Below are 101,659 nucleotides of genomic sequence, written 5' to 3'. Positions count from 1 at the left end.
CTGGTCAAATGAAAGCAACGACGTGATTGGAAGAGAAAATAGTGAGCTTTGTCCTGTCCCAACCAAAAAATATATATATACTTTCTAACAGGCTCTAAAAAACGCTAGGCGCTAGTCGGGCGGCGGGCTAGTACCTAGTGCCTAGGAGGTTAGGTGGGCGCCTAGGCAACCTAGGTGGATTTAGGTAAATTTCTTGTATATATTGTAAATAAGTGCATATTAACACTTACAAAAAATTATACTTGTATGAAATCCATGAATAAGATAATAAAAAAAAACGATAAAATGCAAAAAGAGTATTCAACAAGTCCAAATTTTAAAAACACATTAAGCATATATGTCATATAACCATAGTGAGGAGTATTGTAAGATGACAAATGTACAACAAGTTCACAATTTTAAACCACTTAGGCTTATATAGGATTTTTTATTTTATTTTTTAATTTCATAAAAAAAAACCGCCTAGCTCTGCCTACCCTGCCTACCCAGCCTAGGCAGCTTCCTAGAGCTGATTCGATTTTTCCAACCGATTTGCAAGAAAACGTCTCGGCTCATCACCGCCTAGCACCTATGCCGTTTTTTAGAACAGTGCTTTCTACTAATATTAAATATATAAATAAAAAAAATTAACGGTTGGATAGTCGTTTAAGAGTCGAATATTAAGAAATATGATACACTTGGAAAATAAGGTATACTATACACAAATGTATGGTAGAAGCACTATTTAGGTTAATCTTACAACCTTCATGTTGTAAATACAATATTTGCCACTATAAGTTTTGAGAACATGACTAAATCGATTGAAATGAGGTTAATGTGAGTTAGGTCAACAAGTTAAAACAGTGTGATCGTTTTCTTACACTCTCAAGTACAAAATATTCTTGTATTATCGATTTCCCAAAACTAAACAGGTTAATGTGAGAATTGGTGAGTAGGTCAAAATAGTTTGCTCGTTTTCTCACACTCGTGAATGTGAGTAAAGGTTTCAAAGTTACTTTTATCCAACCTCTATCTACCCCTCTTATCTCTTCATGCTCATCTAAAACTATAATTTGAGTTGTCTGGGGTTGTTGCACTGCTCTAGACTTTGTATCCGTTAGAACTCATCTTTTAATGATCTCCAGCCTTTTATTTTCTCGTAAGCTCCGTTTGGCAGCAGTCTTCTCTTCTCTGTGCTAAAACCAAGACTTAGATAGTTACATTAGTTTTAACATAACGCGTCAGAAACTACCAGGAGGAGGATTGAAAAGGAACTTTAGGTGTAAGGGTGAATGTAACCTTAACTAGGTGAATGTACCCTTAACTAATTGAGTTACAAGCTACTACCATGATGAACATTGTATTTACATGAAAACCTCAGGTGCAAGGCTGAGGTTTTCACTCTTTTAGCATAATATTATTTTTCAAATTATTTTGATTAGTTGGAGTTTATTTTTATTTCCTTGTACAGCCACGTTTAATTAAGGTTGAGTAATCATACCCCTTATTTTAGACCATTGGAGGTTGAGTCATCTTACCCCTTATTTTAGACCATTGGATGAGAATTAATCTAAAGACTAAAAACAAGTGTAAACATATTCGTCGACCCCTTGTTTATTCTCTCCACTTGTGCAGTTTATTTACAATAAACTGCATAATATATTTTTTTCTTGCCATTTAGTACTACGGTCTAGTAGTATTCTTCTTCACCTGCTTACTCATTGTGAGGCTAAATCTACCCTCTCCCCTTTTAATATAAATAATATCGATTGTTAAAAAAAATCACAAAATGATAAACATCTTCTAGTATCCTAAATATAAACGAATTCTATCGCCTAAGACTCTTATAATATCGATACTCTCACGGTTGACAACCTTTGAAATCCTGACGAGCGCTCAGATGATGTTAGAATTCCTTTGTCCCACATCAGCCAAAAGGCTTGAGAAGAAACCCTTTAAATAGAATTACCCCACTCTAACTAATACCGAGGCCTGTTGTATTGAAACCTCACACTTGACGGATTGAGTAGGTAGCCAAGTGAGGACAATATAAGTGTTGTTGGAGTGGGCCCGTGACCTGTCTACCTGAAATTTAACATGGTATCAGAGCCAAGGGACGAGCCCGTACATCCATGTGAACGAGTGGGGTCCCCTTTGACCCCGCGCGAATGAATGAGCCCCAACTTGGCTCCACGTAGGCCAAGTGAACGGGTGGGTCCCCTTTGACCCCGCGCGAACGAATGAGCCCCAACTTGACTCCACGTAGGCCAAGAGATGCCACGTGAATGGGTGGGTCCCCATTGGCCCCGCGCGAACGGGTGAGCCCTAACTTGGCTCCACGTAGGTCAAGAGATGCCACGTGAATGGGTGGGTCCCCATTGGCCCCACGTGAATGGGTGAGCCCCGACTTGGCTCGACGTGGTTGCCGATGTGTGGAACTTCACGTGTGACCCATAAAATGTGGTCTCACGTGCGGAGGAGTGTTAGAATTTCTTTATCCCACATCGGCCAGAAGGCTTGAGAACAAACCCTTTAAATAGAATCACCACACTCTAATTAATACCGAGGTCTTTTGTATTAAAACCCCACATTTGACGGATTAAGCAGGTAGCCAAGTGAGGACAGTATTGGTATTGTTGGAGTAATTGTGCAAGGTGTGGTTCAACATCTGTAAGAAGGCTTGAGAACAAACCCTTTAAATAGAATCACCACACTCTAATTAATACCGAGGTCTTTTGTATTAAAACCCCACATTTGACGGATTAAGCAGGTAGCCAAGTGAGGACAATATTAGTATTGTTAGAGTAAGCCCTCGGCTCGTCTACCTGAAATTGTGCAAGGTGTGGTTCAACATCTGTAAGAACCCTCTCAGGTGGCGCACCATTGACATGCGAGGAGGCAACTTATATTCCTTAGGAAAAAAGTACAATTTTGAATAATACGTGTCGACACGCGGTTGATAGCAGCTGTGGTAATTTGGTCGAGGTTAAGTTCGACGACTTCCACGACGCCGCTAAGAGCAAGTCCAGCCATTGGACTTGGACGGGGGACAGGCCCCATGTGGGAGCCCGAGGGCCAGTCAATCCAATTCCAGCGTTGAAGGGCCCGAGTGAGGGTGGGAGCCCGAGCTCAAGGCCCGTGGAAAATCGACAGGCCTGTGGCCCAAGCCCAGTGACGTCAGCGTGACGCAAGGGCTGGGTCCGGCTCTTTTTTTTTATTTTTTTTGTGTCAGGCGCGTGCCCCTCACTCGCGAGTGGGGGCGCGTCGCCCGACAAGATTTCAGGCGCAAGTGGCCGCGTCAGTGACCGTTGGGAAGCCACGTGGCTTCCCACGGTCCGTTCGATCGTAACGGATCTTTAATAACAACCATCCGATTTACAACGGTAAAAAAAAAAAAAAAACTGATTTAATATCAACCGTTCGATCTGAGATCAACGGTTGATATTAATCTGCTTTATAAATTTAAAAAAAAAAAGAAAAAATAGTTTTAAAATTAAGAAAAGTTACCGTTGTGACACGTGGCACAATCTGGAGTGTTGGAATTCAAATTTTTTATATCCAACGGTAGAGATTAATTATTTGAATAAAAATTAAAAAAAAAATGTAAAAAATCCGAAAAAAATGTAAAAAATCTGAAAAAAAAATTGTAAAAAATTGTTTTTACTTTTCTATAAATACCACTTCTTCTCCATCTACCTTACACCACAATTTCATATTTTCTCAACTACTTTCAATTAAATTCCTATCTTTCTCTCAAGGTTTCAATCCAATTTTTTTCCACAAAATGGCTACTGATGCAGGTTCGAATTGGTCGCTTCTTGAAGATGTTGCGTTGTGCACTAGCTGGGTTGAAGTTACTCATAATTCCCTTACGGGTAATGAGATGCAATTGCGAGAAATGTGGAGTTTAATTCATACCAAATTTGTTGAGCAAATGAGTGGGAAAAGAACCAAAAAATCAATATCCAGTCGTTGGAAAATACTTAGTCATTCCTTTACTACGTGGAGAGATGCCTTGACACAAGCTAGTAATAATGTTCGAAGTGGGGCAAATTATGCGGATGAGGTAAGAATATATTATAATTATTTGTTTGTATTATTATTTTGTTACCTAATTTGATTATAATTATTTGTTTGTTTCATTTATTTGTTACCTAATTGTTTGTATTATTTCTTTGTTTGCAATATTTATTTGTGACCTAATTTCATTATTATTATTTGTTTGTATTATTTATTTGTGACCTAATAATTTCATTATTATTATTTGTTTGTATTATTTATTTGTGACCTAATAATTTCATTATTATTATTTGTTTGTATTATTTAATTGTTACCTAATAATTTCATTATTATTCATTTGTTTGTATTATTTATTTGTGACCTAATAATTTCATTATTATTATTTGTTTGTATTATTTATTTGTGACCTAATAATTTCATTATTATTATTTGTTTGTATTATTTAATTGTTACCTAATAATTTCATTATTATTCATTTGTTTGTATTATTTATTTGTGACCTAATAATTTCATTATTATTATTTGTTTGTATTATTTATTTGTGACCTAATAATTTCATTATTATTATTTGTTTGTATTATTTAATTGTTACCTAATAATTTCATTATTATTCATTTGTTTGTATTATTTATTTGTTACCTAATAATTTCATTATTATTATTTGTTTGTATTATTTAATTGTTACCTAATAATTTCATTATTATTCATTTGTTTGTATTATTTATTTGTGACCTAATAATTTCATTATTATTATTTGTTTGTATTATTTATTTGTGACCTAATAATTTCATTATTATTATTTGTTTGTATTATTTAATTGTTACCTAATAATTTCATTATTATTCATTTGTTTGTATTATTTATTTGTGACCTAATAATTTCATTATTATTATTTGTTTGTATTATTTATTTGTGACCTAATAATTTCATTATTATTATTTGTTTGTATTATTTAATTGTTACCTAATAATTTCATTATTATTCATTTGTTTGTATTATTTATTTGTTACCTAATAATTTCATTATTATTATTTGTTTGTATTATTTATTTGTGACCTAATAATTTCATTATTATTATTTGTTTGTATTATTTAATTGTTACCTAATAATGAAATTATTATTCATTTGTTTGTATTATTTATTTGTTACCTAATAATTTCATTATTATTCATTTGTTTGTATTATTTATTTGTGACCTAATAATTTCATTATTATTATTTGTTTGTATTATTTAATTGTTAACTAATAATTTCATTATTATTCATTTGTTTGTATTATTTATTTGTCACCTAATAATTTCATTATTAATCATTTGTAGCAACTTCAAGCACAAGCATGGTATGGTGCCAAAATCAAATCAAGAAACAAATCATTCACCCGGTGGGAATGTTGGAATATTGTTAAAGATTGTCCTAAATTCAAAGTTGTGCCTGTTGGTCCAGAAGTATGCATGAATAGCATCCCTCTACACAGCACCCCTCCACACTCTACACCCGATCATGGCCCCCATGTTGATGAAGAAGATGGAGAAGAAGTGCCTGAAACGCCCATTCCTGAACAAGCGTCGGGGTCGACCCGTTATCCAATTAGGCCTCTAGGTAAGAAGGCTTCAAAGAGGAAAGGGAGTGCTTCCAAGAATGATTATGGAAAGTACATGCAAGAACTTGCTCGTCAAGGTGAATTGACGTTGGCGCGGGAATTGGCGAAATATGAAGCTGGCAAGGCTAGAGATGAGGCAAAAGCTGCAGCTATTGAACAAGCATTTCAAGCTGAACAGAGGGAAAGAGAGCTACTTAGGCAAGAAAGGGAGTTGCTTAGAGAAGAAAGAATTGCACAACGAGATCGTGACATTATGAACACGCGTTTAGAAGGGATATCTCCAAATTCTACATATTTTTGGCAGTCGGAGAAGCGAGATGTGGTGCAAAGGAGGCGTGCAAGAGAAGCGAGATCAAGACAAGATGGTCCTAGCACAACAAGACAAGATGATCCTAGCACCACAGATTGGTTAAGTGGTGAGGAATAGGGTACTTTTGAAATCGGAGCCCATAGTTTTCCAATCACTTTGGGTTGTAATTTATTATTTATGTTGTTTCCATGTAATCGGAATAGGGTACTTATGTAATTTATTATTTATGTTGTTTCCATTTTATTGAAGTTAGTACTTTATTAAAAGTGAGAGTACATGTATTTAATTTCGTAATATATTTATCCTAATAAAATTGCATAAACATACCAAACAATTCAAACAACAACAACAACAACAACAAAGCCTTTTCCCACTAAGTGGGGTCGGCTATATGAATCCTAAACCAAACAATTCACACCAAATAAAATTACATAAACATACGAAATAATAAAAAACTCACTACAAAAAACACACCAAATAAAATTACATAAACACACCAAACAATTCACAACAAATAAAATTACATAAACATACGAAATAATAAAAAACTCACTACAAAAAACACACCAAATAAAATTACATAAACACACCAAACAATTCACACCAAATAAAATTACATAAACACACCAAATAAAATTACATAAACACACCAAATACAAACAAACATACTAAATAAACTTAAGTATCTTCAGCTTGTTTCAATGCCCACTGGTGCTCTATCAAGTCAATTTGTCGATCAATGTGCATAGATGACCTTTGAAGTGCAGTATATCGTTGAATGACCCTTTCATTGTAACGTCCATCCCTTTCTAATGGGTCGTGTTGCACGGGTTCTTCGGTGGCATCATGCGCAAAATATATTCGTGTTCTTGAATTGTTCATCGTGTCTGCCTCTGGCTCATATTCATCAACCGCATCATAATCGAACTCATCTTCCACAATCATGTTGTGAAGAATGATGCACGTCATCATGATGGATCGAAGTGACTCTACATCGAACATTCTGGCAGCACCCCTGACGATCGCCCAACGAGCTTGAAGGATACCAAAACAACGCTCCACATCCTTCCTGCACCCCTCTTGACAGGTTGCAAAGTGTTTTTCCTTTGCACTTCGCGGACGTGGAACTGTTTTGACAAATGTTTCCCACCGTGGGTAAATGCCGTCAGCTAGGTAGTATGCCCCTTCGTACCTACGTCCGTTGACGACGTACGTGACTTTTGGTGCCTTTCCTTGCAGGACGTCGTTGAACACTGGGGATTGGGCAAGGACGTTGAGATCATTTTGAGCCCCCGGAACCCCGAAAAAGGCGTGCCATATCCATGTATCAAAAGATGCCACTGCCTCCAAAATGATAGATTTTGATCATTTTCTGTCCCCATATGCGCCTTGCCATGCACTTGGACAGTTTTTCCACGTCCAGTGCATACAATCGATGCTTCCTATCATCCCAGGAAAACCTCGCATCTCGCCCTTCTTCAGAAGCCTTTGCAAGTCCCAGCGAGTAGGTTTTCGGAGGTACTCTGCGGTGTACAAAGATTCGACTGCTCCGCAAAACCTCATCAGGGCCTCAAGAATGGTTGATTTCCCCATCCTCGTTATCTCATCCACTTGGTCTGCAGATGCTCCATACGCAAGCATCCGCAACGCAGCAGTGATTTTTTGCTCAGGCAGGAGACCCATAACACCACAAGCATCCTTCTTTTGTACAAAGTAAGAATCATGGTTGCAAACATCAGTCATGATTCTGTTGAACAAATGTCGTTCCATTCTAAAACGGCGTCTGAAGTACGTATCAGGAAATGCACTGTTATGGACAAAGTAATCGTCCAACAGCTCTTCACCCCGTCGTTGCCTGCTTCTATCAAGGTTTCTTGAACGGTTGGGCCTGCATATCTGAGCAACAGTCTGGATGACTCGACGGGAATGTGAGGCTCTGGCCATTCTTGTTTCGTCATCTCTCCTTCTACGCTCCTCATCCTCTTCCATCTCATTTTCGGCTATCTGAAGGTTGAACATTCCTTCAGATTGGTTAAACAATTCTTCCTCTTGCTGATCGATTTCCCACATCATCCTTGATGAAGAAGAAGACATTGTAATGATGGATGGTGAAGAAGAAGCAGAAACTATGATTAATGAGATAGAGATGTTGAGAAAATTGGTGTGAGATTTGTGAGGATGGATGGTGGATTATATGGACGATTCAGAAAAGATTGGATTGTAGATAAGGCCACGTGGCATGCCGTCATTCGTTAAAAATCTGATCGAAATCTATCCTCAAAGATTCTGAAAAGATAATGACACGTGGCACGATCGTATTGGATAAAAATCTTATCGAAATCGATCTCCAATAATTATATTTTCGGATAAAGACACGTGGCGCAATTTTGAACGAGTTAAAAATCTGATCGAAATCTATCGTCAAAGATTCTCAAAAGATAACGACACGTGGCACGATGACATTGGATAAAAATCTTATCGAAATCCATCGCTAAAAATAATTGTTTTTTTTATAAAATGACACGTGACGCAACGAGAACGATTTAAAAAATCTTATCCGAAATTAAAAATAATTTTATTTTGTATTATTTAAACAAACAAAAAAAACTAATATTTATTGCCTATTGCCAGGGGGAGGGCTCCAAGGGTGGAGATGCAAATGGCAATTACTGTTCATTAATGTCAATTACTATTCATTTAAGGCAGTTACTGTTCAAAATGGTGGATTCAATAGTGGATTGCCAGGGGGAGGGCCTCCATGGGTGGAGTTGCTCTAATGTCCTTGAGTATACCGCTGATAGGTATGTCAGTTTTGCATGTTTATATATTATTGTTACTGTAGAATTTGATTTTGTTGTGCTTCGGTGGCTAAAATTTTCACCTCTTTATGCAGTTCGAGTAGACTTACAAGCCTCCGACTCGTGCAATCTTATGTTGTGGAAATGGGAAAAGTGGCTTCAAAGCTTCCATTGATGGAGTACCTTGAAATTTCATTGTTTCCGTCGGAATCTCACGTGAATCCTTGCAAGTGGTCGGACGATCTTGTCCACTTTTGAAATCACTTAAACTTAACAAAATCTGGTACATTGGACGAACCGGGTGTAACGACGACGCACTTGCAATAATAGCAGGAACTGCATGGTTTGCAGCACCTCCAAGTTTTCGGAAATGAGCTGACAGACGAAGGCCTGCAGGAAATTCTTGACTGTTGTCCTCGTCTCGTGTCGCTCGACCTGCACTATTGTTTTAACCTTAAGGTCGATGGAGATTTGAGAATGAGATGTGCTTAAGGAATCAGAACATTGTGGCTGCCCGAAGATTCCATTGCCGACTATGAATTTGCTGAAGCAGCTCAAGACGACGTCATTTGTTCCGAGTTAGAACGTCGTCAGTATAGAATGTATAATAATTATGATTATGATTACGATTATGATTATGATATCCCAACTTACGGTGACTTTTATTTGAAAACCCATACCCATCCAAGAAACATGGATGTTATTGTATTGTTTGTTATAGTCTAGTTTGATATGGAATCTAGGAGCTTTTTTTCCCTTGGGGTCAAGTTTACTGTTGTTTTCCATCCTTTTTAAGGAGCAACACTTCGAAAAATAAAACTTCCGTCAACTTGTATAATGACATGTGATATACAGTCCCATTAAAACCTAAAAATGGCATGCAACCCCAAAATTTTTTATGTCCACTTCCGTCAACTTGTATAATGACATGCAAACCCAAAAAATATTTACGTGGATACTTCATAAAAAACTCCGGATTCGATGGAGTGACAGTAAAGGAGTTAATCACTTTGTATATAACGGACAATAAAATTGCAGTACAAATGCGTACAAAATTGAACCATATTCTCTTGAACTAATTGCCGATCTAAATGTAATTCGCAATCAACACCATGAAGAAAGGGCGGGACGGACACCTGTTCGAATTGGAGACGCAAGGGTGAAGAATTTTTACACAAATAATATTGTCATTGCTCTCTAACAGCTCTACATGCTGCTATTAGTACTCTTAGGTGGGTAAATTAACAAGACTTGAAAGTTTTGCGCCATCACGCATGCAAATCTTTGTTCAACTTCCATACAGGGGCAATTTGGGTAGCAGAATCAGTTCCTACACCGCTTCCGTTTTCCACCCCCATTAGAGGATCAGACTCACCTTCTCCTGCCTGAAACCATTTCAAGGGAAAAGAGACGACTTCATACATCACTTCGTTATTCAATGTTTACGAAAATGATTCAGATATCTAGAAAGTACGTCATGCAATTACAGAGATTAAGCAAAGTGGGCTAGAACCTGTGGTGGCTGCGTTGCTTCTTCAGCAGCCTTTTTCTGACCCTCACGAGTGCAAAAGTAAGAATATAAAACCATCCCAGCAAGTGCGACTAATATTCCGAGGATGTTCCTCCAGTCAAATGGATCATGAAGCAAAATATAACCAAATGCCAGCACAAGGCATGTCTTTAGATGTCCAAGAACTTGATAGGTGACAGGAGATGTCTTTCCGATCACAAGAAATGTGCTAAAGTTTACAGAGACGGAGATTAGGCAGGATATAATTATGAAAACCTGCAAAATCAGAGAGAAAACACAATCAGTAATGCTTTCTAGAGAAAAGGGAAAAGAAAAAAAAAATAATGATTTCAATTCTCACCAGCACTTGAGTTGTATACTTGAAAGTAAATACATTTTGATTCGTCAAGAACCAATCCAGAAACGGGCCAGTGATTAATAAAGTTCCTGATTGATATGGACATGATTGATACAGAAGTTGTGTTGAAGAAACCTTAAACTTCTTTTGGATAGTATTGGTCATCTGAAAGAAACTAGTTAAGGAAACAAAACCGGACAGACAAAACTACTGAGACCTATCGAAATGACCTAATAAGGGCGTGCATGTCAGCTCTTTCTAATGGAAAGTATCCAGCACTATGAACTGTGAGACCTGAACAGCTTCAGACTCATACATGTAAGTATGTTTTTCAAGACGGAGAAAACTAATACAGGCAGTGCTGGTGAATTTTTTTTCTTAATGCAGTTAAAAATAGAAGTGATTTAGAGACTTTGCATCCATGACATTAGACAATTTCATTCAAGAATTCTTACGTCCAGGTATTTTCTTTCTTTAATTATGCAGTGGTGTATGGGTCAATGGTTCATACTATAAAACAAACTAGACAGAGATATTAGTCAAAAAAGAAAACTCTATCGAGGATACAATTTGGGCAACGCATGTTGTAATAACTGCAAGAAGAGACAAGATACTTCCAAGAACATTAAGTTGAACATCAGTGACTGTTGCAATCCCAACACCAAGGAGCAGAACAAGGAGGGCAATCTGAATGCTCCTACTGCAATAGGAATTGAAGTTAAGATAATATTAGAATGGTAATAGGTAAGGAAATCAGAATATAAGATTATGGATTAACAATCAATGTTTCAGATTAAGAGGCAACTAAATGCAGTACGTTGGAAAGTTGAACCGTGATGTGAAAAGGGTAAATGGATTGAAAGACGTGAAGCAGTAGGTTCATTAAGTACTGAATATCAGCTATCGCAGCAGGAAGTGAACTGAGGTGGTCAGAATCAGTGATGGCATATGATAAATTGGCATTCGACAGTGATAAATGGTAAGGAATGCACCATCATAACAAGACAAAACTCAACCCTTTGCCCCTCCTCTTCCTCCTCATACTTATTTATTTAAGATATAACAGCATTACTTATTAAAATAAAATGAAATATTTAAGATATAACAGCATTACTTAATAAAATAAAATGAAAAACAGGCACAGACAAATTGCCAAAGTACTGTAATTATACCTTTATATGAATTCAGAGGGAAGGAAAATACAAGAAAAACCACAATATCACAATTTTATATTTCGCGAAACAATTATATTTCCACTGGATCAAGAATATAAACACATCATAAGCAAATATAACAAGATTATATATGGGTAACATTAGGCAACAATTGGCTCCGTTACGAGTTTAAAATTTTGGATATGCTTGAACGAATCGGTAAATCAGCATCTTAGTAAAAAAAAAGGCTAAACCTGAATTTCTTCGCTAGGAAAAGGGTCTCCAATAGTACAGTACAAGGGATGATTGCCAGCTTAGTCATCTAGAATGCAAGAACAAAAGAGGATTTCAGAATTCTAATATCTGGAAAAATGCTGAAACACCAAAGTTTTAGCTAGAAGCAACAAAGTCAAAATGAATTGAAGGAAACAAATATACCTGATAAAAGCCAACTGAATTGAACCCCAGGCTCAGATTTAACAGTCCAATTGAGATTCCATTCAGAATGCCAAACCCCGTCACAGTCGTTTGATCAAGCGGTTTGTGCTCAAAGAATTTCATCTTTAAAGCCACGTGAAGGGAACAAAAGGTGACTAAAAGATGCCAGCTTGTCAAAGTTGTGGCTGCACAAATATGTATAACAATCTATTCTGTAATCACAGTAAATTCCGGTAAACCAAGTAAAAATTAACAGGATGGCAAAATCTTCCACATAACAATAGTGCACTCCCATAATTTTCCTTCAAAAAGAACATTTAGTGGTGGGATTTACCAATGTGACCTGTTTGAATTGCTAAAGGACCCAAATTATATCTCCTTACTGCATCCTGGCTAAATTATATTTCAATGCTGTTTAAAGTTGAACTACAAATCGAAAGCTATAATGTGTGGAATCACCAACATTAACTCCCCCGCCATACCCCTTAAAACAGAAAATAAAATTGCAATTGTTTTGAAAGCTCCAAATTTTTGTTTCTACTTAAGTTCGTTATTCAATAGCAACAACTTCATCAGTTTCATTTGTTTGCACACGAAACCTTCAAAGCACATCATTCTTACCAAACTTAGATTTCTAAAAATTAAGGCAACCCAAGTAAATTCAGCATTGAATACAATAAAACACATGGTCAAGAATTTGAAATACCAACAAAAATGAGGCAACAATGGAGACTGTGAAAAGCTTACCAAAAGTGAAACCCAAAGAACTAATGAGGGCCTTGTTGCAAATGACAATGGAGACCGACGAGACCACAGAGAGGGTCAACGCTCCCACTGTCCCCAGCTGAAACCTCGCGCCTTCCCCCATCTTTTTTGCCTCCAACCCAACTTCAAGCTATCCAGTGTCCACAAACAACCCAAAAACTATAAAAATAAAAAAAATAAAAACAAATCCATAAAATGAGAAGAAAACAAATGCAGAATATCAAGTGAGCTCACTAAGATTAGCAAAAACTGGGAAATGGGCAATCAGAGAAGCGGATATTAATGGGTTTAGAGGGGATCACAGTCTCAAACAACCCCAAAAACTCAAAATTTCAATCTTTTTTCTATGAAACAAGAGAAAAAAAGTTATGCAGAATATGAGGTGTACTCACTAAAGGTAGCAAAAACTGAGACATGGAATATCATAGCAATGGAGATTAATGGGTTTTGAGGGGATCACAGACTCAAACAACCCCAAAATCTCAAAAATCCAATCTTTTTACCATAAAACTAGAAACGAAATGCAGAAATTGAAGTGAACTCACTGAGAGTGGCAGAATCTGAGAAATGGGCAATCAAAGAAACATATAATAATGGGTTTTAAGTCACAGAAAAACCCCAAAATCTTAAAAATTTAGCATCTTTGTCCATAAATCAGAAGAAAAATATTGCAGAATATGAAGTGAACTCACTGAGAGTGACAGAAACCGATAAATGGGCAATCTGGAGAACTAGACGTTGAGTTGTTTGGAAGGGATCAGAGTCTCAGATCTGATGGATGGCTGAGATCAGTTGGAGGTCAAATGCCCAATTGGTTGTGTTGTCTGTCTCTGTGATTTGCTTGTGGAATTGGAGACTATTGGTCAGCTGATTCAAGAGAGATGCACCTAACAATTTGCGTCCAACATAAAAATACTTGTAAGAGGAGAGAGAGAGAGAGAGAGAGAGAGAGAGGGAGGGAGGGAGGTCTCACAGCTGACAGAGAGCTGACGGTGAGGTCAGTGGGTTTCGTGTCTCTTTCCTTTTATCTTTTCTTGCTGGAGAATGAGGGGGGAGGACGCGGGCGGTTAAAATACTGGATAAATGACACTCGCAAAAGGTTGCAATCGGAACCGGTCCCCTTCGGATCCAACCAAACCGGGCCACATAATCAATGAACCTGGATCGTTGAAATTTGATCCAACGGTTATAAACAGGAGACATTTCTAAAAGTTATAATAATTATAGCCGTTGGATCAAATTTTAACGGTCTGGATTCATTGATTAGTGAGCTCAATTTTGATTGATCCGGAGAGGATCTGGTTCCGTTGCAATCTACCTATTTTGAGGATGATATTTTTATGATGCCCCTAGTACGAGAATCTTCTGGTTTTAACCATTAGATAGTTGCTTAAAATATAAAAGTTAAAAATGTAACGGTTGAAAAATCTGAAGCATTTTATACGGAACATTATAAAACTTTTATTAAAATTAGATAAAGTTCTTGTATAAAAATAAATGAAAATCAAATCGATTACCTCATAGCTTATTTCCTTCTTTATTTTGAGATATTGTATACTGATTTTAAGGTAATATTTTCATGTGTTAATATACTGAGAAGTCATTAATTTGAATAATTTGTTCTTCTCCTACACATTCTTGGTGCTCATGGTTCATGAGAGGCGTAATTTCTTTGAGGAAGGAGAAAAAATCTTGGTTGAGTAGCTCAACCAAATCATATGTGCGACCATATCACGAAGAAGGGAAACTCTCTGATCCGGGGGGTCTTATACAGCTTAATATCATTTTCACAAAGGCATTTCAGTCTTTCATGATCACATATTGCGATTAATTAAGAAATTGAATTCAGGACGTGCCGTGTGGAATACGAGTCTGAAATTATTTTCCAACCATTGATTCATCCCAAGATTTTTTTTTTAATTATCAAACGATAAATTTTATTAAATTAAATGTCAAATTAAGAACTGATGGAGTTCGAAATCACCCTGGTAAAAACCACTTGCCCCGCTTTTTACGTGTTCATTGGTATCAAAGAACAAATATTTTGTCTAATTGTCCACTACGGTCCCGCCAAACATCCGTACTTTATGGCACATGGAATTTTGTAGATCTGAAGAAAGTCGGTGACCAAAAAATAACCGAGGAACCTGTTCTTTTCGTTTCAATTCTAGGAGAAATACTGACGAATTTTATAACTCCTTACTCTTCGGAGAGACAGATATTTGAATTTCTTGATGGAGAATTCACAAGATTTATGCAGCACAGAGGGAGATGGGGATGGACGGAAGGATGTGGCTTCCACTTCTTACACCACCGCATGCGTCGGCGCTGCGTATCGGTTGTTTGGACGTCAAGAGTCGATGCACAACTGCTTGGGCGGCGGTCAAGGTGAGAAAAATTGAAACTTTTTGTTTTATTTTATCTTTAATTTAAAAAGATTGAAACTTTTAGGACATTTCCGGCGTTTGGATTTGTGGGGTTTCTCTATAATTTCCTTTCCATCTTTTAAACTTTTGGGTCTTGTAATTTGATTATCTGCAAAAACGAAAATGTTGTGCTTTTGGGTTGTTGATTATCTGAGATGGATCAATGTTGGGTTGCATTTACTTTATAGAATCGATTAGAATTTAGAGTGAAGTTGGATGGCGGATGCCAACGGATGAGTAAAGGCGAAATGTGGAGGTTGTGGTAAAGTGGGCAGTTGATCAGTTTGCTCTTTAGTTGAAAAGAATGCGTGGTTGGTTACAACTGCCGGAGAAGCCTGAAAGTTAAAGAGTGGGAGAATGAAGGTTTTTTGGGCAATCGTTTTCAATTTTCTGTTAGTAGTTGAAGAAAAGAAAGGAAAGCTGCGGGAAAAAACAATGTATCTTGTAGCAATCAATGGCATTCTTGGAGTGCAAATTTGCAATCACTTGCATATTTTAGGGTAGGGGATAGATGTGTCGCAGGGCTTGTTGGGATTGTTTTGTGAATTAAGTGACTGTCTTTTTGTTCAACTTAGGGAAACTGAAAAGCAAGCTAACTTTAGCGGTTTGTTTGAGTTAATTTGCATCGTATTGACTCTACCACCACATTTACTTTCCAAGAGTCTACTGTTGTTAATCCGTGATAGAGGAGCAAATGACATTTTTCCATAGTGCAAGTTTAAACGCTGCATATTTTTATTATGATCTGATGCATGTAGACAAACTCGAATCAGGTACATATATAGTAGGCTTTCTAGTAGTGATCACCCAGTATGCCCCATTATCCAGTCGCTCGGAAATCTCACATTTGCCTATCAGTACGTGTGTACAACTTGCCTGATTCTTTTCCTGTCACATTCGCTCTTCCTGAAGAGTATTTTGGAAATAGCTAGGCTAGTTGTTCCCTCGTTATTCATTCATGCATATGTGAACAACTTGAATGTAGGAATTGGATTTCAAGTATCTGAATATAGTAATGACTGACTCGAGAATGGTTTTCACTTGTTATTTGCATATCTACTTATCTTGTTTTGCCAACATTTTTCTTAGTTCTATTCCTTACTATATCTCTTTTTCCTTTTAGCTGCTGATGTTTTGTTGTGGAAGCGGGGGCGTGTTTCCTTCGGCACTATCATTGTTTCTACAGTTTCTTGGCTTGTGTTTGAGCGGTCTGGATTATCATTCTTATCAGTTTGTGCGGACATCTTGCTGATTTTGGTTGTACTCTTATTCCTTCGTGCCAACTATGCTGTTTATAGAAATAAGTATGAATTTTCTACTCTCCACATGTATTATTATCAACCTTGCACAGAAACTGTTTACAATGAGGATAACTATCATATTCTTTGAGTAGACAATTGCAAACATTACCGGAGTTAGTACTATCGGAGGAAATGGTTAACAATGCTGCAGCATCGTTTCGTGTTAAAATCAACAATGTGCTGCTTATGGCTCATGATATCACTCTCGGCAAAGATTTTAGACTGTTTTTCAAGGTCAGTGTTGCATTGCATCTTACGATGATAATGTTTTTGGAATCTATTTTCTAGCTGAAACCACAAGGTGTTCTCTTTCGACTTCTCATTTTTATCTGTTACTGATTCGAATGAATATGACTTTTACGAAGCTACCATACATTTGACAGGTGGTGGTTTGTCTGTGGCTCTTCTCCGTCATTGGAAGCTTTTTCTCCTTCTTTACACTTGCGTATATTGGTATGTGCATCCTCCTCCTGTGTCTGTCAAATGAATGATCTTGATCTTTGTGACTCTCTTTTAAATTTTTGTATATAATTTGTCAAGTTCTGGACCCGTTAGGTTGAATATTTTTCTAGCAGAAACGAGGTGGTTGGTACCTGTAAATTTCTTGTGAGATTTTTATACTAAACTTCTTTGATGGTGGCAGGTTCAATCTTGTCAATAACACTTCCTGCCTTGTACAGCAAGCATGAAGAAACTGTGGATGGGTATTGCGGAAAGATCCACCGGCAGTTTTCAAAGCATTACAAAATCGTGGACGAGGGTGTTTTTAACAGACTCCCCAGAAATGTACCAAAGGACAAAGATTCTTAATCTGGAAAATTTAGGTTCAAACTCTATCAGTAGCGTAGCGGATTTTTTCCCGTTGTTTTTGTTCTTGTTCTGTCATCTGCATGTTGCTTTCTAATTGGTGTTGGTCGGGATGTGAAACTTCAAGTTCCTTCGAGTGAAGATTTCAGCGTAAAGCCATTTTCCCCGTTTCGCGTCCGAGTCTGGATTTGGTTTCTTGTGTAATAATGAACGTAAGCTTAGATGTATAGAACAGAACACTTCTGCAATGCATACATTTCATATAATTCCATGGTATTTTTTGCGATAATATCTCGAGTACATTGGCAATCTACGGCACGCTTTATTTCACCATTTCGTTCTGCACATTACAAGCCAATAAACTTCGGTTCTACATAAGAGGTTTTGCATCCAATTACACTGATAGAAAGGTAAACTCATATATCTGCTAATTGCTTGCTCACGGTGCATATTAAGCTTTAAGCAATTTATTGGCCTTTTTCACCCAAACATCGTAAATATCGTCTGCGAAGAGAACAAAGTGCACCTGCAAATGAAAATGCCAGTGAGTTTTAGAAGAATATTCGATTGATCCATGAAAATGTTGGGTACAAGCATACATACCTCCTTTAGGCCATCCGCAAACTCCTTAATTGTGGATATAGATACTGTGGCTGCTTCATCATACGGATATCTTGAAGAATATGACAGTCAAACGAGATTAATCTGTTAGTCGCTTACAACTTTAATGTGACAAGTCAAAATGATCAGATGTTACCATGATTCTTATCCTTCAATGTAAAAGCTTACGTATTCGAACACCAATGGGAGTTCTGTTGTCAACTTACCCATACACACCACAAGAAATAGCAGGAAACGCGATATGCTGAAGGTTGTTTGATTTGGCTAAGGTCAAGCTATTCCTGTAATCGATTTGCACAGGAGTTTTAATAAGGAATAAAGAACTAACACATTAAACTACATATCAGCAAGAAACAGATTATAACCTGTACGCAGCACTCAGAAAGGTTTCCGGGTTGCTGCCAGAACGGTACACGGGTCCAACAGTATGAATTACATGAGATGCAGGCAACTTAAAACCCCTGCATAGTATACAATGCAAGTGGTCATTGATTATGTTCTCCACGAAACTACGAATCAAAACCAAGCGATGCCATATGCATAAATGGTGGCTAAATCATGAGAACTTACGGGGTGATCCTTGCTTCTCCGGTGGGACAGCGAACACGTGGCCTGACTTCTGGGACACTATAGCATGCTTGCAGAAGATCTGGGCCAGCAGCCCTATGTATAGCTGGAAGATCATTCAAAATCAGTATAGATATAGCAGGTTCGCTTTGAAATGTCTATTCAAAATTGTAAAACAAAATTACCTCCATCTGCACCACCACCTCCAAGCATCCCCTCATTTGCTGGATTGACCTACAAAAATGCCCATTGATATGCTCACATTCATAGAACTGGATGCTGACCAAAGAACCAAATTGCATTAAACCGGATCATATATTATCGAAAACATGGCACAAGAACACAATGGGAGCAATTTGGGACATTCATGGAACGAAAATACAGTGCACTATCATGAAGCAAGAAACAATATGAACCGTAATCAACCGGTTTCGGTTTCGGGTTGGATGCTCACATTCTACCAATATGTGCACAAAGTTATATGCTATAAGCACAGAGAAGCACAAACCCCAGAAAATAGCAATCAGAAATTGTAAAACTAAAACTAAATTTACACAAAATTTGATTTGATATTTTGATTTCCCAGTAACAGAAATTCAACCCCATCAACCAATTCAAAGTTAAGACCCCAAAAGGGTGCAAAGTTATCATCTTTTCTTTGCCTATTATTTTCTCGAGAAACAAACAGAAAAAAAAAAGAAAGAGAGAGAGAACGACACAGAAATCACAGAGTAAAGAGAAAGAGAGGAGGACTGACGATGGCGTCCGTGGAGCCGTCGACGGACCACTTGGTGATATCTCCCTTTTGGATTACGAGAGTGCTTGAAGCGGATAAGGGGAAGCGAACAGCTCCTTCTCCATTAGACATGGTCGAAAGCTTAACAGAGCAGCGAAATCTTGCAGGGTTCGAAGAAGCGAGTCTGATCGTGGGAGCTGAGCTGAGAAATCTAGATGCTCTGCACAGGTAGCTGGGCATAGCACATTGACTTGAGAGAGAGAGAGAGAGAGAGTAGGAGGTAGGGCTTCCAGAGACTACCTGATTCGACAGTTATCTATTGGGCCAGCCCAGACCCCAGGCCCAGTCATATACTTTGACTTTCAAGCCCATCTTTTTCAGCCACGAACGTCGAACTGAAGCTTTTCTTCTTTTTTCATCGTAACATTCATCCACCAAAATCCAGTCTTCCATGATTCCATCTGACACAGAAGCCATGAGCAGGTCCCGATTTGATACGATCCTCTCCACCTTCGTTTCGGTGCACCCTCACGAGATCTCAGCTCTCCTCCACTCCTCATCCTGCTTCTTCTTCGTAAGCTTTTCTAAATTCTCCAGTCCCTTTTGGCTAAATTTCAACACTTTCTCAAATTTCAAGAACTGGGGTTTGGGATTTCAGCTAAATTTTGATTTTCCAATGCAGATTCTGTGCGCTTACTTCGTGGTGCTTCCGCTGCGCGACGAGGGTGCAATTTCCTTAGGTCTGTCGAGCCTGCCGAACCTGTTTGTGGGGTCATTGGCCCTCACCTCCATTGCCGCCCCAGTTGCAACTCTCATCTTCTCTCTGCCCAACGTTTCGAAAGGCAAGGTATGTGTGTATTTCCGCCATTTTTTCGACATGGGGGCTTTGAAATTGTTGTTTTTTTTGTGGTAAAGATCGATTATTTTCATGTGGGGTGTCTCTGTAACTTGATAATTTGGTTGAAAGGCAAAAGGGTATATAGCTGGTTCTTGCCAGATTTCGATATGCGTGGTTTCTGTTTTTTTTATTTTTTATGGGGAGTTCGAAATTATCGTCTTTGTGGTATAAATTGATTCTTTTGATATGGGGTGTTTGTGTAACTTGATAATTTGGGTTGAAGAGTACAAGGGTATAACTGGTTCTTTCCTTGTTTTTTATATGTGTTTGTTTTCATATCGCTCTGTAATAGTTGCTTCTTGAAATTCCAGGCTTTGGTTTTGATGCTCAGGTTTTTTAGTGTATCACTTGTTGCATTCTTCTTTCTATGGCGTGCTTCGTCAGCCGGATCACAAGCTGAGGTGAAGGTGAGATGAAGTCTCATAGGGCTTCAAGTTGTTTCTGATTTGGTTGCTTTAACACTCTAGAAATATGTTCATATTGTACTGAATAGCTGCCTTGTGTATGGCTAGGGCTTGGTCACTGTAGACTCCATGTCAATAAATGATGAAAGGGTTGATGCTAGTCAAGCTGGCACTGCATATTCCATAGCGTGGGAGAGCCTTGGCTGGTTCTATGTCTCGGTCAGAATTGCATTGTTCCTCTGGGTATGATGAATATATCTAAATTGCTTTTCTTTCTTTTTTTTTCAATATCTATTAGAACCTATTTCTGAATGGGGTGTGATATCCACACACCCCATTTTACTTCTCACACACCTTTTTAATTTTCGGCCGTCGGATCGGATGAATTGAAGAAGATCAACGGACATAAATTATCCAGGGGTGTGTGAGAAGTAAAATGGGGTGTGTGGATAGGACACCCCTTTTTGAATTTGTAAAGTTGTTTATTTATCAAACTTAATATAGTGATAAAAATTTGTGCTGTTTTTTGAAGATTGCCTTACTTAATCTAATTACAATTTCTTCGACTTGGGCTAGAATAATCGATGTTATGGACAGTGAGGTATCCATCCTATCCCTGCCACACAAATTTGATTGCAATACAAAATTTTGTTACACATGTAACTTGTTGGGTATTCAGTCAGGTTCAAGATTATTTGGTTTTATTGGTGCCGGTGCCACACTAGGCCAGCTTTTTGGGTCATTGTTTGCCACGGGAATGGCTAGGTTGGGTCCATGTATGTTTCCTTATTCCGTCTTTTGGAATCTGACAGTTGTGTTAGTTTAGGTGTATCTTTGTGTGTGTTTGATATGTCTTAAACCATGGATTGATTTGTTGCAGTTCTGCTACTGTTTTCTGCTTTGTTAATGGAATTTGCTGCACAGTCGTCCAAAGGGATAACCCTGGATTTATCCCATGTCCACGAGGAATTAACTCCGATCAGGTCAACTATATTATCATATTTTTTTGTCACCGGATTCTCTGAAATTGTTGCATGCAACATTTTATAAAGCACAGACAAGAGTCAAGACTGAATTTTCTGTTACAATTTTGTAATAATCTCTGTAGTTCTTCCATATTAAGTGCATTATGAGCTATGAGCATCTCAAAAGAATGTCGTACATGTTCTTGTCTTGGATTGTTAATTTCTTGTGTTACAGCTGTGGAGTGAATCACGTAGCTGTTGCAGCAGACATTTTAGATTTAACAAATAAGCCAGTCAAGAATGAAATTTATTGGGTTTCAAATTATTTCCGGTCTGCAGTTGAACACTCCCGAAAATTATAAACTTGCATTCTTTGGCTTAACATGTATAATATATGCGGTTATAAAACTTTGTGTTTCTTGACATGGTTTCTTTTTTGGCGTTAGAGAGTCTGACCCTGATCAGAAAACTGAGCCTAATGGGCAAACCATTCGCAACAAAGGAAATTCTCCCAACTCAGCTACTCCGGTGGTGAAGCCTCATATGTGGGCCATTTTAGATGGATTTTGGCTTATATTGTCATCGTCTTACTTGTTGTATGTGTCCTTGTTCCTGTGGTTGAGTGCGGTTATCTCGTCATTCTTTTATTTTCAGGTAAGACCATCCACTATCATGAGGTCTAACTTAATTCAAAATTAGCCTCTCAATATATATTACCTGACTTGACTTAAAAGGGAATCTTGTCTGCGGATATGTTGCTCTACCCGTATATTTTCATCTTCCTTTTCTCTTGTTTTCTGTCTTCCTTCTGTTGTTATTTTTGTCTTTACACTGATTTTTATCTCTAATTTTTTGTAACTTCAGAAAGTGAGTGTAATTGCCATGACTGTTACTACCTCTCTTGGAAGAAGAAAATTGCTGGCTCAGATAAACAGCTTTATTGCTGTTTTTATCCTTGCCGGACAACTTACCATAACGGTATGCTGTTTTTCAGAGATTTTGTTATATTGGTGATACTTTGTCTAGTTTCTATAGTAACTAACATGAGATATCCTTTGTAGAATATTTTCTTAGCTCATTGCTTGCTAAAAGCAGATTCCCCTTAGTTTCATGTTTGCAGCTGTGTTTAACATTATCGCTTTTCTGCTTTCCTGCTGAAGGCAATCTGGTGTCCTATCTTGTTATGTTTCTGTTTCTAGGTGTCGCAAGAAAAATTAAAGATTCTTGAAGCAAATTAGGGAGTGTTTCTATAAAGCTTGACTTTTTGGATTTTGGTTGTGGTTCTAGGATGATGCACGACATTGTGAAACTGTTTATTTCCACGGATGTGTATGCCTTGTATCATATATCATTATAGGTATTTATGTATAATCACTTACCGTGTTTTGTGGCACTTTGACAGGGGCGTTTTCTAACTATAGTGGGGGTTACTACAGCTATTTGTGCGGCTCCATTTGTTGCCTTCTTAAATTTGGTTGCTATTGCTGTCTGGCCAACTTGGGTGGCTGTCGCTGTTTCTGAGACCTCGCGGAAGGTTTGTATTCTCTAACTTCTGGGTTGCGCTTTCCCTTTCACAGTTTATCTTATAACGTAATCCAAGAAGGCAAGACATCTGCCTGTAAATTGCTTAATACATGTTAAAACATATGTAATATGCAAAGATGATATTTCTTTCATTCGGATAGAAACAACGGTCAAAGTCTCAATGTGAGGGAACATTGTGAAGTTGGATCTTACAGCTTTCTTTTTGTGTTTCTCTGCAGTTTGTTACTTATGTTATGACCAGGCCAGGCAGAGAACTCCTGTTTACCGTTGTCTCACAAGATGAAAAATACAAAGCCAAGGCACGAGTTTCTGAATTCTTTTTCACAGGATTTCTTATTTGGTGCCCTACATTGCATTGATCCTGTACCGTGAAATTTTAAGCAAATCACCCAACAATTTGAGACATTATTAAACCGAGTACGTGATATTGCAGGTTTGCATCGATGTATTTGTTCAAAGACTAGGAGATGCTACAGCCGCAGGAATGTACAAGCTACTTTTCAGCACTCTGAACGGAAGGGCACCAACTGTCTCTCTCTACGGCCTGCCTGTACGTTTAAATTTGTAAAGCATTTGCATTTTTTTTCTTCCGGATTATTTCTCCCGAACAAAGAACGATGAACTAATGCTGGTCCTCTTTGTTCTTCTCCAGGTCTGTTTGCTATGGATAGTTGTTGCATTTCATTTAGGTCGCCGTCAAGCAGAACTTGCAAAACTCCGGACACATTCCACTTCCTAATGTTTCGTGAACACATTCTTTTGCTGTTTATCTACTGTAAAGATGAATCGTTTATGAGCGTTTAAAGAACTAATTATACAAGAGTTCTGTTATCTCTCCTTTTTCGAGCAATGGCAGCTTGCTGCTGTTTTGTCAAGAAAAACCGATAACAACGTAGAGCGTGTTGCCTCAGAAAAACCGAAAACAACATAGAGCATGCTGCTTCGGAGATGGATATACAATGTTGTAGGAAATGCAAATGTTTTCTGCTAATGCAAGTGCCTTCCGTACTGGGAACAAATCTGCCGAAGAAACACTGCGATGGACTGCACTTAAAATCTTAACCAAAATATGAAAAGAACTGCATTTTTATTAAACTTGTTGCAGATTCATAAATTATCAGACTCGCAATTAAACGGCTCAAATACCGCAATCACCAATGTATCATTTCGATGCCACATACTTCTGTGGCCTCATTATTTTGTTTAATCTTATACACTAAGCTAAATAATATATGATCGCACAGGGTAGATTGAAAAAAATGACGAGTATGCTTGATAGGCGTCCAGCGTCGAGCATTGCCCAGAAATTAATCCGCCATCTATCCCCAGTACCAACTCTCTGCTGCATTGCCTTGATCAACGATGTTGAGCTTTTAATGGCATGGGAACCTGTCAAGAACCAACATACCTTCACAATATTAACAAAGGATTGTAAAAAGACATCCAAAAAGAAGTGCAGAAACGGTTGTTCGGCCATGCGTTGAGATTGCTAGAAATCATACAACACGAAAAGTATGTTTCAGAGCAATTTTCAGCACCAGTATCTTCGGACATGGTCCAAATGTTCGAGAGTAGACTGTCCTGTGATTATAGATTGAAGTTTAAGACAAGAAAGACTTACCAAAGAGATCAAGTTCCACGGAGAGAATAGACGCGGTCTCTAATCAAGTTCCTTTCCCAGTCTGCTAAATTCTCAAAAGCATATTCAGGAAGACTCTCAAAGGGTTCCTTCCATGGGTCAGTTTTGGTCAGATCATAGGTAGCTCCGCGTATTGCCCTCTTATTTGGCCCGCAAGGTCTCTTGGAAGTTAGCTCATCGTATGCTGCATTCAGCTGCACATCACAATAGCTATCAATTTCGAACAATTCGTTAACTGAGAACAGAAAATCTCAATTTTCTTGAATAATATGGTCATGTTTCAGATTTCATAGTCATTTAGACGTCCTAGAGGCTTCAATACTTCAATGGAAGTCTGGAACACTAAAACGGTTGCATGTTACCAAAGGGTGTGGCATTGTGCGATTTCTTAATGGAAAGAAGCAGAAATATAGCGATGAACAAGGACTCACATTCATTCCAAGGAACCAGTACATGTAGGCAATTGCAACAGCCGGGGCCCTTCCCAATCCAGCAGTGCAATGCACATACACTTTTCCTTTTCCCTCAGAGATGGCCCATTCGAGTGATGAAACTGCTTTAGGTAGACCATTTCGCAAGGAATCTGGATCGAAATCCTTTGCCTGCAGTAGTTGATAAACAAAGTAAGGCAAATGCACAAAGGGTCCCAAAACTTATTTTGTTCTTGGTCTGGAATGGTTTCCAGAACAGAGCACGATGCTTCTGCAAACCGAAATCATGATGTCTGTAAAAAGAAAGACTATGGTATGTCTAGAAAGTTTGGGACTTTATCCAGGTCATTTTAGTATGAATGCACTTTATCTGTTAAATGAATGTGGGAAGGGATATTTGCTTACGGGTCTCCTCATGTGCCGGATTCCAAGTTCTTTACACCTTTTTATTATCGACTGCAAGTCAACTCCCCAATATTCAACATCCGTGTCCTGCTGCAAGTTTAAAATGTATGCCACATTCTCTTCTTCCTTCAGGTGGTCTATATCTTCCGGTTTCTGAGGCTGCGAGCCGACTATCAAGTCATCAGTTATCAGTGTGTAGTTCATGCCTGAACATTGAACACGAGCAATCACATTAGTTGAAGCCACTGGAATAGATTACAAGGTACTAATTCTACACTCTTAAATTGTACCGGATTTGTTTATTTTCTTCCCAAATGCAAAACCCAAAATTCCTTTCGCTTAAAGTTCACTTATCAACATTGTCCCTACTCATTCTGAATTCGTAAAACGACATCCTGAATCACTAGTCAATTATAAAAAGAAAAGTCCTAATCCTCAACAAATTCAGCAACAAGGCATTGCTGCTGCTGCTCAAAATCGTGGTAATCTACGCAGACTGACTGATATCTGATGAACTTTTCGCATCAAAGTACTGCAAAGTAATGAACTTTTCGCATCTTGTATCAAACTAAAAACAGTTTTCAGGACCAAAAAGAAGGAAAAGCAAAGTTAATTGAACTGGTGCCAGAATTTCTTACAGAAAAGGTGCAATGAAAAGTTAATTAGTAACCATCTTAAAGCACTAAACCTACATTTAAGTAAAGATCAAAACTGTGCAACTGGGTCATATATATCACACAAAGGCACAAAATTTAAAATCCAATAACATAAATTTAATTGGATTTGTCAATAAATTGCAATTAGCGCTTTCAAGTTTCAATCTTTTGATCAAACTACACCACTAATCAGAAAATCGAGAAAACCCAACAAAAGGTAACAAATTACAGAATCATCAATTGATAAAAAAATGAAATGCAACCTGAAATTACAGAAATTTATACGTGGGGAAATTACGAGACTGACCCAGATCATGGTGGTACTCATAGGGGTTCCTCATCATCTTCTTCATTGCAGCGTTGTATTCCTCCACCGTGTTCTTTGAAATGGAGGGTCTGCTGCTCGTGGGGTTTTCTGGCAATCCACAATAAATTTTGTTGGATTTGGAAGAATTATTGAATCCCATTAAAAAATTGCATGGAGATTTCTTAATCTTCTTAAAAAACACATCGTTTTCAAGCGGAGCTACGAAGACTGAGCCAAAGCAACTGTTGCCAACACTTGCCATTTCTCTCCACTTCTTTCTTCTTCTGCCGGAACCAGAAGTTTATACCAGACAGGTGATTTGTCCAAAATGCCCCTTTGAATCAAATCAAAATTTCTAAAATGTGAGGGGCAGTGAATGTGAATCTTCCAAGTTCCAATATGATATTTACCCAAAAAAATAAATAAAGAGAGGTTCCAAGATGATAGTTTTCTAATACAACAAATGGGTTTGGGATCATAAAATCAGGCTTCTCCTGGACCATATTATTGGTTCACTAAAGACCAGAACCTTTTAGCAAGCTCCTTGAGCATGTGGCTTTCACTTTTCCAAGAAGTTTTAGTTTAGACCACTTTCAAGTCTTCACCTTTTGTCTACAACCATGCAATGGTTGACATCTAACTTTCTAATTTTTATATGAAAGACTTTGAATTCGATCCTTAGCCACTAATATTTTTTAACTAAAACCTTGATGATATTCAATATTTTTTATCAAAGTTCCTTAACTATGTATACCTCATTATTGCTATCAATATGTATTTACATATGTTTGATATTAATTACTTAACATGTTATGAGATTTAAAATCTCATATTATATGGCATATATATTAAAAACGATTACAATAAAAAAGAAAAAAAAATTGATTGAATAAATAGATAAAAACAGGTAACAATATAACTTTGAATAATAAATGTCAAATGAATGTACTCATAGTGTTAAAAAAATGAAAAAGGGTACATTTTATTATAAAATATGTATACATTATAAATAAAAAATAAATAGATTTCACATTAAAAAAAATGGGTACAATTTACATAAAAAATGGTACATTTACAAAAAAAAAAAAAAAAGGGTACATTTTACATATAACAAAGTGTGGCACATTTATAAAGAAAAATGGGTACATTATAAATAAATTATGAGTATAAATAAAAATTTTGAAAATATGGGCACAAAATGAAATTAATATTTGGGTACAAATCAAAACTAAAATGAAAATTAGTACAAATTAAAAATGGTGCAAACTCAAAATAGAAATATATGATATAAAGTTTAACCGTAAATATAAATATTCCAAATGTAATTTTAGAAATAAATTATGTTGATATGTAAATAGTATATAACTAAAATAATGATGTTCATTAAAAATTAGGGACCTTGATAAAAAATTAAAAAGAAATAAGGTTTTAATCAATGCAATAGAATAAGAGGGATGAGAACCTAATTTCTTCTTTTTATACACTGTTGTTTTATAATAAATGCGACTTACACAAGAAAGAATTGCATGCAATTGTTGCATTCGACGTTTTTCTCGTATTTACAACATTATATGAGTGTGATATAATTGTATACGTGAAAGAGATGGTACATGCAAGTTTATTTCAACTTGCAATGACAAATATTAAGTCTAACTTGCACAAAGTGGAACTTTCTTATAGATACCAAGATGCATATACCTCATGGTTTGATGTCACAAGTAAACACACCGAGATATGAACAAATTTCGATTTGAATATATTAGGTTAAAGTTACACGAGAAAGATACAACCGTTGCATGTGACGTTTTTTTTTTTTTGTTGCAATATTTTCTGAGACATAATTGCATACGTGAAAGAGGTTGCATGTACATGCATTTTTTTTTTTTTTTCAACTTGCAATGACAAATTGTAAGCCACACTTGCACAAAGGCGAACTTTCTTATATATCCCAAGATGCATACCTCATGGTTCGATGTCACACATAAAAGCCCCGAAATATGAAGGAATTTCTTATTTGAATACATTCTTACACCATCAAGTTAGTGCCAGACACACTCAAGAAAACATATATCTAACAAAACTGGTGTCAATTCGCATGAAAATCCCTGCACACCTGTCACTACTGTGGCTACAAATCATCAAACCACATTCTTATTTATCTCTTGATTTGTCTTGGGAAAGAACTCCAAAGCATGACTTTTTAGGATTAGAGGACACATGCACCATGGTTTGATGTTTCGTGTCAGTCCAACACCATGCAAAGAATATGTTCTCAGAACCCTACTTTGCAATTCTCTATCCTTTTTGCCTTTTTAATTTTCACTGCAGAATAAGAATTACGGTTATCAACTTATCATATAGTAGCACTAAAGAATAATATTATCATCTGTCAGTTATCTGCTAAACTAGCCAATCACCTATCAAAAATCTCCTCCCAATGTACGTTTGTACGTATAATATTAGTCTCAATTATTTGTACACGGAAACAAAAAGGAGGATTAGTTCTCTGGTTGTGAGTTTGGTGCATACTTTTTTATCAATCGGTTAAAATCCCCACTAGAACAAGACAGGTGTTTGGTCAGTGGAGTGGTACCAAATATCCCCCACTAAGCACTGCCTGCTTGATTTAGATGGTCCCCTTTCAAGAACGTTTTGTGGTTTTTATAGAGTCCAATTAGCCTAAGCAAAAGCCACTATGCTAGATCATGACTAATCAACGTTTGATCTAGTGACAGTTGTCTTCGCTTGGTTCGAAGAAGTCTCATATTCGATTCATACAAGTGTGAGATTGGTATTATACATGGTCGATCTAAAGATAGTTGACTTTTATTATGATGGTCCAAGTTTAACTAGCTCTTTTGTGATGGTCGAGCTCTGTTGTCAATGTGTTATCCACGAACCTTTGAGAAGAGAATAATAATTTGTTATACCGAATCTGAACTTGAGCCTGTTCTGGACCTCTGGTTTGCCCGATCGAATGGCTAGTGCCATTATTTGCTTGGTTACTTTATGGCTTATGCGCAACTTTTGTTTTCTTTTAGAACAAATTATCCAGAGAACCCATGAAAAGTGATAGATCGAAGAAAGGGAAAATTACATTTATATATGCATTGTTGTATCTTTGGAAATACAGTATCAATGAGAGAGACTCAAAACCAATTTTGATGAAGACTTTGCAACCCATTTTGGTGAGGTATTAAGAGATAAATATCCTAATCCGGTTTTCTTTTTGGTTTTGCCAAATAATCCATCTGTGATTTCGAAAGAAAGCAAATAAATAGGGTTTGATTAAAGACTTAAAGTGTTGATTAAGATAAAATTTTAGAGCACATCTAAAAATTCTATAATGCGTTACCAATAGGAAATAAGCACGTTAATTAGCACTCAAGTAATAATTCAATTATCAACAACCACGTCAGATGGTTTACAAAATATGATTTAAATAAATGGTCTACCCAAAAGATCAAGTCATCGAACATAACTAAGGGCATGTTTGTTATTGTTTTTTCACAACCCAAAGCGAATCTAGCTACATCTTACAAAAAAAGGTGGTGTTATCCGCACTCATTTTTACCTTTCACACACATCTCTTAATTTTAGTATGTCGGATTGAGTGAATTGAAGAGGGCCAAATGATATAAATTAACATGGAGTATTTAAAAAGTAAAATGAGGTGCGTGGATAACATCACCTTACAGAAAGAAAGAAAAATAAAGAGTTTGTGAGTGTTAAAAAGAGATTCCAAGTGCTTTTTAAGGAAGCACTCGGTTTGTCAACAATATAATTTACATATTTATAATAGAAAAGATATTTATCACTTGTGAGTATAAGTATTTCATACAAATATTAAAAAAGAAGTTTACAATTCAAATAATTGTACCTTACATTCGACTCAATGTCATTTGTATACAAAACAAAATAAATATCAATTCCAAAAATAAAAACAAAAACAGAGATCTAAAAAGTCCAGCAAGACTTTTGAAACATGTAGAATATGTACATGTATCTATGAACCCATTGACCCCAATTTTTGCTATATAGGTGAAAATTGAAATGTTTAAACTCCAATTTCAGCCACTTTTGCATCTTCTTCTCTAGTTTGATGATCATGTGCCCCATTGATCACCCCACCACCTCCTCCCCCCTTTACAATCCCTAATTTGACCAAAAGTTCTAGGCCCCAATCCCCTACGTGCAACACTATGAATGTTCCAATCCCACCAATCAGCCCATACGCTATGGAGTAAGTCAACGGCATCAAAATCAACGTCACAAAGGCCGGGATCGCCTGCCTCATGTCTTCCCACTCAATCTCCACCACTGATTTCATCATCAGCACCCCAACCAAAATCAGGGGCGGCCCCACTGCCCAAGCCGGTATCGACGCCAATAACGGCGTGAAGAAAAACGCCAAAAAGAAATATCCCGCCACCGTCAACGCCGTTAGTCCTGTACGTCCGCCCTCCCGTATACCTGTAGATGACTCAATAAATGCCGTCACGGGTGACGTGCCCAGCAAGGAACCCACCACAATGGACGAAGCATCCGACATGAAAGCAAAATATTGGCCCTCGAAACTGCCGTTGTCGTCGGTGAATCCGGCGAATCGGGCCATCGAGTACAAAGTACCGGTGGTGTCGAGTATGTCTACGTATAAAAACGTAATTAGTGCCTCCCAAAAATAACCCTTTCCAATATCCTTGAAGCTCAGTGCCCCGGCCGTACTCTCGATCGTATGTATATCAACCACCTTTTTAAAGTATTCATACGCCGAATCTCCCGCATCCGTATTGGGAAACGCAGTTACTTTGGTGTTACGGAACCATGAAACGGCCGTCACGAAAATAATCCCGTAAATCATCGCCCCCTTCACATTTTTAACCAAACAATACGCAATAATTACGAAGCCGACCACGCCAAGCCAAAACGTCGCGCTTTCCATTCGGTCCCGCAGGCACATAATATCCCCCGAAACGGTAGCGCCCTGGATCAAAATAACGGTGCCGTTAGCAGCCGTTATGACGGGAGCCAAAGATGCCCGCGAGGAAGCGGGGCAGGCTCCGATCGTCACCAACGTCGAGGAACTGTACCCGATTAACCCGATTCCCTCGTTGTTCTGCAACCCGATAAACGCCAGGAAAAGTCCAATACCAGCGGAGGAGCTGATCCGAACCGGTTTCGGGATCAATTTTGCGAGCTTGGCGCGCAACCCGATTGCGGAGATGAAGAGGAAAATCAAGCCTTCGATAAACACAGCGGCCAATGCGCTCTTGTAAGAGACATTACCCGATCCGTGAAACCCGACAACGGTGTATGCGAAATAGGCGTTGGTGCCCATACCCGGAGCTAAAGCCAGCGGGAGATTCGCGAAGGTGCCCATGATTAAGCAGCCGATGAGGGAGGAGGCAACGGTGGCGACGATGAGATCTTTTCGAACTTTTTCTATGCAGGTGGAGTAGCCAGGGTTGACCGGGTCAAATTTGCACGTCGAGTCAGGTTGGATGACCGATCCGGTGCAATTTTGGAGAGACTGTGTCGAGTCTGAGCAGAGAGGGATGCAGTCCGAGACGGAGCAGGTGGCGCCAGAGTCGGAAAGAATGGAGGCGTTGACTGCGAGGATGTAGGCCATGGTGAGAAACGTGGCGGTGCCGGCGCGGAGCTCCGTGGTGAAAGTGGAGTTGCGCTCGGCGAGTTTGAAGTGCTTGCCGACTCGGGTTTTGGCAACGTACTTGTTGAGCCGCGTTAGGGCTGATGGCGGCGGCCGCGGCTCGTGAGCCTCCACGTCCATCGAACTTTGTGTTGTTTTGTTGTGTTTGGAGAGATTGAGATCTTGGAAGTCTCTGCTACTGTGGGTGTTGTTTAGGTTGGCTTATACAAGGAAATGGTGATGTGGGGTTGTTTTATATAAATATAAACAAAAGGATATATATATATATATATATATATATATATATATATATATTCCATATATTTATATATAGTATATGTGTGTATCTATATGTAGAAGAGGTAGAGTAGTGGAGGACTAGTAATGACAAAATATTATGGGGTATAATATTCACACACCATTTTTCACTTCTCCCACTTTTCTAAATTTCGGCTGTCGGATCGAATGAATTGAAGAATATCGAATGATACAAATTAACAAATAATATGTGAAAAGTAAAAATGAGTGTGTGAATAACGCATCCCAATATTATTTGCGTGTTTGAGGGAAAGATTCCGAAAGGGAGAGGGAGAGGGGATCTTTTATGCAATTTGAAAAGTATCTCAGAGTTGAAATTGTATTTCTATTTGGATACCGTTGATTTTGCGTTTATGGTTGTGCTTGCAACTGTCTATCATGCATGCAAATGGTTTATTACGAGTTTTTTGCGTTGTGGGACCTACTTGTAACAACGATTAATAGCTATTGCCACGTGTGTGAGAATTAACTACCGTTTCTTTGCAATTCTCTTGTGTTTTTATATTAGGATAGTGGTTTTCTCACTTCTCATTTTCTTCGTGTACTTCTCGTTTTTCTAGCTTTTTATCGAATAAATTAGAAAATAAAGAAGAAAAATGCTGAAAGAGAAATCAAAACTGTGGAAATCAGTACCGTGTATCTAAAACGATAAGCGTCTAGATCGATTCAAGTGAAACGGTTTCCCACATACCAAACTAATCAACGGATTAGAATTCAAAATTCCTCTAAGTTTCCCAAATAAGTTAGGATTCTTATATTGACATTTGTTGTTTTTCTTAAATAATTAAAATTAAGGTTTAAAGGAAAATCATTTTGGAAAGAACTTCAAAGAATATTCGTATGCATGTCTGACTGGAAAAAGAAATATGTTGTATCTTGTGTTTTTCTTACTAATCATCATGTGCAATTTGAAATAAAACCTTGCATTGCATTTTCCCTTATTTGAAAAATATAATTTGCTCACATGGGTACGTTTTGAACGTTTTGTGGCAGGGTGATGTTAGAAAGATCAAAATTTTAAACTATTTTTTATAGATCGCATAATTTGACGATTGATGGTTAGACTTTTTTTTAAATCATTAAAAAAAGAAGCACAACCATCAACCGTCACAACATATTGATCTACAAAAAATGCTACAAATTTAGTTTTCCTAATATTTTCCTTTGCGGCAACATTTTTATGTGGTCAGATAATGAAGAATGGTGACAAGTGTGAAAGTGGTGTGAACAATAGTAGCAGTCTTTCGAAAATTTGGAACAAAATCATAACTTATTTCCCAATCGAACTATGAAACGATTAGTATGAAATTTGTGACCAAACCCACCAAGAACCTTATAACCAATCGTTACTCGTGTATATAACAGCAAAGGTTGTAAAAAGTTGAAAGTCAAACTATGACTTCATTCCACCCTAACCAGATTGATAAAGATATATTGCGACTTTTTAGTTTGTTTTAGGTATTTTTCTGAATTTTCAAGCATAAATTATAGTCTATATTCAACGGCCTGATCTATAATATACCAGCGGTGGTGGAGCCAAAATTTTTGTTAAAGAGAGTTCATTTTACGTGACTACAAATTATGATAAATTGAGCTTATATGTGAAGATTACTTAAAAATGATCATAAGTATAGAAAATATTCTAAATTTCCAACCTTGATATTGATATGATTTAACAAATTACATAATAGCAAATGACACTTTACAACAATTCCGAAAAACAATCATGCCTATGCACCTTGGTGCAAATTCGAATAAAAATAATTGGATATGAGTACGAGGATATTAAATTAAACAAATTTTATTTGATTAAGAGGCAAAGAATGAAATTATAAAATTAAGTGTTGGACCCTCAAATATGAGCAAATTATATTTACAAGGAAGGTCAACTATAAATATATAAAAATCAAGCTATCAATATACCACATATAAATACAACGTTTCCAAATATGTGAGAAGGGTCATATGGCCCTCCTAGGCTTTAACTGGCTCCATCGGTGAATACAAGTAATATATGTACTAAACACAATAACATAATGTTGTTTTTAATTTAAATTATATAATATGTGAATTTGTTGGTTATATACTATGTTGTTTTATCTTATTATAACTTGTGTTCTTATTTTCATAAAAATATCTCCTCAATTATACAGTTGTAAGATTCAAACTTTTTGGTTGTGAACATCAATAAAGGAACCACTAGTTTTAGTTCATAGAATGTGGGAGCATGTAGCAAAGTGGCTGCTGCTGTCCAGTTGCGAATTTTGTTTCTAAATTTGAAAAGTAATCGCTGGTAGAGACAAATAAACACGGCAAGTAGGGAAAAATTAAAAAAAATACAACACAGCAATGCCTTGAGGTTGAAGTTGACCTTCCCCCCTTGCTTTCAATATTCTGTATATGCGTGTGTATTTGTTCCACAAGAAAACTGCGGCATGCATGTTTGTTAGTTGTGAGAGATTTTTCAGTGTCCTTGAAATACAGTTTGATATATTAAGTGTAATAGTACAATTGGTTGAAAACTTGAAATTCTTTTTAACCAATTATATTAAATACTTGATGTACCGAGCTATGTTTTCGGCACACTAAAAATTTTATTCTTGTTTATGTGATTTTTATACTCAACTTCGATACCACTCTCACTAATAGTAATATTTTTTTTTTTTCACATTATAAAATAAAACTGGTTTGGGAATGCGGGGATATTCAATTATTCACAGCTGATACTCTTGATTATTGTCATTATTTTGTTTATTTTTAAAATGAACACCAGCAATTAATTTAAACCTAATTACCAATCGGAATCAAACCTTAAAGTAAATGATGCATCTTACAAACGCAGCAACAGTGCGCAGCTGGATCTACAATACGGTGGTCCAATTAAGCAAAGGGAGAAAGCTAGGGGTCAATGTGCAATAACTTCCACCTTTCAAGGATCTAGTAGTGGATTCCAGGTAATTCACCAGTAAAACACATTCTACGGACTGATCATGGTAGTATGATGAAAGGGTTGGCAATATTTCTTGAAATCAATATATTATTTTATTTGCACAACTGATGGAATAAATGATTATTGCATATTTGAATAGAGAATTACATTTCGTTAGATAGTTGGTACGTGGTGACACTAATTGCAAGAAAGAATTTCTTGTGACAATAACTTGTATTCGAGTTTACTTATTTATATGTGTTGTGCTCGCGAGTTGACCAACATGCAAACATATAAGGATAAGAATAACAATAAATAATAAATAAATAAACTCATTATACCATTAGTCATAAAAATAAGGAAAAGTTACTTCACATTATACTATTGTATTATTAATTGTTTTTTTTTTTTTGGCTCAATTATTGTAGTACAATTTAAACAAGAGTTGTCAATAGTGTTAACCTTGTACATACATAAGGTGAAAGTTTCTGATTGTTTTAAGGTGTCATATCATGTCTAAACATGCTTATGTACACAAAGTCAATTGCCATATGTCGGTATACAAATAATCTTGTTTATTTTAATTGGTTTGCAACCAAATTTGTTTCTTCCAACTAGAGGGCTTAAAAGTCATTACCCATGCCCTCTTCTAAAGCTGCATGGAAAGGACATAAATGGAGTGAAATCTCCCGTACGTATTCATGCAAAGTTACGACTACATATCATGATTCATGAGAACCCTAATTATTTGAACTGGTGAAAACAGATATTCATCGTCATCAAGTGTAAAGATAAGCAGATATTCATCGTCATCAAGTGTAAAGATAAGCTAGGTCTTCAATTATTGGGTGACAACTTCACGAGAGCAGCAGTGTCCTTGTTGGTCAGGGCACAGTGGTTTTCAGTATTAAATGCTGCATCTACTTCCATACAAAATCCGACAGGATATGGCAAGAAAAGAAGACTCTCAATGGTTTTTGGTCCTAGCTACCCAGCAGCACAGAAAAAGCATGCACGTATGGTAAATGAATCGGGCATAAAGTTGTTCGAGTTAGGTGTATTCTGAACAAATTTTCGATGTCTCGCAGCACGGTCATAAGGCATTGATGGTAGAATAATCTTCCTTTCATGCAGTCTCGATATATCATGAGACGGTAGAATACTTTTGTAAGATCTCACATCGTCCAGGGAAGTGATATTTATATGTATATTTCTATCCCTACCTAGTACGAGGTATTTTAAGAGCTCACTGGCTTCGGGTTCCATAGCAACTCCGAAGTTAAGCGAGTAGCGCGCGAGAGCAATTTCATGATGGGTGACCCACTGGGAAGTTCTCATCTGAGTTCCCAGAAACAAAACCGTGAGGGCGTAATCGAGGCCCAAAGCGGACAATATAGTGCTACGGTGGTGGAGCGGGCCCGGGATGTGGTGGACCTGGAACGGGATGTGACACCTAACCCTGGCTGTGGTGTGCCGACGAGGACGTCGGGCCCCTAAGGGAGTTGGATTGTAAGATCCCACATCACCCAGAGGAGTGATCCTTATATGTATATTCTCATCCCTACCTAGCATGAGGCCTTTTGGGAGCTCACTGGCTTCGGGTTCCATTGGAACTCTGAAGTTAAGCGAGTAGCGTGCGAGAGCAATCCCATGATGGGTGATTGACTGGGAAGTTCTCGTGTGAGTTCCCAGAAACAAAACCGTGAGGGCGTAGTCGGGGCTCAAAGCGAACAATATTGTACTACGGTGGTGGAGCGGGCTCGGGATGTAGTGGACCCAGGCTGGGATGTGACAACATTTAACTTCCGAATCAAACGATATGCCATAACAAAGAGCCGATGGTCATACAGAATGTATCTGTAAGAGTCCGAACTCGAATTTGGAGTTCTAATTAAGTCTTTCCTTGTTCCACTAAACCAACTCCTTGGCACTGACGTTACTACTTTATGTAACACATGAACTTGTTCTTTCATTAATATATATTAAAAGTATGAAGTATCAACCATGTCATCTATCATCAATAAGTAGAATGATACACTACGTGACTTATATTTCTAGTGTGAATACAAATTTCTCTTGTTTTAAAGAAACCCTATAAGAAGCTGCCAGCTAGTGATATTGAAAAAACCCTTTTAATTGCCGTGCCAAACCGACCTACCTATTCCGTGACTTTCCACAAGCAAATCATTTTTACCTGTTTCCATGGTAATTAACTATGATAAGATGGTTTATGCAAATTAAAGCATGATTAGTTATGCATCTTAAGCTGGATGGCATTATATTGCTACTTTCTGTGGGTTAATTATAATTATATGGTAGTAATGTAAAATTTCCTTTAGATGATTATGACAAGCACATAGGATTAAATTTTAGATTAAGCATTAATTTCTTGCTTTACATGAAAGGTTGGGCGCCATGCACCCCACCATTTAAGGAACTTTTCAAAGTTTCAAAGTCTCAAATAAGAAGTGATCGAGATACATTGTGTCATTTAAGACAAAGTTTCCTGCTAATTGTCTTTGATGGAACACAATTGAGAAATACATGAAGTTAATTAGTTTGAGAAAAATGACATCTCACACTATCATTAGCTTGCTGGACCCCAGTTTTCTACCCACTTGTCTAATCATGGCATCTTGTACTTGCACACTTGTGCTTTATTTTGATTATATAATTGTTAAACTTAAATTAATAGTTGGTTGCACTTTCATTGACTGCTATTTGATGTGTAATTATTGGACATTTATACATCAACTATTGACAATAATTTACGTGCGCATTTGCATACTATATATGTACAATTATCGCATTATACAAAGCAAAGTACATTCGTACTCGTAATTGAGATATGCTTAATATAAGAAACATTTCTTATTCCCTAATCATAGGAGTTTCACTGAAATTCCCAAGCAATTTAGACAAAAAGAAAAAGAAATGCACCTATACACTTAGTATTGGACCCACAATTTCCATGGTGGCACTTTTCTCTGATTCATCCATGGTGTGGGACTTTGAATTTTTTTTTTTTTAAATCAGTGGCACTCCACAGTCCACACTCTATTTATTATATACACATTTAAGCATGCAGCAGGACAAATGTCACATTCCGGTCCGGATCCCATCATATCTTGAGCTCGACTCCACTGTAACACGATATTGTTTAATTTGGACCGCAACCATGCCCTCACGATTTTGTTTCTGGGAATTCACACGAGAACTTCCCAGTGGGTCACCCATCCTGGGAATGCTCTCGCTGCAATCTCGCTTAACTTTGGAGTTCCGATGAAACCCGAAGCCAGTGAGTTCCCAAAAGACCTCGTGCTAGGTAGAGATGGGTATATACATATAAGGCTTACAGGATCCACTTCCATGTGCGATGTGGGATGTAACAATCCACCCCCTTTAGGGGTCCGACGTTTTCGTCGGCACACTTCCGGCCAAGGATTGGTTCTGATACTAAATTGTCACACCCCGACCCGAAATGTCTGCTAGGACTTCGAATTGAGTTGTGTTGGTCGACACCTCGAAGGTGACGAAGCCATAAAGTATAGTGATGTAGAAAATATGAATAAATTTAAACTTAAGAGTGCCTAAAGACGAGAGTGCGTTGTGAGTGGGAATGAACCCATTTCACACGCGACGTCAGAGTATAGGTAAAGTATAGGTAAAGTATAGTAGCTACCTATTCTGAGATTCGTCAATGATCCTCGTCGATACGAACTTTCAGTAGCTAAAACTGAAGGGGCGCAAAACAGAAAATATGAGTGGGCAAAGACAAAGCTTTTGAAAACGCATTTCTTTTTCTAAACATAATAACCCCTCACCGTAAAACCTGTATAATTTTCCAGAAAATAACAATACGTACGTATATAGAAATTATGCTCGAGAGCAGTGAAAATCAAGTATATGCCATGTCGAGTATCTCAGTAATATATATGCAAGCGAGGTGAAATGACTCAATGTAAAATGATATGTTAGCCGGAGTCATCTAACGTGACCTATACGGCTGAATTTATAGCTCATAAACCAATTTCCTGCACACGAGTAGGAACCACCTAATGTGGTCTGTACGACAGGGCTGGGTGTATATAAGTACGCTCAAGTGCTACGATCACGTGAAGACTGTGCGAATAATCGCGGGTCACCTACGAGTTGAAACCACCTATTGTGGTCTGTACGACAGGGCTGTGCACCAAACTTAGATCTAAGGTGAGCGTGTGGTGCAGGAGGTGAACATCACGTGAAGGACTGTGCCTTGGCCATGGACGGGAGCACTACTGGGGTGCAGGATAATGAACTCTAAATACATCTACGTATAACCATACACAATGCAACCACCATTATCATAATATACTCACCTGAAGCTTACCTGGGCCTCCGTAGCATCATTCAGTAGTATGCAAAACTATTCTAATGCAAATACTAAAATATAATGCATCATTGACATGACATTTAAATCGTAAATTCATTTAAAAACAGTTTTATGGGAATCGTAAAGCATATATATATATATATATATATATATATATATAGAAAACAAAAGCCCACTCACTTGGATTCCGCGCTACAACTCCCTAGTACAAAAAATAATTAATTTACCATTTTGTCATCGACTTTAAACGTTAATAACTTCTTCGTTATAGCTCCAAATTCGATATCGGTTACGCCCACGCGTCCGTAGCGACAAGTACTATGAGTTTACACCAAGAAAATAGATTTTACGTGTCACGAATAGGTGGTCAACAAAAGTCAACGTATTTGCCTCAAAGGACATTTTCGTAAATTCACTTATTAAAATTTTAAAAACTATAATTTTTAGGGATGGGTTGTTACAATCTACCCACCTTAAAAAATTTCTTCCCCGAAATTTAAAACCATTTGCTAGACAAAAGTAGTGAACAGATAGTAGAAAATAAATATGTAAAGGAGATATCAAGTTAGAGCGGCTGCATAAAAGAGAATGTCATTCCGTCGCGATCGGAGTGCACTGATTCCCCTTTCATGCCTCCAAGCTCAAACTTTCCTTCTCCTTCAGTACAATACTTCAATATAAAATCCTTTACAAAAACATCCAGTCAAAAATAGATATGAAAATAAAAAACATAATGTCAAATTACGTATAAATAAATAATAACATAAAGTTAAAGTAATTGTACTGAAATCAAAAATCAAACATAGAAAGATTTCATCTATGCTCTCGTAAACAAACCTAGTTGCCCACTTGCTTAACGAACCCACAATAAGTTATTGATATTACAGTCTATAGCCCACAATACCAATAACTCACTGCCGTCTCAATAATCAAGTAAGGAATTCCTGAGGGTGCAATATTACCATCTTACCCCTCATTGGGAAATACACCTACTGAACAAAGCCACGATCGTGCTCACACATTATCTCCTTAGGCAACATCGTCAAATTCATAAAATATCCATGACACAATCTCGATTATTCAAATACCTTATCACAATACTCTTCTGTAAATCACATTCTATGGATAAATATTTATACCATATCTCGAACGATGCCATGCTCATAGCCAGGAATGTAACCACAGTTACATATAATTCTGATAAGAGTAAGTGTCTGCCAATCACGTACCGGGCTTAAAATCTTTATATGTTAGTTCCAATGGTACCATAGCTAAACCAAAATTGTAGCTGTAGTTACAAGCAATAAAATAGAGATAGTGGTATGTTACAATCATACTACTTGTGGGACGAACAAAATGCAACACATCCACTAAGGTCCGAATAGCTCGTTCAGACTAATAGTTAATCTAAGGGTGGAAAAGTAATACTAAACAAAATCTAGTACTCATAACCTTCAAAGACTTGGAAGTGATATGCGTAGCTTGGTGAAATATAAGTACGTCCAGATGATAATCTAATCTGGTTTCTGTTTGCCTGAACTAGCACATAAGTCTAAAAGCAGCTCTCTCATAATGATCATCATCTGAAAGCAAACAGAGAAGAAACTGTGGTTGACCAGGAAGTTTGGACTTTATTTCCTCAATCATCATTTCTACTCTAACCTAAAGCGGGGCGCACCTAGACTGAGAATTCTCTTCAAACACATCAAGTGAAGCCTTAATTTTAAATCTTCTTATATTTCTACATTTGATTAGATCACAAACAAAAGCTTTTAGATCACAGGGTGCAGAGAATTTCAACAACAAGACACTTGTGAAACCAACGAAGATAGAAAAGTGAGTCATTGTAACAACCCATCCCTAAAAATTATAGTTTTTAAAATTTTAATAAGTGAATTTACGAAAATGCCCTTCGAGACAAATACGTTGACTTTTGTTGACCACCTATTCATGACATGTAAAATCTATTTTCTTGGTGTATACTCGTAGTACTCGTTGCTACGGACGCGTGAGCTTAAGCAGAATCGACTTTGGAGCTATAATGAAGAAGTTATTAATGTTTAAAGTCGAAGACAAAATGGTAAATTAATTATTTTGTGGAAGGCTCCAGATTTTTGGAGCAAAAATGTGGTGATGCCACATGTGTGGCCAAGATGGAAAGCAAAGAAGAGAAAGGAGAGGAGGGGTAGGTCACGACCCAATCAGAAAGAGAGCAAGGAGGGGAAATGAAGGAACCTAAAACCCTCATCTTTCTAGACCCGTGCACCCGCACACGCCTAACCCGTTCGGCCGGGGTAATTCCAGCAAATTTCCACCATTTTTCCAATGAAACACACCCATCCATCACTTGCAACCTCTTCCATAACCTCCCCTCTACCAATTACACCCCAAATTTGAGAGAATTTGGTCTTGAAAATGTGAAAACCCGCATGGTGTGTACGGCGGGTTCGAGTGTAAATTCCTCAAATCCTGAAATATTTTCCTCTAATTACCACCATCAATAGACTCCCATCAACCCCAGGAACAAAGCCCAAGCAATGGTTTAAGCGTCGGAGCTTGTTTGGAGTCGAATCAAGAAACACCCTCTGTAGGGTTTCCGACGGGTTTTAGCAAAATTGGAGCTCTTCCCGGCCTAATTGGCCTTGGTCACATCTATGAAAGTTACTCTACTCATTGAGATCTTCATTCCTGTAAATTTTGGTAATTTTTGGAAATAGTTAGATATTTCCGGTGAGTCGGGGCGGCTGACCGCCACCCACGGCGGCGCGTGGCTAGGGGGCCATCGATACTATTCTTAGGCTAAATTAGATGCCTTGAGTTCAATTCTGGTAATCGTATGAAGTAGGTTGATCATTGGAATCTAAATTCTCTACGATAGGTTAATAGGTCAATATATGCATCGACGATCCGGCCGTTGGATCGTCACCAAACTTTAATACGTTATTGTATGTAATATTTGAAGAATGTTGGAACTTACAGATTGGGAATCCGACGTACGGATCTTCCAAAATTGGATTTGTAAGTTCATAAAATAAAACGTCGACCGCCATTTGGTTTTGGCAATTGGCGAAGACTTGACCGTTGGATCGTTTTGAAACTTTAGGATGTTGTTCTAGAAGCATAATGTGAAACTTTGGAAGTATTGGATTAGTAATCCGTGATGCGAATTTTTCGGATCGAATTACGTAGGGATGCGTTTTATACAAATGATGTATTCTATCGATAAGATTTATGAGACATGATTTGATAATTATTCTAGACGCCAATCCTTCGTGACGCCTCGATGTGTGTACTAGGGAGTTGTAGCACAGAATCCAGGTGAGTGGGCTTTTGTTTTCTATATGTATGTATATATGCTTTACGATTCCCATAAATTGTTTTTAAATGAATTTACGATTTAAATGCCATGTCAAGGATGCATTATATTTTAGTATTTGCATTAGAATGGTTTTGCATACTACTGAATGATGTTGCAGAGGCCCAAGTAAGTTTCAGGTGAGTATATTATGATAATGGTGGTTGCATTGTGTATGGTTATACGTAGATGCATTTAGAGCTCATTATCCTGCACCCCGGTGGTAGTGCTCCTGCCCGTGGTCAGGGCACAGTCATTCACGTGATGTTCACCTCCCGCACCGTACACTCACCTTGGATCCAAGTTTGGTGCACATCCCTATCGTACAGACCACAATAGGTGGTTCCGACTCGTAGGTGACCCGCGATTATTCGCACAGTCTTCACGTGATCGTAGCACTTGAGCGTACTTATATACACCTAGCCCTGTCGTACAGACCACATTAGGTGGTTCCTACTCGTGTGCAGGAAATTGGTTTATGAGCTATAGATCTAGCTGTACATGTCACGTTATGTGACTTCGGCTAACATATCATTTCACCTAGCTTACATATATATTACTGAGATACTTGACATGGCATATACTTGGTTTTCATTGCTCTCGAGCATAATTTCTATCTACGTATGTATTCTGATTTACTGGGAAATTATACGGGTTTTACGGTGAGGGGTTATTATGTTTAGAAAAAGAAATGTGTTTTCAAAAGCTTTGTTTTTGCCCACTCACGTTTTTTGTTTTGCGCCCCTCCAAGTTTTAGCTATTGAAAGTTCGCATCGACGAGGATCCTTGACGAATCTTAGAATAGGTGGCTACCTCTACGGTTATGATCTTTACCCACACTACTATACTTTACTTATGCTCTGACGTCGCGTGTGAAATGGGTTCATTCCCGCTCATAGTGCACTCTCTTCTTTAGGCACTCTTAAGTTTAAATTTATTCATATTTTCCACATCACTATACTTTATGGTTTCGTCACCTTCCAGGTGTCGACCTGCACAGCTCGATTCGGAGTCCTAATGGACATTTCGGGTCGGGATGTGTCAACAAAGATCTTTCGGCTTTGCTTTGTTTAGTGAAAGGTGATTTGATGTTGAAGTGCAAGTTGCTTCAAATATCACAATCTTGTATCTCAAAATCCCATTTGCGTCCAACCATGACCATCCAAAAGATCTAAACTTTTCTTTTTAAACAATACTGGATCGTATCTACTAATTCATTTATACTTCAAACCATTTTTCATTTTATCAAAGTTAATTTAACAAACAGATTGTTGATTATTATAATCCTAATTCATTTTTCGGTTCTTTCTAATCCACTCGTTAACTCTAGGGTAAGGGCTTGAGGCTTAGAACTAAGTAAGATGTCTCATATAAGTTATCAGTGCCGGCTCTGAGGGTGTGCAAAAGGTGTCACCGCACATGGGCCCCGATTTGGAAGGGCTCCCAAATTTTCTTTACAAGTAAACACCTACATAACATATATTTAAATGTGCCAGATGGTATTAATGAATCTTCCAGCGCTAGCGGTGGAAGGTTTGGTGGAAGGTTTTTGTCTCTTCGCCCAGATGCTGGGTTCGAGTCCAAGATTGCAACCTGTTTCGAAATGGAGACCTTTGAAGAAATAAAGCACTATTATCCACTCAAACAAACTTATTTTTAGTGCCCGCCCTGCTTTAAGTTATCCTTTTGCTAAAGCTAGGTTTTGGGTATTTAAAAGGAAACTAGACAAATGAAGAGGTGTAACTTCTTCCTTCAATGTATGACGGCATTCGTTTGCATGGTAATTACGTTTATGATTTTCATGAGTTATATGACAGTTAAAATGGTTATATCTCATAGTAGTATGACAGTACAGTTACATGTGTGACATGATAATTAAGAGAGTTTATAAGATGGAACTCATCGATTTTTGAGTTGAGAATTAAGGAAATTAACCCTACAAAATCAATTACTTAAAGTTTCAATCTTTTAGATAAATTACTTACTCGAAGTTTCAATATTTTAGATAAAAGTGGTAGAGCCCCCATTCACACCAAGCATGTGAAGTTTCATGCATCTATTGATTCTATACATTTCTAGTGTCGAACTTTGAATAATTTTTTTGGGTCACTCCCCTCTATATCAATGTTAATTATCTTTAAATTAAATTAAATTATGTTTATGGACCAAATTAAAAACTGAAAAAAAAGGAGAGCATAATGCATTTGGTGTGTGGGTTGATTTATATCAAAAGATTAGAACTCAAGAGAAGAGAGACTGAATGATACTATAGCTTTAGCAAGTGGAGAACCCCCTCATGGCATGGGTTGGAGACAATTTAGGATGATTTATGATATATTTATACCATCTCTTTCTCCTGTCTTCTTTGTCCATTTTCAATGGGACAGTTGTAACATCTCACATCATCCAAAGGAGTGGATCTTGTAAGCCTTATATGTATATTCACATCTCTTCCTAGCATGAGGCCTTTTGGGAGCTCACTGGCTTCGTGTTCCATCGGAATTCCGAAGTTAAGCTAGTTCGCGCGAGAGCAATCCCATGATGGGTAACCCACTGAGAAGTTCTCGTGTGAGTTCTTAGAAACAAAACCGTGAGATCGTGATCGGAGCCCAAAGCGGACAATAACGTGTTATGGTGAAGTCGAGCCCGGGATGTGATGGGAACCTGGGCCGGGATGTGACAACAGTGAAGAACCAATTTTTGTTTTTTATTCTATGACTTTGTAAGGTATTTTTTATGATGGAAATCATGTGGGCTCACTCAACATTACCCTTTAAATCTAATTGTAATTAGTCCCTTTAATGTAATGGGAAATTTTTTATTAAATTTTGATGAAGGATGATTCGAACTTAAGTTCAAGGGAATAAATGCAGTGCTCTATCAACTACTTTAACTTACATTCGTTAAAGCGAAAAACCTTAAGAGCATGAACATAATAATAATAATAATAATAATGTTGTTAAATGTGCATCATCTTTTCAGAAACGATAAAGTTTATTTTAACATAGCGTGATTCGAACTTAAATTCTAGAACTGCTAACTGTTGATAATCTTTCCCCCTGTAATCCCCGAGCCGACCAACCCTAACCTTTTTGATTAATTTGAATACTAAACAAAACGATTCGGATTCGGATTCGGAATTTGAGTTGTGAGATCTACAAGTCTTTTTGATTAATTTGCTTCCACACAATATTAATCTGTGCATTTCTTTTTCCATGCGTCTTGCTCCATTTGGGTGCCATGCAGCAATCAATATTGGAATATGCTAACATGGGGTCATATGCCAGCTGCTCCAAATGATGATGATAAAAGCTAGGCACCTTTATTAGAGTTAATTTTATGCATTCTTTTTATGCATGATTTCTATTTGGCCTGTATTATTGATTAATACGTGTTAATAAATTTAATCTTTTTTAATTTTATTGTCATAATTAAATTTAATATGTGTCAATTAATAAAGGTAATGTACAAAAAAATTAATCTTCCTTTATTATTACTAGTGACGCCTTTGAGTGACAATTCTCTTATGTAGACCCTAATAATGCACATTAGATGTAGAACTTGTTTGGATGTGCTTTTAAAATGACTGGAAGCACTTTTAGTGAAAATGTTTTTAAAACCAATCTTTAGTAAATGTGCAAGTAAACCCTATAAAAACACTTAAAAGTGCAAGAACTTTAAGTGCTTTTGGAACCCAAAAACTTTAATTTTCTCTAAAAGCTATTTTAGTTATTTTACAAGCACATCCAAACAAGCCCATAGATGTGAGTGGTTTGCCGACCGGCTGTATTGGTGCGTCTGTGAAGGCCAGTCGACTCGCATATATATCTAATGCATACCATTAGGGTTTGCGTGAAAAACTGGCTTCTCAATGAAATACATGCACTTTATTGACAGAAGATGAATGCATAGAATGTAGTGGTATGCATGGTCTGTTTAGTTTAAGTATACTTCACCTTGATATAAAATTGAAATGAATAAAATAATTAATTTTGTTCGATTTTGATTCGGTTTGAATATGGATAATTAGTGAGTGGACCATAACAAAGTGGACTGAACTCAATTCTGATTCACAAAATTGGACTTATATTAAGTTTACTCATTGATTTTTTCTGGTTTGGTTCGACCCTGTTTCATCTTTTTCTGGTTCAAATATCTACCCTTACTAAAATGGATATTGTAACGAACATCATAAGTCCAATTTATGGTATGAGCCCAAAAAGTCTAAGCCCAACGAAACTTGGGGGTCAAATGGAACAAAAGATTGGAAAACCTCACTCATAATATGCAATCACATGTAACTTCAAGCTTACAAAACCAATTGAGCCTTGATATAACAATAACTTTATAATAATTACAAGAATAAATTCATCAAACAATAGTTTAAATTAGAAAAGCTTCAGATCATTCAAGTATGAGATGTGCAGACTTAGGAAGAATAATGCATATGCTGTTTTTGTTCTTGTTCTTGTTTCTGCTCACCGTGCCATGTCCACACAACATCCTTGAGAGCTGGTCTTATATCATCTTCCAACACCTTCCTAAATTCCAATGTGTCGCCTTTGGATTTCTTCATCTCAACTAAATGAAAAGATGATTGGGAGCAGCCTCTCCATAAATGGGGGTAAGGCTAGCCGACATTCACCTCTCCCAGACCCTGCGTAAAGCGGGAGCCTTGTGCACTGGGTACGACGAACTAAATGAAAAGATGAAGTGAACTCAAAAATCTCAGCCTCTATTGCCAATGCACCCTTCCTTCCGTTATCAGATTTCTCGAATTTCAGTAACCCTCCATCTTTCTTGACTTTCAACTTCAAATGATGAGCAATGTTCTCCAGCTTGGATACAATTGATGAGGCAGATTGCACAGATGTGAACTTCACTTCTTTTTTCACATCTTGTTCCTGTCCCATAAACAAGCCAGACAAATCAAATCCACCAGAAAGAGAGATGATATCAAAAGCATTTAAATATGTAGGTCTAGGTCTAGCCAACTCTTGCTGCTTTGCCAGCTCAGTAATCTGATCAACGTCCGAAAAACCCTGGCTTCCGACTTCTGTTATAGTTGCAATTGGTTTGGAGTTGAACCCCTTGCTAAACCAGGGATTTTGCATTATGTTTGAAATGAAAATCCTTTTACTAGGGTTAGGGTTGAGGATTTTAGAGAGTAGCCGTCGCGCTTCATTCGAAAACCACTTAGGGCATTCGTAATCTGCTCTTCCAATTTTCCTATACATTTGTATCAGATTTGTTCCATGAAACGGCAGATAACCGGCCAAAAGCACGTACAAAATCACACCACAAGACCAAATGTCAGCTTTTGCCCCATCATATGCTTTTCTCCCCACAACTTCAGGAGCTACATAAGCAGGAGTTCCACAAGTTGTGTGCAAAAGACCATCTTGCCTGTTGGATTCCGCAAGCGCACTCAACCCAAAATCCGACACCTTCAGCGTTCCATTTTCGTCCAGCAGCAAGTTCTCAGGCTTCAAATCGCGGTGGTAAACACCTCTGCTGTGGCAGAAATCCACAGCGCTGATCAGCTGCTGAAAGTACTTCCTTGCCATTTCCTCCTTGAGCCTCCCTTTCGACACCTTGTGGAAAAGCTCGCCGCCTTTGACATACTCTAAAACAAAATAAATCTTGGTTTTCGTAGCCATGACCTCAAAAAGTTGCACTATATTCGGGTGTTTAACGAGTCTCATAACAGAAATCTCTCTTTTTGTTTGATCAATTAGTCCAACTTTCAGAACCTTTTCTTTGTTAATTACCTTAATCGCCACGCTATGGCCAGTTTGGAGGTTTCTTGCATGATAAACTTTAGCAAAGTTTCCTTGCCCTAACATTCTCCCAATCTCATATTTTTGCATCAAAATCTTGCCCTTATTTTCCATTTTAAAATCTTAAACCCTAAACCTAATCCACATCAACAACAACAACAGCAACGCTAAATTTATTGCTAGAAATTATGCTACTATGAGAATTTTACTCACAGGGCAGGAGTCCTTTGGGCGCTTTCAACGGGACAGAAATTCCTTTTGCAGCTTCAATTTGCATTTGTACGAACCTGATCTCAACTTCACAGTGTGTTTAGGATCCAGCCTCATCGAGAACAAATTACAAGGGAAGCAGGCCAGATTGAGTTCTACTTCAGAGGCTTGAATAATGAAAGAAAAAACACATCTGTTTTGCATCCTCAGTTGCTGTATCTTGCTAAAAATTTCCAAAAGAAAAACCCGTTATCTATCTGATTCAAAGAACATGTGACAACGTCAATATTTGAATATGGTCACACATAATTTTTACAAAGTTAAAGCAGTCAAAGAGAAAAATAAGAAAATTAAAGGAAAAAAAGAAAAGTAAAGTAAAGGGATTACCTTTTTTAGGAGAACACAGAGTCCAGAAGATCTGAACGTTGGAAGGAGAAAAGAGAGAAAATAAGAGGAGAAATAGGGATACAGAAAGCAGTGTGTATAGTTGTATATATATATGTACGTTACGGCTGTTTGTATTATTTTCCACTAAATTCGAATTGTCGTTGTTAAGGAAGGTCAATCGACCTTTGTCAGCATGCCCCTGTACCTTAGTTGGACACACCAACCAAATTGTAACAGTTTAGTCGAGGCCCAAGGGTTATTATTTCTTTTTATACAAGGCAAGTTGAGAGATATGGGATTTTAATACATATAACATTAGGTGCATGAATATACGCTCTTAAATACTTAAGCTATAAAAATTTTGTTCGAGATCTACAAGTCTTCTATTCAAATATCAGTTTGTTTGTGAATTGTTAAGATTACGAAGAATCGTATATTGATGGGAAGTGGGCCATAGGTGATAAATTGGAATGATCAGATGTTGGGTTGTGATCAGTGATTAGTGATTAGTGACTAGTGACTAGTGACGGTAAGATTCGATGGTTGCTAGGTTTATGCTTAATTAGGTTTAAGACTAATTGTTGATATTCTCGTGGACCAACCTAGCTAGCAAGAAACAGGCATGCATCATGCATGCTCATGCCCCATGGTATCAAACTTTGACAATTTTGCAATGCTAGTCTCAGTAGTTTATTAGTTATTATAAGGAACCGTAGTGCGAGTGATTAAGAACAATTACTCTATATTCAAGATCCCGTGTTTGATTTTACCTTTTTCATTACCGTTGTATAAAGAGCGACTTGTTAGTTATTCCAATAGTTTCAAAAATAAGCACACACCAACTTACCAACAAGAAAAACAAGAGCCTAAGAAGGAAAAGCGAAAACCAACTAGGTTTTAGTCCAGTGATAATTTTCTTTCCAATATCGAAGATGCCTGATGTTTGAATCTCTCTCCCAATTAATCAGATAAAAGGAAAAGCGAAAGGTTGGTCCATAGCATTAAGTAGTTAACCTAACATGTTTGCACTAAATTATTCGCCAAGAAAATAAAACACCAAACAATTTAAGCAGGTGCTAATTATTCTAATTTTATTGTACAATAGATGTACGAACAAATTCATCATTTTCTGGGACAAGGTTGGTTGGTGAACACATGCTTACAGACGAAATAAGAAAATATCTTCTCCATCCAGAATCCCAGAAAATGAGAGCTCGCCTATATGCGTTGAAAATGCAATGTATGATTTTTCCTACACTAATTATTAAAGCCATAATTTAAGACCAAATACTAATTGAGGGCCCTACTCAAGGAGTTAAAAAGGGCGAGCCAAGCCAACAAGGATTCCGCTTTGCAAGGGTCAGTTGGGGAGTGGGCGGGGGGTTTTGTGGGTGGGGGGTGAGTGGAGAGAACGTCTATCATACACAACTTTACTCTTGCTTTGCAAAGAGGCTGTTTTTACGACTCGAACCTGTGACTTTTCGGTAAAAAATGAGCAACATGCTCAAGGAGTTGCAGAAAGATAAATATCGCAATCGACTTTCCATGGTCGCCCATCAAGTCTTCAACAAATTACAAAGAGCAGTATTTTCTTTTCATTTTTTTTTTTTTTGAAGAAACAAAGACCTGTATTAATTAAGCAAATAATTGACAAGGACTAAAATGGGAACAAAAATTACAAAGGAAAGAGCTCAACTAAAGAGGAAATCAATTCAAGCTAAATGTATTTTCAATATCTGATATCTTTAGCAACCTCAAAGAAATGGGCAACATTCTCCTCAGGTGTACCTACTACAATGCCGTGGCCAAGATTCAAAATATGTTTTCCTCTACCGGCTTTCCTCACCGTATCGTTTATTCTGCTGGTGATGAATTCTTTTGAACCAAAAAGAACACCGGGATCCACATTACCTTGAACTGCTATATTTGGTCCCAGTCGCCTTCTACCTTCCGCCATATCAACTGTCCAGTCCAAGCTAACTACATCAACACCGGTCAAAGCTAGCCTCTCAAGCAAACCCCCGGATCCACTTGCGTAAAGGATTAAGGGGAGAACTGGATGGGTCTCTTTCACAGCATCCACGATTTGCTTCAAGTATGGCAGACTGAATTCCTCAAAATCCACAGGGCTGAGTTCTGTGGCCCATGAGTCAAAGATCTGAACGGCTTGAGCTCCATTATCAGCTTGGTATCGAATATACTTTGTCATTGAAGTTGTAAATTTCTGAAGTAATGCATGGAGGACCTGAGGAAAGAACCAAAGGTCAGCAAAGTTGGCATATACCAGCAGGAAGCGTCCCACGTTAAAAACCAAACAAGAATGATAAGAAGGATATTCACACCTTTGTTAACAATGTAACACTCCCAGAAAACATCAAATATATTAATGATAAGTCGCAAAATGGGTTTGAAACGAAGGTGGGAATAGCCTAGGAACTAGCAACCAATTGCTAAAGGACCATACTTATTGGCACTCTCAATGTATGTAACCATGATATTAACAAGTTAGAAGACAAGATTGAAAAATAAATGTGGGAACAACTTGCATCTAATTTCAGACCTCCAGTCACACAACAAAAAGCAACCCAAACAGAAAATGCTGCAACCATTGATAACCCTCAATACAATAAGCCCCAGTCAATGTTGTACCACTATGAAAGACCACTAAACACATTTTTAATGTTGCATTTACGACTAACACCCCATAAAGTTGCGTACACCAGATATAGGCAGCACTAGAGTTACCTTTGGTTGAGAGAAGGCTAATCTCTTTATCTTTGAGAAATGCTTTGATGAACCACCTTCCACTACATACGATGCTAGGGTAAAAGGAGCCCCAACAAAACCTAGCACTGCTGCCTTATTATCTACCTGGAAAAGTAAAGATATCACCGTATCAGTGAGGATACCAAAGGTTATGATGCAGGCTCAAGCAGAGAAATCATTCTCAAATCACATCCAATATCAAACTCTATTAAGCTTCAAAAGGTGGCTGATAGCATTTAGGAATCATAACCATGGTATGCAGTGTCATATTACTGAGGTCCCCGCAGACTAACATAATATCGTAAGGACTCGAATGAATCCCTTGACACTTTTGTAATTCAGGTCTTAGCTTCCAAATTTCATGTGATATATTCCCCTCTTTTTGCTTCCTTTTATAGCAATATTATTGGCACCATAGCGGCAAGGTACTACTTTTAGCGAATTATACATGCAACTATTCCAAGTTTAGGATGAAATGAAAAAGATATTCAAAGTTGAAACAGAATAAGTAGAGAAATGTTAGACCTCTTTTCGCAAGATTGTCAACGCTTCCCCAACATATGGAACTGATTCTTGTGGAACAAACTCTCTTACTTGATCAACATCATCAGCAGTATACAGAGGATCGAATATTACAGGACCCTTACCTTTTACAATGTCAAATGGTATATTCATCCCGGAAAGAGGCGTTAGAATATCTGAGAACAAAATGACCTGTCACAACACATGGGGAGACTTGTGAGAAAAAGGAAACGAGCAACCCAACGGAAGGGATAACAAGATTATAACAGGTAAGTGGCTAAACTGGAAAACCACCAACACTGAATCCCAGAGTGACATCTTACACCATCAGGCTTGAAGACCTTCCAGGGCTGTAGCGAAATTTCGACAATGAGGTCAACATTTTCGGATCTTTCTCGAAACGAAGGGTACCTCTCGCAGAGAGTTTGGTAACTCTGTCATATCAAAATGCTTAAATAAGTTAGTAGGCCAATTTACACTAAACCAGAACTAATTCAGAGCGAATGAGATGGTAATCGATATATGCATAAACCTGCCTTCATGTACCTCCCTGCTTGCCTCATGAGCCAAACTGGGGGTCTCTCAACATCGTCCCCGCGAACTGCATTGAGCAAAAGCGGCTCGGCAACGGAGGCAACTTGGGGTTCTGCCACACTCCCTGAAATGAACCACACAATTAGACATTGGGCATTATCAAACTTATTAGCAAATAATTAAGCAGAATTTGTGCTAAATAAAGAACGCAAATTTGAACACACTCAACATCAATTTGACAATATCCCACAAAACCCAGCTGGAGTAGCTTCAAAACAAGCACGTGGGCACTATCAAACTTGATTAGCAAGCATATTAAGTACACGATTAAGTATTAAACAAAGATCCCAAATTGGAGCAAACCCAACATCAATTACACCATATCCCACATAAACCAGTTGGGGTAAGCTTCAAAGTTCATATTAAGCACAGAAACGACACCGTATATTACATAAAGACCCCAAATTAGAAAACACCCAACACCAATCAGACCATTTCCCACAGAATCCAATAGTCGAAAGCTCCAAATTAAGCAACGACATCGTTTTGTAAATACCTCCGAGGGCGCAGAGAAAGCGAGGCTTGTAGGCGCATCTGGATCTTGGCGAGAAGGAAGGGGAGGTGGGAAGAGAGATGGAAGCTATGGAGCCGTAGCTGTGAATGCAAGCCATGTTCGGATGCGAAGGAGGAATTGAATTGGAAGTCTCTCTCTAATCCGAAGCTCTCTCAGCGAAGGCGGAGAAGAAGGGAGAGGAAGTCTGTCAGAGGTGGATGACAATAACGATAAGGGGAAATTTCACACCGGTTAAAAAAAATAAATAAATAAATTTCACAGCGGTGAGTGCTTCAACGGTCAACGGTAACGAAATTAAAATATCTTCGACGATTGTCGTATGTGTATTGCGACATGCCGTTTGTCTACGCTCGATAAAGGATAAGGGAGACTGGGACCCCAATCTTATCCATTGACAATTAACTCAAGCAACAGACACGGTTGTTTTCTAGAACAACTTACGGAGACCAAGTATATCTACACACTAGCATTCCGATCCAATAATACAATGCAACATGGAGTAAGATTAACATATAACATTAATAATTAGACCGGAATGTCTCGGTTCCGCTTACATGCTCTATGTAAGTCTTTTTCATTGTTTCTCCTTCTTTTGATAGGTAGGAGAAAGCAAATAAAACTTGAAACCATTTCCGATATTAAAAAATGAGAATCGAACTTGGAATCTCCTACATATAGAATTAGTCAAGGGCACAAATCAATGTTTAATGGGAACCACATGTAGTTTGCTCTTATGCTAGAAATTGCATCTTTTATTGGAGATTTGATTTATCTAATCTATAAGATTCAAACTTGGATACAAAGCTGCGAGCATACTGCTTTGGCCAATTCGTCCAACCAACATCTACTTGAACCATGGGACTTTGATCAGAGTTTCTTTGATTTTTCACTGTAAGAAGTTCGTATATCAAGAACACAAACAAACTTATGAGATCAATTACAAACCAAGGAAAACAAGATGATCGGCTTCTAGATTACAAGTGGGTGAGAGGTAGAGAGGATGAATTACAAAAGGGAAAAAATGAATCAGAAAATAGTATCTACAGTAAGCTTCCTCTTCGGTGGAGATTTCTCTATAACCTGCTTCTGCAAGTCCATGAATGTAGAACCCTTGTTCGCAAATAGTCTTCTAAGATTGATCACGGAAAGTTCGTTAAAGCTAGCAACTGCAAGATCAGCCTGCACCAGGTCATACCTGCATGTGCCACCGTCGATCTCAATCAATCTCAGAGTATACAGTGCCATGCCTTTGAACGTAGATAAAGGTGTACTTAACATGTATGCACATTAGATGCACGAGTTATTTGATAAAACTTTTATATCAGAAGGATAAACAGCGCTATCAAGGGAGAAGAGGATGAGAATGCATACGCAGGGTGGGCGCCAATCAGTGCCACAGCCATCATTGTACAGTTGTGAGCAGCGGTTATACCCCTAGGTTCATCCTCGAACACAACGCACTTGGATGGCTTCCGATCCAGCTGCAAGGAGTAGAATGCATTTGGTCAGAGTCAGAGAATGAAACCAGAGAATAAATTGATTACACAATTTTTTTATCCTACACGATAACATTTGAACATATAAATACAGACAGAACGACTCCAGACGTGCAAGCTTGCCTTAAGTGATGATCCAACCTTCCAATTCAAGAGTGACACTTGCAATCCATAATTGTAAATTAATAATAGCAAGTTGCATACAATACCTTCACAGCTGCTGAAAGAAACCTATGAGCTATCGAATCCATTCCATCTTCCTCTGTCACAATTGCCTGTATCCGCACAAAGAGGAAATCGTTGATAAAAGTCGAATCAACAAAAACACATGAATGATTCTGAGTTTATCATTTACATCTCAATGAAAAACAACAAATGAAAGGTGTGATGGTCTATGATTATGAAAGCATTCAACCCAACGGTAAATTTCAAAGAAACATTAGTGTAAGTCAAAAGCACACCAACCTGAAAATACTTCTTGAGACCCATTCGTTCTAGGGCTTCTGTCATGTTTCTCCTATCAAGACTTGAAACTACAGCACAAGGGATACGAGCTGTGGATACAGCATCTAACCACTCTTTGAGCCCCTCCACGGGTTCACTAAGCTGAAAAACAAGAAAAGGTGAGTAAGATTGTTGCATCCATGAGACAAACTGAACCCCCTCAAATAAGTTACAAGTGGCTTAGCACTCACCCTGAGAAGATTATCACAGTATAATTGTGAAAACTTTAAAGCCAACCTATCCAGCTCTCCGTCTGCTTTGTCCCAGAGTAAAAGCTGAATGTTTTTGGAAACTTGTGAGTTATTCATATAAGTGTCAAGAATTGATGGTTCAGATTTCATCGGAAATAATCGTAATTTTTATTAGAGTAGAAATAGATAAATACAATCAAACAAAAATTCCTGAAATGTACACTAATCCCAAACCTTATGCAACACATGATCAGCACCTGCATAAAGCATCCGTCTTTGCAAAGCTGCATCTTCGGGAATTTCCTTTCCTGACCAAGAGTCAAAATTTTAGGGAACGAAAAAAAGGTTTTAGAATCACACGAATCAGCATCTACCAGTTCAACATATGATCCAATATTGAGAATCAATCGAAAGCCATGCAATGGGCTATTTAAGAGAAGAAATGGAGATGTACCCTCTTCCGAGGCAAGCTGCTTCCAAGAATTTAATTTCAAAGTTCGAGTATCAGCCTGAAACACATATTTTACGCAATCAGATCACTTTTCAATAATTTCACATTTAAAGTTTATTCTTGATCCGTAAGATGTCATAAATATGATTTTCCACACTTCATTACATTTTCATTTCCAGACATCAGAACCTGAAACGTATAACCAATGAGCGTTATAGAAACTTACCACGACATTGTCAAAAGAGAATATTAGACCATAAGCTTCATCTGGTTTCATGGCATATCGTATTCGTTTAAGAAAACCTTCTTGCAGTCTGTCGTTCAAAAAATCCTACTCGGAATAAGAATTAACAATAGTAAGTCTAGCAGCAGAAAGTATAACAAGTAAATTAAATTTCACAGAACACAAAAAACAATTTGAGTACTTTACATATAGCTCCATAAATTACTTACCACATCAACCTTAAGAGGTCCATCTGGTCTAAAAGTTTCAAAACCTTCTCCATATTCAGCTCCAATCGCCTAAAAACACCGAAAAGAGGAAAAACATAAATTCATCAAAATTACCACCCAAAAATTTGTTAAAAATGGAAAATAATCAAAACCCAGAAGCTCTGGTTTCCAATTAACATAAAAATTGAAAATTCAAGCAAAACTGCAATTCAAAACCGAAAATTTTCAAGCTTTATAACCCACATAAAACACAAAAAACCCCAACAAATAAAGAAAATATGAAAAGGGGCATGAGAAATCATTACCTCCTGCATGAAAAGCTTGTTGGGTATGACCGGAAACCCGTTGACGGAGCCATGTTCGTTGAACCCACAAGAACTCCTGACCACTCTTTGATGCTTCGCCATGTCCAAACGCTTCAGTTTCTGTGAAATTGAAGCAATTAACAACAAAAAATACAGCAAAAAATTACGAGAGAAAGAGAAGGGCTTACCATAAATTTGAGCTTGCAAGCGAAGGAAGTGTGCAGGTGAGGAGACGGGGATCGCCATGGAAGGAGCAGAGACGAGCTTCTGAAACTGCTGCAGGCATAGTCCATCAGAGACGAATACAGAGACGTTTGTACAAGCTTTTGCTGTACTTACAATTTTTATTGTTTATTTTAGTATTTTTAATTTAATTTAATGTAATTATCTTGTATTTTGGGCATAATTATGACAAATCATTTTTGTTGTTGGGTGGGAGGGTCGGTGTGAGATTGATATGGAGTCCACGTGACCATAAGTTGCTTCTTTCCGTGGGAATCACGTGATTTCAGAAAAACCTTGATTTTTCCATAGGAACGGAGCTTGACTGTTGAAAAAAAAATCAACTGAATCACTAGTGGTCACGTGTTCAAGTTGTGATTATAAAATCAATTACTTGGACACGTGTCCACCTGTGATTTATTAGCAGCAGGAGCTGCTGCTGATTTTTCAACCACCAAACTCTGTTCAAAAGAGAATATCTCTAACTACATTTTAATTTTTCTTTCTTCTATTTTCTTCTCTTTTATACTCATTTTTCCAAAATTTTATTTTTTTAGTACATCAATATTTTTATACTAAAATGAAATAGAATTTGACTAAACCATACAATAGGCAATTTTTTAGTATATCAATATTTTTTAGTACATCAAAATTATACTACCTCTGCTTACGAAACTTCGTTTGGTAGATTAAAATAGTTTAATATAGTTAAAAAATTAAATTAAAATGGAATTTTACGTGCGTGATTTTAAAATGAAATGTTAAATATTTACCATATAGCGTGGGAGAATAGAACAAGGCTTGTTGGGAATGGAAGTAGGTTGAATCTTGGTAAAGCATGCTTCTAACCCCCTTCCATCTAAAAAGATTGTAAACTAATCCAACCCTTGAATTGAAGATTTTTCTTGCACCAAGGGAAATAAATTACCTATACCATATCAGTCTCTATTTCTCTCGACGTTGAAGAAAAAAAAAAGAGAAAACACAACATATTACATAAATTATATAGCAAATGAAGGCGTAAATACGATAATGTAAACATTCTTTAAACCATAATATAAACCCAAAATGCCGAGGTCTCAAGTATTTCACATCATAAAGTAAAACTTTTTCAACTTTACATTGGAAAATAACTACCCTTTTGGTACTATACAATAGCCAGATGCTTATGTTACCCCAAAAAATGATCAGCTAAAAAACGTAATTTCTTAGCTTTGGAGTTCTCAAAAACCGGCCCAGAGTTTGTTGTCCTCGAGACTAAAGGTGTCAAATCAATCTATTAAGTTGTTAATAGATACCAATTAAGACCCATTTAATTTTCTTTCACTTTACACCATCATCATCACTATCCGTCTCACCCTTATGTTATAGGGTTATCAAATTAAACAAATCTTAACAAATACCCATTAACAACTCAATGGTTTAATTTTCCACCTCTACTGGCGACCACAGACCCGCGGACTAAAAAACCATGCACCATTTTCCTGTTTCATGAGGTGCACTCATGCACCATAGGCCTGTTTCAAGAGGCAAATAAGGATAGGAAATTAGCAGGGCAATACAGAATACGAAAAGAGAACAATAAAATTGGTAAGTGATTTTCGCACTCAATTTCTCCTCCAATACTATTCTCTTTTTCTCCAGTATTTGGTTTGAATAAGTCAAAAGAGAACTCGAAGTGTGAAAATCACTATTATCCAATTCCAAACGTAAACACACATTTTGGACATAGAGAGAGACCCATGGTAGGTGTGCCAAGACCCAGTCGTAGCAGAGTAATCCCAAAATACATCAGAGCCGTCAGAATTCTCGTAGTCTTCATAAAACTGTGTCCCATCCCATCCATAAACAATCAGAACTAGATAGATGGTGATTAAAGTTTAACCCAACCAACCAGTACCGAGTAAACCACAATTTTATTCTGAGCCTTGAAGAAGCAAACATACCTCACCAGCCTTCCCATTGTTCCCAGTGGCCGCGGCTGAATCTGCCTCATCATCTACCTGCAAGATGAAACTACTCATTCAGTGAAGGTAGATATGCAAACGCATAAAACGGGAATGTCATTGTGGAAATATCTCAAACCAATCACGCATTGTCATTGGTTTCATTTCCTCGCGTAGCATTGTGTGAACCAATCACGCACTGCCATTGGTTTCGATTTCCACACAAACAGTTGGAAACTTCATATCAATGAATTCAAAACACAAAAACCAGGCATATACGTATTTAACATTGATTTACCCCAAGTTTATCATTTTCTTCTTCAAGCAAAGCTTTCTGGTAAGCCTTGTCAATCTTTTCAGCTTCTGCAACATACGGTTGCCTCTCCTAACAAAACAAAATTCCGAATGTACATGGTAAAACACATTAAGTTCATAGCATAACAACTGGGTATGGCTCATAAAGATTAAAGATCCGATCTTTACCTTCTCGGACATGTTCTTCCATGCCTCGAACCCTTCTCTATTAATGGCAACCCAATTTTCAGCCTTGCTCGTCTTGGTAAATTCTTTCCTGATAAACTCATAAAATTAGGATTTAGAAAGCACTTATGTCCATAAGCACTGTTACTAGATGCACTTATTTAATAGAAGTACATCAACAATTTCAATAAAAGTTCAAGTGGTGTCTAGAGAAGCAATTGAAATTGCTTCCTAAAAAAGCACTTGCTAGGCGCTTTTCACAGCAAGTGCTAAAGGTCCTATATAACAACCAAAAATGCTTATGGCTACGTTTGGCAGAAAATTTAAAAGTGCTACTAGACCATAAGCAATTCCTGAAAAAACATCCAACTTTCAGAAAGCACGAAGCACACTCAAGTGCTTTGTCAAGAAGCACTCGTAATATTTTGACACCAATTTCAACATGAAATTACTTCTAGCAAAAGAGTATAAACAAAAACAATCACATACCTTTAACCTTGCTTTAAAGCATTGCCATAAGTACTTTTATTTGTCTAAACCCACTTTTAATTATACTAAAAACACTTTCAAACAACCCCTAAATCAACCGAGACAGAATAAATAACAGAATCAAGAAATTAAACAACTTCATAAAAAAATGAAAATAAAAACTCACATGAAGAAATGAAAAGGGGCAATGACTACGAGCTGCTCCCAAATGCTCTGTTTCTTAACATCCACGCTTACGCCTTTAAACCTCTTCACCTTCTCGTTGATTTCACAGTCGTGCATCCCAGCCAAAGCAATGGGCACTGAAGCTCCACAGGAATTGCTACAAACGTAATGATCAAAATCCCAAAACATTATCCAAATTAAATTATGAAAAAAATTTCAAAATTTAATTAAACGCAAAAAAAAATTGCATTTTATGGCACACCACTTTTGAAAGGCACTTCCGTCGGGAGCTCGAGGGATTGGACGAACCCTCTTCCGGGTCCTCGGATTCGCCATTGAAGGACCGCTCTTCAACTCTGCAACTTTTTTAACGTAAAATTTGCAGCTAATTTATAGGACTCGCGTAAATTAGTGGAAGACCAAAGGACGGGTGTAACTAGCTAAGATGCGCCGGTTGTTAAGTGCGCACATGATTATGCATTTTGCGGGCCAATCCACGTAATTTTTCCCCACTATGCCGACGTAGTCTGGTCCCTGGGGCGCACGGTAGTGTGGTTCTATGTGGATTGCTAACTTGCGCGCGGATTTTTGGCGGGCGGGGTTGCTGTAAAATTTAAAAGGGTAAAGCACTTTTCCCGCTGTAACATTAGAATGCACGCAAAAGTGGAAATGACAGCATGGCGCACAATGATTTTTAATGACAGGTGACAATCTAAAGCGCAATTCCCTTCATAATTTAAAGAAAGGTAATTTACACAAAAACTACTTTAATTATGAGTCGAATTATAATCTTATATCTTATATTTTAAAAGTTATAATGTTATATCTCATCTTACAAATTTATTTTAATGTCAAACTTCCGTTAGTTTTTATGTCAATTTTTCTGTTAAATGCTGAGATGGTTTGAAGCTAACATCGCTACCTAATCCAATTGGATTAAAAAAATAATTAAATTTAAAAACAAAATCATTTAAATATTTTTGTAAAAGAGTGTGGGACCCACGTCCTCTTTTCCCTTCCTCCCGTCCCCTCCCTCCACCCAAATCAACATGAACGTGACCTGCAAACTTAAACGCAGATCAACAATAAAAATCTTCCCCAACCCACCACCCAAAAAATTCAGAAAAACAAAGCAAACTAACATTTTACAACAAACTCCACTTGACCCACCACGTGAAAACCATTAAAATATAGAAAATCTTCAAATAATGAATCAAAGGATATAAATTTAAATTTACAACTCAATCAAATTAGAGTTCATCTTAGATTCAAAATTACTTCTCTTCGTGACGTTGTCGGAGTATATCAAGAACTCAACGAAGATAAGGATTTCGAGATCTGGTAGGGTCGTGTTAGATCCCACATCGTTCAAGGGAGTGGATCATATATGCCTTATATATTCATGTCCATCTCCTATAGCACGAGGCATTTTGGGTACTCACTGGCTTCGGGTTCCATAGGAACTCCGAAGTAAAGCGAGATCGCTTGAGAGTAATTCCAGGATGGGTGATCCACTGGGAAATTTTTGTGTGAATTCCCATAAACAAAACCGTGAGGGCGTGATCGAGGCCCAAGACGGACAATATCGTGCTACGGCGGAGGCAAGTCCAGGATGTGATGGACCCGGGATGTGACATGTCGGCTGGCGATGGTGGTTTTCTGGTCGACAGTGTATGTGGATGTGGTGATTGAAACTCAATTATTTCCTCTCTTTTGATTCGAACTCCAGGTTCTTCTACCTTCACATTTGTTTGAACACCTTTCTGGTGAAGGGGTGGGGGATGGACGGAAAGGGGAAGGAGGTTGATGATGGATGTTCAAACGCCTTCACGGCGTCAAAATAGGTGAGGGTGATGGGTTGGTAAACAAAAAACTAACGGAAGTCTGACATTGAAACTAATTTGTAAGATGAGGTATGACATTATAACTTTTAAAACATGAGGTATGAGATTGTGGTTTGACCCATAATTGAAGTAATTTTGTGTAATTTACCCTTTAAAAAAATTGAAACTTCTATGAATTTGTTATTGGTGTTTTGAAAATTTTGGACTTGGATCATGTTCGAAGTGACAATAGCAACTTGTTTTTTCACTTGCAAAATTGATGTACAACAAATGGCTGAATGAATTGAAGACAAATTGGACTAAAGGAAGACAAAAGGACGTAACGGAAGTTTACAGATTTGGCGTTCGAGCTCCGTTTATGGTCCATGATACCTTTTCGAAAAGAGCGCGTAGTCCCCGTTCAAACACACAATTATGTTGTGATGTATGGTAAATTTTAGCTATCTGAGGTCGTTTCAGCTTCCAAAACAATATTTAAAGTTTGTAATGAAATCAGACTTTTCATTTTACGTTTGATTCGTTTTCAATTCCCTAAGACTTCATGGTTTTCCCAGGGTGATTAAGCTTATTTAAGCCATTTGACTCCCAATAAAATATTAATATGGTACAATATAATGTATCAATTCGGAATTAATCAAACAATCTTTGGGTTTTATTTAAACTAAACTATGGTGGATTCCAAAAAGCTTGGCTCTTCGAGGATATACGTTTGCATCCCTATACACTCGTGTTGGGTCACAAATGAGAAACTTGTGAAGAATGTGTCATCATATTTTATCCTTATATAGTGGATGTGTGTCTTTGATTATTAATGACATGTAAAATAAGGATGAAACTCGATTTGTAAAAATTACCTCTTGGCATTTTTCCTTACTACAGTATGAAAAATGATTATTCAAATTCTTAACTTCTGTCACGTTTACTAAGCACCTAAAAAATCAACGTGTGAGTCTCACCTTAAAATTAGTAATCAAATACTAAAAATTGAGAAGCAGAATAACCTAGGAGGACTAGTTGATATGATTCGCATACATTACTTTCTTTGTTCATAAGCTTTCTGATTTACTTCCTCAATCCTGGTAAGTAAACATGCCATCTATATAAATCCAAGCATAGCTAAGAGCAGTTCCACCCTTAACACAAATGCGCCAACATCCAGCGCATTTATCCACTCAGTGAACAATGATAGACCCTAATGAACAGTAATAGACCAACTGCATCTTCACCCCTAAAACTAAATAGCCTAGTCAATTTTATTAAAATATTATTAATTTTTATTATAAAATAATAAAAATTAATAATTTGAGTTTTAATTTATAACTTTACAGTTTCTGAACTCCCAAAAAATGCTCCTCCAATAAAGCAGACCGGAGCATCCATGCCGTCAATCCCCACTCCTTTCTATGAGATGAAATGACCCTTCTCCTCCCTTACCATCGCCACCTTCATCATCATCACCGCCACCATCCTTTTCGTAGATTGTACATCAAAGATCATTACTTTAAGCCTCTCTAAGACAACCCAATTCGAATCATTGCATAAATTCCTAAAAAATTAAGAAAAACATTGAAAGACACTGTGTGTGGGTGTGAACTGTGGACTCACTAAGGCTAGGCTTCAGCACCGGCAAGAGCAGCTTGAGCGACGAAGTGGCGGAGGCTGGGGCCACCAGACTGCTCGGAGAGAGAAGTATTGGTGTTGGAATTCGAGAAGTTTCTGGAGATACAACGGCTAAGACTCCTCATTTACGGCTGAGGTGGTAGCTTCTGGCGGTGGTTGTAGCATTGGAAACTGGACTTCTCCGATCCCCAATTGAGGAACCTCAGAGTGAAGCGGCACGGCCTCTGAAGCTTGAGATGCAGAGCGCAATGCGGCTGGTTCAGGATCGAGGACAGGGATGACGACAACGACGACGCCATAGGTGAGATTCTAGCAGCTCATGCCTTCGATTCCGGCTCCACCCTTGCCTCCGAAGCCATGCTGGTGTCAGCATGGCGTCATACGGGCCGGCCCACACCTCTGTCGATTTTGGGCTAGCCTGAAGACCAGTTTGGGCTGGGTGCCAGTCAAAATGCTGGGCTGGAGTGGATAGCCTAGGTGTCGGGCTGGTTTTTTTGGCTGGGTGCTGGCCTATCAGTTCCCCGGTGGAACTGCTCTAACTACTGATGAATTTATAGCAATAGTCCATGTGAATTTAAGTATGACCTAAAAGCGCAACCCCAAGGCAACAAAGCTTCCCACTTCACAAGGGTCGGAGGAAATGTCTATATAATTACACGTACAAAATATTTTAGTAAAAAACTACACTCCAATGCATTAAACAAAGTAAAACAAATATCCAGCCTCACTGTATAATACAGATTAGTAGATCACCTATACAGACTGCCAAACAATAAAACAACACCTCCAAGACATTGACATAAGCAAAACCATAACTCAAAGAGCAAAAGAACTGAACAGAAACTGTTGATCAATCTAATGTTGTCACACTGCATTCGAAGTTTGCATCTTTTTCTTACTCGGCTTCGACAAGGGAAGGGAAATCTGGATGAACCCGAATTTCTTCCTATGTGCTAAAACCGGCTTCTGATCATTTCCATCCTTCTCGACTTTCGAAGGAAATGTTACATCCTTCCTTAGAGCATGAAGCATTTCAATCAAAGCTCCTCTGTGCGTTTCAGTCTGGCTGCGATCCATTTCCTTTGTTGCCACAACATCTTCGGGGAGAACTTGCTTCCTGCTAAGTACATCTCGCATTGAACATGTTGACCTTAAAACTGGCTTCGGACCATCATTTAGTAGGGCTGACTTGTTCATCCCGTTCATCGGAGAGTTCAGGCTATAATCTGGTGATTGGAAATTGTTTAGGTTGCGAATGTTATAAGCTGCTGCTTGTCCCTTCAGATCATGCTCGGTTCCCCAACTCTGAAGAGCCTCTTCAGCAGCGAGTTGCTTTCGATTCGCAAGTTCTACTTTGTTCAGAGCCTCCTCCAAGAATTGCTTACTGTGTTTAACCTCTTCTGTTGCTTCTTTCAGCTTCCTCAATATAGCCAGTTTAGAAGTATGAGCTTCATCAATTTGGCGCATGGCATCCACTAGCTTCTTCTTGAACAAGCCCTTAGCTTCTTGAGCTTTCGAGTTTAGAGGAGATTTCATCTGAGAACTAAAACTCATTTTCTCGGGCTCTGGAAGGACGTATCCTGACGAGCTCCCACCACTTGTTAAAGCCTTGATTTCAGCAAGAGCAACGGCCTCTGCTGCCCTTGCCGCTTCTTCCATCTTTTTAGCTGCAATCCACCTCATTTCAGCAGTCTTCATAATGTTCGTGGCATGCTCATTCCTAGACATTGCCCCGGATGCTTCAAAGTTCACAGTTTCCGGTGTATTCCTAAACTGCATATGCTCCCTTGAAACAAATGCTGAATTCTCAAAGCCGCTCTTAGTATCTGTTTCTGCATCAACACCTATTTGTTCCTTCACTTCAATGTTCTTCATCTCCTCCTCCAGCGACGACACCCCTGCAAACTGCAAAGTCAGCCTCTCCTGGGTCTTTTCAAGTAACACTTTCTCGCTTCGCATCTTCTTATTTAAACATTCGACAGAAGACTGAATCACCCCAAGATCGCTGATTGTTTTACCAAGGTTCAATTTTGCTTGCTTCAACTCCATCAAGATCAGATCAGGAGAATTCGGGTAGGGACTCGAATTTCCCATCATGTGTTCATGGTTATTTCCCGGAGTCCTATAACTTTCCTTGTCCATTTCTTTGATGGCAGGGGATGATGAAATGTGTTCTTCAAAATGGAAATCCGGGGGCAAGACTGTCAAGCATTTCAACGCCTCTTTCTGCAGCTGGCGCTTTAGCTCTTCCACGATCCTTTTCGTTGTTGACAGTTCCTCCAGGACATCAAGTGTCTCCAGTTCTTTCACAATCAAATCCTTCTCCAGCTCTGCTGCCTGCTCCTCCACTTTCTTTAGGTCAAACCCTTCAACCCCATTCTGCTTATCACAATGTTATATCAAATCTGAATCAAAACAAACTGAACACCCGAAAGACTTTTGAACGACTGAATAATTCAAGAAGCAAGCATGATCTAGAAGTGGAAATACCACAATTCAGCAGGACATGAAGAAATGCGTATATAGATCTCATTAGTTATTCTCTGGACATGATGTATGGACAAAAACGTTCATTCTTTACTAACATTAAATGATGAACAATTAGTATAGTATCGCAACAGTTTCGATAAACTACATGTCACTACAAAATGCATCAACATACATTGTGTAATACCAAAATTATCAAATACAAAATATGTTCTTTATCAAGAACAACGTCTTGCACCGAGAATTTCTACATCTCATAGCACAAAATCTTCGAAATTGTTTTATTTTTCTAACATATGTTACACAAATTTGTCAAGCTAAAATTCCCAATGTAATCAAAATTTAAATATAGAAAGATAAGAAGCTAGACTTACATAGTTTTCTCCGAGCTTGTAGAATGGTAACCAAGACCCCTTCCCGCCAAAACGGGTAACAGCCTCCTCGACCGACCCGAAAGGCGGGGACGTATCAATCTCCGCTCTTAAACTCACCCTCCTTATCCCCGGCGGACAGGGGGACCCGGGAGCTCTATGTCCATGACCCGAACCATTGCTAAAACGGAACTCCGTCCCGGCTTCGGACCTCATTTCTTTTATGCCGGGTGTACCCGGAACCGCTTCGGCAGCCATTGCAGAAAGCTCCGAAATTGTTGAAGCGCAGTTCTCCGCAGCAAGACGAAGGCTTTAAATAGGAGATTTGGGACAAGCCCATGATGGACAAACAAAACATTCTTTTTGGTTTTCAGTGTGAGTGGGGTTTAAGCGATGGGGGTGATTATTAACGGCGTGGCGAACGAGAGATTATTGGAGGGAAAATCAGTGATTGTTTTTGGACAAATGTTGTTTCTAACAAGTTTTAAGTTTGACTTTCTATGAGTATCAAATTTAATATTAAATTATTATGATTATTTATTGAGTAGATTATGTGCATGATTCAATATAAATTCATCACTTCTAATCGTAAATTAATGGCTATTTATAAAGTATACGAATCGTGCTTATAGATTAATGATTGAAATTATGACAAAGTTAATTTTTTTAGAGTAATGGCAATGTTAATTAAAGAGGTCTTTTGATTTAGACCCAAGCAATATAATGAAATATGTAAAAAAAAAAACATATATTTTATTTTATCCATTAAATTGAAGGCTTATGTCACATCCCGGCCTTGCCTCCATCACACCCTGGGCTCGATTTCACCGGATCACGATATTGTCCGCTTTGGGCGATGTGGGATGTTACACTTATGTGGCACTTTGATTTTTTTTTTTTAATTTTTTTTCTCCATCCATATATGTTAATTTTAAACTATTATTTATTACGTTATTTACTTTTCATAATTGCAATAATTATTTTTTAAAACAAAAAATTAATAAAAATGAGGAAAAACATTTACTAATCACTAAAATAAATTTAAAGTAATTGTCAAATTTGAAAGGAACCATCTTTGATGTTAATCTATATTATGCCGCATAAAAATTGGCATTTTGATTAGAAAGTAATGCTATACTTACCAACTAGTTGTCCATCATTTGTAATATCTCTTTAATAAAAATAGAATCCTCCAACGTTGTGGGTCTCATCTCTATTAGAGAGATAGCACAACTAAATGATAAGAGTATCATTCTTGTTGAAAACTATTATAGAAAACTCCATCATTCACACACGACACTTCTATAGCCATACGCTTATGCTGTAAAATGAGGATGAGAGAATGTTGTTGTTGACTAGTCTAGTTTTTGTGCTTTGGATCATGAGCGTGATTTGCGGTTTTTGGGAAAGTCATTACCCAGCAGAGGTTATGATTGACTTTTTAAAGTCCTTGAAAAGTTATTTTTGGTTGATAATTTTTTATTTTTTTTACTTTGTGTAAGGGAAACACTAAAGAGATTTTTAAAGTGAATTTTTTTTTACAAACTTTTAAGATTAATTTTTGTGCGGACGTTATAAAATATTATGTAAAAAATAGAATGACAAAGTTTATAGAAACTCTAACTTTTAAAAAAAATCTCCTTAACATTTCTCTTTGTAAAATTAGATTAGAGAGTGATTTTTTATTTGCTTTTCTCGTAAAGGTAAAAGCGATTAAAGTGAGAAAAAAATATCTCCTTTTATTAAAAGATTTAAAGAAGGTTCCTGCACATGGCAAGATTATCCTAACAATCATATGGTGTAAAAGTAATTCTAATTAAATATGGAAATGGAAGTTAATCCTCAAAACAAGTCATTTGGACTTGAACTTAGAAAACCCATGTCAGATTAGAACTCAATGTGCCCAAACCATAATGAAATGGGCCTTTTCAGACCTCATTCACTTCAATGATCCACTTGATCACAATTCTCTCATGCACCCGGCCGTCGTAAGCATAGGTTGCGCATGATTCGTGTTGACAATGTATCGACAACATATTTCTCTTGTATTGATAGTATAGATATTATTATACTTTTATTATGTTATTGATAGACTGCCAATACGAGTCATACGTAACCCATGCTTACGACCTTGTGCGAATGGGAGAATTCCTTGACAGCTCTACGTCCCTCACTATAAATACTTACCACAAATTTAAGTAAGAGGGTTTCAAATTTACCGCCAACCGATCCTATGTCAACCGCATATACCATTAGAACTAATAGGGTGAAACTAACTTATAGTGGGTGAGTTCAAATACAAGGGGGTCCTGTGTGAGTATCATCGCATCGTCAAGTAGTGAAACTGCCGCATCATAGATGTTCTCATATTCAAGAGCCTAAGATCATCTCCAAATAAGCTATTTAAGTCATTTTGTTTAGCTATTTTAATCTAAAAAAATTACAGAAAAAAAAAAAATTTGTCTCAAAATACTATTACATCAATCTAAAATAGTTTTGTGGATAGTGGCTACCTAAGTTTAGTCAGGAGGGAAGAGAATTATAGATGAGTAAATTTAAGATTACTAAGAAAAATTATAAAGATAAAATTTTATTTTCTAAAATTTGTGACTTTTATTTTTTGGCTAAACTAAAAGAAAATTAAATTTAAATACGAATTTCAATGCATGCATAAAGTCATTAATATATAAACGAGAGATTATAGTTAGGAGATGTGCTAGTAATGGTGACCGTACATATATATATATATATATATATATATATATATATATATATATATATATATAGGAACCCTTTAAGGGGAGGGATTCCCATTTTTTTTTAATAATGGGGACATCTTCTTGACCGTTAGATTTGACTTTAATGAAATTCAGTGGTTGAGATTTTGTGGCCTGTGATTTAATCTCAACCACAAAATTTCATTAAAGCCAAATCTAAGGATCAAGAGTGTGTCCCCATTTTTTGAAAAAATAAATGGGGATCCCTTCCCTTAAAGGGCTTGTATGTATATATATAAAGTCTTTAAGGGAAGGGATCCCAATTTTTCAAAAAATTGGGGATACCCTATTGACCGTTAGATTTGGCTTTAATGAAATTCTGTGGTTGAGATTCTGTGACCCGTGATTTAATCTCAACTACTGAATTTCATTAAAGTCAAATCTAATGGTTACGAGTGTGTCCCTATTTTTTTAATTTTTTTTAAAATAAGGATCCCGTCTCTACGTATGTTTGTGATCTAAGCTAAACCATATTAGGGAGTAAAAATAATTCATAATAAAAAGACTAGAGCTAATTGAAAGAGAGAAGTTGAAGCTGTAGTTAACTTCAAAAGCGACTAGCTTTCCAATCTTTTAGCTCAGTGTGAGAAATTTTTAGTTGTGACGGGAACACAAGTGGTACATCACGTGTTTTAATAAGAATGATGAGAAATTTTATTTTTTAAGTTATTAACTTTTTAGCACACATATCGCACCATTTGTTTAGTGACATGTAATCTACCATCTTGTGTAATAGTTACATTGAAAAATTTCTCTAGTGTTAGCTCCAAATGAGTTGGAAGTCTACAAGAATTGATAAACAATTTAGTACACGCACGTCAAGAACCAGATGATTAATTTCATCAAAAAACGCAATAACCTAACACCCTACACCATACGAATGGATCATTATATTAATTCATGTCAACAACCACATAACATAATATCATCAAAAATGCACTATTAGTTCTTCTAGCATTATACTCTGTTAATCATGAATCCATTTTTGGGCCAATGTTGTGTAGTTCATCAATTCATGGACCACATCCATTAACCACAATACTCTCAATGAGCAATACTCTCAATGAGTCACAATTTTGGTAAACTTAAAAAAAGTTGAGGTTTTACCATACAAACAATTGACAATATAGAGAATAGTTCAATTGCTTATAAGCTCATGTAGGTCCCTCCTTCTATCAACGTGGAATTCATTCTCGACACGCCTCCTCACATGTAATGTGTTTTTAAGCTTAACACATGATCAACGCAACATGCAAAACAATCTGCTCTGAGACCATGAAGAAAATTAAGGTTCCACTATAAACCAATTGATAATATAGAAAGTAACCAAACTTACTTATAAACGCATGCAAAGTGCATCCACGTAGTGAGATTCATTCTCATCAACACTTCCCTTTCACATTCAATTGAACACGAGATACATATACCAATATGCATGCCCTTGCATAACAACAGTAGAGCATAATTTCGTTGATACCCCAATGATAATTTCTTGCAACTTGGAGCATAGATAATGAAAAAAAATTGTATATGCTATGGAGTATTCAAGATATTAAAATGTTTGGTAGTAAGATTGATCATTGTATCTTTGACCAAAGATCTAACAATAGAATTTTACGGGATAATTCCTTGTATTACTTCTTTTGAAATATATACATACACAATCCTTGTTCTATAAGGAAACAAATATTAAAGGGTATAGACAATATCCTACCTAATAAAGGATTCCTAGTATTTACCCTATTTACATTTCTTTTTTTCCTTTCTAAACATTGACTCACATTTTACACTCCCCTTCAAGTTGGTGCATAGATGTCACACATGCCCAACTTGATAAGTGAGTCATCAAACTTTCGACTACACACCGCATGAGTAAGAATATCTGCAAGTTACTCATCCGATTTCACAAACGGTATAGACACAATTTTCTTCTCGAGTTTCTCTTTAATGAAATGTCGATCAACCTTTACATGTTTTGTCCTATCATGCTGAACCGGATTATCAGCTATATCTCTCGCTGACTTGTTATCACAATATAGTTTCACGGTCTCATTTGTTTTAAACCCAAGACTCCAAAGAAGTTTTCGAAGCCAAAGAATTTCACAAATGCCGTGGGCCATGCCCCTGTACTCAGCCTCAGCTGAAGACCGTGATACCACCTTCTGTTTTTTACTTCGCCATGTAACCAAATTCCCTCATACGAAAGTAAAATACCTAGAAGTAGATCTTATATCACTGATATTACCTGCCCAATCAGCATCTGTGAACCCCTCAATCTTCAAATGCCTGTGCTTCCCATACAGAACTCATTTTCCTTGTGCAGATTTCAAATATGCTAGGATACGCATATCAGCAGCCATATGATCCACGCTCGGTGAATGCATAAACTGACTTACTACACTTACAGCATAGGCGATATCTGGACGTGTATGAGCCAAATAAATTAGTCTTCCTACAAGTCTTTGATATCTCCCTTTATCAACTGACTTCTGATTAGGATCCAAACACAGATGATGCTTTTCAACAATAGGAGTGTCTACCGGCTTACACCCCAGCATACCAGATTCCTTTAATAAATCCAAAACATACTTACATTGAGACAAGAAAATACCTTTTGAAGAGTGAGCAACTTCAACTCCAAGGAAATACTTCAAGTCTCCTAGGTTTTTCATTTCGAACTCGGCTGCCAGATTATTCTGTAACTTCAAAATCTCATCGTGATCATCTCCAGTGATAATCATGTTATCTACATAAATGATTAGGGCTGTCACTTTATCTTGTCTTCGTTTAACAAACAATGTGTGATCAGAATAACTCTGAAGTACCCATTCTTTTTCATAACTTGGGTAAACCTGTCAAACCACGCACGAAGTGATTGCTTAAGTCCATAGAGTGACTTATGCAACCGACATACTCCGGTATTCCCAGAAGCACTATACCCAGGAGGAAAATCCATATATACTTCTTCCTCCAAATTTCCATGGAGAAAAGCATTTTTCACATCAAACTGTTTTAACGGCCAGTCTAGATTGGCAGCTGAAGAAATCAGAACACGTACCTCGTATTCATCTTGGCAACCGGAGAGAAAGTTTCTTGGTAATCTACACCATATGTTTGAGTGTATCCTTTAGCTACCAACCTTGCTTTGTACCTGTCTATCGATCCATCGGCTTTGAATTTAATTGTAAACACCCACCGGCATCCAACTGTCATTTTTCCCTTGGGTAGACACGTCACCTACCATGTATTATTCTTTTTTAACGCCAACATTTCCTCATCCATTGCTTTTGCCCACTTTGGATCCTTTAGAGCTTCCTCCACTCGAGTTGGTATTTTTATAGACTCCATATTGTTCACCAAGGTTTGGCATTCCGGAGCAAGAACACTACATGAGACATAGTTGGCTATTGGATACTTCACCTTCCCTTCAAGAGAAAACCTATCAGGTGGCACACCTCGATTTTGTCTTGCGGCAACCTATATGCATTTACATTATCACTTGGATTAATTACATAATTATCCATGGTTATATTCAAAGAAGATGCATTGGGCGACACTTTGGAGCTAGAGAGAGATGAGGGCACATTAGCAGACTCGGCATGTGACTGTTGCCACTGTGTACTGGGCTCGGCAGAACACTGTCTTGGCTGCTCAGAGGTCAATTTGGCAGTCTCCTGGGTATTTGGTTCCTCGGCAGGGGTATTCGGTTCCTCGACAGGAACTTCTTGATGTTCGGCATGAACTTCAACATTTTCTGCAGAAACCGATTCACTAGCAGGTTCGGTGCTAGTGTTATTTGAAATGGTGTCTCCCCCTAGATCCAATCACTCCAGATCACCAAGAACGTTCTCCCCCTGGTGATCTGAGGATAAATGCCCGGAAGGATAAAAAAACTCTAATTCAAAAAAGGTCACATCCATACGTTGAGTCTCAGGGTGATAACATTTATAGCCTTTTTGGTGAGGTGAGAAACCCACAAACACACACCGGAGGGCACACGGATCCAACTTTGTGCGATGAATTTTCTGAATATGCACATAAGCCATACACCCAAATACTCGAGGAGCAAGAGTATGAGTCGACACCACTAGAGCATGTTAAGTGAGGACTTGAAGAGGTGTTTGAAATTCCAGAACTCGAGATGGCATACGGTTAATCACATATACAACATAAGTAACAGCTTCAGGCCACAAAACCTTAGGAACAGAGGCACCAATCATAAGAGCACGAGCTGTTTTTAGGAGGTGGCGGTTTTTACGTTCAGCAACCCCATTTTGTTGCGGGGTATGAGGACAAGTCGTTTCATGGAGGATGCCTCGATCATGAAGAAACTCCGACAACTCAAAATTAATGTACTCACCACCATTGTCGAACGAAGTACTTTAATCACAGACGAATACTGTGTCTGAATCATCTGAGAGAAAGAACGAAATACCATACCAACATCACTTTTATTTTTCAAAACATATAGCCAAGTCATACGAGTACAATCATCAACAAACGTAACAAACCATTTAATGCCAGAATAAGCAACAACTGGATAAGGCCCCCAAACATCAGAATGCACAAGTTTAAACGGCAAAGACCTTTTATTCATACTAGGAAGAAACGAAGCACGATGGCTTTTAGCAAGAATACATACTTCACAATGTAAGTTTGAATAATTTATTCTACTAAATAGACTAGGCAACATATGCCGTAAATATCCAAAAGATGCATGCCTTAACCGACGATGCAATAGCCATACTTCTCGCAAATTACTATCATGTGATACTCGAACTGCATTAGCCATGCCAAGAACGACGTCATCCACATAGTACAATCCCTCTCTCTTAGTGTCACGCCCAATTATCTCATTGGTCTGAATATCCTGAAGTAGACAAAAGGACGGATACATTAGAACAACACAGTCCAATTGTTCAGTAACTTATGGTATTGATAATAAATGATGGGACAAAGACGGAACAAATAAGCAACGATGTAACGGGAGAGATGGGGAGAGTTGCACAGTGCCCGTGCCACACACGGGTACAAGAGTCCCATTGGCAGTTGCTATGCTTTTCCTGTGAGACATTGTCATATATTGAAACATATTTTTATCATATGTCATATGATCGGTTGCACCAGAATCAAGAATCCAACCTGTATGTTACTCACTTTCAGAGGCTAAGAGAACATGCCCCATAGTACCTGTATTGGAGGACGAATCACCAAGAGTAGTACGAGTCAACAAAATTTGATTAGGATCACCTGAGCTATCCCTGGCCTCTTGGGCTGTTGGTGTAACTGCAGCAAGGGAGGCAAGGCCTCCATTGGACCCGGCGGCTCCAAGTTCCTTGGCATGTAGTTTTTTCTTAAATTCTGGAAACTAATCAGGTACACCATGCTTGGTGAAACATGTATCTTCAGTATGGCGAGTTTGACCACATAAAGTACACTTCAAATCATCTTTGTTTTCTCGGGTAAAGGGACGAGAATTGAAAGATTGATTAGAAGAATTGTTAGGACGGGAAGTTGTAGGTGGCCGAGAGACCATGGCCATGGACGGCAGCCCCCCTTAGTTGTTACTTCCACCCATCATGGTGGCATGTCGTTGTGCTTCATGCCTAACAACAGAAAACACTTCCTCAACAGATGGTAACGGTTGAGTACGTAGAATATCACTACGTACTTTATCAAAGATGTCATCCAAACCCGCCAATAAGGCATACACACGATCAATTTGAATTTCTTCTCGAAGTGTCTTGAGATCGGCAACACATTCCATCTTAATTGGTCTCCGTTGATCTAGCTCCTGCCAGACGGACTTAAGGTCAGCGTAATACACACCAACCGGGCGGCCCTCTTGACGAAGCCTGAACGACTTAACCTTTAATTCATAAATTTGAGAGATATCCGAACCATCATAATAGGTCCGAGCCACCTCCTCCCAAACTTCTTTAGCAGTACGCGGGTGAATAAAAATCCCTTGATAGCCGGTTCCATGGAATTGATCAACCACCCTTTTATTATTGCATTCCCTATCTCCCACGTCTCATACTCAGCACTATCCTCAGCAGGTTCCTTAATACTCCCTGTCACGAAGCCTTTTCTACCACGTCCAACAATATGCATCTCCAATACCTTGGACCAAAGAGGGTAATTTGATCCATTCAACTTCATAGTATTTGGTACAGCAAATGCATCGTTCTGAATTACTACAGGACTCAATACCGTATTGTTGGTTGGTTTGCGAGAACCACCTTCCAACATTAAAGTAAAGTCGTCTCCTTAATTCGCCATCTCAACTTATAAACAGTAAAGAAACTTACAATTTTGATAAACCCAACTTACGGCAACTGCAACAAGACAGAATGTTGCTGTAATTTCAAAACAAAAGGCACGGCAACTGCAACAAGACAGAATGTTGCCGCAATTTCAAAACAAAAGGCACGGCAGCAAAAGATGCTGCAATACTTCCAACAGTTTCAAAAAAACACGGCAGCAAAAAAGATGTTGCAATACGTGCACCAGTCACAGCCCGACGACCACGTCAGACAAGCACAACAGTGGAAGAACAAATATGGTTTACAGTTTCTAGGGTTACGGCAACTAGGCTTTGGTGCCAAATAGAATTTTACGGGATAATTACTTGTATTACTTCTTTTGAAATATATACATACACAATCCTTGTTCTATAAGGAAACAAATAATAAAGGGTATAAACAATATCCTACTTAACAAAGGATTTCTAGTATTTACCCTATTTACATTCCTTTTTTTCCTTTCTAAACATTGACTCACGTTTTACACTAACAATCAAAATATGAAAGTACAAGATACTCCAAAATATACTGAAAAATCCTAATAATAAAATACAGCGAAAGTTTTGTACAACTTTCACTACAACAAAAATGAGCACTGCACACAATAAATTATTTGTGCCCTTTGAGGCCAAAAAGCACCAACAATTGTGCTCATAGACCAATAGCAACAGTGCAGCTACTATCTTTGTGTCTGTGCCCTCTATGGGCGTCACCATTGCTCAGAGGGCACAATATTGAGTTCTATGCTCATGATGTTAGCATAAATAAAGGGTGTTTTGTGCCTACATTCTGACAAAGTTGTCAGACTACCATTTCCAGCCATGTTGGCACTTAAAATGTAATTGTGCCTGCATGAATTAAATATTAAAAAAAAATCATAACTTGAAAAAATGAAACTGAAATTGAGGTTTTTTTTTGTCATAAAATGTAAAAAGCCTACAATACATTCTCAATCTCACAAACATATATTGTAATGTTACATATTTAATCTCTAATGCAAAAAGAACTTGAAAGCAGACATTTTTGGACAGATGCATCTTCCCCAGCAAGTCTTGCACCTCATCGAATCTATGCTGCTCCATAAACGAATTAATGAAGATGATCATCAAGAGAAGATCTTCCATTTCTGTTTAAGTATTCCTTCAAATAGTTTTTCCCTATCCTCCTACACAACAACATTAGTAAACTCAATTATTGAATGATTATAGTAATGTAAAACAACATAATTTTAATACATAAGAATAGAGCCTCCAACAATATGCAATTGAAATATAAGTTTTTCCACTATAAGAACATCACCGTACCTTGAAATTATGGACATAAGTAAGTGGATAAGCAAGACAAAAGTTGATACTTACAACAATAAAAGTTGATAATTATCCTAAATAATGTCATTTTGGCTTACAAGAGATCGCAGACCAAGTCACATTTTCACCAAGGATGGGAAGTTCATGAGTTGGAGGGCAAACAAATTTCATAGTGGTCAGAGAGAGTAAACTTCAGAAAGAAAAAGAAATGTGCAAGGTTTTGAGAGGATAGATGTACATATGTCTCACCTGGCTTGCAACAAGGAGAACTGCATTGGCATTTTCTTTCTTGTAATTTATCTAAATGTGTTTTTGTCACCATTGCAACCCGATCAATGTATGGCTCGGTATATTTCTTAGCTTCCTGCCATAACACAGAAATGCCATAAGAAAGAATTCCATCCACCAAATCCATATATTTAAAAAATTTCTCTTGAGGGGCTCACCTGAATGTAAGGATCTACCATATTTTGTGCCTTGAAAACAAGTGGTCATATAGAACTCTTTGATGAACGATATACATCAGTAGTTTTTGTAGTGACTAATCAAATGTTTGGTTCAAGATAGGCTTTAAATTCCAAATACTGTTTCTTCAACCTTAGGATCCAGTTCTTCAAATTAAAAGAGGAAGAATTAGAAAGGTTGCCAACTTGGTTCAATATCTCAAATGGAAAAGTTGACTGTACACTAATTGTTCAGAAAAAGGAAGATGTTAAACACCAAAGCTGAGTCTAATGACTTCAGAATTTATTAGTAAGATAGGCTCTTGCTGCTTTATGCTCATCTTCAGAACTCGAGTTTTGAAACTTAAATTTTGCCACCTAATCCCATAAAACACAACTCGTGTCTCACTTTGTATTTTGTATTATATGAAGAAGAGTTTGGGATAACATACAGTTCTGATTCTTTCAACGATGATCCCAGCCCAATCCTCACCATGAGCTTTCATTTTTAAGGCCTGAGGACAAACAAATAAATGAATACTTGGCTATTCCAGTTTATTCACCTGGCAAGTGAACATCTTTATTGGAGAAGTTTAACGAATAAAGTTTGGAATATCACATACACACCTTTTCAATTCCCAGATTGAAGGCTGGTCTTCCAAGCTCATTCCAGTAAGTCACAATGTACGTCTGCACATAAATACTTTGTCATGAAATTAGACTGACATTGTTATCCAACTAATCTGCGTGGATTTACCTGAAAATAGTCTACATGAACTCCAAATGTATGTGGAAGCCATCCTCCATGGACCTGATCATGGGTCATATCAGGATTTAACTATTGACAGTATGGTGAACTTAATTTTAAAGTACTTGTAAATGGTAACAAGAACATGATACGCTTCACTGTTATTCAAGCTTAAAAGTTTGCATATGATTAATAAGAGACGGGGCCATAACAGAGTCCACCTTTAGGCAATTGATAAATTTACTAATTGACTAGTCTCACTAAAAGAGGCAAAGACACAAGAATTAAACCTAAAGTGATAACAACAACGTTGCCAACAACAGCAGGCATTAGAAAATTATAGCATTACCATTTCCTTACCTCAGTCAAATCTTCAAATATCGAAGAAATCCCAAACTTCTCCTTCACCATTTCTTCCTGAGATATCAAAAAAATTAATACCATATAGCAATTGATAGTTTCAGGTAGCAAATAAACGGACAACAAACCTTTGCAACTTGAAGATCATGTTCAGTTTTCCGAATTCCAGTCTTCTGTTCATCATTTACTTTTCGAAGCTGAAAAAGAATAGAAAGAGAGATTAAATTGGCCAATTAAATTACACTAAAGTTTGCTTTTACAAAGAAATTTTGCACCCATGGAAAATTAAACTTGATTACAGATTGTCTAGTTGTATACACCATGAAGGACCTTGATCGCAGAACTCCACAATGAATGGACATCTGATCTACAACTCCACAGATATTTAAAAGCTTTCAGAACTAATCAAAACAATTCAAAATAACATCAAATCGTAAGAGAAAACAGCTTCTCTTAAAAACACGCGATTACGAAAAGAAATAATATTGTATATCCATGGCACCTGAACAACCAACACACGTTTACAAGTATACAATCGTACTTTAAAAATGAAAGGAGATAAAGATGAAAACACTAATCATCCTCTTTCTCTTCTCTCCCTCCTCCCTCCAAGTCGCCAACTCCCAATTCAAACGCTACGGTGACGAAATAAATGAGGACAACGACGACTACTCCTCACTCCCTCTTTTGACTCGCACCCGCCTTTTCCTCACCACCGCCTCCTAACCCGACTCACCTTCTGATCTCTCCCTACCAGACCCGATTCCCAACCCGATTCCTGATTCGGACTCACCATGCATCCATCTTCCCAAACCTTCCTTCACCAGCTTTGTGTATTGGGATGAAGATGAGTTTGAATGCCTCCCACTCCAACCCTAGAAACTGCCCTTCGATGACCCTTCAGTTACCAAAACTGCGATTACCTCCTCCGATTCTGATTCTGAACTTTCCGCCGATGCCAACTCCCCGCCGCTCCGAGATCCTTTCTTGTGGAGATCGTGTGCGGAGGGTTCCTACCAAGGTTTTCTGGCGACAATGGAACTCAAGAGCCTCCATGATTTGATCTGGGGAAGGTAGTGAGAGAAAGGGGGTTGGAGAGAGAGTCTAAAGGAGGCAGAGAGAGATGAGAGAACGGGAAGGAGGGGTGCGGTGTGGGTGGGTTAAAGGGAGAGAGGGAAAATGGGGTGTGGGCCATAAGTTTATGACAAATAATAAAAAACAAATAACCGTGCCCTTAGATGTAAAATATAGGCACAATAATATATTTGAGTTCATTTTTTTAAACAAAGTTGTCAGAAAATGTGTTTATGTTCATTTTTTTTTTATATTGGGCACAATATGTAGTGTCCTTTATTGAATTGGCACTGTTTTAATCTTTTTGTGTTGAAAGACACACAAATCCCTCAATGGTGTCCATAATTTTATGCCCAAAGGCCATTTTTGTTGTAGTGTTTCCAAAAATAGTAAAATAAAAAAATAACATGTGATTCATGATATAAGTCCCGTTGGTTCCGCATTGCAACATGCATGGTTGCTTTCTTGCTTGAATATATATATATATATTCTTGGTCGATCGACATGAGTGAGTTCACACCTGACCACAAGCAAACGTCAATTCTATTACGTACCTAAACGTAGAGAAAATTAATAACTTTGTAACTGCCCCACGAACGTATAATAACTAAACTGCCAATGATTTCATCATGCATGTAGTGACCAGGTCAGCAGGAAAGAATTAAGAGAAACCAAAGCATCTTATTCCCTTGTTTTTTTTTGTGGCAAAAGGGTTCAGAGTCTTCAGACTGGTTTTAAAGCCGTGGGTCATGAACTCATAATTTTTGGGCACAAAATCTGGTAGGGTTGTTGAACATTTTAATTAGGGCACATCAGCAGTAACTACACGCATTAGGAGGTCTGCTAGCTAAGTTCATTTCATGTACAATTTGACTGTACAAATTTGATGAATGTTGTTCCCAAGAAAGGAAATACTTGTTAACGTAAAGAGTAAGGATCAAAACATGCACAAAGAATATAAAGAGAGTGCACGTTTAGTTAACAGAAACGGAAGAAGGAATTAAACAGAGAATTTAGAATTAGGTGAAGTAAAGAACCAGAATGATCAGATCAATTAGTTGATATGATTCCTGATATTTTAGGGTATTAATTTGATTACAAATTTCAATAAAAAAAAAACTCATATGTTTCTGATTTTATATATGTTAGTATAGTAAACACATGAGAAAATTAACAAGTGAAACAAGTCTCATACCAATATTTTAGTAACAACAGAAAAAATAATTTCAATTCTTATTCTCAGTAAGTAAACATGCTATTAGGATAGTTTAAATAATACAAGCTCATGAAATTCTATTTCTATTTCTCCAATCACAAGATGAAAAAGAAATCACATAAACTCATTTCATGCACGTATTTCTCATCAAGAGCCAGCAAATGTAGTTTGATATGGATTAGAATGTCTACTGACCTGAATTATTAGCATCATTATAAATCACATTATCTGTGTGACATCCCAAAGAGAAATTGATCAAATTGTGCATAAGGCAAGTGGTCCCAAAGAAAGATAAACCCTAAAAATTGTAACGATAAACATGTTTTTGAACCAACACAATCAGGCTTCCTCAGAGTTGTAGCTACCATCAAAAGAAGAACCACTCAGGCCGAGTCGTAAATGATATGCGACAAACTCTCATTTATGATACAGTGCTCATCGCTACCAGATCCCACACTTTCTCAACTGTTTTTCTTATGGCTATTATTTATGGTCCTCCTAAATCTCAGTCATCACATCAAATATTATTCTTGCCAAAAAGTATTTATGATTGTGGTAGTTGCAATGCGTCAATAATATATTTTTTTTTCAATTTATTTAATTGAAGATGCCACGTAAATATTGACTTAATACTATAATTTGGTGATATTTTTTTTTGTGGACGGTTTTATGTTTAAATTTCGTAAATGATGAGTTCGCAACTAATAATTTATTCCTCCATCACATTAGTGTACATATCATTTATATAAAAAAATGCCACGTATAAATAAATGACTCAACTCCTTCTGCTAATTATGAACGTAATATCACCTCTCCATTCTAATGGTTTGCTTGTGACTGTTTTTGAAAAGGCTTGTTGCATTTTTAGATCATAGAAACACTTTTAGCGATGCGTCTTTAATAAACATATCCAAGAAGTATTTAGGCTTTTAATACGTTTTTTATTTTTGAGTTAAGCGTTTATGAACATAAGTTTTGAATACAAATACACTTTGATCAAATGAAACTTGAAAAGCTTAAGTATCAAAATTTTATTTATAAGTATATATAACTTTATTGGAGTGCGAATAGCCTACTCTTTTTAAAATAGTTTTAGAAAATAGAAAAATATCTATAATCTCACAAATTCTTTTGAGAGATATAATCTCCCTAATTTTAAGCTCATGAGATTTATGTCCTATATAAGAGACAAATTCCGCAAATCAGTATCAAATGTGGGGTATGGTTTTATGTATATATTAACATTTTATAAGCCCTACAATGTGTGGAACCTTAAATTAATACTAGACGACCCACATTCAACTGCAACCAGTACTCTACAAGATATTCTATTCAATTCAATATCATCAGCTACCTCGCTGCTTCTTCTTCGGATCTTGAAATTCAGATCTGCTCTATCGCTAGCCAAGTAGCTAAGCCAGAGACCGTCAGAACCCAAAACCAGATTCAATATGGTGACTGAAAACAAGCACTTTTCCTCCAAGACTGTCACCAAGGAATCATCCGTGGCCAACACTTCTTGCAGGGTTTACTACGGAGAAGCTGGTGCTATCCCATTCATGTGGGAGTCACAGCCGGGTACACCGAAGCACAAGTTTTCGGAGTCGTCTCTTCCTCCTCTCACACCCCCACCTTCCTATTCCACTACCTTACCCAGCAAAAAACATATCCAGCAAAACCCTAGCTCCAAAGCAAAGTTTTTAGGCACCATTTTCCCAAGGCTTATGAAAATGGTCAAGGCACATAACATGTTATCACCATCACCGTATCCATCGTTGTCATCGGCATCATCGTCGTCGTCGGCATCATACTCATATTCATTATCATCATCATCATCGAATTCTTCATCAGGTTTGAGAACCAAAAAGGGTAGAAAAAATCGATGTTTTTCGGTTTCGAGGATGCCATTAGAGAATAATTATGAGGAAGATTATTATTATGATAATCATCATCGAAATTCTGGATCACCTACTTCAGCTTTATGCTCTGGTGGTAAACGCAAAGGTACGATTTCTACTAATTTTCATGGGATCCGAGGCTGCTATTCAGTGAGGAAAATAAAAATTGCGTGTCTGTCCATTGTAAAACCATGAATCTGGCCAAGGTGCTGCTGTTTAAATAGAATTTTCTGTGGTCGTGTTAATTAAATCTTTTTTTTATTTTTGGGTTTTGCATTAGAATTTTAATCAATTCCAGAAGTGTAAGTGGGCATGCAGTGTGTGGACTACCAATGGCAAGAACATGTGTTGACCAAAAAAAATGACAAGATCATGTGGAGGGTTCCATATTTGATGTCATATCTCATGATCAATATTCCAACATAATGCATTTGAATTTCAGTTTTCTATTTTATTGAATATTTACTTTTTACTGCGATTTCCTTTTCTTGTAAAGTTAAACTCTTTTCATTGTGGATGTGAGATGAGGATGCAACATTGCATGCTGGAGTTATAAATCCCATTATTTTATGTGATAATTTATAAAGAAATATTACACAACGTAGCTTTGCAGGAATGTTTATTTTGGGTGCTTAAATTAATTGACTGCAATTAATACTGTAAACAAAAAAGATTAAAGATATCAGATATCACATTATTGACAAGAACCTACTGTTCTCTAGTGGATCACTCATCATGGGATTGCTCTCTCTGGGCCAAGTATATCAGGGCTAACAAGTTTCCCTGAACGGTGAATTCTGAAACTATAGCAATAAGGAAGCTCCACATTTTGTATAGGGTCTGGGTCTAGAAAAACAGCACAGAAGGCAATCCCAAGCCAGTTGGAACATGATGGTGGAGGAAGCTCCACATTTATTGAATGTCGCACACTTTGATTATTGAACCACTTTGGAATTTCACTTCCAGGGATTACAATATCCGATCCCTGTAGCAGAAGAAAGATCAATTATTTAGAGGGAGGGAGGGAGGGAGGGAGGGAGAGTACCTGAATGACAGATTTTAGAATCCTATTAATCAAGTCTTCATCTGGAACCAATGCAATGTAATTCAGGCAAGTGACACGAGCATTATACAAATTGAATGCACCTGAAAACCTTCGTATGGAAGTGCAATTGTCCAACTCTACTATTAATCCTCTGTTTGATGGAAGAGGTGGCAATTTTTGAAGGCTTTTACACCCCTCCAGTTCAAGAACCTCTAGCTTAGAAAGGTGTCTAATGCTTTCAGGTAGACTGACGAAATTATTTCTGCTGAGACACAATATTGTCAATAAGGACAAGCAACCAATATCATCAGGGATATCCCCCTCCTGGAGATTACAATTGTCTAGCTCTAACCATGTCAAAGAGCATAAACGATTTAGAGAAGACAACACCAAACCCCAACAAGGAGGAGGATCAGGGCGACTCTTTTCAAGTCCAAATAAGCGGCGAAGGCCCCACCTATCCTTTGCTTTACCATCCGATCCACAAGCGGCTATGTCAAAATTTGTATTAAATACTAGACTTTTGAGATTTGTCATACTCACAAGCGGCTGTGTAATGGGTCCCCAGCGAAGCGCCTCTAAGCGATCCATGTCTCTAGTGAGTTTGTCAATCTTTGAACATTGACTCACATAGAGCCCTTCAAGAGACTTCAAATTACAAATCGCCCTTGGAAGGTTCAAGAGATTTTTGCAATTCCTTACAAGCAATTCCCTGAGGCCAACCAGATGTCCAATTGATGAAGGTATTTTCTCGATCGCAGTCCCACTTAAGGAAATCCAGGACACATTCTTCATCTGCTCCCAAAATTCTGAAAGGATATAACAATCCACCTCCCTTAAGGGCCCAACGTCCTCGTTGGCACATATCCGACTAGGATTGGCTTTGATACCAAATTGTCACATTCCAACCCGAGCCCCCACCACTTCTCGGGCTCGACTCCATTGTAGCATGATATTGTCCACTTTGGGCCCCCTACCACGCCCTTACGGTTTTGTTTCTGGGAACTCAAACGAGAACTTCCCAGTGGGTCACCCATCATGGGATTGCTCTCGCGCGAACTCACTTAACTTCGAAGTTCCGATAGAACCCGAAGCCAGTGAACTCCCAAAATACCTCGTGCTAGATAGAGATGAGAATATACATATAAGGCTTAGAGGATCCACTCCCCAGGGCGATGTGAGATGTAACAATCCACCCCCCTTAAGGGCCCGACGTCTTCGTTGGCACACATCCGGCCAGAGATTGGCTATGATACCAAATTATCACATCCAGGCACGAGCCCCCACCACATCCTGGGCTCGACTCTGTTGTAGCATGATATTGTTCGCTTTGGGTCCCGACCACACCCTCACGGTTTTGTTTCTGGGAACTCACACGCAAAATTCCCAGTGGATCACCCATCATGGGATTGCTCTCACGCGAACTCATTTAACTTCAGAGTTCCAATGGAACCCGAAGCCAGTGAGCTTCCAAAAGGCCTTGTGCTAGGTAGAGATGAGAATATACATATAAGGCTTAGAGGATTCACTCCCTTGAACGATGTGGGATGTAACAACATGAGATAATCTAATGACAGAAGATGAATAATTATTTATCTTGTAAATCATCTCTATTTTAGTAAGTTGTTTCAATCTCCTATCTAATAGGCTTCTGTACATGTTCATAAAAGTGAATACAACTAAGTAATATTATTAGGGCTTAAAGAACTCTTCACCTACTTTCACTTTTGTCAGCGCCCTTCTCTTATTTTAGAGTAGATACAATTGCTGGTTCTTATTGAGAATGAATCATACATTGATGAGAAGAGGGATTTTACATATGCTAATAAGAGGTTGGGCTACTCTCCATATTACCAATTGATTTTATGGTGGAACCTCAACTTTCTTCATGGTATCAAAACAGGTTGTCCCTCGTATGAAGTTCAACGGCTACACGTGCTCTACGTCACCCGATTTGTGTTGTTTGCATGTTAGGCTTGAAAATTCGCCACATATGACGGGATGCAAAATTTTAAGATTTATTGCTCATTAGACCATTTATTTGAATTTGAATCTTTTTTTTCCTTCTTCAAGATTTGTGTTGTTACCTGACCTTTTTAATGGAGCATATTATGCGTGACTTTAAGTATTATAACATGTGTGGTATATATCTTATTATTTTGGTAACCACTTATTTTCTTCTCAAGAGTATAAATCAAAATCATTGACTTTAAAATGTATCTCAAATAAAGTTTTTCCATTAACGGGTCACCCGTTAAATGAATCATTAAATAAATAATTTTAATCGAGTTAAACAATTGTTGTCAGTAAGCTTAAGAGTTTGAGTTCGGATGACTTGTTAAAATGTGATTTGTGGTTAACACGACACACGAAAAAAAACATGTTACCACGTCTAATTGAGAGTGATACAATTTTGTTTTCGCAAAGAAAATTATGATTATTGGATATATAGGCATGGTTGTAAAAAGTCGGGAAATTGGTTGAAATAAGTATCTCAATAGCTAAAATGATCAAAATCAAATCATGGATATGTATTTATGACATTATCAATCACATATTGACGACACATGGACAAAATTATGAAAAATTTATCATCTTAGCAATTGAAATTGTATTTTCGTCATTTCAACCAATATCTCAAGAAGTTAGAAACACTACTCATGCTAAACTAAACACCACTTGGAATCTGCCGTTCACTTGATGAGAGATTGCCTACTTCTTGTGTTTGGATGGCTTCTCCACTTGGTCACCCTCCTAAAGGAAATCAGCAAATGTGTCTCAATGAACGGGGCTCGTTCCTCGCCAACAACCTAAGTAGCTCCAATTTTGACATTTGCTTGATGATCTGATGGGCAGTGTGAATTCGAGAAACAACCAATTATGGAAAGGGAAGACGTGTATCCCCGTTAACACCGCCTTTTCATTGTCAAATGGGTCAAACCTCCGCGCGGAAGACTTAAGATAAACGAGGTTGGAGGTATCAGAGCTATTATTAGAGATGGGAACGGAGAGTTTGTGGCTGCTGCTGCTGCTTCTGTGGCAAATGTTTTTTCTCCTTTGTTCGTGGAGGCTATTGCGGCAAGAGAAGGTTTAGTTTTGGCGGCGGAAAGGGGTTTACATGATTGTTGAGAGTAACTCGCTCCAGATTATTTATGCTTTGAAGGAGGCCTCCATCAACTTGTCCGACTTTGGTCCTATCGTGGAGGATGCCAAATCAATGATGGTTGCGAGCACTGGAGTCTATCCTTGACATGTGCAACGCCAAGTCAATACAATTGCTCAACGGCTCATTATTCATATCGTCTGAGGGCAAGGTCCGCCCGATTTGGGCCTTCTAAGTTTAGGTTGGGCTAAGATAATAATTCCTTTAAATTTGCCAAGAGTAGGGCAAAGTCTACCCATTAACAGTCCAGCCATCCACCGAATATATATTTTTTAATTAATAATAATACTACTACCTAATAAGGGGGCATTAATTAGACTTATATCTAATTTCTTCTTTTTAGAATAATAAAAAGAGAAATATATTAAGGATGCAGAGGACCTGGATGGAGAAGTCTCAGGTTTTTTATTAGTGAGTAGTGGAAGAGATCTCATGCTATCTTAGATTGACAATTTAACTAGATGGCAACGTTTTACGACCAAAGTTCATGCACACAGCTTACTTACAGATTTCTTGATATGGTTAGTTGGCTACCATATACATATGTTGACTTAATTATTTAAAAATTTGAAACGAATGTTTGTTCGGTATAAAGAGTTGAAAACAAAAACGAAAATGTGTGGTAGCTTAGCCAGGCTTCATATCAAATCAAATAGCACTGCATATAGAGGAATTTTTTGTGTGGACTCAGAACACCGTTATGTGGTGTTATCACTATACATGTTATGATATGGTTGGACGACACATGTGATATTTCATTAAGTAAAATAGTAATATCACGTGAGAAGTTGTTCCAAGTAAAATACAATTTACTCACATGTATGACAACGAAGGCAAAAAAAAAAAAAAAAAACTAGAGTTACTCTTTATTTGGAGGACCTTCAAACCTATTGGCATAAGAAAAATGGCAGATAATTTTTTTTTTTTTTTTTGATAAGACAATAGCATTAGTGGTTAAATGTTAGATTAGAGAGCCGACGAGATTCAAACCCATGCCGAAATATAAGGGCACAACTCATTTTCAGCACTGTGATAAAAGACCACTTGTAAAATGACGGATAATTAAGTTTTGGGTTTTGGTGTTTAGAGAATGAAAGTGTGAGAGAGTAGGTTGGGGATGAGAGAACATCGGGGCGACTTGCGAGCCTTAAAATACGGGTCAAACAAGATTGTAAGATGGTGCCATTTTCTTACAATCTAAGCAATGCACATATATGAATTTCACAAATCATAATAAATTAAAATATTAATCCCCTCCAATTCCTTACTAATTCCTTTCTCTTCAAAATCTATTATTTCTCTTCCTTTCCCTCCCTTTCACTCCCTTTCACCACCCACCTTTGACAGAACACTCCTCAAAACCTTTGACATAACACTCCTCAAATTCACAACTAAGAATTTGGCCCATCTACTACTGACCAAATATTTATTAATAGTATTCCTCATTCCCCTGGTCTTAGTAATTAGGTCATTGGAGACTTGGCTTAAGTATGCGTCTAATCTTATCATTTATTATTTAATTCAATGATTTTAATTAATTAGATTGCACTACTGCTGTAGTTACTATATATATATATATATATATATATATATATATATATATATAATATAAGAATGAGTCAATCGAGAAACTATTTGAATTTTTTTGCAAGATTTCACAGAGGGAATTTAATGGTCCACTACTAATGGATTATATACCGATATTGTTTTCAACTTAACCATATACCAACCCAATTGATGTTAGATTGTATCACAAAGACTTCGATGCAATTTGAAATAGTATTGTACTTGATACAAGTTATATTTTTATTTTGTCAAGTTTTTGATGTAAGATTTTTTTTCACGTTCTTCAACACAATTTTTCTAGTCAAGCATGAGTGTGCCATGTTATAATGGCACACAACTCGAAATTAAGCCATTGGGTTTCTTCGTAAGCTAATTATTAATCAAATGAAAGAAAGAAAGAAAATCTGATGGCCGGCGGCTAGCCAGATGAGTCATTGAACAACGCATACAATCATTGAAGCTGTTGACAGCACTAGTTAAAATATGGACAACGCAGCATTTGGATAGTTCAAATAGACAGCCATGATAGATTAATCACAATGCTTTCCTTGTATGAAAATGTAGGTAAGCTGTCCAGAAAATTAGCACATATAGATCCATTATCCATATATCTGTCGTTATATATAACCTATCTTGAAGGGTGCCTAGTCTTTTTCTGTAAACATCACTGATGTGTTGAGTAAGTTTATAGAAGAGTAGTGAATTCCTTGAAGTAGAAGTTTAAGAGATGACTGAAAAGGGGAAGGAAAAAATCTGTACAAGTAACTTTCGAGAATTAGTTCTTCGTCCCATCAATCAACCTCATTTGTCCCATTTTACTTTGCATATGACTTCTAATGTCTATTCTTTTGATTTATCCCAAAATTTAATGTTGTGTGTGTGCTTCTTTTGCTTGTAAATATGACTTACTAAATTAGACAAATATATGTATAATTGACTTTAATTAACCTACATGTAGTTGCTGGCTATACCAGAAGGGGAAACAAGGGAGTGTTTGAATTAATTTGCTGATGATCCATACGTATGGCTAGTTGTAAAGAAAGGGACAATCAATGTTTGACAGATTCAAGTTCTGACTAAATCATATGGGTTTATTGGTATTAGCCATCTTCAAGTACAAATTGTGGTTTTCATACGGTGACCGATATAAAATTTCCTTTTCGGAGCAAGATACAGATACAGGCTTTTTCATCACAGGTGGGTTCTTGATTTTGACAAGGAACTAACATGCCTATTACAACTTAATAAGGAGATATATCTCCTCGGTTATAAAATGTGAAAGAGAAGAAAATGTTTGGTACCAAGCATACTAATCTATAGTTCCAGATCATTATACATATTTAGAAATTGATGAAATAGACAGGTGAGAGATTATATTTTACTCAAAATTACTCAACTCAAGTGAGATTTTATTACAAAAGACTTTGATGCAATCGAAATAATACCACTTGATATAAGTTATATTTTATTTTGTCAAGTTTATGATGTGAAAGAGAAAAATATTTTGGTACCGAACATGCTAATCTATAGTTTCTGATACATTAACATTGTTGTTATCCATATTGGAAAATAATGAAAAAGAGAAGTGAGAGATCTCTAATTTATTTCTAAAAATAGCCTTTAGGAGGAAATTAAGTTTTCTTATCCTTTGGTGAGATTACAAATAGAAAGAAGAAACCTTGCTTGTGCTTATAACATCTATTTAATTAGGGTTGCTTGTTCAAGTAGAATTGATTTATTTATTGTTTGAATTAGCTTTGCATCTTATAAATTCTTTGCGGAGAAGAACAACAAATTATGTGATTGTGTTCAACTATACAATGTACCATATATACCATAGATTCGCATTCATTATCAACAATTAGCAGATGTATTCTCTAATTCTAAACACTGAGCTATTTTTGCATTTTAATTACTAGTTTGTTTAGTTTTATTAATTAAAAAACATGTGTATTATAAGATAATTCGTGTTCAACTTTCAAAGAAAAAACAAAGAATAAAACTAGTTAGGTCTTACCTTTTTTTTTTTTTGGTCAAAATAAGTTAGGTCTTTCCTGAGAATGAAGAAAGAACCGCATGCAGGCATGAAATCAAATGGTTGATAAAAAAGTCAAAACATATTAAGGAACCACACGTGAGAGAGAGAGAGAGAGAGAGAGAGTTGGCATTTATGCTTCTCTTCCCCCTGTCTCTCTCTCGTCTCTCTCCATTGGTGCTTTTATCTCAGAGTGCTCTGTTGATTTCTGGAGAACTATAATTTTCAAAATCCTCGTACATCAATCAAAGAAATCTTTATCATCACCAACAAACAAAAGTTATTAGCTTTCTGCTTCTCTTATAATTTCAGTCAATAGTTTGTAATCTAACACTCCAACCCCTTTTGTCTCCTAATTTGTTTTATAAAACTATATTAACAGTGGACCACTTTTTTTTTTATAGTGTACCTTGAATTTGAAGTTCACTCATTATTAATTTGTAGCCCCCTATTTTATACTTCCTTCTTTCCTTCAATCCTTGTCTTTCTCCTTTAGCAACTCCACCTCCCCATCCTTACCCTGGGAGAGCATGCCTGGATGTCCAGAGAAAGGTAATAATTAATTTTCATGTAATTGCAACGTTTTCTATATCGAAACTGATTTTCACGCACATTTTTATCCCCTATTTGTTTCTGACTTCTGAAATGAAAAGAATTAAAAGAGAACCGAGGAACGGAAATAAAAAGGAGTGCTGTGCGGAAATCACCTTCCTATCTATAGTTGTATTATATGTGTCATCACAATTTTGTTTATGCATTTCTGCTTCTAGGGAGAGATTTGATGAGGTAGGCAAGAAGTTTACAAGAGAAACTGATGCTTCCCATTATCAAATGGGAAGAAGACACATGTTGGGCCCTCCTGGAACCCTAAACACCATCACTCCTTGTGCTGCCTGTAAACTCCTCAGACGAAGGTGTTCACAGGAATGCCCCTTCTCTCCTTACTTCTCTCCCCACGAACCCCAGAAGTTTGCCTCGGTCCATAAGGTCTTTGGTGCCAGCAACGTCTCGAAGATGCTCATGGTAATTAAACTATAAACCCTAATTCTTTATGTCATCATTATGCATTGATTATGTACATTCAATTTCGGAGAAAGCGTTTGATACCGGTATCAATCTGCATCTTGTCCATATTTTGTTAACATTTGGTTTTATATAATAAATATTGACCGGTGTTGGTGTTTGGAGGGATAAGGGATAGCCTAATCCTTTCATTACCCTCACTGTAGATTAATTTCTACCCGGTAGCAGCCACTGGGATTTTATTATCTTGTTTTTTAATTACATTGATAATTAGTGATTTATTTTTTCATGTGTGTGGTGCAATTAAACATTTAATCAGGAGGTGCCGGAGACTCAAAGAGCAGATGCAGCAAATAGTCTTGTTTATGAAGCAAATGTGAGGCTAAGAGATCCGGTGTATGGATGCATGGGTGTAATTTCAGCTTTGCAACAACAAGTTCAATCTTTACAAGCTGAGCTGAACGCAGTAAGGGGCGAGATACTTAAATACAAATATAGGGAAGCAAATCTCCTTCCTTCTAATTCTCATCATCATATGGCTTTGTTCTCTACTTCCGGGGCTGTTTCCGTTGCTTCCTTGCCGCAGACCCCACAACCACCGCCGCCACCATCACCGCCACCTCCTCTACCTCCTACTTCTTCCTCTTCTTCTATGTACACGAATCAACAAACCAGTGCCGTGGACTATACCTCCCTTTCAAGTGAAAATGTTTCCTTCTTTGGTTAAATTTTAATTTTTAGACTGAAATTAAGATGTCGATCCCATTTAATTTTCTTATTATGATGATTCTTCAAGTGGAATAAAATGATGATACAGAGAGATGTTTTATAATTGATATACGGTTTCTTGGGAGGTTTTTAGTTTCTTAGGTACCGTCTTAATCCATTTTAGGTCCTTATTTTGTCGCCAGATATTGTTGGTTGTTGTGTTCCTTTCCTCATGCTAAATTTAATTTCCACCACTTGTTCTTCTTCCTAGTTATTCAACGAAACTAAGGCATGTCCAAATTAAAACTCGTGCTCTAGCCACCAAAACCAAACCTGTTAATTTGTTCAATTGTCGCACATTATTCATGATATTATATGTTGAACATGCAGTATTACCTCTCTGCCATGTAACATGTTTTTGAATTATTTGATCCTTATATATGTTATTTACAAATTGAGTAAGATCAAGATTTTAATGAAACCCTACTATAAGATATGTAGAATATGCTTGATAACATGTTGTATATCTCATTCTGTCTATCTCTATAATCGTATAATTAGTAATAAGCATATACACTGTGGATAGCTACGAATCTCTCCTCTAAATGCACGGAAGCAATGTCAGAAAACCCAACAAAACGAATTGAACTGAGACAAACTTGAGGCTGAAGGTTCTCTGACGTTAGGTTTGGTTGGGATTTGGGTTTAATCATGGTGTTATTTCGCGTGCGGGATCTAGTACATGTCTATGGACTATACAGACACTTGCACATGTTAATCCATGCCAATCAAGGATCCTGAATTATTGTTGATTTGAAGAAATTAATATTGAAGAGGGGGGAGGAGACAATCAAAGGCTTGTGAATTGAGATCCTTAGCATTTTAGGGGTAAATTATAAACTTCTGCGCAACTTAGTATACATACGTACGTAGTTTCTACCAATATTTGCCGTTATTTAATATTTACTATCCTTATATTGTAATGGGTACTGGAATACTGGAAACGGTAAGCTTCACTGTTCTTCATTATTGTTGGATAACTTGTGTACCATTCTACTTGATCACAAATTTGTTACAACGTAATAGAGTTTGCAGAGCAATTGGGAAGCAGATCATAAATATTTCATCAGACAATTCTGGATGGCTTCTATTTGCTGAGTAAGATTTTAAGAATTGTTGAGAGTGAATCCCACAGAGGAATGGCAGAAATGGCAGCATAGCTTGCTAGTAAAATAAGGCTCCAGATTTGTTGTCTCGAAAGTGATGTCTCCTTCATGTCTCATTCTTTATTTGTTTGACACGTGTACTACCACTAACTCTGTTAACTTTTACTGAATTAAAAAAAAAAATTTAAGTAAAAAAAAAAATATTAGCAGAAGCAACTCCCCAGTTTCCAGTCCTTGCCCACCACACCCACACCCACCCCTCCCCCTCCCTTACGCTAACCCACAGCCAAAACCCCTCTCTCACTTGGCTTAAGATTCACATAGTTTTTTTAATCATATTGGTCGAAGAGTCGAGAGGTTTGGGACAAATCTCTCTGGAATTTTCAAACACCAATCTCACTGAAATCTTCTAGATCTGTCGTGAAATACAAATTTCGTCGGCATCGTAGTGGCAGTGCGAAACCGCCGGTGCCGGTGCCATCGCTGGACTCGCCGCCATCGCCGCGATGCGCCGCCTTGACGTCGTCCGTACCAAGTTTCAAGTCCACGATGGTCAGGCTACGACGATTAAGGGAAGGGGAGGGGAAGGGGTTTTGGCTGTGGGCTGGCGTAAGGGAGGGGGAGGGGTGGGCGTGGGTGTGGGCAGAGGGACTGTAAACCGGGAGTTGCTTCTGCTAATTATTATTATTTTTTAATTTAGTAAGAGTTAACAGAGTTAAATTAGAGTTAGTGGTAATACACGTGTCAAACAAATAAAGAAGGAGATATCATTTTCTGGACAGCAAATCCGGAGCCGTAAAATAATAGACGGTTCTTATGTTAAGCATTTTAAAGATATTAACTTCGACTATGTATATTTTTTTTTATTATAAAAACTTAATAATGATTTCTTGAAGTGATGAATTGTCATTAGGGCTATATTTTTTTAACTTATTGCATCATGGGTTCAAACCAAGGTATAAAATATCGATGATATCAGAAATATCGGTAGTCCAAAAACACGAAAATATCGGGATATTATCGATATCGATAAAAATTGAATAAAAACCACGGAAATTGTAAGAAAAACTTGGAAATTTTTATTGAAACTTTGCAGGATGTTTATTTAGTTAATTATCTATTAGTTTATCACAAAAATTGGAAGGAAATGCATTGCATGATGGATTTAACTGATTTAAGTTGATTATATAGCGAGCTGACAAACATTATGAGTGTAGAAAATATGTAGTAATTAATGAAAGAAGTTTAGACACACCATAATTATTTATATATAATGAATTAGTACAATATTTTACACTTTATATATTGCATGGTAAGATACATGAGTGACTTAGTACCACATAGAGTTCCTATCAAGGTCTAAAATATCGATGATGTCGGAAATATCAGTAGTCTAAAAACACGGAAATTTCGATGGAAATATCGGGATAATATCGATATTTTAGACCTTGGTTCAAACCATCAATTCTTTGTCGGGTAGATTAATATATATATATATATATATATATATAGCTTATAACCAGTGGCGGAGCCAGGAATTTAAGACAATGGGGTCAAAAGTTGAACTTCCATTACTAGACAGGGCATGCCGAAAACGCGGGTCTGACGATCTGGAGGCTGCCAGGCCTTAAATTCACGGTGGTGGGAAGATTTAGCAGGGGGCTGGAGAAGAGGTGCTGATGGAGTGATGGCTAACAAATGGAGCAGCAACTCCTGTTGGACCTTAAACTGCTTCTAGTTCCAAGGATCGACGACAGCAAGTGGAGCTCCAATGGATGAGTTGCTGCTGCATCGAAGAAGAAAGAAGAAAAAAAGGGTTTAGTCCCAACGGCTTGTTTTCAGTTTAAATGCTTTGTATGTGTGTGTGAGAGTGACAAGTGTGCACTCCAGATTAGATCGCTTAAAACCCCAATGAAGGGCTAGGATGAAATCTGAAGGAGAATGGGTGTAATATTTGTTTAAGTTCTCTTGTCCCCCAGACTCTTAAAAAATGTTTTGGGAGTTGGCAATGCACCAAACCTTACAAACATTCCTTATTAAATGAAGTGATGGCAGATGCAATTTGCACAGCCTTGTAGTCGTCCAACATCTCTGCATTCTTTGTTCCATTTTTCTGTCAAGTTCTAAACCCCAAGACACTAATCAAACAAACACAAACAAACTTTATCAGCTCCTTCTTCTTCTTCTTCTTGTTTGGCCACAAGGTTATTGGGGTCAAGGAATCCCATTGCCCCCACCTTGGCTCCGCTACTGCTTATAACAATAAAATTATGATTTCTCTTTATCCGGTGGTTCTTAATTAGTGAGGTCAAGAAATAATAGGATATCCTGCTCAAGAACTAAGGATTCTTTTATAGGAAAACTAACCAAAAGGGCTTCAAAATTTTGAATTTTAACCAAAAACCATATACAAACTTTATTTAATGATAAAAAACAATCCAACCCAACCGCATGTAAGCATGCGTCAACCAATTCAATTATCAAATCAAGCCTTTGCTGTGACTGTGAGCAGATAGAACTGATAAGAAGACTAACGTGCAGTGCAAAATTAGTAGTGGGGAGTAGTACAATGAATGATGAGATGGAATGGATGGATGAAATAAATTATTTTTAAAATGATGAGATGGAATGGATGGATGAAATAAATTATTTTTAAAACATTTCATTGGGAAGGAAAACGTGAGAGTGAAGCTTCAATGGCTTTTTTTCCTTTAAAGAGGGAGAGAGAGAAATCTGTTTACATACAGAAAGAAAGAAAAGAAAAGAAAAGTAGTAATTTTCAACAGAAAATCAATGGCGCAAAAGCAACACCCAAATTACTTTTTAAATATTTCATCGGGAAGGAAAAGGTTTAGAGAGAGAGAGAGAGAGAGTGTGTGTGTGTGTGTGTGTGTGTGTGTAAGGAAGAGATTCTGAGGGTATAGCCAACCAAATCCTTTCAAACTGACATCAACAAACTCAAAAAAAAAATTAATAAGAGAGAAATTTGAGATAAAAAAAATATATTGCTAACATCAATACATGACAGTAATTTGTAAGGAAATAGTTTAAAAAATAGTGATAGTACTAGTGTTCGATTCTAAGAAATAGTCAGTGTTTATTTTACGAAATAGTTAGTTTTTTGTTTAAGAAATAGTTAGTGCTTAGTTTATGAAATAGTGACAGTACTAGTTTACAAAACAGTGATAATACTAGTGTTTGGTTTGAAAAATAGTCAATGCTTAGTTTACGAAATAGTGATAGTACTAGTGTTCGATTTTAAGAAATAGTCAGTGTTTATTTTACGAAATAGTTAGTTTTTTGTTTAAGAAATAGTCAGTGCTTAGTTTATGAAATAGTGACAGTACTAGTTTACAAAACAGTGATAATACTAGTGTTTGGTTTGAAAAATAGTCAATGCTTAGTTTACGAAATTGAGATAGTACTATTACTTGGTTTAATATATAGTCTATTATATTCAATTTAAGAAATAGTCAGTGTTTAGTTTACGAAATAGTAATAGTACTAACGTTCAGTTTACGAAATAGTCAGTGTTTAGTTCAAGAAGTAATGATATTATTAGTGTTCCGTTTAAGATATAGTTAGTGTTCAGTTTAAGAAATATTGTTCAGTTTAAGAAGTAGTCAATGTTCAGTTTAAAAAATAGTGTTCAGTTTAAGAAGTAGTCAATATTCAATTTAAGAAATAGTGTTTAGTTTAAGAAGTAGTCAATGTTTTGTTTAAGAAATAGTCACAGTATTAATGTTCATAAAACTGAATAGTGAATTTTCTTTATTTTTGATTTTGTAATATTATTACTTAGTTTATTCTAAAACAATTGAAAGAATAGTCAAATAAACAAATAAACAAATAAAAATAAAATGTTTATGGAGTGAGGTGAAAGGAGAGAGAAGAGTGGGGAGAGGTGTGTTGAAGATATATAGTGATTGACACATCATCATATGTGCCACATCAGCCATTTTGAGTTAGTTAGTTTGTTAATACACAGGTGGCTTAGCTGATAAGCTACATGTGCAGACTATATAAGAAGATATCAGGGGTCTTTTGTAGATTCACTCAGTCAAATGAAATAACAAACTATTACTCATTTCTTTCTCTAATCCTCTCTATTCCTTTCGATCTTTTCTTCTGTATTTCTTTGATACTACATGCATACTTTCATCTGTTAGTTCTTAGATGAATGTTATCATGGTATCTTCGCCGAGGGTTCGATCTCGTGGTGTGTATTTCCGCTGTGCTATGCCGAAGGATTGTCCTGATTGCTGTGATGTGCTCTAGTGGATTACTGAGCTTTTGGCGTTTGGGAGGTCTGACGTCGAGGTTATCAGGTGTTATTTTTCCTTTTGCACTCTACGTGTTTGTGTAATTGTCGCAATGATGAATGTTTTTGTGAAAGATTGCAAGTTGAAGGCCGATAGCCATTTCTTGATGTTTGGAATATGATATTGAAGGCCGATAGACATTTCTTGATGTTTGGAGTATGATATTGAAGGCCGATAGCCATTTTTTGTTCTGATTGAATGATTGTTGAAGCGTTTTTTGTCAAAGCATAAAGGCCGATAGCCATTGCTTTTGTTTGAGTTTGTTGGGTTTTTCACACGAACAAGGCCGATAGCCAGTAGTGTGTGTTCTTGGAATTGTTACACTTCTTGAAGATTGTTTGAGTGATTGATTTCTTGATCCAGTTCTATCAACAATATGGCGTTTAGTTTGTCAAAATTGAAAGTCTTTTGGGCATGATCACTGTTAAGTTGAAAGAAGATAATTTTGTCAAATGGGATTATCAGTTTCAGTCGATGCTTAAAGGGTATGATTACTTTGATTTCTTTAGTGGGGAGTCTCAATGTCCTCCTAAGTTTGTAATCAATACTGAGACTGGGGTCACTAAAGAAATTACGACTGCATATAAAGACTGGGTTAAAACCGATGTTTCTCTATTAAGTTTGCTGATTGCTACACTTTCGGATGAAGCTATGGACTATGTCATTGGGTGTAAAACTTCTCAAGAAGCTTGGAAATCTTTACAGGAACGTTATGCCTCTGTATCTGTTGTCAGGGTTAATCAACTCAATACTGAGTTTCATACTGTTCGGAAAGATGCAGAGTCTGTTGACAAGTATTTGCTTCGTTTGAAGGTTATCAAGGATCAACTGATTGCTGCAGGGGAGAGAATTAATGAGAATGATTTGGTCATTGCTGCTTTGTCTGGTTTACCTTCAGAGTTTGAAATGATCAAGACGGTAATCTTAGCAAGAGACACTCCGATTTCCATGAAAGATTTTCGAGCTCAACTAATTGGGGCTGAAGGCAGTATTGAGTCTCGACTGACAACTTTATCAAGTTCTATGGCTGCCATGTATGTTCAGGGCAATGGCTCGACTACACAGGGATCTCAGGGCAACACTCCAGGTTATGAACAAGGGGAGAGTTCAAATGCACAGAGGTCTCAAGGGAGGAATAATTACAATAATGGTAATAACAACAGGAGATTTAATGGGAATAATTTCAACAATCGAAAGTTCTCTGGTGGCTATAATGGTGGGAATAATAATTACAGGCCATATTCTACTTTTGGGAATAATGGGAAAGGTGTTCAAAATGGAGGTTCTCAAAGTTCTTTTTCTGGTAATGGAAGCAAACAAGGAAACACCTGGAATGGTGATACAAATTACAGAAATGCTATATCTCCTGAATGTCAAATCTGCTCTAGAAGAGGTCATACAGCACCAAACTGTTACTTTATAGTTGATAACACTCAATCATCTGGAGGGATCTTGGTATGTCAGATATGTGGGAAAAGAGGTCATCGGGCTCTGGAATGCTTTCATAGAAATAACTTATCCTATCAAGGCAGTGCACCACCTACGTCTCTTGTTGGGATGGCTGCTCAAGGCTCAAATGTTGCAACTGAAGACTCCAATATCCATGGCTTTTCAGCTGCTGATACATGGGTAGTTGACACAGGTGCAACTCATCATATGACATCACGTGTCGAAGTTTTAAATCATATCACTCCTTATAATGGTGATGCCACGATCACTGTTGGTAATGGAGAAGGTTTGGTGGTTAAAAATATTGGTTCTTCTGTTCTTAACACTAAACCAAAGTCACTCATTTTGCAAAATGTCCTACATGTTCCACACATTACAATGAATTTGTTGTCTGTTACGAAATTATGCAGAGATAATCATTGCTGGTTTGTCTGTGATGATCTGATCTTCTTGATACAGGACAAAGCAACTCGAAGGATTGTGTACCAAGGCCAGAGTGATGATGGGGAGCTCTTCAAGATACCAATAACAGTACTGTTGAGATCCAGAGTACCAAGTATTGAAGATGTGCAGCTTTTGTTGGAAAGAAGATACAGACTGCAGTTTGGCATAAACGGTTGGGTCATCCATCTGAAGCAGTACTTACTGCAATGTTGAATAAGTCTGAAGTATTAGCTAGTATAGATTTGTCTCCATCTATATGTACTGCTTGTATTCAAGGCAAAATGACTAAGTTGCCTTTCTCTGTAAGTCCCGATAGGTCAAAAGTTGTATTTGAAAGGATACACTCAGATATATAGGGTCCTTCACCGCAGAGGTCAATAGAGGGTTATAGGTATTACATAAGCTTTGTAGATGACTGCTATCGATTTGTATGGATTTTTCCGATGGTTAATAAATCCGATGCTTTTCCAGTCTTTACCAAGTTTCTTACATTTCTTGAGAATCAATTTAATGCTTTTGTTAAAGTTTTTCAATCAGATGGTGGAGGTGAATTTATGAGTAATGTGTTTAGACAATTGTTGGAGAGAAAATGAATTATACACCAAGTTTCATGTCCTCATACACCACAACAAAATGGTCTTGCTGAACGAAAACTTAGACATTTAGTTGAGACTGCTCTTAGTTTGCTATCAGATGCTCAATTACCGTCTGCATTCTGGTATCATGCTTGTTCTCATGCTGCATTCTTAATCAATAGGATGCCATCTAGAACTTTGAAGATGTAGTCTCCCTATCAAGTTGTGTTTGGTTGTGTTCCTGAAGTGCAGCATCTTAAAGTCTTTGGTACTGCAGTTTATCCTCTATTGAGACCATTCAATAAGAATAAATTGGAGCCACGATCTACTCAATGTGTATTTCTTGGTTTTGCTCATGGTTACAAAGGAGTTATTTGTTATGATATCAAGACTAGAAAGTTCATTCTATCAAGGCATGTAGTACATGATGAAGATGTATATCCGTTTAAACAAGTTTTGTCATCTAAGGATTCTACAGCTGAAAATAGGGGTTCTCAGACACCTGTTTTGATTCAGTTACAAGTACCAAGTGAAAGAGTCATGCCTTATACACCACTACAGCATGATTCACATGCAGCTAGTTCTATACATATATCTGCAAGTGATATTGGTTCCCATCACAATATTCCTGTAAATGGTGACAGTATACATGTGGTTAGTGAATTGAATGTTTCTGGTTCAGACAATACACATGTGATTCAACCTAGTGATCAAGATACCAATTCAACTGATACCACTCTTCTACATGCATCTCCGAGCTCTTCCCCTCATCATCACTCTGGTACACAATCCTTGTTGCATGTCCACTCCGAGTCACAACTTGAGGTAATCCTTCCTGCTTTATCTCCATCTGATCTCATTTTACATCCTGCCCCATCGACTCACTCAATGGTCACTAGATTGAAGAGTGGCACTATTGAGAGACAAAATTATGCTGCTTTAGTAGTACAATGTCCTGAGCTTTGTTCTCTTCAAATC

The 101,659-nt window shown here is 37.4% G+C and overlaps 15 protein-coding genes and 1 pseudogene across 23 annotated transcripts; 4 read left to right on the top strand and 12 right to left on the bottom strand.

The window, feature by feature from the left end:
- Window positions 1-5,653: 5,653 nt before the first annotated feature.
- On the top strand, window positions 5,654-6,025 carry LOC139190376 (uncharacterized). The gene has a single exon (XM_070810574.1). The coding sequence runs from the start codon at window positions 5,654-5,656 to the stop codon at window positions 6,023-6,025; it is 372 nt and encodes a 123-aa protein (XP_070666675.1).
- Window positions 6,026-6,586: 561 nt separating this feature from the next.
- Window positions 6,587-8,156, bottom strand: LOC114826618 (protein ALP1-like; annotated as a pseudogene).
- A 1,542-nt stretch (window positions 8,157-9,698) lies between these two features.
- On the bottom strand, window positions 9,699-14,032 carry LOC103437949 (UDP-xylose transporter 3-like). 3 transcript variants are annotated; one of them, XM_008376481.3, is made up of 9 exons: window positions 13,905-14,032; window positions 13,624-13,818; window positions 12,914-13,090; window positions 12,167-12,351; window positions 11,983-12,050; window positions 11,142-11,274; window positions 10,578-10,739; window positions 10,220-10,492; window positions 9,699-10,091 (listed from the first exon to the last, which is right to left on the bottom strand). In XM_008376481.3, the coding sequence occupies exons 3-9, from the start codon at window positions 13,032-13,034 to the stop codon at window positions 9,975-9,977; spliced, it is 1,059 nt and encodes a 352-aa protein (XP_008374703.2). In that variant the 5' UTR covers window positions 13,035-13,090; window positions 13,624-13,818; window positions 13,905-14,032; the 3' UTR covers window positions 9,699-9,974. The 3 variants fall into 3 exon arrangements, with proteins under 3 accessions (XP_008374703.2, XP_008374718.2, XP_008374711.2); XM_008376496.3 differs by having other exon boundaries at window positions 12,914-13,061; XM_008376489.3 differs by lacking the exon at window positions 13,905-14,032 and having other exon boundaries at window positions 13,477-13,646.
- A 945-nt stretch (window positions 14,033-14,977) lies between these two features.
- LOC103437927 (reticulon-like protein B16) lies at window positions 14,978-17,754 on the top strand. Its single transcript, XM_008376459.4, has 5 exons — window positions 14,978-15,319; window positions 16,481-16,661; window positions 16,751-16,892; window positions 17,042-17,111; window positions 17,302-17,754. Exons 1-5 carry the CDS (start codon window positions 15,166-15,168, stop codon window positions 17,466-17,468), a joined length of 714 nt encoding a protein of 237 aa, XP_008374681.2. The 5' UTR covers window positions 14,978-15,165; the 3' UTR covers window positions 17,469-17,754.
- On the bottom strand, window positions 17,706-19,709 carry LOC103437938 (uncharacterized). Its single transcript, XM_008376470.4, has 7 exons — window positions 19,411-19,709; window positions 18,839-18,887; window positions 18,657-18,759; window positions 18,452-18,547; window positions 18,293-18,367; window positions 18,069-18,138; window positions 17,706-17,991 (listed from the first exon to the last, which is right to left on the bottom strand). Exons 1-7 carry the CDS (start codon window positions 19,627-19,629, stop codon window positions 17,917-17,919), a joined length of 687 nt encoding a protein of 228 aa, XP_008374692.2. The 5' UTR covers window positions 19,630-19,709; the 3' UTR covers window positions 17,706-17,916.
- A 44-nt stretch (window positions 19,710-19,753) lies between these two features.
- Window positions 19,754-24,220, top strand: LOC103437917 (uncharacterized). 3 transcript variants are annotated; one of them, XM_070819687.1, is made up of 14 exons: window positions 19,754-19,963; window positions 20,072-20,236; window positions 20,599-20,694; window positions 20,800-20,934; window positions 21,224-21,292; window positions 21,371-21,467; window positions 21,572-21,674; window positions 22,103-22,310; window positions 22,521-22,634; window positions 23,059-23,190; window positions 23,420-23,500; window positions 23,635-23,751; window positions 23,854-23,962; window positions 24,025-24,220. In XM_070819687.1, the coding sequence occupies exons 1-13, from the start codon at window positions 19,841-19,843 to the stop codon at window positions 23,938-23,940; spliced, it is 1,527 nt and encodes a 508-aa protein (XP_070675788.1). In that variant the 5' UTR covers window positions 19,754-19,840; the 3' UTR covers window positions 23,941-23,962; window positions 24,025-24,220. The 3 variants fall into 3 exon arrangements, with proteins under 3 accessions (XP_070675788.1, XP_070675783.1, XP_028958049.1); XM_070819682.1 differs by having other exon boundaries at window positions 19,756-19,963; window positions 23,854-24,051; XM_029102216.2 differs by having other exon boundaries at window positions 19,762-19,963; window positions 20,619-20,694; window positions 23,854-24,051.
- Window positions 24,221-24,271: 51 nt separating this feature from the next.
- On the bottom strand, window positions 24,272-27,156 carry LOC103437907 (phosphoglucan phosphatase LSF2, chloroplastic). The gene is made up of 5 exons (XM_008376437.4): window positions 26,640-27,156; window positions 25,677-25,882; window positions 25,272-25,442; window positions 24,823-25,034; window positions 24,272-24,590 (listed from the first exon to the last, which is right to left on the bottom strand). The coding sequence occupies exons 1-4, from the start codon at window positions 26,899-26,901 to the stop codon at window positions 24,831-24,833; spliced, it is 843 nt and encodes a 280-aa protein (XP_008374659.2). The 5' UTR covers window positions 26,902-27,156; the 3' UTR covers window positions 24,272-24,590; window positions 24,823-24,830.
- Window positions 27,157-30,457: 3,301 nt separating this feature from the next.
- LOC103437898 (adenine/guanine permease AZG1-like) lies at window positions 30,458-32,562 on the bottom strand. The gene has a single exon (XM_029102213.2). The coding sequence runs from the start codon at window positions 32,425-32,427 to the stop codon at window positions 30,697-30,699; it is 1,731 nt and encodes a 576-aa protein (XP_028958046.1). The 5' UTR covers window positions 32,428-32,562; the 3' UTR covers window positions 30,458-30,696.
- A 14,962-nt stretch (window positions 32,563-47,524) lies between these two features.
- LOC103437872 (CBL-interacting protein kinase 2-like) lies at window positions 47,525-49,743 on the bottom strand. 2 transcript variants are annotated; one of them, XM_008376389.3, is made up of 3 exons: window positions 49,638-49,743; window positions 47,954-49,473; window positions 47,525-47,841 (listed from the first exon to the last, which is right to left on the bottom strand). In XM_008376389.3, the coding sequence occupies exons 2-3, from the start codon at window positions 49,152-49,154 to the stop codon at window positions 47,690-47,692; spliced, it is 1,353 nt and encodes a 450-aa protein (XP_008374611.2). In that variant the 5' UTR covers window positions 49,155-49,473; window positions 49,638-49,743; the 3' UTR covers window positions 47,525-47,689.
- Window positions 49,744-51,328: 1,585 nt separating this feature from the next.
- On the bottom strand, window positions 51,329-54,291 carry LOC103406437 (uroporphyrinogen decarboxylase). The gene is made up of 6 exons (XM_008345418.4): window positions 54,016-54,291; window positions 53,462-53,583; window positions 53,249-53,359; window positions 52,929-53,117; window positions 52,383-52,508; window positions 51,329-51,882 (listed from the first exon to the last, which is right to left on the bottom strand). The coding sequence occupies exons 1-6, from the start codon at window positions 54,128-54,130 to the stop codon at window positions 51,367-51,369; spliced, it is 1,179 nt and encodes a 392-aa protein (XP_008343640.2). The 5' UTR covers window positions 54,131-54,291; the 3' UTR covers window positions 51,329-51,366.
- Window positions 54,292-54,895: 604 nt separating this feature from the next.
- Window positions 54,896-57,829, bottom strand: LOC103437888 (5-amino-6-(5-phospho-D-ribitylamino)uracil phosphatase, chloroplastic-like). The gene is made up of 11 exons (XM_008376415.4): window positions 57,622-57,829; window positions 57,434-57,553; window positions 57,129-57,197; window positions 56,902-57,006; window positions 56,679-56,733; window positions 56,459-56,532; window positions 56,225-56,308; window positions 55,995-56,135; window positions 55,739-55,804; window positions 55,405-55,514; window positions 54,896-55,228 (listed from the first exon to the last, which is right to left on the bottom strand). Exons 1-11 carry the CDS (start codon window positions 57,724-57,726, stop codon window positions 55,060-55,062), a joined length of 1,098 nt encoding a protein of 365 aa, XP_008374637.2. The 5' UTR covers window positions 57,727-57,829; the 3' UTR covers window positions 54,896-55,059.
- An 851-nt stretch (window positions 57,830-58,680) lies between these two features.
- Window positions 58,681-61,210, bottom strand: LOC103406457 (high mobility group B protein 7-like). 2 transcript variants are annotated; one of them, XM_017324473.3, is made up of 7 exons: window positions 60,998-61,210; window positions 60,737-60,892; window positions 60,085-60,172; window positions 59,900-59,986; window positions 59,602-59,658; window positions 59,396-59,481; window positions 58,681-59,172 (listed from the first exon to the last, which is right to left on the bottom strand). In XM_017324473.3, the coding sequence occupies exons 1-7, from the start codon at window positions 61,069-61,071 to the stop codon at window positions 59,145-59,147; spliced, it is 576 nt and encodes a 191-aa protein (XP_017179962.2). In that variant the 5' UTR covers window positions 61,072-61,210; the 3' UTR covers window positions 58,681-59,144. The 2 variants fall into 2 exon arrangements, with proteins under 2 accessions (XP_017179962.2, XP_017179961.2); XM_017324472.3 differs by having other exon boundaries at window positions 59,375-59,481; window positions 60,998-61,166.
- A 3,657-nt stretch (window positions 61,211-64,867) lies between these two features.
- On the bottom strand, window positions 64,868-67,387 carry LOC103438261 (WEB family protein At2g40480-like). The gene is made up of 2 exons (XM_008376799.4): window positions 67,061-67,387; window positions 64,868-66,578 (listed from the first exon to the last, which is right to left on the bottom strand). The coding sequence occupies exons 1-2, from the start codon at window positions 67,313-67,315 to the stop codon at window positions 65,064-65,066; spliced, it is 1,770 nt and encodes a 589-aa protein (XP_008375021.2). The 5' UTR covers window positions 67,316-67,387; the 3' UTR covers window positions 64,868-65,063.
- Window positions 67,388-71,723: 4,336 nt separating this feature from the next.
- On the bottom strand, window positions 71,724-76,086 carry LOC139190356 (uncharacterized). Its single transcript, XM_070810486.1, has 10 exons — window positions 75,784-76,086; window positions 75,506-75,703; window positions 75,025-75,202; window positions 74,861-74,976; window positions 74,596-74,704; window positions 73,419-73,648; window positions 73,103-73,311; window positions 72,749-72,935; window positions 72,240-72,686; window positions 71,724-71,996 (listed from the first exon to the last, which is right to left on the bottom strand). Exons 1-10 carry the CDS (start codon window positions 76,084-76,086, stop codon window positions 71,724-71,726), a joined length of 2,250 nt encoding a protein of 749 aa, XP_070666587.1.
- Window positions 76,087-77,017: 931 nt separating this feature from the next.
- On the bottom strand, window positions 77,018-80,124 carry LOC103438477 (uncharacterized). Of its 3 annotated transcripts, none has more exons than XR_011583210.1 (9): window positions 79,297-79,489; window positions 79,126-79,194; window positions 78,998-79,054; window positions 78,647-78,700; window positions 78,517-78,579; window positions 78,167-78,404; window positions 77,893-78,057; window positions 77,696-77,810; window positions 77,018-77,304 (listed from the first exon to the last, which is right to left on the bottom strand). XR_011583210.1 is itself a non-coding variant. In XM_070825579.1 (7 exons), exons 1-7 carry the CDS (start codon window positions 80,051-80,053, stop codon window positions 78,312-78,314), a joined length of 537 nt encoding a protein of 178 aa, XP_070681680.1. In that variant the 5' UTR covers window positions 80,054-80,124; the 3' UTR covers window positions 78,080-78,311. The 3 variants fall into 3 exon arrangements, 1 of the variants encoding a protein (XP_070681680.1); XR_011583209.1 differs by having other exon boundaries at window positions 78,342-78,404; XM_070825579.1 differs by lacking the exons at window positions 77,018-77,304; window positions 77,696-77,810; window positions 77,893-78,057 and adding an exon at window positions 79,921-80,124 and having other exon boundaries at window positions 78,080-78,404; window positions 79,297-79,364.
- Window positions 80,125-91,391: 11,267 nt separating this feature from the next.
- On the top strand, window positions 91,392-92,849 carry LOC114824842 (LOB domain-containing protein 15-like). The gene is made up of 3 exons (XM_029102187.2): window positions 91,392-91,546; window positions 91,765-92,017; window positions 92,337-92,849. The coding sequence occupies exons 1-3, from the start codon at window positions 91,533-91,535 to the stop codon at window positions 92,742-92,744; spliced, it is 675 nt and encodes a 224-aa protein (XP_028958020.1). The 5' UTR covers window positions 91,392-91,532; the 3' UTR covers window positions 92,745-92,849.
- Window positions 92,850-101,659: the final 8,810 nt, after the last annotated feature.

This window comes from Malus domestica, chromosome 01 (genome assembly GCF_042453785.1).
Source record: "Malus domestica chromosome 01, GDT2T_hap1".
NCBI classification, from domain to species: domain Eukaryota; kingdom Viridiplantae; phylum Streptophyta; class Magnoliopsida; order Rosales; family Rosaceae; genus Malus; species Malus domestica.
The sequence above is the reverse complement of the archived record's forward strand: the minus strand, read 5'-3'. Positions and strand labels throughout refer to the sequence as shown.

Bases quoted from the DNA above. Each gene is read 5' to 3' on its own strand.
- LOC139190376 (XM_070810574.1), top strand. From the start codon at position 5,654: ATGCAAGAACTTGCTCGTCAAGGTGAATTGACGTTGGCGCGGGAATTG.
- LOC103437949 (XM_008376481.3), bottom strand. From the start codon at position 13,034: ATGGGGGAAGGCGCGAGGTTTCAGCTGGGGACAGTGGGAGCGTTGACC. The intron at 10,740-11,141 runs GTATCCTCGATA...AGTTTCTTTCAG, and splicing joins CAACATGCGTTGCCCAAATT to ATGACCAATACTATCCAAAA. The intron at 10,493-10,577 runs GTGAGAATTGAA...CTGATTTTGCAG, and splicing joins AGTATACAACTCAAGTGCTG to GTTTTCATAATTATATCCTG.
- LOC103437927 (XM_008376459.4), top strand. From the start codon at position 15,166: ATGGAGAATTCACAAGATTTATGCAGCACAGAGGGAGATGGGGATGGA. The intron at 15,320-16,480 runs GTGAGAAAAATT...TTTTCCTTTTAG, and splicing joins CTGCTTGGGCGGCGGTCAAG to CTGCTGATGTTTTGTTGTGG. The intron at 16,662-16,750 runs GTATGAATTTTC...TTCTTTGAGTAG, and splicing joins TATGCTGTTTATAGAAATAA to ACAATTGCAAACATTACCGG.
- LOC103437938 (XM_008376470.4), bottom strand. From the start codon at position 19,629: ATGCCCAGCTACCTGTGCAGAGCATCTAGATTTCTCAGCTCAGCTCCC. The intron at 18,548-18,656 runs GTAAGTTCTCAT...TATACTATGCAG, and splicing joins GGAGAAGCAAGGATCACCCC to GGGTTTTAAGTTGCCTGCAT. The intron at 18,368-18,451 runs GTTATAATCTGT...AATCGATTACAG, and splicing joins TTTCTGAGTGCTGCGTACAG to GAATAGCTTGACCTTAGCCA.
- LOC103437917 (XM_070819687.1), top strand. From the start codon at position 19,841: ATGATTCCATCTGACACAGAAGCCATGAGCAGGTCCCGATTTGATACG. The intron at 20,695-20,799 runs GTGAGATGAAGT...GTGTATGGCTAG, and splicing joins GATCACAAGCTGAGGTGAAG to GGCTTGGTCACTGTAGACTC. The intron at 20,935-21,223 runs GTATGATGAATA...TGTTTTTTGAAG, and splicing joins GAATTGCATTGTTCCTCTGG to ATTGCCTTACTTAATCTAAT.
- LOC103437907 (XM_008376437.4), bottom strand. From the start codon at position 26,901: ATGGCAAGTGTTGGCAACAGTTGCTTTGGCTCAGTCTTCGTAGCTCCG. The intron at 25,883-26,639 runs GTCAGTCTCGTA...TTCAATGTTCAG, and splicing joins TGAGTACCACCATGATCTGG to GCATGAACTACACACTGATA. The intron at 25,443-25,676 runs GTAAGCAAATAT...CAACTACTGCAG, and splicing joins TCCGGCACATGAGGAGACCC to GCAAAGGATTTCGATCCAGA.
- LOC103437898 (XM_029102213.2), bottom strand. From the start codon at position 32,427: ATGGACGTGGAGGCTCACGAGCCGCGGCCGCCGCCATCAGCCCTAACG.
- LOC103437872 (XM_008376389.3), bottom strand. From the start codon at position 49,154: ATGGAAAATAAGGGCAAGATTTTGATGCAAAAATATGAGATTGGGAGA. The intron at 47,842-47,953 runs GTCGTACCCAGT...CTTTTCATTTAG, and splicing joins TTCATCTTTTCATTTAGTTC to TTGAGATGAAGAAATCCAAA.
- LOC103406437 (XM_008345418.4), bottom strand. From the start codon at position 54,130: ATGGCTTGCATTCACAGCTACGGCTCCATAGCTTCCATCTCTCTTCCC. The intron at 53,584-54,015 runs GTATTTACAAAA...GGTTCATTTCAG, and splicing joins CTTTCTCTGCGCCCTCGGAG to GGAGTGTGGCAGAACCCCAA. The intron at 52,509-52,928 runs GTCTAACATTTC...TTACTTTTCCAG, and splicing joins TGACAATCTTGCGAAAAGAG to GTAGATAATAAGGCAGCAGT.
- LOC103437888 (XM_008376415.4), bottom strand. From the start codon at position 57,726: ATGGACTATGCCTGCAGCAGTTTCAGAAGCTCGTCTCTGCTCCTTCCA. The intron at 56,533-56,678 runs GTACATCTCCAT...ACTCTTGGTCAG, and splicing joins GCAGCTTGCCTCGGAAGAGG to GAAAGGAAATTCCCGAAGAT. The intron at 55,515-55,738 runs GTATTGTATGCA...TACTCCTTGCAG, and splicing joins TTCTTTCAGCAGCTGTGAAG to CTGGATCGGAAGCCATCCAA.
- LOC103406457 (XM_017324472.3), bottom strand. From the start codon at position 61,071: ATGGCGAATCCGAGGACCCGGAAGAGGGTTCGTCCAATCCCTCGAGCT. The intron at 60,893-60,997 runs GTGTGCCATAAA...TTACGTTTGTAG, and splicing joins GGAAGTGCCTTTCAAAAGTG to CAATTCCTGTGGAGCTTCAG. The intron at 59,659-59,899 runs GTAAATCAATGT...TTCATCTTGCAG, and splicing joins AAGAAAATGATAAACTTGGG to GTAGATGATGAGGCAGATTC.
- LOC103438261 (XM_008376799.4), bottom strand. From the start codon at position 67,315: ATGGCTGCCGAAGCGGTTCCGGGTACACCCGGCATAAAAGAAATGAGG. The intron at 66,579-67,060 runs GTAAGTCTAGCT...TGTGATAAGCAG, and splicing joins ACAAGCTCGGAGAAAACTAT to AATGGGGTTGAAGGGTTTGA.
- LOC139190356 (XM_070810486.1), bottom strand. From the start codon at position 76,086: ATGTTGGAAGGTGGTTCTCGCAAACCAACCAACAATACGGTATTGAGT. The intron at 72,687-72,748 runs GTATGTCGGTTG...GTGGTTTGACAG, and splicing joins GTGCTTCTGGGAATACCGGA to GTTTACCCAAGTTATGAAAA. The intron at 71,997-72,239 runs GTAAGTGTAGTA...AGTAAAAAACAG, and splicing joins GTCCAGATATCGCCTATGCT to AAGGTGGTATCACGGTCTTC.
- LOC103438477 (XM_070825579.1), bottom strand. From the start codon at position 80,053: ATGGAGGCTCTTGAGTTCCATTGTCGCCAGAAAACCTTGGTAGGAACC. The intron at 79,195-79,296 runs GTAATCAAGTTT...ATTCTTTTTCAG, and splicing joins TGTATACAACTAGACAATCT to CTTCGAAAAGTAAATGATGA. The intron at 78,701-78,997 runs GTAAGGAAATGG...ACCCATGATCAG, and splicing joins TATTTGAAGATTTGACTGAG to GTCCATGGAGGATGGCTTCC.
- LOC114824842 (XM_029102187.2), top strand. The intron at 92,018-92,336 runs GTAATTAAACTA...ACATTTAATCAG, and splicing joins ACGTCTCGAAGATGCTCATG to GAGGTGCCGGAGACTCAAAG.